The sequence below is a fragment of the Bubalus kerabau genome, chromosome 10, assembly GCF_029407905.1.
Source record: "Bubalus kerabau isolate K-KA32 ecotype Philippines breed swamp buffalo chromosome 10, PCC_UOA_SB_1v2, whole genome shotgun sequence".
Lineage (NCBI taxonomy): Eukaryota > Metazoa > Chordata > Mammalia > Artiodactyla > Bovidae > Bubalus > Bubalus kerabau.
Window position 1 is genome coordinate 39355073 of NC_073633.1, and position 121896 is coordinate 39476968.

General features: G+C 40.5%; 2 long non-coding RNA genes across 2 annotated transcripts; one reads left to right on the top strand and one right to left on the bottom strand.

The window, feature by feature from the left end:
- Window positions 1-77676: 77676 nt before the first annotated feature.
- Window positions 77677-108936, bottom strand: LOC129621199 (uncharacterized). The gene is made up of 4 exons (XR_008699095.1): window positions 108784-108936; window positions 95671-95755; window positions 82738-82965; window positions 77677-77877 (listed from the first exon to the last, which is right to left on the bottom strand). It is a non-coding gene; the product is annotated as an uncharacterized LOC129621199 (long non-coding RNA).
- Window positions 108937-109051: 115 nt separating this feature from the next.
- On the top strand, window positions 109052-110255 carry LOC129621197 (uncharacterized). Its single transcript, XR_008699093.1, has 2 exons — window positions 109052-109251; window positions 109360-110255. It is a non-coding gene; the product is annotated as an uncharacterized LOC129621197 (long non-coding RNA).
- Window positions 110256-121896: the final 11641 nt, after the last annotated feature.

Here is a 121896-nt window from a genome sequence, read left to right on the forward strand (position 1 = left end):
ATGCATCTCATTCATTCATCAGAGAAGACACTGGTGACCCACTCCAGTGGAAAATCTGGATTTTCTTGCCTGGAAAATCCCACTGATGGAAGAGCCTGGTAGGCTGCAGTCCATGGGGTCACTAAGAGTTGGACACGACTGAGTGACTTCACTTTCACTTTTCACTTTCATGCATTGGAGAAGGAAATGGCAACCCACTCCAGTGTTCTTGCCTGGAGAATCCCAGGGATGGAAGAGTCTGGTGGGCTGCTGTCTATGGGGTCGCACAGAGTTGGACATGACTGAAGTGACTTAGCAGCAGCAGCATTCATTCATTCATCAAGCTTACTTTTAAATACCTACTGTGTGCCATGCATAGCCCTAGGCAAAAGGAAGAATGTATTGACAAAGCCAGATTATATCCTTTGTGGAGGAGATATGTGTTAGAAAATATTTACACAAATAAATTCTTAAGTGACAAATTTGAAAAGTGCTGTGAAACAGAAACACTGAGAGATCAAACCCAGCTGTCTGCTGATTAGGTGACATGTAAGCTGTAACTGGAAGGCCAAGCTGGACTTACTCAGGTGGAGAGAGAGGGAAAGAACAATTACTGAAATGCTTGTTTACATACCTGTGGCCTCACATAAGTGTGTAAATCATGCAAGGAGAGGTACTGGATATAATTCATGACTGTATCCCTGGAAGCTGGCATGGTACCCGGAACTCATCCTTGCCTGCTGACATGAACAAAGCTGTTGAATGATTGTCCGAAGCCCGAGGTCTTGTCCGTGAGGACTGGAAAGCCTGGCTATTCGCATGCCTGGCCACAAGGGCTTACAAGCTTTCTGTAAGTTTGGGAAATTTAAAAAAATTCTGGGCTTCCCAGGTGGCACTAATGGTAAATAATCTGCCTGCCAAAGCAAGAGACACAAGAGATGCAGGTTTGATCCCTGGGTTTGGAGGATCCCCTAGAGAAAGGCATGGCAACCCACTCCAGTATCCTTCCCTGGAGAATCCCATGGACAGAGGAGCCTGGCAGGCTACAGTCCATAGGGTCACAAAGAGTCGACTGAAGGGACTTAGTACACCACAAAGGAGGATGGACTCCCATCCTTTCTTTACTTCCTGGAGCCCTCTTGGGTTTCCTTTATTCAAATTGTGGCTTTTGCTCTCCATTCCTACTACAGTGGATTTCTCAGAAGATCTTCCAAAACTCTTCCCACAATTACCATGGGACAACAGTAAATAGTCTGCAATTTCCAAGGGCTCAGCATTGTTTAGTCCTAAAAACAGTTGTATATTGACCTTTTGCCACCTAACCCTGGTGTGATGAAAACTCAGGGGCCCCACTGTGAATGAAGTACCTTGGAATGCTAGGTTTCAAGAACTGCCCTCAATTTATTTTATTGCCTGTTCATAACAATGGTGAGAAAGAATGGAAACTAGTGTTTCTCCAGGTCAGCTCTACAGCTCAGGCTGGCATCTATCTCCCTGGGACAAAGAAACTCCCAAATCCCGTCTAGAGAAAGCTTCCAATGGTTAGACTTAGCCAAGGAGCTGGTGGGAGAGGCATCTGCCTGTATCTGGGCTCAGGATCCTTCTTGTTTTTCACTTGCTTCTCAAAATCTGCAGTGACAATAGTATAACTATTTCTCAGGATTAGCAACAGAGACATTTGAAAAGTCCTCCAGTTCATCTTCAACTGAGAAATGACTGAAAAGAAAAGAATACAGATGTTCATGGATCAAAGAAACAATATAGTGAAAATGAGTATACTGCCCAAAGCAATCTATAGATTCAATGCAATCCCTATCAAGCTACCAATGGTATTTTTCAGAGAACTATAACAAATAATTTCACAATTTGTATGGAAATACAGAAAACCTTGAATAGTCAAAGCAACCTTGGGAAAGAAGAATGGAACTGGAGGAATCAACCTGTCTGACTTCAGACTATACTACAAAGCCACAGTCATCAAGACAGTATAGTACTGGCACAAAGACAGAAATATAGATCAATGGAACAAAATAGAAAGCCCGGAGATAAATCCATGCACCTATGGACACCTTATCTTTGACAAAGGAGGCAAGAATATACAATGAAGAAAAGACAATCTGTTTAGCAAGTGGTGCTGGGAGAACTGGTCAACCACTTGTAAAAGATGAAACTAGAACACTTTCTAACACCATACACAAAAGTAAACTCAAAGTGGATTAAAGAACTAAATGTAAGATCAGAAACTATAAAAACTCTTAGAGGAAAACATAGGCAAAACACTCTCTGACGGAAATCACAGCAGGATCCACGGTGACCCACCTCCCAGAGTAATGGAAATAAAAGCAAAAATAAACAAATGGGACCCAATTAAACGTAAAAGCTTTTGCACAATGAGGGAAACTATAAGCAAGGAGAATAGACAGCATTCAGAATGGGAGAAAATAATAGCAAATGAAGCAACTGACAAAGAATTAATCTCAAAAATATACAAGCAGCTCATGCAGCTCAAAACCAGAAAAATAAATGACCCAATCAAAAAATGGGCCAAAGAACTAAACAGACATTTCTCCAAAGAAGATATACAGATGGCTAACAAACACATGAAAAAATGCTCAACATCACTCATTATCAGAGAAACGCAAATCAAAACCACAATGAGGTACCATCTCACACAGTCAGAATGGCTGATATCAAAACAATAAATGCTGGAGAGGGTGACAAGAAAAGGGAGCCCTCTTACACTGTTGGTGGGAATGCAAACTAGTACAGCCATTATGGAGAACAGTGTGGAGATTCCTTAAAAAACTGGAAATAGAACTGCCTTATGACCCAGCAATCCCACTGCTGGGCATACACACTGAGGAAACCTGAATTGAAAGAGACACGTGTACCCCAATGTTCATCGCAGCACTGTTTATAATAGCCAGGACATGGAAACAACCTAGACATCCATCGGCAGATGAATGGATAAGAAAGCTGTGGTACATATACACAGTGGAGTATTACTCAGCCACTAAAAAGAATGCATTTGAATCAGTTCTAATGAGGTGGATGAAACTGGAGCCTATTATACAGAGTGAAGTAAGCCAGAAAGAAAAACACCAATACAGTATATTAATGCATATATATGGAATTTAGAAAGATGGTAATGATGACCCTATGTGCAAGACAGCAAAAGAGATGCAGAGATAAAGAACAGACCTTTGGACTCTGTGGGAGAGGGCGAGGGTGGGATGATTTGAAAGAATAGCATCGAAACACATATATTATCATATGTGAAACAGATTGCCAGTCCAGGTTCGATGCATGAGACAGGGCAGAGGGAGGTGGGAGGGGGGTTCAGGATGGGGGACACATGTACATCTGTGTACATACATGTCAATGTATGGCGAAAGCCACTACAATATTGTAAAGTAATTAGCCTCCCATTAAAATAAATTAAATTAAAAAATAAGGAAAGGGAAATTTATCTTTAACATAATTAAAAGTCTGACAATTTAAAGAAAGAAGGTTCTTGCTTATTTTTAGTTGGTTTTCAGCTAAAAGTTAATCCATTACTTTTACTTGATGCTCAAAGAAAATGTACAACTTGTGATTATCATCCTTGACATAACTCTACACAGCTTTGGACACAGCTCCCTCAACAAGCAAATCAGAATCATCCTTGTTTATTACGCATTTTATCCAACCGAACTTAGCACTTTCATCTTAGTCCTTAATCTTAAAAAAAAAAAAAAGTACCTTAAAAAAAGTAAATTAAATTTCAAAACTGACCACAGGTCAAATTGAGAATGAGATGCTCAGGAGAGCATATGTTTCAGAAGTCCTAAGTAGCTTGCTGACTTGTTCTTTTAGGAACAAGCATGACAAAGAACAACCGGGAACAACAATGACAGGAAGCATTTTGGGTCAAAGCCATGGACTGATACAAACACTTCTGGAGAAATATACACAGTGACCTGTACACTTTGGAAGAACAATAATCATGTTCTTCCCATAACGTCTAATCTCAAATTCTTCTCTCTAGGAGGAAAAAAGGCATCTGGCAGTGGCTGGGTCAGTTTGATGCTGGAAAACTTCTGTAGATGGTGGATGGGTCACTGTAATGTGATAGAACCACAACAAAGATCCAAATTAGCACTTGCAAATAAGAGCCTGCTGATTTCTTGAGCTGCTTTCTAAGGTTTCAGGGTTGGTTATTTGGATCTCTATTACTTCTCCATGTTAGATACAGAGATAACAGAGAACCCCAGATCAATAAAATATTTCATGGTAGCAAAAGTAGAAATATACAACAGATGTTGAAATTATTGAGACAGAATAGGTCCAGACTTTTGTGACCAATAATGAAGAAAGACGGAGCTGGACTTTGTGTTTAGAAAAGGGGTAGTAGGAATGTACTCTTTGGCGTGGTGGATAGATCAAGGACATACTCACTCTAAATGAGTCTATTTTGAATCTTTTACAAAGTTTCTGTCTATAAAATAGATTTAGTGTCATTAATATTTTATTGAATTTAATCTTATATTGATACGTACTGCTTAGTTTTTTCTACACTCTAAATGAATCCAGCAAGAGACAGTGAAAATAAGTTTTCCACTTTCAGTTTTTAGTTTTGCCACTGAACGGATGCCTCAATTAACACAATTGTTTTGATCCTGGAACCAGATTCCACGTCATTCACCTTTTCCAATAAAATGAGGTAAAACAAGGATATATAAACAACTCAAAACTTAATTGCTCATGTTAGGATGGAAAATATCTTATTTAACACTCATCGGGGGAAAAACAGAGTTTGAATTTAAAAACATGGCTGTGATTAATGAGCAGAGAGAATTCCATCACAGGCGCAGGTACAACCAGGCTCCTTCAAACACAAGGCAAGCTGCCGATGCCCCTGCCCATTGCCGCATCTTCCATCTGCAGCCCCAGCCCCAACATAAATGCACAAACCCAGAGTATCCATACACACACCCAATACAACTTTGTGAGAAAGCTCACAACAGTTAAATGCCAGATTCTTTTGTGAAAGGTAGCTGGCTGGAGGAATAATGCACCTCTAAGGTGGATTACTGTACTGATGAGGGGTGAGATTCTTGTTAAAAATAAAAGGCAAGAGAAAGTCATCATCAGAAGGTGTAAGACCTACAAAGTTATAGATTTCCAAGCCAACTTATGTCACTGCCCCAGGTTTTAAGAAGGGTTCAAATGAACATTGGTGGCAACTTCATTCTTAATAGGCAAAATCAAACCTGTGGTCTAGGGATCTTGGCCAAAAACAAGTGTGACCACTAGCATGACACTAAGAATGCAAAGTGTTTATTTGAGGAGGCTTTACATGTAGCTGAGGAAAGAGGAGAAGAAAAAGCAAGGGAGAAAGGGGAAGATATATCCAACTGAATGCAGAGTTCCAGAGAATAGCAAGAGGAGATAAGAAGGCCTTCTTCAATGAACACTGCAAACAATCAGAGGAAAATAATAGAATGGGAAATACTAGAGACCTCTTCAAGAAAATTGGAAATATTAAGAGAATATTTCATGCAAGGATGGGCAAATTAAAGGACAGAAACGGTAAGGACCTAACAGAAGTAGAAGAAATTAAGAAGAGTTCTTTATTAAGAATGAAGAACTATACAAAAAAGGTCTTAATGACCCAGATAACCACGATGGTGTGGTCTCACAGCTGGAGCCAGACATCCTGGAATCTGAAGTCAAGTGGGCCTTAGGAAGCATTACTATGAACAAGGGTAGTAGAAGTGATGGAATTCCAGCTGAACTATCTCAAATCCTAAAAGATGATGTTATTAAAGTGCTGCATTCAGCATTACAAAAAAATTTGGAAAATTCAGCAGTGGCCACAGGACTGGAAAAGGTCAGTTTTCATTCCAATCCCAAAGAAAGGCAATGCCAAAGAATGCTCAAACTACTGTAGAATTCTGCTCATTTCACATGCTAGTAAGGTTGTGCACAAAATCCTTCAAGCCAGGCTTCAGCAGTATGTGAACCAAGAACTCCCAGATGTTCAAGCTGGATTTAGAAAAGGCAGAGGAGCCAGAGATCAAATTTCCAACATCTGTTGGATCATAGAAAAAGCAAGAGAATGCCAGAAAAAAACATCTACTTTTGCTTCATTGGCTATGCTAAACTTTTGACTGTGTGGATCACAACAAACTATGGAAAATTCTTAAAGAGATGGGAATACCAGATCTTACCTGCCTCCTGTTGTTCAGTCACTTGGTCATGAGAAACCTGTATACAGGTCAAGAAGCAACAGTTAGAACTAGACATGGAGCAACTGACTGGTTCAAAATTGGTCAAGGAGTATGACAAGACTGTATATTGTCACCCTGTTTATTTAATTTATATGCAGAGTACATCTTGTGAAATGCCACACTGGATTAATCACAAGCTGGAATCAAGATTTCTGGGAGAAATATTCAGATATGAAGATGATACCATTCTAAGGGCAGAAGGTGAAGAGGAACTAAGGAGCCTCTTGATGAAGGTGAAAGAGAAGAGTGAAAAAGCTGGTTTAAAACTCAACATTCAAAAAATGAAGATCATGGCATCCAGCAATTCGTGGCAAATAGATGGGGAAAAAGTGGAAGCAGTGACAGATTTTATTTTCTTGGACTCCAAAATCACTGCAGATGATGACTGCAGCCACAAAATTAAAAGACACATGTTCTTTGGAAGAAAAGCTATGATAAACCTAGACAGCATATTAAAAAGTAGAGACGTCACTTTACTGACAGAAGTCTGTATAGTCAAAGCTATGGTTTTTTCAGTAGTCATGTATGGATGTGAGAGTTGGATCACAAAGAAGGCTGAGTGCTGAAGAGTTGATGCCTTGGAAATGTGGTGCTGGAGAAGATTCCCGAGAGTCCCCTGGACAGCAAAGAGATCAAAACCAGTTAATGCTAAAGGAAATCAGTGTTGAATATTCATTGAAAGGACTGATGCTGAAGCTGAAGCTCCAATACTTTGGCCACCTGATGCAAAGAGCCAACTCATAGGAAAAGACCCTAATGCTGGGGAAAACCGAGGTCAGGAGAAGGGGGCAACAGAGTTTGAGATGTTTGGATGATATCATCAACTCAATGGACATGAGTTTGAGCAAACTCAGGGAGATAGTGAAGGACAGGGAAGCCTGGCCTTCTACAGTCCGTGGGTTTGTGAAGAGTGGACACCACGTAGTGACTGAACAACCTCAAAAGCATAGGCTCAGGAAATCAGGATCCTGATAAATACTAGAAGCATGTGAAATTACAATCTGCTCATTTTTAGGTCAATGTTGCTCTTTTCCTTTATGGAAATTTTCTCTTGCATGGAATTATGCAGACCCCACCTATCCCATCTGGGTCAGTGAAAAAACACGGCATGTTCAAGTGCTGACGGGAATGTTAGGAGTAATCACCAGCCTCCCATTTTTCCCACCTCAGGGCTCTTCAACAAGATGCCTCTGTGAGTGGAGCACACCTGTTGAACTGGTTGTTCTATTGCCATGCTGTGTCTTTGCCATTCATACTCTGTGGCTTCATCTCCTTTGTGTCCAGTGGTGTTAATGTACATGGTGACTGGCAAGGGAATTCTTCCCCCCAGCCTGTGATTATCAACCAGTGAAGCACTAACAGAATGGCCTGTAAGAGTGATCCTAATCTCCCAGGCTCTATTGGGCAGAGGCTTAAGAAGATACATCCCAATGAGATTGCTCAAAAAGAAGATTTAGGTTCCAGTACGACTGAGCGACTTCACTTTGACTTTTCACTTTCATGCATTGGAGAAGGAAATGGCAACCCACTCCAGTGTTCTTGCCTGGAGAATCCCAGGGACGGCGGAGCCTGGTGGGCTGCCGTCTATGGGGGTCACACAGAGTCGGACACGACTGAAGTGACTTAGCAGCAGCAGCAGCAACACTGTCTTATTTGAGAATTAAATAGTAATTGTTTGATGACTTCAGAAAGTAATGGATGAACTCTGGTGATCAGGTGGCTAAGACTCCATGCTCCCAATGCAGGGGTCCCAGTTTGGATACCTGATCAGGAAACTAGATCCTGGGGGCTACAACTAAGAGTCCTCATGCCACAACTAAAAATCCCACATGCCAAAAGGAAGACTGAAGATGCAGTATGCCCCAGCTAAAATAATGACCCAATACAGCCAAATAAATAAATTAATATTTTTTAAAAAGTAACGGAGAAAACTGGACTATGGTCCTTTGGGTGGCTACTTTCTCATACAGATTAATCTCTTTTTTCTTGCCGTGGATTTATTTTTATAATTGATTTATTTATGAGATTGTGTTTACCATATCAGTGTTCTCAAGCCAAAAGTCTCTTTCACTGGAAGACACTAAAAGCCAACAAGGAAATAAGGATGTTTCCTCCTGTCTTCCCACAGGATTGGTGATTTATCTTTCTTTACTCATTTTGTCTTTAAATAACAGCAAGAGTTGTGAAGCAGCCTGATTTCAAAAGAATTCGCCCAGCTCTGGCAGAGGGCAACAGATATTTAGAGATCTCCTTTACGTCATAAAATGTTTCCTGCTAAACTGGATTCAGTTGGCTTGGATGAAAACAAGTTCACAGGGCTTGGGAGTTTGGCCAGGACACTATAAACAGTGTGAAGCGGAATCCAGGCTTCCAAATGTGGGGGTGTTGGCTTATGTGGCGCCAGAGGTGTGAGGGAAGGGTCATGTCTATTTAAAGGAATCATGGGGGTTCTGGAAAAGGCTGCTGGTGTCATTTACTAATTTCATTACAAGCACCCACTGGTGCCAGTACCAGCTAATGCCAAGGAAACACGCAGAGAGCACGGGATGCCAAGAAGGTGCTCAGAGGGACTCTAGGCCCCAGCTTGGGCTCCTTCCCAGGGGCAGACATCCACAATGGTGGATAGAACCTGCTGGGGGAGTGCCAAGGGAAAGTGAGGCCACTGGGCAGCCACTTGTCACAGCATTGCAAAGGAGCAAAGGAGCCAAGGTTAATGGCATTATTACCCCAAACTGACACAGTTGGGGCATTTCATCCCTGGAGAATTTGTGCAGCATTTTGGTGGTAACTCCAAGATGAGAACAGAGTTTTGTAGATGATACATTAAAAAAAGAAGTGGCTATAATTGAAAATAAAAAGTCTCCATCCCCAAATTGACTAATAGCACTCTGTTCTATTCTTACAGCAAGTGTATAAAGAACCTAGGACAATGTGAATAATTTGAGTGATGGAAGGGAAGCATTAGAAAATTAACTGAAGGCTCTGGACAATTTTGATGAATGAAAACTGAGGATGGTCTTAATGAGGAGTCTTCACAGGGTCTAACATAGAGCCTCACACAAGACAGGTGCTGATAAATCATTGTAGATGGTCAGTGTCTAAAGATACTTTGTAACTAATAACTTCATGGACTACTATATGATCCAGCCATCCCACTTCTGGGCATGTATTTGGAGAAAATTATAATTCAAAAAGATACATGCACCCCTATCTTCATAACAGAATTATTCATAATAGTCAAGACAAGGAAACAATATAAATGTCTATCGACAGATGAATGGATGAAGATGATGTGCACACATACAATGGAATATTAGCCATAAAAAGGAGACAGTACCATTTATAGCACCGTGGATGGGCCTAGAGATTATCATAGTAAGTGAAGTCATAAAGAGAACGATAAATATCATATGATATCACTTATATGTGGAATCTAAACTATGATACAAATGAACTTATATCTATGAATCAGAAACAGACTTGCAGACAGAGAGAACAGACCTGCGGTTGCCAAGAAAGGGGAGGGATATTCAAGGACAAATGGAGAGGGAGTATGGGGTTAACATATGTAAGCTAGTTTATATAGAATGCATAAAAAAATGTCCTACTGTATAGAACAGGGAACAATATTCTATATCCTGTGATAAACCTTAATGGAAAATAATATAAACATGAATATGTATATATGTATAACTGAATCACTTTGCTGTACAGCAGAAATTAACACAACACTGTAGATCAACTATAGTCTCCATTAAAAGAAAATCCCAAGTGCAGGATCTGTGCACCATGGTCAAGACTCTGATCTTTATTTTGAATGAGATAGACTGGCTAGGAGTGGGTGGTTGGGAACAGTGGCAGGAAATATTCCACTGATATTTTAAAGAGATTTTTCCAGCAACCCTGTCAAGAAAGAAAGACTGAAACAAAGGAGAAGCAAAGGGAAACAGAAGGAAACAAAGGCGAACAGGAGGTGAGGGTGGCTTGATTCTGACAGCAGCGCTGGAAGTGGTGAGAACTAGTCACACACCAGATGCATTTTGTAGGAAGAGCAACTTTTAAGTTAGTTTTAAAGAAACGTTTTTGGATAAGCTGCTAGATTCAGGGGAGTATTTATTGTAGACTTGAGGGCAGGAACCATTGACAATTCCATATGTACTGCCATGACGGAAAATAATCAAATCGTTTTCAAATTGAAAACCCTACAAAATTGTGTTATGACACAAAGAAGACAATATTTTCAAAAATCAAGTTTAGAATATTTTTATTATGGTCATTGCAAAATGAGTGATCATAAGCACTTAGACCACATGCCATATGCAAAGCACAACTTTAGCAGTGAAAGTAACAAGTAAATTTTTAAACAAGAAAAATAACCTGATCCCAGTCCCAGGCCTCAAGGAGAAAGTGTTTTTGGTGGAGGAAGTCAACCAGGACGGGGGTACCCAGTTCTTCAGTCTAATGCCAGGATCTTTGAACACTTGGGCAGGAAACGTGTACTCATTAGTTTGGGTCTGGGGCATCTCCAGCCTGAAATTGCAGTTCTGTTCCAGCTGTGTCTCTAATCCTTGGTGGGGCTTTGCTGAGATGCTGATCCTTGTCTGCACAAACATTACCCCAGAATGCTGAGACCATGCCGGTGCCAGCTCCCAGCCTCTCCCTGGAGGAGGCTTCTCTTCTGCCTGGTTCTGACTCCTCGCAGGATATCTTACTTTCTGTCTCATGGCTGCCTTCCCTTACTCCTCAAGATGAAAGTGACCACTTGGGCAGAGAAGGTTCCATTTTCTGAGACATGATAATAATCAATTTATATTTTGAAGGTACTTTCACAAATATTTAATTCCCATTAACAGTTCCCATTACTAGGTACTCTCCTGACATGACAGGCTATTTTGGTCACTTTTTTTGGAGAGGGGGATGGAGGTGGATATTGGAAGTGGATTCAGTTGCCTTACAAAATCTCACAAGGCTGAAGTCATTACATAATATTTAATAAGAAAAGACTCAATTTTTTTTAAATAAAGGAAGTGATAAGAAACACTATCATAGACAAAGTTTGTATGCTTCAGCTTGCTTACTTAAAAAACAGAACTATAGAGTCAAAAATATGTTCTTCATTCCCAAGTCAAGAATACTGCTAACATATAAATGGTGCACTGTGGTGGCAGAGACAGTTTCCACTCTTTCTTCTCTTTGCAAGAAATGTTTGAGGTGGTATAAGAGACCAGCCATACATTCTGTTGACCCAGATGTGTCAGATCCTGTGTTTGTCATTTTTCAACTTCTCTTCAGGCGGTATAATATGCGCCTGCAAAGGTACTATTTATTTCTTTTCTCAAATGTTAAATCTCAGGTTTTGTACTTTGGGTCTTTTCAAAACTTGACACTACTGAATTAATATTTCTTTTCCTGGTGTTAGAATAATGAGTGTCAGTGTAGTTTCCAGCCTGTTTTCCTTGCGATGCCCCTGAGGAGCAGCATCCCAGGAGCTGCCTGTGGTCTGTGGTCACAGTCAGAACTGTACAAAGTAGCATATTGTCTGAGCGTGTGGATAAATCCAAACTCAGAACTAGCTCTGTCAGCCTGCAGAGACGTGGTCAGCATCACAGCCTGGTACCTTTCTCCTGAGCTCAGAGGAGTTTCCAAGGCAAAGGGGTTGGCTCATTACCTGCTATGGTGTTTCTTTGTTAGTAACATTTTCATGTATGTAAAAAGTTTTGAAGCACTCTGTATTTTTTAAAGGAATTATCTACTCATTATTTTAGCATAGAAAAGTCAAAATATCTGAAAATAGCCACTTTGACTTGTGTTATTAATTGAAGATAACTTCTTACATTAAGAAGATGGGTCTCTAACTGCCAAATATGAAAGGCTCAGAGAGGATTTTTGAGAATGTAATCTTTCTCAATACATTTTACACTGACCTCAGAATAAGAACTACCCTGGGAGTTTAGGGGTGCGAGTAGAAAGGGATTGGCCTAAAGGTCAATCCAAAGGGTGGGGGGCAACAAATTTTGGATTTTAAATATTTTAGGACGATGAGCTTTGATAAAACAAACAAACAAACAAAAAACTGCACTCACCTCTTAATCAAAGTCTCCCTTGGAGGGGGGAGGGCTTTAATCAGCCCATTAAGAGCAAGGCTAATAAGGGCTGAAACAGAGAAGTGACTGTGCAATTAAACAAAGACAATCTTGTTGGCTCCTGGGTTCTATCTGAGCAAATGAGCCACCTGGGAGGGTGTTCTTTTGGGAGAAGTGAGCTGAAATTCCCCTAACCTGACAGGAAAGAAGGAGAAACTGCTGATTTCCAAATTCTCTGGTCCTTAGAGACCTCATCCAATAGCAGCAACAACAATAAACACACTTAATTAAGAAGCAAGGTCTTGGAATTTACATTTCTCATGACTATGAGTTTTCTTAGCAGAGGAGAAAGAAGCCTTGGGTCAGGATTGGGGTCCCATGGTTGGGAAACAGTCTCTCTCATTCACTACATAATTAGTAAATACTTACTCAGCACCTCTGACATGACAAGCCCTATGTTATATTCTGGGAATAAAGGACACAATGAGGGACATGACCTCTGACTTCAGGAAGTATAAATTCTAGTAAGAGCAGATGACCAGTGAACTGATCACTTGTGTGACACAGGGGAACCCCATGGAGAGGCATCCTAACCAAGCTGGTGGAGATGCTTCTCACAAAGCAAATGGAGACTTGAAAGACAGTTGATGTTAACCAGGGGAAGAGAGAGGATCAGATCAGAGTGTTTCAGGAGATGGGGATTGCCCATGTGACAGTGCTGATGCTTTAGACACATTGCCTGAAGGTGAGGTGAAGGAGGCAGCTGTGAGAGAGATGAGATACTAACTGTAGGCAGGTCCTGGACCACAAGATAAGGCTGTGTAGAATATTCTGAGGTTGGAACTTAAACCTGAAGACAAGGAAGAGCATTGATGGGGAGGGATGACCCAATGCTCCGTGCAGCCTCAGATGACAGCACAAGGGAGAAAGCTAGACAGTTGTCTCATGTTCATATGCTATTTGCCACATACTCATGCCTTTTAGACTGTTAATGACCGAAGAAGCCAGAACTATTCTGCCCCATATACCTGTCCAGGCCCACACACAGGTGCATGTTACCCTGTGGTTTTGGATATGGACTTTCACAGTTTTCTCATCCTTTTCTATGCACCCCAGTGTAAATCATCTGGTATAGGTGAGGATGATATTGCTACTTGGAGGTCCTTCAGGGACAATGTTCATGTCCCACCCCATGCAGGATAGAAAATCATGGGAGATACAACTGTGGGCTCTTTCTTCTCTTGCCTCATTCATCAACCAACTCCCATGAGACAAAAGTCTCATCTGATTGGTGGGACACAGAGGCAGTGCTGAACACATGTGACTCAGCCTCTTCTCAGTCCTCTCTTTCTTGTCAGGATGCCACTGCTCTGTCCATGACTTTGGAGCTTACCAAGGAGAGCTCTGCTTCTGCAGTAGAAAGACTTGCACTTTAGTCTGTAGATTCTACTTATAGGACACTCATTAAGCCTTATATTCTGGTTGTAGATCAAGCTGCATTCTCAAATCCAGTAATAAAGCTGATGCCTTGGTCTCTATCTTTCTGATTCTTGTATCCATCTCTCACTGGGTTCTGAACTCAGGCAGGGAAGAAACAATGTTATCACTTAATCCTTGGAATATTTAGAAGTGATAGCATCACTGACTTTTCCTTATCCACACTTGGATTGCTGGTTTTTTGTCTTGTCTCAACTACTATCTGATTGTGATGGAAGACTCATCCTTATTGATCCATTATTAACCCCTATGAGAAGGCAGTCTATACAGTGGGACGAATCTGGACATGGAGGAAGTCCCTTGAGACCCCATTCCCCTTGCACATTCATGTGGCTACCAATTAATTTCTATCTCTTCCCCCAAGAAAGAAATGAGAGAACTGGTCAGCTTTGGGATGGTATTGTGCCTTTATGCTCCATCCACAGCATTTGGAGAACTATGGCAGGAGGTGGGGAAAAAAATCTGGAGAGCCTTCTTATCCTTCTACATGTCTAGGGAATTAGTTTTTTGGATATTAACCTCATTCCAAGCTCCAACTTATTCTGGTTAGCCTTATTTTCCCTTTTTCTTATTTTCTTAGTTGTTTAAATTTACTTTGTCTTACTTCACTGCATGCATCTTTATAAATTTATTAAATCATTTTAGCCACAAGGTATGGAATAGATAAATAGATAATATCCTCCCAAAATATTCAAGTCTTTTTAGATCTGCTTGGCTGCACAATCTGCTCTGACACAGAGTTTATAATTTAGAAATACTCCGGTTCATATAATCAATTAAAACATGGCAAAGTCCAACATAAATGATTTTAAAATATAATTTGCATCACTGCCACCTCTACTGATTTTTTAGATCTGTTTTTATTTTCAATTTATGTTTAAATTAATTCAACAATTTTTAACATTTACTTTGTTTCTGAAACATATTTAGAGACCAGCTTCTATTGATTCTTGAGCATCAGGCTCAACCTAATTAGTATTCTCTTCCTAAATATCTCTGGGTAAAGTCTGCTGCTGCTGCTGCTGCTGCTAGGTCGCTTCAGTCATGTCCGACTCTGTGCGACCCCATAGATGGCAGCCCACTAGGCTCCCCCGTTTCTGGGATTCTCCAGGCAAGAACACTGGAGTGGGTTGCCATTGCCTTCTCCAGGGTAAAGTCTAAACACTCTCTGTTAATTGGTTTGGTGCTTCACTGAAGCCTTTCTCTAGATTTTGAAGAATAATGTTAGACAATCATGTTTTGCTTGAGGAAGGGGAAGAACAAGCAGACCCTTCTGAGTATTTGACTGCTATAAAAACCAATCAACAGAGTAGTCTGAGAAAGAACGATGGCGTTATTGTGATGGTGGTGGTAGCAGCTTGGATTTCACTGAGCTCAGAAACCTGCACTTCTTCAAAGGTGTCATCTATCCTGTGTTTAAAAATCATTCAGAAAATAATGCCATTTGCAGCAACCTGGATATACCTAGCCATGATTATGCTAAGTCAGAAAGAGAAAGACAAATACCATATGATATCACTTATATATGGAATCTGAAATATGACACAAATGAACTCATTTATGAAGTAGAATCAAACTCACAGACATAGAAAACAAACTTACGGTTACCAAAGTGGAGAGGGAATGAATGAAGGAATAAATTAGGAGTATGAGGTTAATAGATACAAACTACTATACATAAGATAGATAAGCAAGGATCTACTGTATAGCACAAGGAATTACATTCAATATCCTGCAATAAATCATAATGGAGAGGAACATGAAACATTACATATATATATATATATAACTGAATCACTTTGTTGTACACCAGAAACTAATACAACACTGTAAATCAACTATACTTCAATAAGGAAAGTCATTCAGTCCCACAGTGCTCTCTGTTTGAAGCCTATCTCTATCAGTTCTAAAAGGTGTTTTGTGACTTCACCTGTTCAGTTCAGTTCAGTCGCTCAGTCGTGTCCGACTCTTTGTAACTCCATGAACCGCAGCGCACCAGGCCTCCCTGTCCATCACCAACTCCCTGAGTTCACCCAAACTCATGTCCATCGAGTCAGTGATGCCATCCAGCCATCTCATCCTCTGTCGTCCCCTTCTCCTCCTGCCCCCAATCCCTCCCAGCATCAGTCTTTTCCAATGAGTCAACTCTTTGCATGAGGTGTCCAAAGTACTGGAGTTTCAGCTTTAGCATCGTTCCTTCCAAAGAACACCCAGGACTGATCTCCTTTAGAATGGACTGGTTGGATCTCCTTGCAGTCCAAGGGACTTTGCCTGTAGCAAGCTTTTATTATTTGGTAACTACTGTGTTGGGTGCTAACCATATCTTCTCCCAGGGTTCTGGTTCTGACTCTAGTTCCTTCCTAGAGTTTTACAAGGAGAGAAATTCACAGCCTGACTCTGGTCTGATATTTCAGTATACTGTTTCTCTCGTACTTCCATATGATTGCCTCTTTAGTACCAAATTCATAGTCTCATGTCTTCAAATGTTTCAGTCAACCCACTTTTTAAATTTCTGACTATATTTTCCTTACAGTCCAGAACACATCAGATCATGTGTTAATTAAATAAGCATTCTATTCCTTGGTCATTCCTTTGTTTCCATCTTTATTCATACTTACTTTTCCACTACTGCCTGTAAGTGAGAGAGAGAGAGAGAGAATGTGTGTGTGTGTGTGTGTGTGTGTGTGTGTGTGTGTGTGGCATGCACATATCCATGTGCATCTGTTGAGCTGGCAGACTGTCAGGTCCAGTGTGCATCGGGAAGTAGAAAATACCACTTGGTAATAACAGATCTGGTAGGAAAACTTTCTCTTCTTTAAGAGTAAAAAGGAGGAACTGTGTTCCATATTAAAAGAATGGTACATATAATTATACCAGCTGTAAACAAAAATACTCCATGGTGGTTAGGAGAAGGAGTCTCATGGCTCTGGGCCTCCCAAAGAAGCAATTCAGTGGTATCAGATGCTATTTGTCTTCAAGGATAATTGTCCAGGGGCCACAGAAACTGAAGGTTGACCTTAGGGGCTCATGGTCATTTCTGTTGATCGGGATCCTCTTCATAGGATCATAGTCCAAAGTCGTGATTCTCCTGTCAGACTGTCACCCAGAAGCAGGGGGCTTTCATTCAGAAGCAGAAGCATCTAGAAGCAGTATGCTCTTGGATCTTCCCTGTTTCCTTTTAGCCAATGCTATACCAAGCTACTCCTGAAATCAATCCAAGCATGACTGCCAATTGAGACTGCATCTCCTCTTGTCTTCAGCTCTCAGAGCCCAGCAGTGTGATGGTGCTGCCATCCAATCCCCCAGCTATTGGTAATCTCAGGTGTGTAATCTGTCCTCCAGACTCCATGTCCAGCCTTACCACACCAGTCCACCTGAGTTGTGGACCTCTACAGGTAAGGAGAGAAGGTGCTTCACCACATCACCAGCTAGTCTTCTCTTGGCAGCTGAATTCAAAATAATTATGACCACCTTCTCTGTTCTGGAGAACTATGTTGGATGCTGGAAGAGACAATATGGAAATGAGAAGCTACTTCCCATAACAAAGTCATTCATTCATTCATCCGGCACAAACTTTTTGCCTGCTTCATGCACCAGACAGTGTTCTAGCTGCTGAAATAAACAGCAGTAAACAAAACTGAAAAATTTGATGTCCTCATGAGATTTACATTCCAGTGAAGACAATAAATAAGTAAATAAGTAAACAATATCATGTGTGATTGTCCTTTTAATTGTTAACTTGAACCCAGCCCAGCACTTTGTGATGATGACCTAGAGGGGTGAAATGTGGGGTGCGCAAGAGAAAGGGGATATATATGTGATTATGACTGATCTGCGTTGATGTGCAGCAGAGACCACCGCATTGTAAAGCAATTATCCTCCAATTAAAAAATAATTGTGAACTTGGATAGACTATAGTCCCAGTTACCAAGTCAAGCACTAAAATCTGGACGTTGATGTGACGGTATTGTGTTGGCCCAAAAGTCACTTTGGTTTTTAAGTGAAAATAAAACACATTTTTCATTTTCACCAAGAATTTATCGAACAACATATTTACCATTTTGTTCCACTAGTTTCTGCTATTTATTCAGACAACTTCATAATTCCATCTGCCCAAAGCTTTTTATCTTTTTGAGCAAAGAACTGTTCCAGGTGACTTTTACATTTTTCCAGGGAACTGAAATTTTTTCATTAAAAGAATCTAATAAAGACCAAATGAAGTAAGTGGAAATCCAAAGGCGCAATGTCTGATGAATATGGCAGATGAATCAGAACCTCTCAATCAAGCTGTACCTGTTTTTGCCTGGTCATTAAAAAAACACCTGGTCTTGTGCTATCTTGATGGAAGATTATGTGTTTTCTTTTGATAAAATTTGGATACTTTTCATTTTCAGTTGGTTTAATAGGGAGGAGTACTTGTTGGAATTAAATGTTAGGTTTTCTGGAAGGAGCTCCTAATAGAGGACTCTTTTCTAATCCCACTATATACACAACATCACTTTCTTTGGATGAAGATCAGCCTTTGGTTTGCTTGGTGGTGGGTCACTTCACTTCCCCACCATTTCTTCTGTTCAATATTATTGTATAGTATCCACTTTTCTTCAGACATCACAATTTGTTTTAAAAATGGGATTGTTTTGTTATGTTTCAGGAGAGAATTGCATGCAGAAATATGATCAAGGAGGTTTTTTTCCACCTATGTGGAACCCAAACATCAAAGCAATTAACATAATCAAGCCTGTGCAAATGAGTTCCAACCCTTGATTTGGATATTCTGAGTGTGTCAGCTATCTCTTGTGTGGCATAATGTTGATGGTTCTTCAGGTCAAGAAGCAACAGTTAGAACCATACATGGAACAATGCAATAGACTGGTTCAAACTGGGATAGGACTATCAAGGCTATATATTGTCACCCTGCTTATTTAACTTATACACAGAGTATATCATCAAGGCTAAAGTGCCTCTTGATGAAGATGAAAGAGGAAAGTGAAAAAGTTGGCTTAAAACTCAACATTCAAAAAACTAAGATTATGGCATCTGGTCCCATTCAGTTCAGATCAGTTCAGTTGCTCAGTCGTGTCTAACTCTTCACAACCCCATGAATCGCAGCACGCCAGGCCTCCCTGTCCATTACCAACTTCCGGAGTTCACCCAGACTCATGTCCATAGAGTCAGTGATGTTATCCAGCCATCTCATCCTCTGTCATCCCTTACTCCTCCTGCCCCCAATCCCTCCCAGCATCAGAGTCTTTTCCAATGAGTCAACTCTTCCCATGAGGTGGCCAAAGTACTGGAGTTTCAGCTTTAGCATCATTCCTTCCAAAGAAATCCCAGGGCTGATCTCCTTCAGAATGGACTGGTTGGATCTCCTTGCAGTCCAAGGGACTCTCAAGAGTCTTCTCCAACACCACAGTTCAAAAGCATCAATTCTTCGGTGCTCAGCCTTCTTCACAGTCCAACTCTCACATCCATACATGAACACTGGGAAAACCATAGCTTTGACTAGACGGACTTTTGTTGGCAAAGTAATGTCTCTGCTTTTGAATATGCTATCTAGGTTGGTCATGACTTTCCTTCCAAGGAGTAAGCGTCTTTTAATTTCCTGGCTGCAGTCACCATCTGCAGTGATTTTGGAGCCCAAAAAATAAAGTCTGAAACTGTTTCCACTGTTTCCCCATCTATTTGCCATGAAGTGATGGGACCGGATGCCATGATCTTTGTTTTCTGAATGTTGAGCTTTAAGCCAACTTTTACACTCTCCACTTTCACTTTCATCAAGAGGCTTTTCAGTTCCTCTTCGCTTTCTGCCATAAGGGTGGTGTCATCTGCATATCTGAGGTTATTGATATTTCTCCTGGAAATCTTGATTCTAGCTTGTGCTTCTTCCAGCCCAGCGTTGCTCATGATGTACTCTGCATATAAGTTAAATAAGCAGGGGGACAATATACAGCCTTGACGTACTCCTTTTCCTATTTGGCACCAGTCTGTTGTTCCATGTCCAGTTCTAACTGTTGCTTCCTGACCTGCATATAGATTTCTCAAAAGGCAGATCAGGTGGTCTGGTATTCCCATCTCTTTCAGAATTTCCCACAGTTTATTGTGATCCACACAGTCAAAGGCTTTGGCATAGCCAATAAAGCAGAAATAGATGTTTTTCTGGAAATCTCTTGCTTTTTCCATGATCCAGCGGATGCTGGCAATTTGATCTCTGGTTCCTCTGCCTTTTCTAAAACCAGCTTGAACATCAGGAAGTTCATGGTTCATATACTGCTGAAGCCTAGCTTGGAGAATTTTGAGCATTACTTTACTAGCATGTGAGATGAGTGCAATTGTGTGGTAGTTTGAGCATTCTTTGGCATTGCCTTTCTTTGGGATTGGAATGAAAACTGACCTTTTCCAGTCCTGTGGCCACTGCTGAGTTTTCCAAATTTGCTGGCATACTGAGTATAGCACTTACACAGCATCATCTTTCAGGATTTGAAAGAGCTCAACTGGAATTCCATCACCTCCACTAGCTTTGTCCGTAGTGATGCTTTCTAAGGCCCACTTGACTTCACATTCCAGGAGGTCTGGCTCTAGGTCAGTGTTCACACCATTGTGATTATCTGGGTCGTGAAGATATTTTTTGTACAGTTTTTCTGTGTATTCTTGCCATCTCTTCTTAATATCTTCTGCTTCTGTTAGGTCCATATTATTTCTGTCCTTTACTGAGCCCATCTTTGCATGAAATGTTCCCTTTGTATCTCTAATTTTCTTGAAGAGATCTCTAGTCTTTCCCATTCTGTTGTTTTCCTCTATTTCTTTGCATTGATCGCTGAGGAAGGCTTTTTTATCTCTTCTTGCTATTCTTTGGAACTCTGCATTCAGATGCTTATATCTTTCCTTTGCTCCTTTGCTTTTCACTTCTCTTCTTTTCACAGCTATTTGTAAGGCCTCCCCAGACAGCCATGTTGCTTTTTTGCATTTCTTTTCCATGGGGATGGTCTTGATCCCTGTATTCTGTACAATGTCACGAACCTCATTCCATAGTTCATCAGGCATTCTATCTATCAGATCTAGGCCCTTAAATCCATTTCTCACTTCCACTGTATAATCATAAGGGATTTGATTTAGGTCATACCTGAATGGTTCTAGTGTTTTTCCCTACTTTCTTCAATTTAAGTCTGAATTTGGCAATAAGGAGTTCATGATCTGAGCCACAGTCAGCTCCCAGTCTTCTTTTTGTTGACTGTATAGAGCTTCTCCATCTTTGGCTGCAAAGAATATAATCAATCTGATTTCGGTGTTGACCATCTGGTGATGTCCATGTATAGAGTCTTCTCTTGTGTTGTTGGAAGAGGGTGTTTGCTATGACCAGTGCACTTTCTTGGCAAAACTCTATTAGTCTTTGCCCTGCTTCATTCTGTATTCCAAGGCCAAATTTGCCTGTTACTCCAGGTGTTTCTTGACTTCCTACTTTTGCATTCCAGTCCCCTATAATGAAAAGGACATCTTTTTTGGGTGTTAGTTCTAAGAGGTCTTGTAGGTCTTCATAGAACCATTCAACTTCAGCTTCTTCAGCATTACTGGTTGGGGCATAGACTTGGATTACTGTGATATTGAATGGTTTGCCTTGGAAACAAACAGAGATCATTCTGTCATTTTTGAGATTGCATCCAAGTACTGCATTTCGCACTCTTTTGTTGACCATGATGGCTACTCCATTTCTTCTGAGGGATTCTTGCCCGCAGTAGTAGATATAATGGTCATCTGAGTTAAATTCACCCATTCCAGTCCATTTGAGTTTGCTGATTCCTAGAATGTCGACATTCACTCTTGCCATCTCTTCTTTGACCACTTCCAGTTTGCCTTGATTCATGGACACATTCCAGGTTCCAGTGCAATATTGCTCTTTACAGCATCAGACCTTGCTTCTATCACCAGTCACATCCACAGCTGGGTATTGTTTTTGCTTTGGCTCCATCCCTTCATTCTTTCTGGAGTTATTTCTTCACTGATCTCCAGTAGCATATGGGGCACCTACTGACCTGGGGAGTTCCTCTTTCAGTACCCTATCATTTTGCCTTTTCGTACTGTTCATGGGGTTCTCAAAGCAAGAATACTGAAGTGGTTTTCCATTCCCTTCTCCAGTGGACCACATTCTGTCAGACCTCTCCACCATGACCCACCCATCTTGGGTTGCCCCACGGGCATGGCTTAGTTTCATTGAGTTAGACAAGGCTGTGGTCCTAGTGTGATTAGATTGACTAGTTTTCTGTGAGTATGGTTTCAGTGTGTCTGTCCTCTGATACCCTCTTGCAACACCTACCGTCTTACTTGGGTTTCTCTTACCTTGGGTGTGGGGTATCTCTTCACGGCTACTCCAGCAAAGCACAGCCCCTGCTCCTTACCTTGGACGAGGGGTATCTCCTCACCGCCTCCCTTCCTGACCTTCAACGTGGGATAGCTCCTCTAGGCCCTCCTGTGCCCGCGCAGCCATGGCTCCTTGGACGTGGCGTTGGTCCTCCCTGCCGCCGCCCCGGCCTCGGTCCTCCCAGCTGCCGCCCCTGACCTTGAACGTGGGGTAACTCCTCTCGTCGCGGCCCCTGACCTCGGATGTGGGGTAGCTCCTCTCAGCTGCCCGCCTGACCTCGGACCTGGGGTGCTCCTCTCAGCCATTCCTGCGCTGTCGCAGCCTGGCACTCTCGGCCGCTGCCCCTGACCTCGGACGTGGGGTAACTCCTCTTGGCTGCCGCCCTTCGGGCATGGGGTCCTCCCTGCTTCTGCCCCTGACCTGAGACGTGGGGTAGCTCCTCTCGGCTGCGTTAGTGCGTTGGTCGTCGCGGCCGCCTGCGCTTACTGCACCGGTCGCAGCCGCCTGGTCCCATTACTTCATGGCAAATAGATGGGAAAACAATGGAAAAAGTGGGAAACTTTATTTTCTTGGGCTCCAAAATCCCTTCAGATGGTGACTGCAGCCATTAAATTAAAAGACACTTGCACCTTGGAAGAAAAGCTATGACGAACTTAGCATATTAAAAAGCGAGACATTACTTTGCCAACAAAGGTCCATCTAGCCAAAGCTGTGATTTTTCCAGTAGTCATGTATGGATGTGAGAGTTGGAAGATAAAGGCTGAGCACCGAAGAATTGATGCTTTTGAACTGTAGTGTTGGAGAAGACTCTTGAGAGTCCCTTGGACTGCAAGGAGATCAAACCAGTCATTCCTAAAGGAAATCAATCTTGAACATTCATTGGAAGGACTGATGCTGAAGCTGAAGCTCCAATACTTTGGCCACCTAATGAGAAGAGCTGACTCATTAGAAGAGAACTGGGTGCTGGGAACGATTGAAGACAGGAGGAGAAGGGGATGACAGAGGATGAGATGGTTGGAGGGCTTTACCAACTATGGACATGAATTTGACCAAACTCTGGCAGATGGTGAAGGACAGGGAAGTCTGGCATGTTGCAGTCTATGGGTTCACAAAGAGTAGGACACAAATGAAAGACTCAACAACAACAACAAATGTCTTGATTTGATTGCTATCTGGTTTATCTGAACTTGATACATCACTCAATGAGAAATCTCCAGCATGAAACTTTGTAAAACATTTTTGACATGTTCAATCAGTCATAGCATCTTCTCCGTACACGGTACAAGTCATTTTTGTGTGTTTCAGTTGTGTTTTTATCTTTCTTGAATTAGTAAAGCATAATACACTGAAAATATTTCTTTTTTCCTGCCATCTTCAATACTAAAATGGCCACAAAAAATTCACCGATTATGCTAAGATTTTCTTTAAATGCATGCTGATATGACAGCTGTCACAATGCAATCTAACAAAACTGTTTCAAATGAAGTCAAAGACAACTAAGCACCACTAAAGACGCCTTCCCGAAAAAACTGGATGAACCCTTTGGCCAGCCCAGTATTCTGTAGATGTAATTAAAGTCCATACTCTGTTGATTTTAAGAGATTATCTCAGAAAATATGAGCAGGCTGTTTCAATTAGCTGAAAGGCCTTAAAAGCAGGTCTGAGGCTCCCCTGAGAGAAAAAGAAATTATTCTGTGGACATTGGCTTTAGCCCCTGTATTTCCTGCTGACCTGTCCTATAAATACTGGAATTATTAGGCAGCCCCCATGATTGCATAAGCCAATTCCTCGTAGTAAACCCCTTCATATTATTTTCTATTGCTTCTGCTTCTCAGAGGCAATAGAAACCTGACTGATACAATTCTGTGAATAAAAATGGAGCAGGAAAGGGAGATAAGCCTAGTTGTGGACATGGATATGCAGACAATTAAAATGGAATTTATACCTGCTATTATAGAATTATGGGCAAAGAACCAGGGTAATACAGAGAAAGTAGTGGTTTTAGTAATACAGAAAATTTTTCTTTAGAGAATGGAATACAAATACCGTGAAATAGTAAGTAGGTTACTTTCTTTTTCAGAAACTTTTTCAATTTTTTAATGTCTAGAAAAGTAATGCCACTTCATTTGAATATCATGCAAATAAGGTAGGACTGTCATACATAAAGTACCAGGCACCATGCCTGGCACATAATAAACTCTACTCTATTTCTTTTATTTTTTAAATGTCCTCCTTACTAATATAACAGATATAGTTAATGTGTGAATATCATGGAAATATAGCACCATCTTGACTTGGTATATTCTTTCATGAGCCTGTGACCAACCTATGCTTGAGGCAGACAGGTAATGAAGACTTCTCAATGCATGTATTTGATAGGATAATTCAGGTTGATGAGCCAGAGAAGAAATGAATGGGAATTGCATTTGGATGGAGGAGAATTAGGCTTATCTACAAAAACCAATCTTTTCTATCTTCCCCTATTACCTTGAAACTTTACCCAACTCTCTATTAAGTCTTCAGAGAAATGCCTGATATATTCTACCTGCTCTTTAAATATCTTCCAAACACAGTGACACATCAATGAATGAGCACAAGCCTTTTAAGGCTCCAACCACTATCTTCTCGTGCATGGCTTCCTGTTGTCAAAGAACTTCTGACAGTTGAGGGGAAAAGAAATGGAGAGGAGTGTTCTTCTGTAGGATATATTTCAAATGGTAGTTTCTGGGCAAGGGAAATTACTATCTGTCATTTTTTTATACATTGGCAGTGAGAAGAGTCATGGGAGAGCAATATTCCACTAGAAGTAGTTCACATTATTATCTACACTCCTTTTCATTCTGGTTAACTGAACAGGAAAACACATTTCCAGGGTTGGTTTGCTCCTGAGGGAGGCATTGCAATACTCAAACCTGCGGTTCATTTGGAATCAGATGGGAACCTCCAGTTTTCTGGGCTGCATGAGGTCACATCTTTCAGGGGTACCTTAACTCTAAAGCAGCATCTGAGGCAACAGTTATTGCATTTAGCTCAGCATTATCACTGGATAGCAAGGGGTTACATTCCCACCCCTTTAAGTAAAATAAGGCTAAACTGAATTTTCAGCCCAAGCATTTTTTCATTATTCACCATGGGCTAACCATAGGTCTCGGTGGCGGGGACCCATCAACAAGTCAGGCACGTTCCTGTTTTCATGTTGGTCACTTTAGTAATGAGATGTCTAAATGGAACACCTAATGTTTATTAAGCACTAACTGTATGTGGGTCCTCTGTCTAGGTAATCGAATGTGGGCAGCCCAGCAAAGGCTCAGCAGTAATGCCGCTGTAGATGGGAGGGGGCTTGGAACGGGAAGCTGGACACAAGGGAAGGAGGGGACACTGTAGTCCAGCTGGTGGTGTCAGTGGAGGTCTGACAGATGTGATGTGAGTCCCAGGCAAACTGGGGCTCACCATGAAAAGGGGTAGGTGGTGAGAGCAAGCCTTTGGGGAGCCAGGGTTTGGAGAAAAGATTTGAGGCAGACAGTCTTGGGGGAACAGGACTCAGGTCCCTGCATTGGGTGTCTAGAAGTGGGACAGACAACTAGAACTGTGGGACTAAATCTAGTGCCTGGTGCAGAGTAAGAGCTCAACAACTATTTGCTTAACGAATAGAAGGATGGAGGAATTTTACAACAAACACCATTGATACTTGTCTCAGAACCACTGGACCAGAGCTTTCAAGTCCTCTCATTAGAGTCAGGATTTTATCCAGGGCTTTGGGGAGGCCCGTGCTCTGAAGCAGAAGTCAACTGACCCCACTGTGGAGACTGGTGAGGTTTGTAGGAAGGCTGGCTTTGCCTGGTGTGATGTCTGGCCTGCGCTCTGGTTTAACAGGCATCACCACTGCCACCATCCCTGGATTTACCTGAGTATCACTCCTAGTGAGACTGGATGATCTGAAGGGAGGTCAGGACTATAGAGATTGTTTTCAGTACCATCTGCTAGTCTTTCTACATTAGAATCTAAGCCCAGATAAACTGGTGAATAGCTAGAGAAGATTTTTGGATAAAGCTAGAATCTGCTGGAGCCTGATTCAGCTTCTGTATTGATTGTGCTAATCAGGTCAACTTCTCCTTACCAAATGTCTGTGTCAAAGTTATCACTTTCTCCTGCTCATCACTGAGAAATCTATTCAAATTTAGGTGAGGAAAAACCATAAATATATATATGTACACACTGTCACTTCAGTTGTGGCCAACTCCTTGTGACCCTATGGACCATAGCCCACCAGGCTCCTCTGTCCCTGGGATTCTCCAGGCAACAATACTGCCGTGGGTCGCCATGACCTCCTCCAGGGGATCTTTCTGACCCAGGGATTGAACCTGTGTCTCTAACACATTCTGCATTGTCAGGCGGGTTCTTTACCATTAGTGCTATTTGGGAATCACAAATAAAGTATATGTATACTTTACAGATGCATCTTGCAGATACATATTATATTTATATTTAGTTTTCATCAGATTAATGAGATCCTGACCTTATTCCACGTTCAAGGTCAGAAGGGGCAGCAGTGAGGAGATACCCCTCGTCCAAGGTAGGGAGCAGTGGCTGCGCTTTGCTGGAGCAGCCGTGAAGAGATACCCCACTTCCAAGGTAAGAGAAACCCAAGTAAGATGGTAGGTGTTGCAAGAGGGCATTAGAGGGCAGACACACTGAAACCATGCTCACAGAAAACTAGTCAATCTAATCACACTAGGACCACAGCCTTGTCTAACTCAATGAAACTAACCATGCCCGTGGGGCAACCCAAGACGGGTGGGTCATGGTGGAGAGGTCTGACAGAATGTGATCCACTGGAGAAAGGAATGGCAAACCACTTCAGTATTCTTGCCTTGAGAACCCCATGAACAGTATGAAAAGGCAAAATGATAGGATACTGAAAGAGGAACTCCCAAGGTCAGTAGGTGCCCCATATGCTACTGGAGATCAGTGGAGAAATTAACTCCAGAAAGAATGAAGGAATGGAGCCAAAGCAAAAACAATACCCAGCTGTGGATGTGACTGGTGATAGAAGCAAGGTCCTATGCTGTAAAGAGCAATATTGCACAGGAACCTGGAATGTCAGGTCCGTGAATCAAGGCAAATTGGAAGTGGTCAAACAAGAGATGGCAAGATTTAAAGTCGACATTCTAGGAATCAGCAAACAAATGGACTGGAATGGGTGAATTTAACTCAGATGACCATTATATCTACTACTGCGGGCAAGAATCCCTCAGAAGAAATGGAGTAGCCATCATAGTCAACAAAAGAGTGCAAAATGCAGTACTTGGATGCAATCTCAAAAACGACAGAATGATCTCTGTTCGTTTCCAAGGCAAACCATTCAATATCACAGTAATCCAAGTCTATGCCCCAACCAGTAATGCTGAAGAAGCCAAAGTTGAACGGTTCTATGAAGACCTACAAGACCTTTTAGAGCTAACACCCAAAAAAGATGTCCTTTTCATTATAGGGTACTGGAATGCAAAAGTAGGAAGTCAGGAAACACCTGGAGTAACAGGCAAATTTGGCCTTGGAATACGGAATGAAGCAGGGCAAAGACTAATAGAGTTTTGCCAAGAAAGTGCACTGGTCATAACAAACACCCTTTTCCAACAACACAAGAGAAGACTCTACACACGGACATCACCAGATGGTCAACACGGAAATCAGATTGATTATATTCTTTGCAGCCAAAGATGGAGAAGCTCTATACAGTCAACAAAAAGAAGACTGGGAGCTGACTGTGGCTTAGATCATGAACTCCTTATTGCCAAATTCAGACTTAAATACAAGAAAGTAGGGAAAACCACTAGACCATTCAGGTATGACCTAAATCAAATCCCTTATGATTATACAGTGGAAGTGAGAAATAGATTTAAGGACCTAGATCTGATAGATAGAGTGCCTGATGAACTATGGAATGAGGTTCATGACATTGTATAGGAGACAGGGATCAAGACCATCCCCATGGAAAAGAAATGCAAAAAAGCAACATGGTTGTCTGGGGAGGCCTTACAAATAGCTGTGAAAAGAAGAGAAGCGAAAAGCAAAGGAGAAAAAGAAAGATATAAGCATCGGAATGCAGAGTTCCAAAGAATAGCAAGAAGAGATAAGAAAGCCTTCTTCAGCGATCAACGCAAAAAAATAGAGGAAAACAATAGAATGGGAAAGACTAGAGATCTCTTCAAGAAAATTAGAGATACCAAGGAAAATTTCATGCAAAGATGAGCTCGATAAAGGACAGAAATGGTATGGACCTAACAGAAGCAGAAGATATCAGCAAGAGGTGGCAAGAATACACAGAAGAACTGTACAAAAAAGAGCTTCACAACCCAGATAATCACAATGGTGTGATCACTGACCTAGAGCCAGACATCCTGCAATGTGAAATCAAGTGAGCCTTAGAAGCATCATTACGAACAAAGCTAGTGGCTGTGATGGAATTCCAGTTGAGCTATTTCAAATCCTGAAATATGATGCTGTGAAAGTGCTGCACTCAATATGCCAGCAAATTTGGAACACTCAGCAGTGGCCACAGGACTAGAAAAAGTCAGTTTTCATTCCAATCCCAAAGAAAGGCAATGACAAAGAATGCTCAAACTACCGCACAATTGCACTCATCTCACACACTAGTAAAGTAATGCTCAAAATTCTCCAAGCTAGGCTTCAGCAATATGTGAACCGTGAACTTCCAGATGTTCAAGCTGGTTTTAGAAAAGGCAGAGGAACCAGTGACCAAATTGCCAAAAACCGCTGGATAATCGAAAAAGCAAGAGAGTTCCAGGAAAACATCTATTTCTGCTTAGTGACTATGCCAAAGCCTTTGACTGTGTGGGTTAAAATAAACTGCGGAAAATTCTTCAAGAGATGGGAATACCAGACCACCTGACCTGCCTCTTGAGAAATCTATATGCAGGTCAGGAAGCAACAGTTAGAACTGGACATGGAACAACAGACTGGTTCCAAATAGGAAAAGGAGTATGTCAAGGCTGTGTATTGTCACCCTGCTTATTTAACTTATATGCAGAGTACATCATGAGAAACGCTGGGCTGGAAGAAGCACAAGCTGGAATCAAGATTGCTGGGAGAAATATCAATAACCTCAGATATGCAGATGACACCACCCTTATGGCAGAAAGTGAAGAGGAACTAAAAAACCTCTTGATGAAGGTGAAAGAGGAGAGTGAAAAGTTGGCTTAAAACTCAACATTCAGAAAACAAAGATCATGGCATCTGGTCCCATCATTTCATGGGAAATAGATGGGGAAACAGTGGAAGCAGTGTCAGACTTTATTTTTGGGGGCTCCAAAATCACTGCAGATGGTGACTGCAACCATGAAATTAAAAGATGCTTACTCCTTGGAAGAAAAGTTATGACCAACCTAGATAGCATATTGAAAAGTAGAGACATTACTTTGGCAACAAAGATCCATCTAGTCAAGGCTATGGTTTTTCCAGTCGTCATGCATGGATGTAAGAGTTGGACTGTGAAGAAAGCTGAGCTCTGAGTAATTGATGCTTTTGAACTGTGGTGTTGGAGAAGACTCTTGAGAGTCCCTTGGACTGCAAGGAGATCCAACCAGTCCATTCTAAAGGAGATCAGCCCTGGGATTTCTTTGGAAGGAATGATGCTAAAGCTGAAACTCCAGTACTTTGGCCACCTCATGGGAAGAGTTGACTCATTGGAAAAGACTCTGATGCTGGGAGAGATTGGGGGCAGGAGGAGAAGGGGATGACAGTGGATGAGATGGCTGGATGGCATCACTGACTCGATGGATGTGAGTCTGAGTGAACTCTGGGAGTTGGTGATGGACAGGGAGGCCCAGCGTGCTGCGATTCATGGGGTCACAAAGAATCGGACATGACTGAGCGACTGAACTGAACTGAACTGACCCTAGAGAAAATCAGTGGAAAGAACATGGTGAGCAACTGACAGCAAAGATATGCTCAGAAGCCAGGACAGAGGTGGTGACTCCTGTCATCGACAATGAGCTCCAAATCAGTGAATATCACATAAGACAGGAGGAATAAAAAGGTGAGCTCTGTACCAGATGAGGGCTGAGAAAGACATGCAGTTATTGTCAGGGGTTCCTCATGAGGTAGGACGTTAGCATGGGCTGGGGTAAATGGAATAATCCCTTTGACAGTCACCCTTAATTGAGGACTTCCTTTGTCCGACATTTGTGCTACAGGCTTTATGCCCACTATCTCATATTTTCCTCACATAGCCCTAGGAGGTATGTATTATTAACCTCATTTTTCAGATGAGGAAACTGAGGCTTAACAAAATCAGCTAGCTGGTCTAAGGAGCCTGCCTGCCATGTGGTATGTATTCCACACATATTTCTTAAATGAATAAATGAGTGAATAAGGCCACACAGCTTGTAAGAGGCAGATCTGGGGTTTGTGCTTAAGAGACCGGTCCATTACTGCTGTTTCTCCTCAAGGATTTTATTTTTACAGACAGCAAGGAGGCTACTGGAGTCGTGTTTAGCAGCTCTGTGTCTGAGCAGGGAAACGTCTGTCTTCTCCCTTAAGTAAACCCAGCTGCCAGAATACACTGGTGGAGTTATGTTACCAGCCAGGAGTAGCCAGCAGCCTACTGGTTATCTACATGAAGGAATGCTGTTTTGCTCTTTCCCTCCGACTGATACTGAAATTGAAACGGGGAAGGACTCCAAGTACAACACATCGTGCAGAGGGGATGGGGTACCCTTGTGAGATCACACTGGGAACCTGCCGAGAACATGCTTAAGTCATTATTCTGATGGATCAGGAATACATTCTCACCCAAAGCCAGCAGCCACGTCTGCCAGGCACTCACCATGCTCAGCCTGAGCTGGCTTCTTCCACAGTGTGGACCCACATTAGAAATCTGAGGGCCACTCCTACTGGGAAAGCAGAGTCATCTGTCCACATAAGATTAATTTTAGGAAAGTTAGGGGGCAAGGACTCCTGGCAAGAGATGTGCCTTTAAAGTCATTCTCCTGAGTCTTCTGTACATGAGTGCTATGATTCTAGAAATAGAAAGCACATGCCGTATCCTTCACCCCAGGGCTTAAGGCCACTGCATGCTCGGAGCCTGGGTCAAGTTATTCCTGCATGTCGATTGATCTGCATGCTGATTGATCTGGCTGTAAAGGTAAGAATCAACCTTTCAAGGAGATCATGTCCTGCAGTCAGGGCAGTGAGTCAAAATGAAGGGTAAATCTCTTATGAATTCCTCCCATTTCCCCTAAAAAATAAACTTTGTGAAAAAAGAGATTGCTTCTTCTGGTTTCAACAGATTGTAGTCCTGGTTTAGAAAATCAGAGGACCTGAGACTATTGAGCCATTTCTCTTGAGTCAAGTGGAGACAGACCAGCCTGAAAATGAATCCGTTCTCTTACCCAGGGGATCTGGAAGATGGGGAAAATAGTGGCTCCTGGCTGAGGGGCCTGGGAAGCCTAAGCCAAAAAAAAGAGTTCCAAACGTCCAATGGACATCCCAGCAAGAAAATGGGGCATGGGAGAATGGGCACAACTGTTTCAAAAACTTACCTGTGATCTACTTTGGGGGCATGTTTGGTTTCAACATGTGTACTGACCATCCATCTATCCCTTATGCTCACAGCCAGGGAGTGGGGATCCACAAACTCAGAGCAGAGTTCTCCTTGTTTCATCTCAGAACTTGTTCTGAGACACTGATCAAGCTTCTTTCAATGACTGAGAAAATCACTCCCTGGTTCCCCCCAACACACAGTGTTCAAATATCTGAAGTTATGCTGGCTGTCTGCCATCTCATGAGCCCTCGGGTCTGTTTCATCAGCTCGGGGGGCCTTCATATTCGAGTATCTTTCAGATCTGAATCTCTAGTCCAGATCTGAAACTTCTGCTCCTAAATGTATCACCAATGCATTAAACTTGATATATGCAACTCATGCTCACAGCCTCTCAGAACACACATTTCTCATGTTCCCTCTCTAAAGGCTCATGATCGTGCCTTTGTGGCTGGATGGACATGGGAGTAAAGAGGAAGAAGAAGTCCAGGATGGTTCATTTCAGACTCCCATGTCCATCCAGCCACAAAGGCATGATCAATTCTGACTCATTAATATTTCCTGAGCTATTTCCTCATGCCAATCCTACGACTACTACCTTAGTTCAAGCCGTTACCATTAAAAGCAAAAATTGGGACCTGGACTAGCATAGTGCTTTCCTAAATAAGTCCCTCTCCAATTATTCCACATGGCCAGCCAGGAAGAGTTTTCTGACTCTCAGATTTCATGTTATTCCTCTAGTACTGTATGCTCTCTTCAGTGACATTTAAAGTCTGTCATGCTCAAGTCCTTGATTCATTCTCAGATTCTCTACCTGCCTCTCCCCAGTGGGTTCCCATGGCATGCAGCCCTAATCCACCCTACTCACTCTTCCTCCCGTGTGATAAGCTCCCCAAAACCTCCATGTCTTTCTAAACTTGGTCCCTTTCCTGTTGCCACAAATCAATTCATTCTTGAAAAATGACCTCACTGATAGCCTTCCTGATTATTACTTCCAGGTACAAATCAGTATGCTCTTGAACTGTTTCCAATACCACTTTTGACACCAAGTGTGTGGGATTTTTCTCCCACACCAATCTATTCTCCACCTCTCCAGATACCAACTGACTGTCCTACAAGTCAATTCAATTCTAACAGTAATTAGAATAACTGCAGCCCCCACAGGTTAAGGTCTCAGTCCCGTTAAGACTGCCACCACTTCAGATGCCAATTGCAAGTTGCCAGTCTCCTGTACTTCTGATCAACCGACTATGAATTGGGAGTTCACATGCCCCCTTCTTTGGGTTTGATAACTTGGTAGAATGGCTCACAAACTCAGGAATGGTTTACTTAGTATTACTGGTTCATTAGAAAGGATGAAACTTAGGAAAAGCCCGATGGAAGAGATGCATAGGGCAAAAGCTCCTATGCTGTCTCTGAGCATGCTTAAGAAATGCTTCCTCAAAGAAGGCAGGTGTGAAAAAACTCCCTCCACTGGCCAGTTTGAAAGGGTGGATTTTTCTCTTTCACATTTTTGCATTTTTATCTTGAAAAATCCTCAAATGACACTGTGAACTTTTTGACTTCGAAAATCAACCTTGGCAACTTCCTGCCAGTATTTCTCCTTCAAAGCCAACCCTTTGACCTAGTTGCTGGAGAATACAGAATCAGAATCTTTCATAGCTACCTTGGAGCACATGCATGCTGAATACTTAGTGATGAAGTTTTTTTTTTTTTTTAATAAAATCAAAAGACCCATGTTTTGAAAAAACTCACCAGATTTTCTGGATCTCCCATCAAACTATCTCCCACCCGTTACTCTATGTTGTACAAAAGTGGAAGATGATATTGCTGAGAGTAAAGAGATGTGAAAAAAAAAACACCAACCTTCTGTCATAACCACATAGTCTTTATCACAGTAGCTTGTTTTTAGACATTTCGAGGAAAGAAGATGCCACAGGGAGGGATTTGTTTAATGATAAGCATGAAAGATCAGACCCTTCCCTTTGGTGCTATATGCTGGAAACCTGGAAACTAGTGGGTCCCTATAGCATTCTTACAACCTCAAAACAGGGGGAAATTATTTTAAATATTAAATATCTACAGAGCTACTGAAAAGTGGCTTCTTTATAGGTTGATTATAATAATGAAGGCTTTTGAGGAGGACTGGAACTTCTTTTACAGCACAATGCAGAGTACTGCATCTGAGGCCCTGCAGTGTGGCATGGAGCTGGCAGGGAAGTTATTAAGGTGAGGTGATTCTTCTTCCCTGAGTCAGCTCTCTTCACAATCCTTCAAGGAGAGCCTGAGAACAGAGACTTTGATTTCTTCTGTGCCTTAGTGAACAAACAAAATCAGGAAAGGGCCCCAGGCTGAGCAGAAAAATACACTAGCAGACATGAAGGAAAGGAAATAATCAACATCCATGGTTGGATTGATCTTGTGTGACTGACATGTGACTGAGCCAAGACAAATGAAGAAATTGCTTTTGCTCTTTTCTTTCTTTTTTCAAAAGACATCTATAAATTCTGTCAGAAAACAATCTTCTCTTTGGCGCCAGTTGCTGCTGCTTCTGGTTTCTTCCACGGCTTCTCTTATTTTGCTGTTTGTGCCTCTTTTCCTCAATGCCTCCTACTCCATTCATGCTGGGCTCTACCAGTGCCCTAACTTACATAAGTCCAGTAATGAGTTTTAAATCTGGTCTGAAAACTCCCCTTCAAAAGTGGGCTATGCCCCCAGCTTCCTGAAGTTCTCCAAGAGTCTGCAACAAGGGAGCGCTACCTAGTCTGAGAAGACAAAATAAAAAAATGCTTGGCTCAGGCTTGGATTCTGAAGGAAATAGCTGGGCTAGGTGACTCAAAGAGTTTGCATTTTCTGGCTACTGCTTTCATAACAAAAGCACAATTTTAGCCACCTGAACTTCGCTGAGTTCAATTTGGTATTAAGAAGGCTTATGGAGCTTAAGCAGCACCAAAGGATTCATCTGTGTTTGCTCAGATGAAAGAGTAATGTGCGCCCTAGTAGATCCAGTCTGGGGTCATCCATTATGTGGAGTAACAGGAAATCATACCCTTACTGAACATCTGCAAACCCAGGTACTCAAACTCGAGACAGTCACCAGTCAAGTGGTATGACTGACCTGACATTCCTTTTTGATTGAAGAATATTGTATTTCACATTCTTTTACTCTCTAAAAAATCTCAGATTAATCTCTTTTATTTCCCCAACAGCCACCGACATTGGAATACCTTCAGTTCAGTTCATTTCAGTTGCTCAGTCGCGTCCGACTTGTGCGAATTGGAATACCTTGCTGCTGCTGCTGCTGCTAAGTCGCTTCAGTTGTGTCTGACTCTGTGCGACCCCATAGACGGCAGCCCACCAGGCTTCCCCGTCCCTGGGATTCTCCAAGCAAGAACACTGGAGTTGGTTGCCATTTCCTTCTCCAATGCATGAAAGTGAAAAGTGAAAGTGAAGTCACTCAGTCGTGTCGGACTCGAGCGACCCCATGGACTGCAGCCCACCAGGTGCTCCTCTGTCCATGGGATTTTCCAGGCAAAAGTACTGGAGTGGGGTGCCATTGCCTTCTCCGTGGAATACCTTAGTGCTTTCCAAATAGTCAGCATCTCTGAATCACTTAACTATTTATTAATGATCTATAGATTTTAAGCAAAATTTGAAAAATATGAGCATTTACAAATAATAAAAATAAAATAACTTATTAAAATTTTATTAAAAATAATTGTTTTATTCGATAACCTTTTATCCAGCTCAAGGATATATATCTTGAATCTTAGGTCTTCCTAGTGTTTTCAAACGAGTCTTTTCCCACTGGGATGGTCAGAGTTCCTTTAGATCATGGATTGGTAAGGATATCACCCTTCAAAGTTGGAAGGTCGACTAATTCCACCCTTGAAAGAGAAGCAATAGATTTGGAATACACTGTTTGCTTGTGTTTGCCCCAGAAATGCCACCATCTGCTTCAGCATTTGGATATGGTCTTTAAAAGCTCCAATAGAGCCACTGAATATGTTTTCTGAAGAGTGAAAGAAATCTCCAGACTCCATGGAAGAAGCATTGGGCAATCAACTCTTTGCCTTCATATCTGGCTTCCTAAGAAATCTCAACTACTTATCTTCAATCTTAATCCTGACACTCTGGTTTGGAGAGATGGATTTAGATGGTTCACTCTACTGAGTATATTACTGGCATATGTTATTTCTATACATTCCTTGTAATTGATATTATTCTTAACTGACTTCATAGTCTTGAAACAATATTTTTATCTTGTTCTTCATTTCAAAAGTGTATATGAAATGAAGAATGAGATTTCTCCTCAAGAGCAGAATATTTAAGTGTGGAAAAAGGAATGTTCACATCTGGCATTCCTTTCTTTGAATGATGCTCTCAATGTAAGTACATTCAGTCCCTGAAAGTTGACAATATTAAACATCCTCACCACTTCTGTCAACACTAAATGAAGGCCAGGAGATTCTTTCTTTCTTGGCCAGTGATTATTCTCTGTCAGTAAACCACATGCAGGCAGACATTCAGAAGCCACTTCTCTTCCTCAAGTAGCTACATCCTTTCTCATCTACATATCAATATAAATCACATAAAACAAGAATCAACTAAGGAAGAAAATTCTAATTCTGTAACCTGGGATTTCAGTAATTAAAAATACAGAAATTTGTCATGCACTTCTCCTTCATATGAGAATCCTATTTAATTTTTTTATATTTAACATCACTATGTTTTATGCAATTCTAATATACACCAGGAATTAACAATTTCTTTTTTTACAACACATGACATGGATATTAGGCAACAGGTAATACAGTCATTTGCAAAAGTAATTGGTTTCATAGTTCATTCTGATTTGTTTCTGAACATTTAATAGACATTATCTTTCTGGTAAGTTGAACTGTTAAGTTGAAGAAGCTGGTTAAGAAGCTGAAGCTGAACAGTTCTATGAACACCTACAAGACCTTCTAGAACTAAAACCACAAAAAGATGTCCTTTTCATCATAGGGGACTGGAATGCAAAAATAGGAAGTCAAGAGACACCTGGAGTAACAGGCAAGTTTGGCCATGGAGTACAAAATGAAGCAGGGCAAAGGCTAACAGAGTTTTGCCAAGAGAACGCACTGGTCATAGCAAACACCTTGGGCCAACAACACAAGAGACAACTCTACACATAGATATCACCAGATGGTCAATACCAAAATCACATCTATTATATTCTTTGCAGCTGAAGATGGAGAAGCTCTATACAGTCAGCAAAAACAAGACTGGGAGCTGACTCAGATCATGAACTCTGAGCTCATGGCTCAGATAATGAACCCCTTATTGCAAAATTCGGACTTAAATTGAAGAAAGTAGGGAAAACCACTAGACCATTCAGGTATGACCTAAATCAAATCCCTTATCATTATACAGTGGAAGTGACAGATTTAAGGGGTTAGATCTGACAGACAGAGTGCCTGAAGAACTATGGATGGAGGTTCATGATGTTGTATAGGAGACAGTGATCAAGACTATCCCCAAGAAAAAGAAAAGCAAATAGGCAAAATGGTTGTCTGAGGAGACCTTACAAATAGCTGAGAAAAGAAGAGAGGTGATAGGCAAAGGAGAAAAATGAAAGATATATTCATCTGAATACAGAGCTCCAAAGAATAGCAAGGAGAGATAAGAAAGCTTTCCTCAGTGATCAATGCAAAAGAAATAGAGGAAAACAATAGAATGGGAAAGACTAGAGATCTCTTCAGGAAAATCAGAGAAAACAAGGGAACATTCCATGCAAAATGGGCACAATAAAAGACAGAAATTGTATGGTCTTAACAGAAGCAGAAGATATTTAGAAGGGGTGGCAAGAATACACATAAGAACTATACAAAAAAGATCTTCATGACCCAGATAACCATAATGGTGTGATCACTCACCTAGAGCCAGACATCCTGGAATGTGAAGTCAAGTGGGCCTTAGGAAGCATCACTATGAACAAAGCTAGTGGAGGCAAAGGAATTTCAGATGAGCTATTTCATATCCTAAAAGATGATGCTGTTAAAGTGCTGCACTCAATATGCCAGCAAATTTGGAAAACTCAGCAGTGGCCACAGGACTGGAAAATATCAGTTTTCATTCTGACCCCCAAAAAAGGCAATGCCAAATAATATTAAAGCTTCTGCACAATTGCACTTATCTCACATGCTAGCAAAGTAACACTCAAAGTTCTCCAAGCCAGGCTTCAACAGTACATGAACTGAGAACTTCCAGATGTCCAAGCTGGATTTAGAAAAGGCAGAGGAACCAGAGATTAAATTGCCAACATCCCTTGGATCATAGAAAAAGTGAGAGTTCCAGAAAAACATCTACCTCTGCTTTATTGACTACACCAAAGCCTTTGACTGTGTGGATCACAACAAACTGGAAAATTCTTAAAGAGTTGGGAATACCAGTCCACCTGACCTGCCTCCTGAGAAATCTATATGCAGGTCAAGAAGCAATAGTTAGAACTGGACATGGAACAACAGACTGGTTCCAAATAGGAAAAGGAGTACGTCAAGGCTGTATATTGTCACCCTGCTTATTTAAATCATGTGCAGAGTACATGTGAAATGCCAGACTGGATGAAGCACAAGCTGAAATCAAGATTTCTGGGAGAAATATCAATAACCTCAGATACCCAGATAACACCACCCTTATGTCAGAAAGAGAAGAAGAACTAAAGAGCCTCTTGATGAACATGAAAGAGGAGAGTGAGAAGCTGGCTTAAAACTCAACATTCAAAAAACGAAGATCATGGCATCTGGTCTCATCACTTCATGGCAAACAGATGGGGAAACAATGGATACAGTAACAGAATTTCTTTTCTTGGGCTCCAAAATCACTGCAGATGGTGACTGCAGCCATGAAATTAAAAGACGCTTGCTCCTTGGATGAAAAACTATGTCCAACCTAGACAGCATATTAAAGAGCAGAGACATTACTTTCTCAATAAAGTCCATCTAGTCAAGGCTATGGTTTTTCCAGTAGTCATGTGTGGTTGTGAAAGTTGGACTATAAAGAAGGGTGTGTGCCCAAGAATTGATGGTTTTGAACTGTAGTGTTGGAGAAGACTCTTGAGAGTCCCTTGGACTTCAAGGAGATCAAATCAGTCAATCCTAAGGGAAATCAATCCTGAATATTCTTTGGAAGGACTGATGCTGAAGCAGAAACGCCAATACTTTGGCCACCTGATGCAAATAACTGAATAATTGGAAAAAATCTGATGCTGGTAAAGATTGAAGGCAGGAGAATGGGACAGAGGATGAAATGGTTGGATGGTATCACCATTTCAATGGACATGAGTTTGAGCAAGCTCCAGGAGTCGGTGATGGACAGGGAAGTCTGGCATGCTTCAGTCCATGGGGTTGCAAAGAGTTGGACATGACTGAGTGACTGAACTGAATCGATCTTTCTGGTTGGCTTTGTACACTTCTTACCAATAGTGTCAGTTCTATTTATTTTTGCTGTCAGGTATGCAACTGTGAAAGTCATATTTGTACTTTTATTCTCTCCAAGCCTTTAGTGAGTTAATTTCAAAATGAAGTGTTATTTTGTATCTTTTGTTGGAAAAATTCCATTGATTTCATAGATAAGTTGTTGGGCTTTATTTGAATAATATTACAAACCCTTGATGCTTTTATGCCCACTGAGACTCATGACTAAAAATGCAAATGGGACAAAAGGATTCATAAGTTACTAAAATTAAATGTCTGGAAATTCACTGTCATTTTTCCTGCTCATACTTTTCTTGCTTGAATTGCTTGTCTAACTCATCACCCTCATATGTTAACTTTACCAACAGTTTTAATCTTCTATTTGCAAAAGTAATTCTGAGTTATATTTTTGTCACTTTTCATCACTATCTTTAAACTTCATATAAGTCATTAATGCAAATGTGTTTGAGTGTGAACTGAGGCTGAAAGTGAAAGTTTAGTCACTCAGTCATGTCTGACTCTTTGTAACCCCATGAATTGTAGCCCACCAGGCTCCTCTGTCTATGGAATTCTCCAGGCAAGAACACTGGGGTGGATTGCCATTCCCTTCTCCAGGGGATCTTCCCTACCCAGGGACTGAACCTGGGTCTCCCATATTGCAGGCAGATTCTTTACAGTCTGAACCACCAGGGAGGCTATAACAACATAATAGTGGTGTTATGTCAAGAAGCAACAGTTAGAGCCTTACATGGAACAGCTGACTGATTCAAAATTGGGAAAGGAGTATGACAAGGCTGTATATTGTCACTCTGCTTATTGAACTTATATGCAGAATACATCATGTGAAGTGCCGGCCTGGAAGAGTCATAAGCTGAAATCAAGATTGTCAGGCAAAATATCAACAACCTCATATATGCAGATGATACCACTCTAATGGCAGAAAACAGAGGAACTAAAGAGCCTCTTGATGAGGGTAAAAGACGAGAGTGAAAATCTAGCTTAAAACTCAACTTTCAAAACATTAATATCATGGCATCCAGTCCCATCACTTCAGAGCAAAGAAAGGTAAAAAGTAGAAGCAGTGACAGATTTTCTTTTCTTTGGATCCACAGTCACTGTGTATGGTTAACACAGCCATGAAATTAGAAGACACTTGCTTCTTGGAAGGAAATATATGGTAAACCTAGACAATTAAAAAGCAGAGACATTACTTTGCCAATGAAAGTCTGTATAGTCAAAGCTATGGTCTTTCCAGTAGTCATGTATGGATGTGAGAGCTAGACCATAAAAAAGGCTGAGGCCAAAAGAATTGATGCTTTCTAGTTATGGTGCTGGAAAAGACTCTTAAGAGTCCCTTGGACAACAAGGAGATCAAACCAGTCAATCCTAAAGGAAATCAACCCTAATATTGATTGGCAGGACTAATGATTAAGCAGAAGCTCCAATACTTTGGCTACCTGATGCAAAGTGCCAACCGTTTGGAAAAGATCCTGATGATGGGAAAGATTGAAGGCAAAAGGATAAGAGGGCAGCAGAGGATAAGTTGATTAGACAGTATCACTGACTCAATGGACATGAACTTGAGCAAACTCCAGAGTGGAGGACAGGGAAGCCTGGTGCACTCCAGTCCTTGGGGTCACAAAGATTTGGACATGACTTGGTGACTGAACAACAAGAGTGATGTTAAAAACAAAACAAAACAAGCCACCCATAGAAATACTAAGTGTCTACACAAAGACTTATACATGAATGTTTACAGCAACTTTATTTGAAGTAGCTACCGGAAATAATCCAAATGTCCATCGGTTGTTTAATGGAGTAGCAAATATAGGTACTTAGCACTAGTCATTTAGCAATAAAAACCACTATACACACACAATATGGATGAATCTAAAAATCATTATGCTGCAATAAAGAAGCTAAACAAAAAAGAAATGCATGCTGTATGATTCCATATATATGGAAACCTAGAAATTGGAAAGTAACATCAAATGACAGAAAGTAGATCAGTAGTTGCCTCTGGGTACAGGAGCAGAAGGAGAGATGGACTGCAAGGGGGCATGAGGACACTTTTGGAGCTGTTAAAAATAAGATACGGACAAGGCAATTTTGTGTAATGATGTTTCTTTGCATTCTTTCAGTTAGCTGCATCATTTTTTTTTCCTCAGATAGAAATTTGTCTATTAAGTTTCTATGACTCTGTTTGATTTTATTTATGTATATAGTTTTCTTTCCTTTCAAAGATTATTTTAAAATTTAAGTTCCATTGGTTTAGAATAGCATTTCCTGGCATTTCAGTTGATGTACTAAATTCCAAAGAATAATTAATCACTTAGCAAAATCAAACACATTAAACAATTGTCAAAAGATAAAATTTGGAGCACACAACCAAAATTTGATAAACAAATTTCTATTTACTATGAGGAATGTTTAAGCCCTTAATTTTGTTATTTTTTTCATTTTTTACTGTTTTCTTAAGTTTTGATATTTAAAATTTAAAACTTAATGAAATATAGCTGCCTTATAGTATTTTACTAGTTTCAGGAGTATGGAATAGTGATTAAATGCCATACAAAATTATTATAAAATATTGACTATATTTTCTGTGTTGTACATTACATTTCTGTAACTTATTTATTTTATAATCAGCAGTTTATACCTCTTAGTTACCTTCACCTATTTTTCCCCTTCCCCTACTACTATCCCCTGTGGTAACCACTAGTTCTCTGTATCTATGAGATTGCTTTTGTTTCGTTTGTTCATTTGTTTTGTTTTTTAGATTCTACATATAATCAGAAATATACAGTATTTACCATTCTGACTTAGTTCACTAAACAAGTACCCTCCAAGCCCCATCCACACTGTCACAAATAGCAAAAGTTCATGAATTTTTTTGTGACTGAGTAGTATTTCACTCTGTGCATGTGTGTGTATTTATGTATGTCTACATACCACATCTTTTTATCCATTCATCTGTCAATGGACATGAGTTATTTTCACAGCTTTTTGAGTTGTTTTTGTTTCCTTTGGATAAATAGTAGTAAAATTGCTGAACTGTGTGGTAGTTCTATTTTTAATTTTTTGAGGAACCTCCATACTGCTTTCCATAGTGGCTGTATCAATTTACATTCCCACCGACAGAGCATATGGGTTTTTTTTTCTTCACATCCTTGCCCACACTTGTGATTTCTTATCTTATCGCCATTCTTACAGGTGTGAGATGGTATCTCATTATGGTTTTGATTTGCATTTCCCTGATGATCAATGATGTTGAGTCTCTTCCTGTGCTATTGGCCATCTGTATATCTTCTTTGGAAAAATGCCTATTCAGGTCTTCTGCCCATTTTTTAATTGGATTGTCTTTTTATATTGAGTTGTATGAGTTCCTTATACATTTTTGGACATTAGCTTCTTATCAGACATACTGTTTGCAAATATATTCTCCCATTCATTAGGTTGTCTTTTCATTTTTTGATGATTTACTTTTGTTTGCCAAAGCTTTTCAATTTGATTAGGTTATATTTGCTTGTTTTTGCTTCTGTTTCCCTTGCCTGAGGAGATAGCTACAAAAACACGTGAGTAATGATGCTTTTGATTTCCTAAAGGAATCACATCCTTATCAGAAGTTATATGCAGTGCAATCTCAGAATATCATTTAGCATTATCTTGGATGGAGACAAAAAGGATAATAAATCAGGCAAGGATCAGTTCAGAAAATATATATCCATTGGTTTTTCTTTAAAAAAAAAAATTATTTATTTGGCTGGCCGGGTCTTAGTTGCGGCACGCGGGATTTTCAGTCTCCATTGTGGTATGCAGACTCTGAGCTGTGACATGTGAAATCTAGCTCCTGGACCAGGGATTGAACCCAGGTCCTCTGCACTGGGAGTGTGAAGTCTTAGCTGCTGGACCACCGAGGGAAGTCTCTATTGGTTTTTCTAATAAAGGATGTTTAATATTGGGAATTGAAGGACTGAAAATGTGAAGGAGGAACACAGAAGTATCATGAAGGTAGCAAATTGAGGAAACAACCACTGTCCTGGGACTGAGTGAACAAAGGGGAAAGGATATGGTAAGTAGGATCTGTAGGCTTGGAGGTGGGCCCTGCAGAGCTGAAAACTAGAACCAGGAGGGGTGCTTCCTGGCTGGCTAGAGCAGGCTTCTTGGAAACTCAGAGAAGGGACCCTCAGAGCCAGGAATTAACACCTGGGGAAGGGGTGCCAACCAGCAGATACTATCACTGGAATAAACTGAAGCTGGTTCTGGAATTGAAGACAAAAAATGGTACTAACTGCTGCTGGAGTGATGCTGACAGGACCAGCAAGAAAACAGAAAGGAGCAAATCCCTGCTTCCCCTTCTCATCTTCTAGTGTCAATAGGGGATTGACAGACCCTAATGGTAATACAGCAGGTAAAGCAGAAATGTAGCTTGTAGAGGCCGAGCCCCGGTATCACAAGGTCAAGAATGAGGGGTGACTTTGGAGCTTAGAGCTGAACTAGGTTAACCCAGAAAGTAAACATGCATTTGGTCCCCCCTCCTTTTTTAAAAATCCTAAACACCTGCTCATTGCAGCTAAAAGACTCAACCAAAGGCCTGGGGCCAGAGAAGAAATGAGATCCAGTATTGGCAGGTCTGAAAATGCTTCCATTTTGGTAACTGAAAGCCAAAGGGATCACCCCTTCAGTACCATCAGAAACTCTGTGAGCCTTTATTTGGGTCATGACTGAATAAGAAGGTAGGCTGGGTTCCCAGCTCTTGCTTCTAGTAGATGGAAGACTTCCTGGATTCATTTGCACTTGGGACATGGGGAAGAACAGTCTTACAACCATCCTGGCTCCCCCAGAGAATCCAGAGGGACTTACTTCACATTTTAAGTTCTGCATCATCAAATTCTTCTAAAAAGCCAAGATAGCATATTAAAAAGCAGAGACATTACTTTGTCAACAAAGGTCTGTCTAGTCAAGGCTATGGTTTTTCCAGTGGTCATGTATGGATGTGAGAGTTGGACTATAAAGAAAGCTTAGCACAGAAGAATTGATACTTTTGAACTGTGGTATTGGAGAAGACTCTTGAGAGTCCCTTGGACTGCAAGGAGACCCAACCAGTCCATCCTAAAGGAAATCAGTCCTGAATATTCATTGGAAAGACTGATGCTGAAGCTGAAACTCCAATACTTTGGCCACCTGATGCAAAGAGCCGACTCATTTGAAAAGACCCTGATGCTGGGAAAGATTGAGGGCAGGAGGAGAAGGGAACAACAGAGGATGAGATGGCTGGATGGCATCACTGACTAAATGGACATGGGTTTGGGTGAACTTTGGGAGTTGGTGATGGACAGGGAGGCCTGGCATGCTGCGGTTCATGGAGTCACAAAGAGTCGGACACGACTGAACTGAACTGAAGACATCACCCATTCTTCCTTCTCTTCCTTTGTACCCTTTCCCTTTCTCATTTCTAATTTCTAACCATTTCTTTCCTTTTCCTTGTCTTTTTAAAAATTTTCCTCTTTTCTCTTTTTTCCACCCCTTTACTTTCTCTTCCACTACTCACTCTTCCTGGGAGGCAGGGGGCACAGAGTAGTATGACTGAAGGAGTATGAGGAAGGCCAAGCATTAAATCCTTATGACATTTACTTGCTTTATGATCTTAGTCGTTATTTTTCATTTTCATTTTTCAAAACTGGCAATGACAACACCTAGGCTGTATGTATTTTCTAAGATATACATGAAAGAATGTGAATGTAGTGCCTGATAATCTGTGTTTGATAAATAGTTGTCTCTGTATCCTCTTTCTTTATCAAATGCCCCTCTAGGTGTACCTTTAAAAATAACTTAATACTTGGCATATATCCTCTGAGGGTCCTAGGCTAAGCACTTAGACTCGGCTTGAATTCTTTTCCTGCAACACTGAATTAGTTATTTTAAGCTGACCATATTTCACCGAACTCATTCTCTGTCCTAATTATTCAGAAATTGTAGAGGCTTAAAATTCAGCTTGTCAGAATTACTGAGCTGGCATAGTTTGACTAAAATAAGGGAAAGTTTAAAGCATAAGGAAAAGAAAGGACAGACAGATCTGGACTCCCCTGGCTGGAATCAGTGGCAAGAACCACTAATGATTCAGATGGAAGGTTCAAGCCCTCAGCTGTCATCCACTCACATTCTGTGCCAGGATCAGCCGTCAGATACCACTCATGGTCATGGGCAAACTTGCCCTGGAGTTGGAAGGCAGCCATCAAAGGCACAGGAGGGTAGAAATAACATTCTCCTCTGTCCTCAGTGTTAGGACATCTTGCTGGTTATTCACCTTTCAGTCCCTTGGAACTCTTAACTGAAAGTAGTTGCAGAGTCAGCAAGCCAGCCAGCAAGCTAATTGCCTTCTGGGCCAAGCAACATTGGAGAATTTATAAATTGTTTTCCTTTGCTATCCACTGAGTGCTGGCCAGGGTGAGCCTAGCCCTGTATCTTGAAATGGTCTTCTCTCCATGGACGAGGTTCAATAAGCTGTCAGCAATCAAGGAAGTCAGTGGTACCTCCACCGGAGAGAAGAGGTCAGGTTCTGGAGTCCCTCATCTTTCCCCTGAGGGAGCACAGGCGTACCTTTGGCCATGGCTAACTGAGTGGCCTGAGGTGTTCCTTGCATTCTCAAGAGCCTTGCAGGCATGATAGAGAGAGAGAGAACCTCTAGGAACTGAAGGGGAATTCCCTACCATGCAGTATCTTTGTGGTTTGAGTCCTGATTCCATAGTGAAGTTTTAGGGAATGCTCATTCTCAGGCTGAGGGGCCATTTCCATGTCGGGACACTTCCTGCTGGTGAGGGAAAGGATATCACTGGAGGTTATTAGTCAGTATGCATAAAAATTAAGTCTCGATATTAGAGGATTTTATTGATAAAAAAAAAAAGAAAGAATGAAGTAGTAGATTTAGGCTTGGTTCAGCAACTCAATAATATCATTAAAACGCAGGCCCTTTCCATCATTTTGTTCTTTTCTTCCTCAGATGTGTCACGTCATGGTGGCAAAATGGCTTCTGCGACAGTGCCAACCATCATATCTTCACCCAACTGCCTTCATGACAGAAGCTTGAAGCCACCCTTGTTTGACATTATGTATGCCCCATGGGGAAATCCATTTGATTCAGGTTCCTGAGAGATATGATTTCCAAGACTATCCCCCTGTACTTGAAGTATGACAAGATTAATTTCCTGCCAATGCCCTGCCTTGAGTCATAATATCATCTAATATTCATGGAGCACTTAATACATTCCAAGTCAAACACTTTTATATGAATATTTTCATCAATCTTCATAACAACTTCATGAGAAAGATAATATTATTATTATCCTCATTTTACATATGAGGAAATGAAAGTTTAGAGCCTTTCAAAAAGTGGGTCTCTATCCATTAGTAGACCATGAACTAGATTGAGTGGGTCATGACTAGCAAATATATATATATATATATGTATGTATGTATGTGTATATATATATATATATGAAGGCAATGGCACCCCACTCCAGTACTCTTGCCTGGCAAATCCCATGGATGGAGGAGCCTGGAAGGCTGCAGTCCATGGGGTCGCGAAGAGTCGGACATGACTGAGCTACTTCGCTTTCACTTTTCACTTTCATGCATTGGAGAAGGAAATGGCAACCCACTCCAGTGTTCTTGCCTGGAGAATCCCAGGGACGGGGGAGCCTGGTGGGCTGCTGTCTATGGGGTCGCACAGAGTCGGACACAACTGAAGTGACTTAGTAGCAGTAGCAGCATGTATGTGTGTGTGTGTGTGTGTGTGTATATATATATATATATATATATATATATATATATAACAGAATCAATTGGTAAGTGGTAAGTGCTTCGGTTCAGTCACTCAGTCATGTACGATTCCTTGCGACCCCATGTACTGTAGCACACCAGGCTTCCCTGTCTATTACCAACTCCCAGATCTTACTTAAACTCATGTCCATTGGGTCAGACGTGTTAGTAAGTATGAGTCAATAAGTGCTTAGAACAAATCAAAAACAACTATTGTTTTTATTAAGCTTTTGGTTCAATTTATATAAGTATATGTGTGTTAGAATACTACATTAAATATATTTCTTATTGAGAACTACAGTTTAGAAACATTTGAAAGCCTATAGTTTTAAGAGTTTAACTAACTTGCTCAAGGTCATGGTAAATTATGAAATTGCAATTTGGATCTGTGCAGCCTGAGACCAGAACGGGGTCCTCAATCCTTTTGCATTGCTGCCAGGTTACCTTAGAACATAGTGAGCCCAAGATGGGATGAGAGAAGAGCAGGAAGAGAATGGGTGAAAAGCAGCTGGAGAATGGAGGAAGAGCACTGGATATTCAGAACTCTCTTGGTTCCTCTTTTACTGGCATCTTGGGTGCAAAATCTTTCATAGGAGAAAGGGCCAGTGGCATTCTCTGGACAGTCCTCAGTGTGGGGTACCAAGGACTGTAGCAGCCATGGGTCCTGGTTCCCCAGAATAGTCTTGGTTGATGCCGGCTATAATTATTAATAGCCACTCTTGCATTCACACATCTCTCCTGCTTGAAGCAAAACATGTATCTGCTTGCTCTATTGATGCTACTCCTGTTTAGATTTTTAGGGCCAGGAGGGATCTAAGTCGAAATCCTGAGTGTTTTGCATGAGGAAAGTAAGACCCAAGAGGTGAAGTGATATGCAAAGGTCACTAAGAAAGTGATGATGGGCCTGCACTAGAGCTCAGACCTCTGGATCTCAGACTGTGCTTTCTACTAGCATCACTTGTATCCTGACTGTGAGCTTTGCAGAAGGTGGTGGGCTGCAGGAAGGAATGGTGCACATGCCCAGGAGAAGATGTCCTACTTCTTTAGCATCTCCAGAGGGCTTCCAGGTGGGGTGGGATTGTCTCTTGGGAGTGTGGGAAACAGACTGGAGAGAAAGAGGCTGCGCTGCCTCTGGGCTTATTTTTCTTAGTACAAGATGAAACTTTCTTCCAGGCAGCCTTTTTTTTTTTTTTTTTTTTTACAAAAATAATTTGAGACTGTTTTCCAGGGCAGAATATACTGTACAGTCTTTGTGCCCACAGCACCTGTAGGAGGGGGTTGAATTGAAGTTTTGTTCCAAATTCTAAAAGTTTATGGTCCATTTAACTGTGCAGCAGAGTTTAATGTTGGCAAATGTTGGTGTTTGTTTTAGTTTCTGAAAGTTGCTAACCATTTTCCCTTTCTTGGAGAGGAGAGCAGGCCTAGGGGGAAGTCAGGGCCATAATAGAGACAGGGTGACCAGGGTAGGCAGTGTTTAGGTGTCAAGTCTTAATGGACCAGTGGACATTTCTGCTTGATGCCATTAGCATGACCGTGTTCTAGCCTGCCCTCCTGGAACATGGAGCTAAGCCCACAGAGGCTGAGGAGCTTGAGGTGTTGTCTGAGACCAAGCATGCATTTTAATGGAAAAGCCACAGCCTGCAGAGCCAAATACACATTCCTACAGAAGAGAAACATTTTTGCATTTGCTCAGCCCTGCTCTCCTCACTTTGTTACCCTCTAAACCATATCCATCATACCCTCAATGAATCTGGCAGGCGAGAAAGGCAGATGGCCTTAGATAGACTGGCTAAACTGAGTCCACTGCTGAAGCGCTGAAAGTAGTTACTGTGGGCCTCCCTCCATTATGTGTAAGATCACAGACTAGAGCATCATGTGAATGAGCGGTCCTCTGAGCATCAAGCAGTAAGCAATGTTGCCTTGAGTATGGAATACCAGCTGGCTTCACTTTGGAATCCTGGAAGCAAATTGCTTTTAAGAAACACATAAATCTAAGATTTCATGACACATTACCATAATAACTATCAGTTCAGTTCAGTTCAGTCGCTCAGTCGCGTCCGACAGAGCGCAGGCGGCTGCGAGGGCGCACAGAGCGCGGCCAAGAGGAGCTACCCCACGTCCGAGGTCAGGGTCAGAAGCCTGGAGGACCCCATGCCCAAGGGGCAGTGGCCAAGCGGAGTTACTCCACGTCCGAGGTCAGGGGCAGCGGCCAAGAGTGCCAGGCTGCGACGGCGCAGGAACTACCGAGAGGAGCTACCCCAGGTCCAAGGTCAGGGGCAGCTGCCGAGAGGAGGTACCTCGTGTCCAAGGTCAGGGGTGGCGGCGAGAGTGCCAGGCTGCAACAGAGCAGGAGCAGCTGCTGAGAGGAGCTACCCCCAACCCGAGGCCAGGGGCCGCGGCCGGGAGGAGCAACCCCACATCCAAGGAGCAGTGGCTGAGCCAGAGCAGGAGGGCCTAGAGGAGCTATTCCACGTTCAAGGTCAGGAGGGGTCGTGGTGAGGAGATACCCCTCATCCAAGGTAAGGAGCAGTGGCTGCGCTTTGCTGGAGCAGCCGTGAAGAGATACCCCACTTCCAAGGTAAGAGGAACGCAAGTAAGACGGTAAGTGTTGCAAGAGGACATCAGAGGGCAGACACACTGAAACTATACTCACATAAAACTAGTCAATCTAATCACACTAGGACCATAGCCTTGTCTAACTCAATGAAACTAAGCCATGCCCGTAGGGCAACCCAAGACGGGCAGGTCATGGTGGAGAGGTCTGACAGAATGTGTTCCACTGGAGAAGGGAATGGCAAACCACTTCAATATTCTTGCCTTGAGAACCCCATGAACAGTACGAAAAGGCAAAATGATAGGATACTGGAAGGGGAACTCCTCAGGTCAGTAGGGGCCCAATATGCTACTGGAGATCAGTGGAGAAATAACTCCAGAAAGAATGAAGGGATGGAGCCAAAGCAAAAACAATACCCAGTTGTGGATGTGACTGGTGTTAGAAGCAAGGTCTGATGCTGTAAAGAGCAATATTGCACAGGAACCTGGAATGTCAGGTCCATGAATCAAGGCAAATTGGAAGTGGTCAAACAGGAGATGGCAAGAGTGAACGTTGACATTCTAGGAATCAGCGAACTGAAATGGACTGGAATGGGTGAATGCTATAGTGTAGTAGTATCGTCACTATAGTATAGTAACCATAATCATGAGTCTGGGTAAGTCTCCTTCTCTCACCTCATTACTTTCCCTTAATCCCCATTCACACCACACTCATCCAGGAGCTCGATGCCCCGCTGCTTAGACTATGGCAAGAATCTCCCATCTCATCTCTTTGCCTCTATAGACTCTTGCTACTCTTTATGCAAAACTGTCTTACCCCTGGGTACCATAAGGTATATTCTCTCTCCTTAGTGGGTTTTGTTTGGTATGGACACCCCAGCACCCAGTATACAGATGCCCAACTGATGTTTGCTAAAAAAAAAAAATGAATGCATAACCCAGGTGTGTAGTGATGAGTTTGTACATGGGCAATGCCTCTGTAAATTTATTTCTAACTTACCTTTAAAAAGGAGGAAGTGGGACTTGGGGAAGGAGCTCTGATCCATGAGTCAGAAGACTTGGCTTTGAGAGTCAGCTGTGCCACTTTGCATTCATTTCCTCATTTATATTACAAACTGTGATACAGATATTGTTCTCATTCCATTTTAAAGAAGAGTTAACTGAGACATAGTGATATTAATGGATTAATGGACCTACCCAAGGTACACAGCTTGAGTTCCCAGGCACTGTGAGTCTGCAGCCTGTTTAACCACTCTGCTAAACTGCCATGCAACCCTGGCCAAATTAATAATCCCTGGACTCAGCCTCCTCCTGTGTGAAATGAGAAGCCTGAATGCTGGCAATCTCTATAAATCCTGCAGTTATTCTGTGACTCTGCGCTTCTTGATTCCAAACATCCACAGAAATACATGATGGAACTGCAGTGAATTTTGACCTGTGTTATGAGTTGAGGGTAGGTCAGAGAACTGTAGCATTCCATGGGGAAGCAGCACACATTTTCAGCCAGCAGCTGAAATCCAAACTCCTGGCACATGGCCAATCTTGCCCTCCATCCAGAGACCTAGTTCCCTGGGGAGTCCATCCGGCCCACTCCTGAATCCTCATCCCCTGGTCACACCCTCATTAGCAATGAAGGCATGCAGGCCCAACTGACTTCTAGATCAGGCGGTTGTTCACCTATGGGCTATTATTTAAGGGATGTCAAGGCCCATGTGCCCTAGATGGTTGGAAGACCTTGTTAAAATGGCCACATGTTATTAATTGGGGGTGCTGATGCTATCTTATAACTGTACTCGTGTAATTCTCCTTCTGTGACTGGGACTTTTGCTCAGTAATCTTTGAATTCGCTTTTTCTTTGTACACTTTAAATGTTGAATGTGTCCATGATGCAGCTCTCAGCTATTTTCTCTTCCAGGGTAGCCACATTCATTGTCATATCCAGACCTGACTTTTCCTTAAAATCTCTGAATTTCTAGCTAATTTCAAATATTAGTACTTGCTATGTCTCTGAACCCTCACCCTGCCCCAGTCAAGCACTCCAGAGTTCAATATTTCCCAAGCTGAGCCACCTAGAGGTAGAAGATAGAAATAAGTATAATATTTGTGAAATAAATAAACGCTGAAATATGAATAAAAGGATTAGTATAGGTTTAGATGTTCACATGTTCCTTAGGAAATGGAACTATTTTAATGTCTGAGAACAAGGGGCATATCTAATTTATTGTACTTTGGGCTCTAGTATGGTGCCTGGATCATAGTAGGTGGCCAAAAAAATTATGCTGAAATGAACACAAAACAAGGAAAACCCAAAACTTGTAAGTTTGTAGAGTAGGAAATAAAAGGTCCAGAAGAGGGCAGACACTTGTGGGATAATGCAAAATGGGATTTGGCTTGTAGGATCAACATGGGAACACTGGACCCCATGATCATTTTGATATTTGGCAAATCTAATACAGTTATGTAAAGTTTAAAAATAAAATAAAATTAAAAAAAAAAAAAAAAAAAAAAAAAAAAGAACAATGGAGGAGGGGCCAGCTCATAGTAAACAATCAGACTTTGCTTATTTCACTCAGTTGGTTAGGGCCAACTCAGCTCTTAAGACAATGCCTTTGTCTTGGTGGCTGGAGAGTAATTTATTTACTTTGGCAAATGCCTAACCCTTGATACAGATCCAGGGTGATACTTCCATGAAGACTCAGCGTGTTACATAGTTTTCTTTTTTTTTTTTCTCTTTCTTTTACATCATCAGTTTCTCTGAAAAGCCGATCACTGACGTGGCCCCAGATAGTTTTTATGGCTCCTCATGTCCTGAGTAGTCATAAGATCAAGCAAGGGTAGCTATCCGTATGAATACTTATAAAAGGTTTTGGAAAATATGTTTTTCCCTCTCATAAATAGTCTCTAGCTGGCAGAAAGTTTGTGGACACGCAAGGTGAGATATTCCAACTCTGATGATGACCTGTTGAGTCAACTGTGGTATACTGCATCTGCATTCCCTAATGCCTGAATCAGAAGTCTTTATTCCAGGCAAATATCTCAAATATGCAGAATCAGTTCTCTTACAAGCAGTGGGATGCTCTGGGACTGACTGAGTTTTGGGATCTATGAGTTTTATCACTGATGCCTTGGACAACTGTCTCAGAGATGCAGCTTCTCCTTTTGGCTTAAATGTAGTCCTCCTCAAAGCAAGTACTCCCCTTAATAGGAAGTTCTTCCATGAGTAATGAGACATTGGGGATAGTTAAGAGGGTCCATGTGGTATATGCCAGCAGCAAGAGAAGGAGACAGGCTTCAGCTTTAGACTAGATGGTAGGTGAGGCAGTGGGCCCCAGGAATGCTTGGCTATCAATACTGGGAGCTGGTCAGAACTACAGAGTGGTGAGGGGAGATGGTGGTAGAAGGAAGAGTGGTCTCTGATTTAGCTGTGGGGCTGGTTGGGTTGTGGGTCTGAGCAGTAAAGCTGACTTTAATCAGCCAAATAGAATAGTTAAGGAGGTTCCTTAAAAAACTAAAATATAGCTACCATATGCCCCTGTGATCCCACTCCTGGGCATATACCCAGAGAAAAACATGGGTGGAAATGACACATGCACCCTAATGGTCACAGCAGCACTGTTTGCAATAGCCAACACGTAGAAGCAACCTAAACGTCCATTGACAGAGGAATGGATAAAGAAGGTGTGGTACATACCTACAATGGAAGATTTCTCAGTCATTAAAAAGAATGAAATGATGCCATTTGCAGCAACATGGATGGACCCAGAGATGGACATACTAAGTGAAGTGTGTCAGACTAAGGAAAATTTTTATATGAAATCCCTTTCCCTTGTATGTGGAATCTAAAAAGAAATGATACAAATGAACTTATTTACAAAATGGAAAGAGACTCACAGACTAAGAGAATGAACTTATGGTTGCCAGAAGGGGAAGAACCAGGGGAAGGAATAGTTAGAGGGTTTAGGATCGACATGTACACACTACTATATTTAAAATGGATAACCAATAAGATCCTACTGTACAGCACAGGGAACTCTGCTCAATGTTATGTGGCAGCCTGGATGGGAGGGGACTTTGGGAGAGAATGGATACATGTATATGTATGACTGAGTTCTTTTGTTGTCCCCCTGAAACTATCACAACATTGTTAATTGGCTATACTCCAATATAAAATAAAACGTTAAAAATATCTTCTGGAAACACTGAAGAATAGTCCTTATAGCTCTTAGCTGCCAATAAAAATTCCTAAATGAAAAACAAAGCTCATTGGTTATGGCTGAGTAAATGGTTTAAGTCTAAGCCTTGAGGAATGGTGGAGTTGAGGTTAACTTTTTTCTGCCCTTGCTAGAATTAGGGCAGAAACTGCCACAAATTAACATTCTTTTGGTGTGTCCTGGGGCTGTCAGCTATGAGAAGTTAGGAAATACAGAGGAAGACCTGAATAAAGGGCTGATCAATCTGTTCTGGATTTATTTTCCATCTATTCATGCTGAAGCTGAAACTCCAGTACTTTGGCCACTTGATGCAAAGAACTGGCTCATTTGAGAAGACCCTGATGCTGGGAAAGATTGAAGGTGAGAGGAGAAGGGGATGACAGAGGATGAGATGGTTGGATGGCATCACTGACTCAATAGACATGACTTTGAGTAAACTTCAGGAACTGGTGACGGGCAGGGAGGCCCAGTGTGCTGCAGTCCATGGGCTTGCAAAGAGTCAGACACGACTGAGCAACTGAACTGAACTGATTCATTCTAAGTCTATTGTCTGTGCACTTTTCTTTGGCTGTTCCTTGAAAGTCATGTCTTTCAGCTCTCAGTATGTTCACAGTTTAGGTCTGCTTCCTTAATTGGATTCTCAAAGATCACTATTTCTTCTCAACCTCTACCAAGGTACATCAATATTTCATTCTCTAAATCTCCTATGTCTCTAACACATGGCTTTTTGGAACACAGCTCTTCAATCTCACCAAGAACAGGCAGAAAAACATTTCTATTGCATCCATAGCTCTATTGTAGTATAGTGAATAGTGAAGTCGCTCAGTCGTGTCCAACTCTTTGTGACCCCATGGACTGTAGCCTATCAGGCTCCTCTGTCCATGGAATTTTCCAGGCAAAAGTGCTGGAGAGGATTGCCATTTCCTTCTCCAGGGGATCTTCCCGACCCAGGAATTGAACCCCGGTCTCCCGCATTGTAGGCAGACACTTAGTCTGAGCCACCAGGGAAGCCATTCTAGTATAGATTCTAACATAAACTAGAATTACAGCCTATTTCCATTTTCCCTATCTTAGTCTTTTGATGAAACTATATTGAACACTAGAACCCAGACATATTATCTTATATAAACGTATGAAATTTCTGTATAATTTTAGTAAATTCAAATATTTCCCTTTTGGTGCATTATCCATCTTATTTAGAAAAAATTCTGTATCTTAGTCTCATTAATATGATATTATATTTTCCATAATACATTTAAATATTTTCTTTAACCTTTAAGTCTTTCTGTGGCTGTTTTTTATGTATGGTATAATGTGGGAAATTAAATTTTCTTTTAATCTGGCTTGCCAGGTGTCACAGCACCATTTTTGAACTGTGCCTTCCTTTCTCCTGTCAGCTACTATAAATTAAGGCTCCATATATGTCTGTGTTTGGTTTCAAACTATCTTTTATTCTGTTGATCTATTTGTCTATCCCTAGACCAGAACTACATCCTTTTAACTACTATACCATGAAAATAAACCTCACTTCTGATAGGGTCTATCTCTTGCCTTTTCACCAACAACGTTTCTTTACAGGGATTTAATTAACGTTTCACTGAATTTATACATCAACTTAGAGGTGGACTGAATTCTTAATGACACTGATTCTTCCTACTCATGGGTATGTTATGGCATTCCCTTTACTTCAGTCTTCTGTAATATCAGTCAATAAAGTTTTATGTTTCTCCATAAAAATCTACACTTTTGTTATATTTATTGTAAGCTTGTGTGTGTGTGTGTGTGTGTGTGTATAGTTATTGTTTTGTTTAATGGGATCTTATGTAAGATAACTCAGCAGTGGCCACAGGACTGGAAAAGGTCAGTTTTCACTCCAGTCCCTAAGAAAGGCAATGCAAAGAATGCTCAAACTACCGCACAATTGCACTCATCTCACACGCTAGCAAAGTAATGCTCAAAATTCTCCAAGCCAGGCTTCAACAATATGTGAACTATGAAATTCCAGATGTTCACGCTGGTTTTAGAAAAGGCAGAGGAACCAGAGATCAAATTGCCAACATCCGCTGGATCATTGAAAAAGCAAGAGAGTTCCAGAAAAATCTATTTCTGCTTTATTGACTATGCCAAACCCTTTGACTATGTGGATCACAATAAACTGTGGAAAATTCTGAAAGAGATGGGAATACCAGACAACCTGACCTGCCTCTTGAGAAATCTGTATGCAGGTCAGGAAGCAACAGTTAGAACTGGACATGGAACAACAGACTGGTTCCAAATAGAAAAAGGAGTACGTCAAGGCTGTATATTGTCACCCTGCTTATTTAACTTATATGCAGAGTACATCATGAGAAATGCTGGGCTGGAAGAAGCACAAGCTGGAATCAAGATTTCTGGGAGAAATATCAATAATCTCAGATATGCAGATGACACCACCTTTATGGCAGAAAGTGAAGAAGAACTAAAGAATCTCTTGACGAAAGTGAAAGAGGAGAGTGAAAAAGTTGGCTTAAAGCTCAACATTCAGAAAACAAAGATCATGGCATCCAGTGCTATCACTTCATGGCAAATATATGGATAAACAGTGGAAACAGTGCCAGACTTTTATTTTGGGGGGCTCCAAAATCACTGCAGATGGTGACTGCAGGTATGAAATGAAAAGACTCCTGCTCCTAGGAAGAGAAGTTATGACCAACTTCAGTTCAGTTCAGTCGCTCAGTCTTGTCCGACTCTTTGCAACCACGTGAACTGTAGCACACCAGGCTTCCCTGTCCATCACCAGCTCCCAGAGTCTACCCAAACCCATGTCCATTGAGTCGGTGATACCATCCAACTACCTTATCCTCTGTTGTCCCCTTCTCCTCTGGCCCTCAATCTTTCCCAGCATCAGGGTCTTTTCAAATGAGTCAGCTCTTTGCATCAGGTGGCCAAAGTATTGGAGTTTCAGCTTCAGCATCAGTCCTTCCAATGAACACCCAGGAATGATCTCCTTTAGGATGGACTGGTTGGATCTCCTTGCAGTCCAGGGACTCTCAAGAGTCTTTTCCAACACCACAGTTCAAAAACTTGAATTCTTTGGTGCTCAGCTTTCTTTATAGTCCAACTCCCACATCCATACATGACTACTGGAAAAACCATAGCCTTGACTAGACGGACCTTTGTTGGCAAAGTAATGTCTCTGCTTTTTAATATGCTATATAGGTTGGTCATAACCTTCCTTCCAAGGAGTTCAGTTCAGTTCAGTCGCTCAGTCATGTCCGACTCTTTGCAGTCCCATGAATCGCAGCATGCCAGGCCTTCCTGTCCATCACCAACTCCCGGAGTTCACTCAAACTCACGTCCATCGAGTCAGTGATGCCATCCAGCCATCTCATCCTCTGTCATCCCCTTTTCCTCCTGTCTCCAATCCCTCCTAGCATCAGTCTTTTCCAATGAGTCAACTCTTCACGTGAGGTGGCCAAGTAATGGTTTCAGCTTTACCATCATTCCTTCCAAAGATATCCCAGGGCTGATATCCTTTAGAATGGACTGGTTGGATCTCCTTGCAGTCCAAGGGACTCTCAGGAGTCTTCTCCAACACCACAGTTCAGAAGCATCAATTTTAAGCATCTTTTAATTTCATGGCTCCACTCACTATCACATATTAAAAAGCAGAGACATTACTTTGCCAACAAAGGTCTGTCTAGTCAAGGCTATGGTTAAGTTTTATTTCTTTTTCCCTCAATACATGCACTTAAGACTATACATTTTTCAAAATGAGAGGGAAGCTGAAGAGGGACGGGACATGTATACCTATGGCTGATTCATTTTGATGTTTGGCAGAAACCAACACAATTCTGTAAAGTAGTTCTCTTTCAATTAAACAATTAATTAGTTAAGAAAGACTATACATTCCTCTTTAAGTGCTGCTTTAGCTGCATCCAACACATTTTGAAGTGCAGTGTTATTTACCATTAGTTCTGTTATTTTATAATTAAATTATGATATCTACCTTGGCCCAACATGCATGATTACTCTCCCCACTTAATTAGATTTTTTAAGAAATTAATTTATTTAGTTGGAGGCTAATTACTTTACATATTGTGGTGGCTTTTTCTGTACATTGACATGAATCAGCCATGAGTGTACATGTGTCCACCCATCCCAAACCACATCCCACTTCCCTTCCCATCACATCCCTCTGGGTTGTGCAAAACAATTCATGGGCTTTGAGTTCCTTGTTTCATATATCGGACTTGGACTGGTCATCTGTTTCCTATATAGTAATATACATGTTTCAGTGTTATTCTCTCAAATCATTCCACCCTCACCTTCTCCCACAGAGTCCAAAACTCTGTTCCTTATATCTGTGTCTCTTTTGCCATCTCACATATAGGGTCATTGTTACCATCTTTCTAAATTCCATATATATGCATTAATATACTGTTTTGGTGTTTTTTTCCCTGACTTACTTCACTTTGTATAATAGGCTCCAGTTTCATCCACCTCATTAGAACTGATTCAAACGAATTCTTTTTAATAGCTGAGTAATATTCTATTGTGTATATATACCATGGCTTTCCTATCCATTTGTCTGTCGATGGACATCTAGGGTGCTTCCATGTCCTGGCTATTGTAAACAGTGCTGCTATGAACACTGGGGTACATGTGTCTCTTTCAATTCTGGTTTCCTAGGTGTGTATGCCCCAGAGAAGGCGATGGCACCCCACTCCAGTACTCTTGTCTAGAAAATCCCATGGATGGAGGAGCCTGGTGGGCTGCAGTCCATGGGGTTGCGAAGAGTCGGACACGACTGAGCGACTTCACTTTCACATTTCACTTTCATGCATTGGAGAAGGAAATGGCAACCCACTCCAGTGTTCTTGCCTGGAGAATCCCAGGGACGGGGGAGCCTGGTGGGCTGCCGTCTATGGGGTCACACAGAGTCGGACACGACTGAAGTGACTTAGCAGCAGCAGCAGGTGTGTATGCCCAGCAGTGGGATTGCTGGGTCATATGGCAGTTCTATTTCCAGTTTTTTAAGATCTCCACACTATTCTCCATAGTGGCCATACTAGTTTGCATTCCCACCAACAATGTAAGAGGGTTCCCTTTTCTCTACCCTCTCCAGCATTTATTGTTTGTAGACTTTTTGATCACAGCCATTCCAACCTGCGTGAGATGGTATCTCATTGTGGTTTTGATTTGCATTTCTCTGATAATGAGTGATGTTGAGCATCTTTTCATGTGTTTGTTAGCCATCTGTATGTCTTCTTTGGAGACATGTCTGTTAAGTTCCTTGGCCCATTTTTTGATTGGGTCATTTATTTTTCCAGAATTGAGCTACAGGAGCTGCTTGTATATTTTTGAGATTAATTATTTGTCAGTTGCTTCATTTGCTATTATTTTCTCTCATTCTGAAGGCTGTCTTTTCTCCTTGCTTATAGTTTCCTTCATTGTTCAAAAGATTTTTATGTTCAACTGGGTCCCATTTGTTTATTTTTGCTTTTATTTCCATTACTCTGGGAGATGGGTCATGGAGGATCCTGCTGTGATTTATGTCAGAGAGTGTTTTGCCTATGTTTTCTTCTAAGAGTTTTATAGTTTCTGCTCTTACTTTTAGTTCTTTAATCCATTTTGAGTTTATTTTTGTGTGTGTATGGTGTTAGAAAGTGTTCTAGTTTCATTCTTTTACAAGTGGTTGACCAGTTTTCCCAGCACCACTTGTTAAAGGGATTGTCTTTTCTCCATTGTATATTCTTGCCTCCTTTGTCTAAGATAAGGTGTCCATAGGTGCATGGATTTATCTCTGGGCTTTCTATTTTGTTCCATTAATCTATATTTCTGTCTTTGTGCCAGTACCATACTGTCTTGATGACTGTGGCTTTGTAGTCTAGTCTGAAGTCAGGCAGGTTGATTCTTCCAGTTCCTCTCTTCTTTCTCAAGATTGCTTTGGCCATTCAAGGTTTTTTGTGTTTCCATACAAATTGTGAAATTATTTGTTCTAGCTCTGTGAAAAATACTGTTGGTAGCTTGATAGGGTTTGCATTGAATCTATACATTACTTTGGGTAGTATACTCATTTTCACTATATTGATTCTTCCAATCCACGAACATGGTATATTTCTCCACCTATTTGTGTCTATTTCATCAGTGTTTTATAGTTTTGTTTCTTAGGTAAATTTATTACTAAGTACTTTATTATTTTTGTTGCAATCATGAATGGAATTGTTTCCTTAATTTCTTGTTAGTGTATAGGAATGCAAGGGATTTATGTGTGTTAATTTTATATCTTGGAACTTTACTATATTGATTGATTAGCTCTAGTAATTTTATGGTGGTGGCTTTAGGGTTTTCTATGTACAGGATCATGTCATCTGCAAACAGTGAGAGTTTTACTTCTTCTTTTCCAATCTGGATTCCTTTTTTTTTTCCTTTTCTTCTCTGATTGCTGTGACTAAAACTTCCAAAACTATGTTGAAGAGTAGTGGTAAGAATGGGCACCCTTGTCTTGTTCCTGACTTTAGGGGAAATGCTTCCAATTTTTCACCATTGAGGATAATGTTTATTGTGGGTTTATCATATAATTATTATGTTGAGGTATGTTCCTTCTATGCCATCTTTCTGGAGAGTTTTTATCATAAATGGGTGTTGAATATTGTCAAAGTCTTTCTCTGCATCTATTGAGATAATCATATGTTTTTTATCTTTCAATTTGTTAATGTGGTGTATAGCACTGATTAAATATGCAAATATTGAAGAATCCTGCATCCCTGGGATAAAGCCCACTTGGTCATGGTGTATGATCTTTTTAATATGTTGTTGGATTCTGTTTGCTAGAATTTTGTTGAGGATTTTTGCACCTATGTTCATCAGTGATATTGGCCTGTAGTTTTCTTTTCTTCGTGGCATCTTTGTCTGGTTTTGGTATCATGGTGATGGTGGCCTCATAGAATGAGTTTGAGTTTGCCTTCCTCGGCAATTTTCTGGGAGAGTTTGAGTAGGAGAGATGTTAGCTCTTCCCTAAATTTTTGGTAGAATTCACCTGTGAAGGCATCTGGTCCTGGACTTTTGTTTGTTGGAAGATTTTTGATTATAGTTTTAATTTCCATGCTTGTGATGGGTCTGTTAAGATTTTCTATTTCTTCCTGGTTCAGTTTTGGAAGGTTATGCTTTTCTAAGAATTCATCCATTTCTTCCAAGTTGTCCATTTTATTGGCATATAGTTGCTGATAGTAGTCTCTTATGATCCTTTGTATTTCTGTGTTGTCTGTTGTGATTTCTCCATTTTCATTTCTAATTTTGATGATTTTATTCTTCTCTCTTTTTTCTTGATGAGTCTGGCTAATGGTTTGTCTATTTTATTTATCTTCTCAAAGAACCAGCTTTTAGTTTTGTTGATTTTTCTATAGTCTACTTTGTTTCTTTTTCACTTATTTCTGCTCTGTTTTTTATGATTTCTTTCCTTCTACTAAATTTGGGGTTCTTCATTTCTTCTTCTTCTAGTTGCTTTAGGTGTAAGGTTAGGTTATTTATTTGATTTTTCTCTTGTTTCTTGAGGTAAGCTTGTATTGCTATGAACCTTTATCTTAGCACTGCTTTTATTGAATCCTATATGTTTTGGATTGTCATGTTTTCATTTGTTTCTATGCATATTTTGATTTCCTTTTTGACTTCTTCCAGGATTTGTTGGTTATTCAGAAGCATGTTATTTAGCCTAGCTATGTTTGTATTTTTAATAGTTTTTTTTTTCCCTGTAGTTGACATCTAATCTTACCTCATTGTGATCAGAAAAAATGCTTGAAATGATTTTGATTTTTTTGAATTTACCAAGGCTAGATTTATGGCCCAGGATGTGATCTATCCTGGAGAATGTTCCATGTGCACTTGAGAAAAAGGTGAAATTCATTGTTTTGGGTAAAATGTCCTATAGATATCAATTAGGTCTAACTGGTCCATTGTACCATTTAAAGCTTTTGTTTCATTGCTAATTTTCTGTTTGGTTGATCTATCCATAGGTTAAGTGGGGTATTAAAATCTCCCACTGTCCTTGTGTTACTGTTAATTTCCCCTTTCATAATTGTTAGCATTTGCCTCACATATTGTGGTTCTCATAAGTTGGGTGCACATATATTTATAATTGTTGTATCTTCTTCTTGGATTGATCCTTTAATCATTATGTAGGGTCCTTCTTCATCTCTTTTCACGGTCTTTGTTTCAAAGTCTATTTTATCTGATATGAGTACTGCTACTCCTGCTTTCTTTTGGTCTCTTTTGAAATATCTTTTTCCAGCCCTTCACTTTTAGTCTGTATGTGTCCCTTGGTTTGAGATGGGTCTCTTGTAGACAGCATATACAGGGGTCTTGTTTTTGTATCCATTCAGCCAGTCTTTGTCTTTTGGTTGGGGAATTCAATCCATTTACATTTAAAGTGATTATTAATAAGTATGATCCCATTGACATTTACTTTGTTGTTTGGGGTTCGATTTTATACAACTTTTCTGTGTTTCCTGTCTAGAGAAGATCCTTTAGCATTTGTTGAAGAGCTGGCTTGGTGGTGCTGAATTCTCTCAGTTTTTGCTTGTCTGTAAAGTTTTTGATTTCTTTTTCATATCTGAATGATGTCCTTGCTGGGTATAGTAATCTGAGTTTTAAGTTTTTCTCTTTTATCATTTTAAATATGTCCTGCCATTCCCTTCTGGCCTGAAGAGTTTCTATTGAAAGATCAACTGTTATCCTTATGGGGATCCCCTTATATGTTATTTATTGCTTTTCCCTTGCTGCTTTTAATATTTGCTCTTTGTGTTTGATCTTCATTAGTTTGATTGATATGTGTCTTGGGCTGTTTCACTGTGGGTTTATCCTGTTTGGGACTCTGGGTTTGTTGGACTTGGGTGGCTATTTCCTTCCCCATTTTAGGGAAGTTTTCAATTATTATCTCCTCAAATATTTTCTCATGCCCTTTCTTTTTGTTGTCTTCTTCTGGGACACCTATGATTTAAATGTTGGGGCATTTAATATTGTCCCAGAGGTCTCTGAGGTTGTCCTCATTTCTTTTAATTCTTCTTTCTTTTTTCATCTCTGATTCATTTATTTTCACCATTCTATCTTCCACCTCCTTATCCTTTCTTCTGCCTCAGTTATTCTACTGTTGGTTCCCTCCAAAGTGCTTTTGATCTGAGTTATTGCATTATTCATTATTGACTAACTCTTCTTTATTTCTTCTAGGTCCTTGTTAAACATTTCTTGCATCTTCTCCATCCTTGTCTCTAGTCTATTTATCTGTAACTCCATTTTGTTTTTAAAATTCTGGACCATCTTTACTATTATTATTCTAAATACTTTTTCAGATAGACTCCCTATCTGAATTAGATTTTTTAAATTTTCATTTTTAATTTTGTCTTTTTACAATTTTCTCTACCAATCTTACACATCTTTTATTGCTTACATTTCTAATATCCTTAGAGTATTTGTTGACTATCAGGTCTATTGATGAAATTTTCTAGTTATTGGTAATGAATAGCACTACTGTTGGTTTTTTATTGAGCATAATTGACATATGACATTACATTAGTTTCAAGTATTCAACATAATCATTTAATATTGCATACATGTGAAATGATCACCAAAATAAGTCTACTTAAAAATACTATTTTAAAAAAACTTGATTTTTATAGGTTGATTTATATCTAGCAATTTTGATGCATTCTCTTATTATCTCATTCTCTTATTACTTGTACTAGTTTATAGGTGGATTGCCTATGTTCACTATCACACCATCTTCAAATGGGGGCAGTCTTTTCTGTCCCTTTTGAAATCAAATATATATATATGATATATATATCATATATATATATATATGTATATATCAGTTCAGTTCAGTTCAGTCACTCAGTCATGTCCGACTCTTTGCGACCCCATGAATCGCAGCACGCCAGGCCTCCCTGTCCATCACCAACTCCCGGAGTTCACTCAGACTCATGTCCATCCAGTCAGTGATGCCATCCAGCCATCTCATCCTCTGTCATCCCCTTCTCCTCCTGCCCCCAATCCCTCCCAGCATCAGAGTCTTTTCCAATGAGTCAACTCTTCCCATGAGGTGGCCAAAGTACTGGAGTTTCAGCTTTAGCATCATTCCTTCCAAAGAAATCCCAGGGCTGATCTCCTCAGAATGGACTGGTTGGATCTTCTTGCAGTCCAAGGGACTCTCAAGAGTCTTCTCCAACACCACAGTTCAAAAGCATCAATTCTTTGGCACTCAGCCTTCTTCACAGTCCAACTCTCACATCCATACGTGACCACAGGAAAAACCATAGCCTTGACTAGACGAACCTTTGTTGGCAAAGTAATGTCTCTGCTTTTGAATATGCTATCTAGGTTGGTCATAACTTTCCTTCCAAGGAGTAAGCGTCTTTTAATTTCATGGCTGCAGTCACCATCTGTAGTGATTTTGGAGCCCAGAAAAATAAAGTCTGACACTGTTGCCAATGTTTCCCCATCTATTTCCCATGAAGTGATGGGACCGGATGCCATGATCTTCGTTTTCTGAATGTTGAGCTTTAAGCCAACTTTTACACTCTCCACTTTCATTTTCATCAAGAGGCTTTTAGTTCCTCTTCACTTTCTGCCATAAGCATGGTGTCATCTGCATATCTGAGGTTATTGATATTTCTCCTGGAAATCTTGATTCCAGCTTGTTTCTTCCAGCCCAGCGTTTCTCATGATGTACTCTGTATAGAAGTTAAATAAGCAGGGTGACAATATACAGCCTTGACGTACTCCTTTTCCTATTTGGAACCAGTCTGTTGTTCCATGTCCAGTTCTAACTGTTGCTTCCTGACCTGCATACAGATTTCTCAAGCGGCAGATCAGGTGGTCTGGTATTCTCATCTCTTTCAGAATTTTCCACAGTTTATTGTGATCCACACAGTCAAAGGCTTTGGCATAGTCAATAAAGCAGAAATAGATGTTTTTCTGGAACTCTCTTGCTTTTTCCATGATCCAGCGGATGCTGGCAATTTGATCTCTGGTTCCTCTGCCTTTTCTAAAACCAGCTTGAACATCAGGAAGTTCACGGTTCACATATTGCTGAAGCCTGGCTTGGAGAATTTTGAGCATTACTTTACTAGCATGTGAGATGAGTGCAGTTGTGTGGTAGTTTGAGCATTCTTTGGCATTGCCTTTCTTTGGGATTGGAATGAAAACTGACCTTTTCCAGTCCTGTGGCCACTGCTGAGTGTTCCAAATTTGCTGGCATATTGAGTGCAGCACTTTCACAGCATCATCTTTCAGTATTTGAAATAGCTCAACTGGAATTCCATTACCTCCACTAGCTTTGTTCATAGTAATGCTTTCTAAGGCCCACTTGACTTCACATTCCAGGATGTCTGGCTCTAGGTGAGTGATCACACCATCATGATTATCTGGGTCATGAAGATCTTTTTTGTACAGTTCTTCTGTGTATTCTTGCCACCTCTTCTTAATATCTTCTGCTTCTGTTAGGTCCATACCTTTTCTGTCCTTTATTGAGCCCATCTTTGCATGAAATGTTCCCTTGGTATCTCTAATTTTCTTGAAGAGATCTCTAGTCTTTCCCATTCTGTTGTTTTCCTCTATTTCTTTGCACTGATCACTGAGGAAGGCTTTCTTATCTCTTCTTGCTATTCTTTGGAACTCTGCATTCAGATGCTTATATCTTTCCTTTTCTCCTTTGCTTTTCACTTCTCTTTTCACAGCTATTTATAAGGCCTCCCCAGACAGCCATTTTGCTTTTTGCATTACTTTTCCATGGGGATGGTCTTGATCCCTGTCTCCTCTACAATGTCACAAACCTCAGTCCATAGTTCATCAGGCACTCTATCTATCGGATCTAGGCCCTTAAATCTATTTCTCATTTCCACTGTATAATCATAGGGGATTTGATTTAGGTCATACGTGAATGGTCTAGTGGTTTCCCCTACTTTCTTCAAATTAAGTCTGAATTTGGTAATAAGGAGTTCATCATCTGAGCCACAGTCAGCTCCTGGTCTTGTTTTTGTTGACTGTATAGAGCTTCTCCATCTTTGGCTGCAAAGAATATAATCAATCTGATTTTGGTGTTGATCATCTGGTGATGTCCATGTGTAGAGTCTTCTCTTGTATTGTTGGAAGAGAGTGTTTGCATATAGATCAGATCAGATCAGATCAGTCGCTCAGTCGTGTCCGACTGTTTGCGACCCCATGAATCGCAGCACGCCAGGTCTCCCTGTCCATCACCAACTCCTAGAGTTCATTCAGACTCATGTCCATCGAGTCAGTGATGCCATCCAGCCATCTCATCCTCTGTCATCCCCTTCTCCTCTTGCCCCCAATCCCTCCCAGCATCAGAGTCTTTTCCAGTGAGTCAACTCTTCGCATGAGGTGGCCAAAGTACTGGAGTTTCAGCTTTAGCATCATTCCTTCCAAAGAAATCCCAGGGCTGATCTCCTTCAGAATGGACTGGTTGGATCTCCCTGCAGTCCAAGAGACTCTCGAGAGTCCTCTCCAACACCACAGTTCAAAAGCATCAATTCTTTAGCGCTCAGCCTTCTTCACAGTCCAACTCTCACATCCATACGTGACCACAGGAAAAACCATAGCCTTGACTAGACGAACCTTTGTTGGCAAAGTAATGTCTCTGCTTTTGAATATGCTATCTAGGTTGGTCATAACTTTCCTTCCAAGGAGTAAGCGTCTTTTAACTTCATGGCTATATATATATAATTTTCCTTCAAAAATGTGTGTGTGTGTGTGTGTGACTTTGGAACCTATAGGGCCTAAAATGACATTTTCTAGGATGTCTTCCATTTTGGATGTGATTTCATTTTGGACAACTGGATGTACCTGCATGCATTTACAAAAACATCCAAGTTTTCTTTAATGTAGCAAAGACAGAGAATTCCAAACTATATCCTGCTGTCAGCACAAAGACTCTGATCTGCAGCTTGAGCCCGCCAAGGTACACAGACCTTAACTACACTATTAAAGCCATCTAGTTCTCACCCTTCTTAAGCACCCTGCCTTTTCCTGACCTAAGAGGCTGTAGTTATCAGTTAATAAGCACTAATATCCCAAGTTTCCTCTTCAGTTCAATTCAGTTCAGTCGCTCAGTCGTGTCCGACTCTTTGTGACCCCATGAATCGCAGCACGCCAGGCCTCCCTGTCCATCACCAACACCTGGAGTTCACTCAGACTCACGTCCATCAGAAAAGTACAAAATAAAGGGAAAGAGATCAAATGTTGCTCTCTTTATAATACCAATATTATTGTTCAAATAATATATTGTTATTGCTTAATAACAAAATACTGATTAGGAAAAAGAAGGAAATAAAACCTACTGATACCCTTCCTCCCAGGAACAACCCACCATTAAACTAATTTTTTTCTGGGTATATCATAAAATTAATTAAACTAGGAGGCCATCAGCTTTGATGTGGCTCTAATGCTTTGGCTACCAGCATAAGCAAACTAAAATATAGACCTATAAATGCCTCAAGGTTGAGAAATCAAAACACTAAGTTAGGACAACCAATCACAAACAGCCAACTAGTCTTTAAATAACAGGCAATCAATAATTTTCTTATTTTGCTTTACTTTTTCTATACAAGTCTATCCCCAACTCTTGTTGGTAGAGAACTCTTAACTGCTTCCAGTTGGGTGCCACTAGATTCTAAGTGACTTTTGCTCAGATGACTTTTAAAACTTTTAAATGCCTCAGTTTATAATTCAGCAGAACCATTTTTCTTAAGTCATCATCTGATTCTTAGCCTCCTGCAATGCAATCCTTGGGTTTATCAATAAAGGAAAATGTGTGTCTCAGAGAAGATGCCACTCATGTCCAATTTGACTGCTGATAACACAACTGAAGGGAAATGTCTGTGTATCTAATTCTGTAGGAAAGACCCCTCAGGACTTTGGATTGCTTGGATTCTCTTTCAATCATTGGTGTCCCAATTTATTTATTATCAAATTGAAACCTTTTCTAACAACCGTAAAGAGATATAGGGATACTTGGAGATAAATTCACATCAACCTTTCCCAGAGCTGAACTTAGATATAAACAGACTCTGTGTCATAACCAAATGAAGAAGATGTGTGTGTAGAGAACAGCCATCTCACCAAATGAGAGTCTAATTCATGTTACCCTTTCCTCCCCCACTCACAATGGAATAAATTTGCAAACACTGGAAAAGAAATAGCAAAATAATAGGACAGGTCACTTTTTTCCCATAGGAATTAAAGGGAAAGCAAGGTTTTTCCTCGCGTTATTTTTCATTGTTTCACAATGGGAGCATTCAGAATTTGGTTTTCGTAGACAAACAATCTCCCCAAAACCCTGATGAACTTCAGTTGCAGCTCTGGCCAAGTCTTCAAGACAAACTGTTTTATTGACTCATGATGTTTGAGAGATGCCAACATATCAGGCTGATTTGGCTTCCAGTGAGAATCTGTCCAAAAATCTGAGTTCACTGCGACTGACAAAAATATTGTTTTCTGAGGAGGATTTAATGTTTATAGACATTCTGTTCACCTGTTCATCATTTATGATGGTGTTAAGGACATAAAGTTTGCAGCAAACTGGATTGAGAGTCAACTTTACTGGCACTTCTTCATAATTATAAAAGCCCCAGGTCTTAGTCTATTTTTGTTTCCTCCCATCTTCTATCCCCACAAGTGATATGCACTCTCTGTCCTAGAAAAACTGAGTAAATGGTGGGCTCTGGGTAACAACCACAGTCTTCACAAGCCCAAAATTATCACTGTTTTCATCTTTCTCTTTTAAATCAAATGATGATTTGTCTCCTGAAATAAGATGTGGAATTCCAGTTGTTCTCCAAGTAGAAGACATGTGTCTGTTCCTTCCTCTGTCCAAGTAGAAGGACAGGCCAAGTCATTTTTCAGTAGTGATGTGCTGAATCTTGGCTTCTGGTCTATAGTTTCTTTTAGTAAGGAGAGCAGTTCATCACTGACTTCTATTCTGAAGATTAGGAGAGTTTAGGAATGACTCTTCTGTATGGCTTTTTACACCTCCAGTCTCCTCCCACCTCTACTCCCAACCACTTCCTCCCTACTAATAGTTTTGTGATGAGGCTTACAGAACATAGATATTTAAAGAATGTTATTCATAACCATATTTAGTTTTAAGAAAGCTGTAGTAATGCCTAGAAGAAAGGAAGAGGGTTTTATGTAGAGTGAAAATGAAAGTGAAAGTGAAGTCGCTCAGTTGTGTCCAACTCTTTGTGACCCCATGGACTGTAGCCTACCAGGCTTCTCTGTCCATTGGATTTTCTAGGCAAGAGTACTGGAGTGGGTTGCCATTTCCTTCTCCAGGGGATCTTCCCAACCCAGGGATCGATCCCAGGTCCCCCAAATTATAGGCAGATACTTTACTGTCTGAGCCACCAGGGAAGACATAAATGAAAAGAATTGGATAAAAGCCAGATGAAACATTGGAAAACAGAAAACAATACAAACTGAGCTGCATCCAAAATGTATATATGCTCATGTCATTGACCAGAGAAATCTGCTTTCATTGGATCCATTAGTCAGGGTAGGCTAACTGATATATCACACAACCCCAATTTTAAAACAATAAACTTAAAATAACAGGAGATTATTTCTCATTCATGAAAGGTTTTGGTATTTGGCACCCCGCTCCAGTACTCTTGCCTGGAAAATCCCATGGACGGAGGAGCCTGGAAGGCTGCAGTCCATGGGGTCGCTAAGAGTAGGACACGACTGAGCGACTTCATTTTCACTCTTCACTTTCATGCATTGGAGAAGGAAATGGCAACCCACTCCAATGTTCTTGCCTGGAGAATCCCAGGGACGGGGGAGCCTGGTGGGCTGCCTCTATGGGGTCGCACAAAGTCAGACACGACTGAAGCGACTTAGCAGTAGCAGTAGCAGTAGCAGAGAATATTCCAGTTGTAATTCAAGAACCTAGGTTCCTCCTGTCTCTGGATGCCAATCTCTTTGACATCCATAGAATCTTCTCTATTTTTCTGATGACTCAGGAAAGAACTAGAGGACTGTAACTGGGAGGGTTTTATCAGCTGGGTCTGTAAGTGGTACACATCACTTCTGCCAACATTCCACTGGTTAAAATTCTATCACATGGCCACACGTAACTACAAGGGAGGCTGGAAAATACAGCTTATTGTATGTCCAGGAGGAAAAGTAAATGAGTTTTGATGAACATGGCAGAGGATGAAGACCCTTTTTTAGGATAATCATAGTAACAAAAGAGTGTCAATAAACTATTTAAACTACTACATCTTTAGTACCTACTTTCATTTCTCTTTTAGCTTTTGGTTCTGATTCTGCATGTTAACACACTCTTCTAGCTAGGAATGCATTTAATCCATCTCAGAGAGCCATGTGCCCTTCACAAATGGGGTTTTCCTTTATGAGTCCCTAATACGGCTGATGGAGGATGATACTAATTTATATCACTGTTATATTTCTCTGCCAGAAATAGAAAAGCAGAAGAATGCTCCTTTCAGCCCAGCTGTGCAATTTCTTTGACAAGATGAATATACATGAAGCAGGTAGAGAATAGCCCGTAATAGTAAATGACCAAGGTTTGGGGACCTGATGGTCTTTATGGTATGGGACATTTATATCATGACAGCTACAGTGCATTACAGCTTTCTTGTACAAAGATGGGGTGTTAGTCCTTGAGGAGTATTTAGATACTTTTCTTTGAAACATGCCCAGCCCCCTGTAAGCTCTTGACTGTGTATTAGTGAAATAGCTAAATGAGCCATTTTAACCACTTCTTCCTTCCTACTAAATAAAATAAATTGGTTTAACAATCTTGTGGCTGGATTGTTGTTCTTACAGCTGAGGAATCCAATCTTTTGCCTCCTCATGAAGACTACAAATCAGGCAAAGGGCTGGTGAAAATCAGAGAGCTGATGCAAGCCAATCAATTGTGTGTGTGTGTGTACATGTGTATACATACTTTAATGTACATGCTTTTATTTTTTGTCAGGGAGAGGAGTAGAGAATACTGCCTTATTTTAATTTCTAAGCTTCCAAGAAGTCCTTACTTTACACATGATTTCTTAGACAAACTTTAGGTGAAGAAAAGAAAAAAGAAAATTAAAATATAAAAGGAATACAAGAACCTAAAAGACTGTAGGCCTGTAGCCACTGTGGCCTGTGCCCTTTCAGCCCTCATTGAGAAACCCTCCCCTCTCTGAGGGCCAGGAGGGTGGGGAGCAGGGTGACCCTCAAGCACAAATGACTGCCTGCTCTGCTGTAATTGTACCAACTGAACATTGCCTGAAACTTGGGATTCCTCAGGTTTGCCATCACAAGCAGGTGACTAAAGAGAGTTCTTTGGCTTTGCATTGACCTGGCTGAAGTTCTGTTGTTGGAAACTCTCTGAGGAGTTCATGCAGAAAAAGCTTCCCCCCTCCCCGCCCAGGATTTATGAGATCCCAAATGCCACCACTAGCAGTAGATGATTAAACTGGGACGTTTGTTTGAACTGCATCAACAAGGTTATATACTACCCTGAGGGCCTCAGGTGGACATTGCACGCCATTGCCATCATCACTTGGACGTCACTGGCAGGAAATATCAGAAGCCTCCCAAGACAGTCTGTACTCTGGGGCTTTCCAGAGAGGTCCTGGCAGACACGAGAAGTCAGCTTTGCCTGGATTGGTACCTGGGCCTGGAAGTCTCTAAAGCCCAGAGCCCCACCATGATGGAAAAGGGTTGGGTGAGTGCCCTGAAGTAGCAATGGCTAGAGCGGAATATCAACGCCAATCAGAGTCCCTGTGTCAGAGGTGACTGTGACTGCTGCCTCCTCACTGATCAGATTAGCCAGGCACTCACTGGTGTTGAGTTGCAAATGTCTGGATTTTGCTTCCCCTGGCAGTAACTCCTGGGATAAGAGAGAAAACAGCTTATAAATTCTTGAATGATTCCTGGAGCCAAGGGAAGCTTACAGACTGGATTTTCAAGCAATGTTATTTAAAAGGTTCCAGTGGACATGAAGGTAAATAGCTTGAAAAACAACGGGGAAAGTTATTCCTTTCCTCCTCTGAGAACATTACACAGATTGCATTAACCCCTATGAATTCTACTTCTGATTATGAGACAGAGCAGGGGGCACTGTATGGCCATCCCGATTCCAGCTTCTTGTACAGCCCTCGCCTTGTCAGTGCTGTGTACCATTCAGTCTCACTGCCTGCTTCTCTGTTCAAGAAACATTTGGAAATCAGACTTTTAAAATTTCCTTCTTGCCGTCATTTTTTTTCAACAGTATATGTCATTGCAGATTCTGAACATCAGCTATGAAATGTCCTCAGGGCATGTCAGAAGATGTTTGAAGATAAATGGACAAAGGGTTCATTCATACTGCAGATGTTTAAGAAGAAGCTAGGTATTCACTCAGAAGGAAGATGAAAGCTCTAGTTGGAAGGATGGCTGAGTTAATATCCCTTCTAGTCCTAAAATCTTGTTATTTTATTTAGTTTATGTCTGCTTGAATATTTAGGAACTAGTGCATCACCTCTTTAATGGATGTGGAGATAGATTTGGGGTAAAGCATTAATCCTGTTCCTCATATTCCCCAGCAGAGCCGGTTTTGGGTGCCCATCTTCCTATATTTTATGGGACAGTTCTGATTTCAGACTTCACTTTTTGTCTTGTGAGTCCACTTCTGCTTGATGCACAATCTGTTCTGATTTGAGATTTAATAAGTATTGACAGTTTAATGACAGGGAAGGGGGTGTCAGTGATGAAAAGAACGAGCCATGATATATAGATGTCATGCAAGAGAGATTTGATTTCCTAACCTCTTGGATAATGTTGAGTTCCATTGGCTTTCAAATATTGCAGACCAAAAAACCAAAACACACACACACAAAAAAAACCCTCTTCCTTTGATGTTTTCTTCTTTATGAAAAAAGCTCCATATCAAACTAAGTGACAACATGAATTAACTACTAGTTGCCAGTACTGACAAGTGAGTTTTTCCGTCTCATACCCACATGATGTAGCAAATTCTCAGGCCTATTTCCATGGCTGTTGTGGGACCAGCCATGATGCTTGTTTCCACAGTGGAGGGACAGTTCTAGAATGAGCAGTAGATCAAGGCCGTCTACTTCAGAGTCCTCTTGGGGCCCTGAAATTGTGGAAGAGTTTTATGCTGCTGACCTCCCTCTGTTCCTAAGGAATTCTTTGATTTCCCTCCTTCCCTTTATTTATTAACACTTATTTAATTTTTTGGTCAACTAAGATCTGGATTTCTTAGTCTAACCTCAGTGATGGCACTTACTTGCAGAAGCCCCTGAAAAGGAAGACTCATTTTTCTCGCTGTCCATTCAATAAACAACTCCCTTCTTGGGAAATACAGTGTAGGGAGTAAAATACTGAGGCTCATGGATGGGAAGAGTGACAGATATCGCTGAAGAAAATTCATTTTTCAAAGCAAATATTTAAAACACATTTATTAGAATATAATTCTAATGAAATTATGAATGTTTAACTACTTTGCCCCCAGAAATATCCTAGGTTCCTCAGACAATCAGAATCCCTTGGACAGCAAGGAGATCCAAGCAGTTCATCCTAAAGGAAATCAGTCCTAAATATTCATCGAAAGGACTGATGCTGAAGCTGAAACTCCAATACTTTGGCCACCTGATGTGAATAACTGATTCATTTGAAAAGATCCTGATGCTGGGAATGACTGAAGGTGGGAGGAGAAGGGGACGACAGAGGATGAGATGGTTGAATGGCATCACCAACTCAATGGACATGAGTTTGAATAAGCTCTGGGAGTTGGTGATGGACAGGGAAGCCTGGCACACTGCAGTCCACAGGGTCACAAGAGTCAGACATGACTGAGCGACTGAGGTGAACTGAACCTCAGACAATCAACATCTGTGTGTGACTGCCTGGCCACACCTTTGGAAAACACAGAGGGGGCAAATGGGGAAGGAGGGAATCTAGTTTGCACTTGAAACAGAGGAAAAGAGGATTGATTCTGCCTTGTGAGGGCTGAAGCAGCTCTAGAGAGAAGGTGAAACTGGCACTGGGTGTTTAAGGACAAGGCCCTCTTCAGAGAGTAGGACACCATGGGCAGAGGGACCAACGTGAACAGTCACAGAGAGGCTTGTGACTGTATGTTGTGTTTCAAAATAGGCTGACTACAATATGGGTTCCCTGAGCCTTCCCTTGGACCATTTGTCCACAGCTTCCTGTCTTTTTCATCCAACCATCTATCATTTACTCTAAAGTCTTGGGTATGTCTTAAGCATCAGTTAGGTGTTAGAAATATTAATAATTTTAACTCCTGAGAACACAACAACCTGTAGGTTAAACAAAGTCCCTGCCCTCAGGAGGCTTACATCCCAGTGAGGAGAGACACACAGCTATGACAAGGGGTGATATCTTTATAAAAAAGATAAAATACAGGAAGAGGATATAGAGAAACTGGGGGGCTATTTTAATCAGGGTGGTCAGGAAATGGCTGTACATGGTGAAGATATTTCAGGAGAAAGCTGAATGAAGAGAGAAAGTGCAATTTGGGTGTAATTCTGGAGTTTTCCTTTAAACCTTGTGGATACAGTTCTGTTAGTCTGGGAGAAGCATGAATAAACAGGGAATCCCCTCAGTGACCAACGTGGTCATTTCTAGGAAAGAGATACCCTTGAGCCTGAAGGCCCAACTTACGAACTGGAATTACACACTGACCTTTGTTAATGTAATTGCTCCAGCCAGGGTGCAGTGGCCCAGTGGTGGACTGGATCTGAGCTGAAGGCGAGGTACACAGACAGGTGGGGCGAGGTAGAAAAAAACCTGTTTCTTTGGTTCCCAAAGGAAAAAAAAGTTATTTTGTAGGGAAGGCTACTGCTGAAGCTCTTGAAGAGTATCTACCACTTGCTGAATGACAAATCCAAATAGAAACTGGATTTTACATGCTTCTTGGGCTCAGAAGTAACATGCTTTCTATGAAAGTACTCTGGGAGGAGTGATGGTGAAAGTCAGCTTGCCTCAGCCTAATCTGTAAAAGAGTAAAAAAGCCTTTGATGGTTGTTTTGCAGATATTTATAGATTTGTCTTGCTCTGTTTTATGTTTCTTCTTGTTGCTGATGAAGTATGCTCTGAAGGGAGCCCTGTTAAACACAGTCAGTGCTTCAATGGGTTGAGAAGCCTGTCGCATATTAAATGTTTTATGGCTGAACTTTGTTACACTAAAACTTCACAGAGACATTTATGAACCTTATTGCGTTCTGATATGAAATGAGCCCAGAAAGGTACTTCTACTTTTATGGGACTGGAACTTTTCATTGTATGAACTTTGAAAGAGCTGTTGAACACCAGAGTTCAAAGTGATTTTGCAAATGTTAATTTCTCCAGGGATTTTTGGGACCTTAGAAAAAACTGCTGATGACTTCTACATCTTGCATCTATTTTTTTTTGCATTTGGAAAACATGTACAGTTGCCTCAATAAGAGGAATGTGTGGAGTTCGTGGTTCTAGGTTGTGTTCACGTCACAGTAAGAAGACAGACCCTGTTTACTGCTATAAGAGACATATAAGGAAAATTAAGGGAGGGAAATATCATTTAATAGATAAACAGTTATACCCAGCTTGACATTTTTCTAACCCTTCAAGAACACACATTCCTGAAGTTCTGTGAGTCAGTCTTTAGAAGGTTAACTATTAACTGACCTGAGTAAGGAGATTTTCTGCAATGTCAACCAATGGAAACACTGGCCTAAGACTCATTCATGCATTATTAATTCATTGTATAGTTACTGAATTTTTTGCATCAGACACTGTTCTAGGTACAGGTGATAATTAGAAGAAAGACTTAATTCTCAAGGAGTTTATGGCTCAGTCCCAGATGACTAAGCAAAGACCTATGCATAGCTTGTTATCTGATTACTGATGAGAAACTCTTAAGGTACAGTGTACACAGGATGTTCACACAGGGGAACATCAGCAAAGGCTTCTGGGAGGTGGCAACACCTGAGGTGGGTCTTAAGGATGAGTAAGAGGTAAAGAAATATTAAGACTGTTATTTGTGCACATCACTAATGTAGGTGCAGGAAGAACACATATACAATCTGAGAGCAGGAAGGAGTACACTGAAAGGACCACTTGGAATAGTAGAAGTCAGAATGAGGGTCTCCTTCCCAGGCTATAAGCCATGGTAAACCTGGCTCTCAAATACATAATAATCTTATTCAGTTCAGTTCAGTTCAGTTGCTCAGTCGTGTCTGACTCTTTGCGACCCCATGAATCGCAGCACGCCAGGCCTCCCTGTCCATCACCAAGTTCCGGAGTTCACTGAGACTCATGTCCAGTCGAGTCAGTGATGCCATCGAGCCATCTCATCCTCTGCCATCCCCTTCTCCTCCTGCCCCCAATCCCTCCCAGCATCAGGGTCTTTTCCAATGAGTCAACTCTTCACATGAGGTGGCCAAAGTACTGGAGTTTCAGCTTTAGCATCATTCCTTCCAAAGTATTCCCAGGGCTGATCTCCTTCAGAATGGACTGGTTGGATCTCCTTCAGTCCAAGGGACTCTCAAGAGTCTTCTCCAACACTATAGTTCAAAAGCATCAATTCTTCAGTGCTCAGCCTTCTTCACAGTCCAACTCTCACATCCATACATGATCACAGGAAAAACCATAGCCTTGACTAGACGGACCTTTGTTGGCAAAGTAATGTCTCTGCTTTTGAATATGCTATCTAGGTTGGTCATAACTTTTCTTCCAAGGAGTAAGCGTCTTTTAATTTCATGGCTGCAGTCACCATCTGCAGTGATTTTGGAGCCCAAAAACATAAAGTCTGACTCTGTTTCCTCATCTATTTCCCATGAAGTGATGGGACTGGATGTCATGATCTTTGTTTTCTGAATGTTGAGCTTTAAGCCAACTTTTTCACTCTTCACTTTCACTTTTATCAACAGGCTTTCATCAATAATCTTATTATTTCACTCTAAAAGTCTTAAAAGGACTTCCCCAATGCCTCAGTGGTAAAAGAATTCACCTGCCAAGCAGGAGATGTATGTTCAATCCCTTGGTCGGGAAGATACCCTGGAGAAGAAAATGGCAACTCTCTCCAGTAATCTTGCTTGGGAAATCCCATGGACAGAGGAGCCTGGTAGGTCCATGGGGCCACAAAGAGTCAGACACGACTTAGTGCACACAGGACATGACTTGGTGCATGCAGTATTACTACTAAAGGTCTCAATATTTGCATGGTATCTATAGTTTATTCATCATTTTAATGGTGTCTATGATTTATAGATTACTTTCATGTGTACTAAATGGTTTAATTTTTATAGCAATCTGGTGAGAAAGGTATTACAGTTAGTTTATAAGATGAAATTAATCAGAGACATCAAGTGACCTATTTAAGGTTACATAGTCAGAGTGTAGCTTAGCTGGGTCCTGAAAGAGGCTGTTTCAACTAATATTCTGAACTTACCTATTGTATCAAAGGACCTTTAATAGTTTACTTTCATTTATTGATTTAATGTATATTCAGTCATACTATATGATCCCACCAGTTCATCCTAAAGGAGATCAGTCCTGAGTGTTCATTGGAAGGACTGATGTTGAAGCTGAAACTCCAATACTTTGGCCACCTCATGCGAAGAGTTGACTCATTGGAAAATACCCTAATGCTGGGAAGGATTGGGGGCAGGAGGAGAAGGGGACGACAGATGATGAGATGACTGGATAGCATCACCAACTCGATGGACATGTTTGGGTGAACTCCGGGAGTTGGTGATGGGCAGGGAGGCCTGGCATGCTGCAATTCATGGGGTCGCAAAGAGTCGGACATGACTGAGCAACTGAACTGAACTGAAACATATGTATGTATTTATTCAGCACATATTTATTAAATGCATACTATATGCTAGACAGGCATTGTTCTCGATTCTGGGATAGAACAGTAAAAAGATAATTTAAGATTGTGATACATGCTGTACAAGTACACCTGATGATATGAGAGTAGAAGGAGATAGAATGACTTTTTAGATTTATTTAATTTATTTAGACAACATTTAGTTCCTTGGTGGCTCAGGGCTTCCCTGATGGCTTCCTTGGCGGCTCAGCTGGTCTGCCTGCAATGCAGAAGACCTGGGTTTGATCCCTGAATTGGGAAGATCCCCTAGAGAAGTGAACAGCTACCTACTCCAGTTTTCTGGCCTGGAGAACGCCATGGACTGTATAGTCCAGGTAGTCACAAAGAGTCAGACATGACTGAGTGACTTTCACTTTTAGATGATTACTTTTATTTCCTTGGTCCTTCAATATTCATCTAGGATTTATTTCTCTCTAGGTGCTCACATGATGTATGTTGATCAATGAATACTTACTAAGCACTTCATGTATAAATCATCATGTTAACCTCCTCCATTATTTTTTCAATGTACAACAAATAAAGGGAACTTCTGTTTGTTGAAGGACCAACATGTGTCAAGATCTTTGGCAGATAATGTATTAGTCTCAGGGGATGCTGGTGGAGTCCTTCAAGCACTAGGATTCTTTCCCAGCTGATTCCTTTGTTTCTTGGAAGGCTCACTGACCACCTTCTTCTTCTCAGGGGAAGGAAACAAATCCTGGGATGACTCTGTTCTTGCTTCTTGAAAGTTGTGCTAAGAGCTATCCTTGCCCATAGCAATCAACAACGAGAGGTGTCTTACAAAAACATCCTTTCAAGGTTCTTTCTCTGCAGAGCCTGGTTCCTTTCCAAAACTTAAACACTGGGGAGAATATATTTATTAAATATTCCACTGGGGATGATAAAATGTTCAACAGCCAGCATCTGTCACAACTAAGGTAGTCACACAAGGTATTCTCCAAGCATATTATAGGCTCACACTGGTCGCAAAGTATTATCAGCACCATCGGCCTGGAACCACATCACCTTCCTCTCTAACATGCCTGGTACTCCAATATTAGAGTAAAAACCTGACCACAGAACTGTGGCCAGGGCTCCCGAAGGAGCAACACAGCACCAGGGAGTGGAGTGGGGATGGCTCCCTTGCTCCATCACACAATCTGGATGTCTTCATCCAGAGCACCATCATTCATGTACAATGGATGCATATGATTATATACATTATCAGGAAGAGAGTAATAGTGACTGGGCCCTTCCAAGTATTTCTCATGGTTTAATTTTTTATGTAGTGAAAGTTAAAATAGCTGACTTATAAATAGCTAGGGTAAAGATTTAGGACCATCTGATAGCTATTTTTGCCATTCTCCCAAGTTGTCATGATAAAACACATGGTGAAATGGTTCCAACCGATATTTTAGAGGAATCCATCACCACATTTGTGCAAAATGGGAAGTGCTGGGCAGATTAACCACATAGCCTCTGAATCTAGTGCTCCCACATCTCTAAGCAAAGGAAAGAAACTGAAAAGTTGCAAAAAAACCTTTTTTTTTGGAGTGACATGAGATAGATGGGATCTGGTTCCTGTTTGCTGGTGTTAGGAAGCCAGGTTTGAGGACAGCTTACATTCTGCTGTGGCTGTGGTGTTTGGGTCCTCTTCCTCATGGCTGTGGTTGTGTTCTTTGAAGAGAAAACTCACAAGGGCTGGTAAGTGATCCAAAGAGTCACATGTGTCATGGCCTTTACTCGTGTGCAGCCTCCCAGCCAATGTCATTTCCAAGTGACTGGTCCCACTGGCTTTGATGACTTTGTCCATCACCCAGACCAGTTTACCTTGACAGAACTCTTCAACAAAGCTTGACAAGTGAGATGTTTGGCTAAACATCTGATATTGTTTGAAATTGACTCCATCGTGGAAAATCCATATTACTGAAAATCTTCTGGAGTACACGATCCAAAGGCAGTGCCACTCTCTCACTTGTTCAGATATGAAGCAGACAGGGCAGGTTTGCTATTCCTGGCTAAAGGTCTACAAAGTATTCTAAGAATTTTCTGCTTATCTTTGTCATGAAGTGATACAAGTACTGTCCTTGGCTCATGAATCCACCCCATTGCTATGTGGTATGGCTTTCTTGGGACTTTCTTAGAATAATACGAGTTTTAAGAGCACTTTTGGAATGAACTATCTTGGCTTTGCGTTTCATTAAAAAAGCCAACACTGGTCTATGCTAGCATGCTAGTATATCATGGTGGTAAATAACTTGGGTTATCTGGAATTAGATAGCCCTGAGTTTAAATTCAAAATCCCCATATATTAACTCTGTGAACTTAGGCAAATTTTTTCAACATACTAAGCCTTGTTATTAACACTTATGAAATGGGGCATAATAATACTGCCTCCCTCATAGGTTGCTGAGGCATTTATAAACAATTAACAGTAGCTAATTATGACATGAAAATATATTTATAAGCAAGTACTGCATCCACTCTCATGTGTTGTGAGAACCAGGGCAGCTGAATCATTAAATTCATGGTGTAAACTTGCATCCCATGAGGCAAAAAAATGATGTAGGACTGGAGATGAGGATAAAGGAGTAATTGATTTTTTTTTAAATGAATATTTTGCACTTGAAAAAATATTTCAGGAACTAGACTGAAACTTCTCGCAGTTGATGTGAGCCAACTCAGTTGAAGGTCTGTTACTGGGGGCTAGACAGTGAGGGATGCCATACAAAGCTCTTCTGTGTCTGGGTTGAGTAACTGCCATATGATACTCCCAGACATACCTACCCAAGCCACACAATACATTGCCATGCTAAGCACGGAGAGTCTGTATATTTCTCTTTCTTGTTACTACACATTCCATGCTGAATTCACACATAGAATAAGCATTTGAATGACCTATGTATTGAAAACTGAACCTAGCGAGGGCAAGTTTTTAGGGACTCACTTTTAATAAGAGAATGGCGGGGAGGGAGGGAGAGAGGGAGAAGGAGAGGAAGAGAGAGAAAGAGAGAGAGGGAGAGAGATGAGAGAGAGAAATGAAATTTGAACTACATATTTTTCTCTTAAACAGAGACTAAGCACCCATTGCCAGTGACAATGTGCCACATGAAAAACACACTGCTATCCTAAGAACAGATAATGGCATGCTGCTGCTGCTACTGCTAAGTCGCTTCAGTCGTGTCCGACTCTGTGCGACCCCATAGACGGAAGCCCACCATGTTCCCCCACCCCTGGGATTCTCCAGGCAAGAACACTGCAGTGGGTTGCCATTTCCTTCTCCAATGCATGAAAGTGAAAATTGAAAAAAAAGTCTCTGAGTCGTGTCCAACTCTTAGCGACCCCATGGACTACAGCCTACCAGGCTCCTCCATCCATGGGATTTTCCAGGCAAGAGTACTGGAGTGGGGTGCCATTGCCTTCTCCGAGATAATGGCATAGGGCATATTTATGTCCATAATTCAAATGGACATATTTGAACTCACATAATGGTGTATGGCATTATATAGGTAAATGGACATATTTGAATTTTCATTTAGAACTCATTCAAGTGTACATATTTGGAACATGCATGAATTGCTGGAGAAGATTATCTGATTGTGTTGAAGTTTTTGTGAAAGAATCTAATGTTTTATAGAAACTGTTTCTGTAATAAAGGCTTTGTAAATGAAGTAAAATTTCATTTGGAATTTAAAGGATAGAATCATTATCATTTGGTAGTAGGGGGAAATGAAATCAATACTGAAATAATATAATCCCCACTAAGGTAACACTCTAAAGTTGACAGAGACGTGAACAAAATTAGTTCATGTAGATGGTTCTATGGGCAGTTCTAGGGGTGAGGGGTAGAGGTGGTATATCATGGTGGGAGTGGGCAGGGAATGGAGGAACATCATCAAATGGATTCAAAGCCACAGAGCTGAGCAGAAAGGTGTGAGTGTGAAGTCTGGAATATAAGGAATCTGAGAGGGAAAGGCAGAGTGTGGAAGGGAGGATTAAATGAATGGAGGGAAGACTTTATTATAGTAGAGTTAGCTGCTCAGTCATGTCTGATTCTTTGAGACCCCACAGACTGTAGACTGCCAGCCTCCTCTGCTCATGAGATTCTCCAAGCGAGAATACTGGAGTGGATTGCCATTCGCTTCTCCAGATTCCCCATATGACATTTCTTGACTGTCAGAATATAGATGTAATATAGTGTTCTATTTTGAATGCAATGTTGTAAAAGTGAATCAGGTAGGGGACTGGCAATAAACAGATAAACATGGGAGAATTTAATGAAGAGACAATACTCAAAGGTGTGGACAGAGTGCAAGGAAGCCAAAGGGGACCATGGAGAGTGGGAAGCATTTGCTCCCGTGTGAAAGGTCAAAGGGAGTGGGGAGTCACTACAACCCCAATGAGGAGCATCAGGTGGAAGAGACAGGAGTGGCTACAGGTCATACAGGACATGGAGCAAGGGAGGCAGTCCCTCTTTCCATATTTCATGGATACAGGGATTCTCTCTGCTTGTGATACTGTGTCGATTTCCTCCTTTGCCATCAACATTTTGAGACCAATATGAGTCATGTTTAAGAGCTCAGGCATTAGAATTAGCTAGCCCTGTGTGAGACATGTGTCTCTCCCTAACTGTGGGATTGTGGGCAAGGAACTGAATGTTCCCAAATGTTTCAAGAGACAGACAAGAGACATCAATCACTGTCATAACTGTTGTTGTGAAACTGGTATTGGGAAGTAGCTTTAGTCCTAAATTTTCAGTTCTCAGTCTTAACCCATTCTAGGAAGGGCCCACACACAGGAAAAGCAGCAGCACGCAGCAGGGGGTAACACACACACACATATACACAGATAGATAGACACACACACACACACACACACACACACACACACAGAGTCAATGAGTCTTCTCTTAGAAATGAAGAAGCAGAGAAAGAAGGAGAAAACACTCTTGTGGGACATGTTTTCAGCCCATCTCTGCAGCCACTGCAGCTGAAAACTGGGATGTACCTGGAGGAAGTGAGGCGAGCACCTGAGGAGCGGGGATTCACTGAGTACTGGGGAAAGGACCAGTGCTTCTTACCGTCTGTGTGTTTGCTTTATTTACAGTCCCTTCTCTTGCTTGCTCTAGGAGTGTCCACTGAAACCACACATCCTGAAATATACTTCATCATTTTTGCCTTAACTGTTGATGGTGAGAAAAAACAACACGAGCACAACTCAAAAGAAGCAGAAACTTTCAGACTGTCTCCCTCAGCCAGGGGAGCCTGTCTCAGCAATTTTGACTGAATTCTCTTATTCTAGGTGAATTCTAAAACGAAAAGGGCTAGGAAGCAACTTTTACTGTATCTCAAAATATATAAACAAGATTGAGACAAACAAGACCCCTTCATTTCAGTTGAGAATGTGGTGGGGAAGAGGCAATGATTTTTAAAAAGTGTGGTACTGAAGTCGGACTGATGTAGGTTTAATTGTGAGTTCTGCCTCTGGTTATGTGAGGTGGACAAGTTGCTCCATTTCACTCAGAATCCTAATTTCCATCAATAATACTGAGTTGTTTTGAGAATTCAATATGGCATTTAAAGTACTTATCACTTTATCTGGTATATACCAAGTACTTAATAAATGTCACTCATTATTATGGTTGTAAGTCATCTCCTGTATCAATGTCTATTGTTGTTGTAATTCAGTTGCTCAGTAATATCTGTCTCTTTGCCAGAAGTAGCAAACCCCATGGACTGTAGCATGCCAGGCTTCTCTGCCCTCCATTATCAATGTCTGCTTAAGAAATATTTGCCTTTTTAGCTTATATGTAAAAGTTGTAAAACTTCTCCATCCATCCGCAGTTCCAGTACACGTACTAACATTCTTTCCGTGGCTCCATGAAGGCCCTGCCATCCTTCCTTGCAAACTCCTGCTCCCTTTCCCCCTTTCAGGCATTCTGCAGGGGACGGGATTTCTCTGAAAAATGGTTTGATGGCCCTACCACCTGCATGCCAAACAGTAAGCAACTGCTATTTGGCTTGGCTGTTTGCTTGACACCAACCTTCTGCTAGTGGATGCCTGTGCTTTTAAAGAGAAAGATCTTTCCAAATGATAACAAACTCCCAATTACACATTTGGTGCCTTAAATTTATTAGGCCCACGGCAATGAACAAACTGTCCTTGTTACTCATTTCCAAGAGCAACTATAGTTTAAAAAATAAATTTATTTTTCATTTTTAATATTTTGTTTTTCATTTTACATTTAAGGGAAAAATGCATAAGCCCTCCTTTCCTAAAAAGGCTGCTGCTCCAATTATTTCCACTGAGGCTTTTTGGTTTGCCTCCAACTTCCCTAAGTGGTATCCCTGGGGTTGACCCCTGACTCTTCTGCTCTTTCCCCAGGAAAGCCAATCACAATATACCCAAGCAGACATGGTTTGCTGTCATCTTTGGGAAAGGCATATGTTTTACTGCAAAGCAAATTTTCTTCACTAAATTTGAGAAATGTTGAGATTTGTTTTCTGTTCTGGATCTATATTCTTCTTTCTTTAGCTCATTAGTATTTTTTTTAACTTTTCTGAACCTTTGACTCCTTATCTTCCTCTTTCATAGAGCCTGATCTTTGCCTAACTTCCTAAAAAAAAAGAAAAACCCTTGTTTGTTCCTTTCATCTTTAATGGGGGAAGGAAATAACAAAGACAATAACAAAATGAAAACATGCAGACATCTGTGTTGAAAGCAGAGCTCCTCAGCTGGCCTCAGGCTTACAGAAATCACTGGTTTCTCAGGTCCAGCCCTTGGAGTAGCATGGACTTGGCCTTGGCAAGCTGATAGAGATCAGCCATACCTGGAGTTCCTGTTGATGTGTGTTCCACTTAAGGGGAAGTTCTCATCTCTCCCACTATAGTCCTGCAGCAGAATTCAGATGCTGACTCTGACTCAGGTCTTCAAGGAACAGATGGTCTTTCTTTCATGTTTTTCTAAGTAATGGGAAACTTATTCTTGCTCTACATTTATTTAGATTCTTTTTTTTTTCATTTTAGTCTTTTTCTCTCCAGAATTAGACACTAGTAGACTAGATCTGATAGACAGAGTACCTGATGGACTATGGATGGAGGTTTGGGACATTGTACAGGAGACAGGGATCAAGACCATCTCCGTGGAAAAGAAATGCAAAAAAGCAAAATGGCTGTCTAAGGAGGCCTTAAAAGAGCTGTGAAAAGAAGAGAAGCAAAAAGCAAAGGAGGAAAGGAAAGATTCCCATTTGAATGCAGAGTTCCATAGAATGGCAAGAAGAGATAAGAAAGCCTTCCTCAGCGATCAGTGCAAGGAAATAGAGGAAAACAACAGAATGGGAAAGACTAGAGATCTCTTCAAGAAAATTAGAGATACCAAGGGAACATTTCATGCAAAGATGGGCTCGATAAAGGACAGAAATGGTATGGACCTAACAGAAGCAGAAGATATTAAGAGGTGGCAAGAATACACAGAAGAACTGTACAAAAAAGATCTTCATGACCCAGATAATCACGATGGTCTGATCACTCACCTACAGCCAGACATCCTGGAATGTGAAGTCAAGTGAGCCTTAGAAAGCATCATTACGAACAAAGCTAGTGGAGGTGATGGAATTCCAGTTGAGCTATTCCAAATCCTGAAAGATGATGCTGTGAAAGTGCTGTACTCAGTATGCCAGCAAATTTGGAAAACTCGGCAGTGGCCACAGGACTGGAAAAGGTCAGTTTTCATTCCAATCCCAAAGAAAGGCAATGCCAAAGAATGCTCAAATTACTGCACAATTGCACTAATCTCACACGCTAATAAAGTAATGCTCAAAATTCTCCAAGCCAGGCTTCAGCAATACATGAACTGTGAACTTCCAGATGTTCAAGCTGGATTTAGAAAAGGCAGAGGAACCAGAGATCAAATTGCCAGCATCCGCTGGATCATGGAAAAAGGAAGAGAGTTCCAGAAAAACATCTATTTCTGCTTTATTGACTATGCCAAAGCCTTTGACTGTGTGGATCACAATAAACTATGGAAAATTCTGAAAGAAATGGGAATATCAGACCACTTGACCTGCCTCTTGAGAAACCTATATGCAAGTTAGGAGGCAACAGTTAGAACTGGACATGGAACAACAGACTGGTTCCAAATAGGAAAAGGAGTATGTCAAGGCTGTATATTGTCACCCTGCTTATTTAACTTATATGCAGAGTACATCATGAGAAACGCTGGGCTGGAAGAAGCACAAGCTGGAATCAAGATTTCTGGGAGAAATATCAATAACCTCAGATATGCAGATGACACCACCCTTATGGCAGAAAGTGAAGAGGAACTAAAAGGCCTTTGATGAAAGTGAAAGAGGAGAGTGAAAAAGTTGGCTTAAAGCTCAACATTCAGAAAACTAAGATCATGGTATCTGGTCCCAACACTATATGGGAAATAGATGGGTAACAGTGGAAACAGTCTCAGACTTTATTTTTTGGGCTCCAAAATCACTGCAGATGGTGATTGCAGCCATGAAATTAAAAGACACTTACTCCTTGGAAGGAAAGTTATGACCAACCTAGACAGCATATTCAAAAGCAGAGATATTACTTTGCAAACAAAGGTTTGTCTAGTCAAGGCTATGGTTTTTTCAGTGGTCATGTATGGATGTGAGAGTTGGACTGTGAAGAAAGCTGAGTGCCGTAAAATTGATGCTTTTGAACTGTGGTGTTGGAGAAGACTCTTGTGAGTCCCTTGGACTGCAATAAGATCCAACCAGTCCATCCTAAAGGAGACCACTCCTGGGTGTTCATTGGAAGGACTGATGCTGAGGTTGAAACTCCAATACTTTGGCCACCTGATGCAAAGAGTTGACTCATTGGAAAAGACCCTGATGCTGGGAGAGATTGGAGGCAGGAGGAGGAGGGGATGACAGAGGATGAGATGGCTGAATGGCATCACTGACTCGATGGATGTGAGTCTGGGTGAACTCCGGGAGTTGGTGATGGACAGGGAGGCCTGGCGTGCCGTGATTCATGGGGTCACAAAGAGTCAGACACGACTGAGTGACTGAACTGAACTGAATTGAGTTGAGAAATCTTTCTCCTTCTGTTAGGGTGCTAGAAGATGGGAATGCTGCTTTTTCCCCTCTCTAAAGAGAGAACTTCATTGTCCTGGTGCCACCTAATTCTCAAATTCTCCTGGACCCCATCTCCAAATGCTCCTTTGGCATTCTGCATTTGGAGGATACATACATATAGGGTGGAGAACTGGCTGTAGCAAAGTCAAGTGGGGATCTCTAGGGTGAAAGGTGACAGGGGAACGCTGGCACTTCCTCCTACTCAGAAGAGTGAGAGCAGAAATGAAGTCACATTCTTGACCATGGCAGAATATCCACATGCTCAATGAAAACTTCCCTGTCTTCATCATCCTCAAGATGGATAACTCGGTCTGTGTAGCTCAGTTTCCTTTCTCAGCTCTGTATTCTTTTCTAGATGCTCTTTCTATCCCTCCAATGCAATCATTTCTTAAAGACTAAGCCTCAGATTTGCTCTGTTGATATAGCTCCTTGTGGAATCATCTATTCTCAGAATTTTCATATTTTACTTCATGTGACTTTCTGTGTCTATTATCTCTCACTTTCAATTCCAGTCCCACATTTCCAAATAACTTTTGTATACATGAACAGTACACTGTCATAGAAACTCAGCAAGTCTAAGGTAGAACTCTTCAATTTTCCCTCGTGCTGTCCTCCTCCCACACCTTTATTTGTCAAGGGTATCACCATATTTTTAGACTTTCAGCTTCAAAACTTTAGAAACATTTTAGTCTATTTCCCTTAATTTCTATTTATACATCATTAACTTAATATTAGAACTGTACAAAAAAGATCTTCACGACCCAGATAATCACGATGGTGTGATCACTGACCTAGAGCCAGACATCCTGGAATGTGAAGTGAAGTGGGCCTTAGAAAGCATCACTACAAACAAAGCTAGTGGAGGTGATGGAATTCCAGTTGAGCTATTTCAAATCCTGAAAGATGATGCTGTGAAAGTGCTGCACTCAATATGCCAGCAAATTTGGAAAACTCAGCAGTGGCCACAGGACTGGAAAAAGTCAGTTTTCATTCCAATCCCAAAGAAAGGCAATGCCAAAGAATGCTCAAGCTACTGCACAATTGCACTCATCTCACACGCTAGTAAAGTAAGCTCAAAATTCTCCAAGCCAGGCTTCAGCAATACGTGAACCGTGAACTTCCTGATGTTCAAGCTGGTTTTAGAAAAGGCAGAGGAATCAGAGATCAAATTGCCAACATCTGCTGGATCATGGAAAAAGCAAGAGAGTTCCAGAAAAACATCTATTTCTGCTTTATTGACTATGCCAAAGCCTTTGACTGTGTGGATCACAATAAACTGTGGAAAATTCTGAAAGAGATGGGAATCCCAGACCACCTGACCTGCCTCTTGAGAAATTTGTAGGCAGGTCAGGAAGCAACAGTTAGAACTGGACATGGAACAACAGACTGGTTCCAAATAGGAAAAGGAGTACGTCAAGGCTGTATATTGTCACCCTGCTTATTTAACTTATATACAGAGTACATCATGAGAAACGCTGGGCTGGAAGAAACACAAGCTGGAATCAAGATTGCCGGGAGAAATATCAATAACCTCAGATATGCAGATGACACCACCCTTATGGCAGAAAGTGAAGAGGAACTAAAAGCCTCTTGATGAAAGTGAAAGAGGAGAGTGTAAAAGTTGGCTTAAAGCTCAACATTCAGAAAACGAAGATCATGGCATCCGGTCCCATCACTTGATGGGAAATAGATGGGGAAACAGTGGAAACAGTGTCAGACTTTATTTTTGGGGGCTCCAAAATCACTGCAGATGGTGACTGCAGCCATGAAATTAAAAGACGCTTACTCCTTGGAAGGAAAGTTATGACCAACCTTGATAGCATATTCAAAAGCAGAGACATTACTTTGCCAACAAGGGTTAATCTAGTCAAGGCTATGGTTTTTCCTCTGGTCATGTATGGATATGAGAGTGGGACTGTGAAGAATACTGAGTGCCGAAGAATTGATGCTTTTGAACTGTGGTGTTGGAGAAGACTCTTGAGAGTCCCTTGGACTGCAGGGAGATCCAACCAGTCCATTCTGAAGGAGATCAGCCCTGGGATTTCTTTGGAAGGAATGATGCTAAAGCTGAAACTCCAATACTTTGGCCACCTCATGCGAAGAGTTGACTCATTGGAAAAGATTCTGATGCTGGGAGGGATTGGGGGCAGGAGGAAAAGAGGATGACAGAGGATGAGATGGCTGGATGGCATCACTGACTTGATGGACGTGAGTCTGGGTGAACTCCGGGAGTTGGTGGTGCACAGGTAGGCCTGGCGTGCTGCGATTCATGGGGTTGCAAAGAGTCGGATATGACTGAGCGACTGAACTGAACTTAATATTGTATATCATTTCAATATAATCACTGTTATATATGTTCTTATATTTATTTTAAAATACCTTTTAAATATTTTCCCCCTTTATTTTAAAAGCTATTTTCATGTACGGTACAGGAAACAAAACAGAAAAATGAAGAAAAGGGTAAAGAAGAAAATGATGTCATCTATGCTTATACCATACAGAGATAATTGATGCTGAGGCATTTTCATTCTTGGTTTCCTACATGTTAATCTATATGTACATACAATACAAACACGGATGCACATTGTTTACATTTACTATGTTATTGGAGCTTCCCTCATAGCTCAGTTGGTAAAGAATCTGCCTGTAATTCAGGAGACCCCAGTTCAATTCTTGGGTTGGGAAGATACCCTGGAGAAGGGATAGGCTACCCACTCTAGTATTCTTGGGCTTTCCTTGTGGCTCAGCCAGAAAAGAATCCACCTGCAATATGGGAGACCTGGCTTCAATCTGTGGGTTGGGAAGATCTCCTGGAGAAGGGAAAGGCTACCCACTCCAGTATTCTGGCCTGGAGAATTCCATGACTCTATAGTCCATGGGGTTGCAAAGAGTAGGACATGACTGAATGACTTTCATGTTATTAGCAAGAAATTATAAACATTTTTAATGTTACTAAATAATTCTGTGCAACCCCATAGACAGCAGCCCACCAGGCTCCCCTGTCCCTGGGATTCTCCAGGCAAGAACACTGGAGTGGGTTGCCATTTCCTTCTCCAATGCATGAAAGTGAAATCACTCAGTCATGTCTGACTCTTTGCGACCCCATGGACTGCAGCCTACCAGGCTCCTCCATCCATGGGATTTTCCAGGCAAGAGTACTGGAGTGCTATCAAAACAATATAGAGGTTCCTTAAGAAATTAAAAATAGAGTTACTATATGATACATATATTAAGAAAAAAACCAAAACTTAGAAAAGATACATGCACACGTATGTACATAGCAGCACTATTTGTAATAGCCAAGGCATGGAAACACCAAAACATGTCCATCAACAGATGAATTGTAAAGAAGATGTAATATATATACAATGTACTATTACTCAGCCATAAGAAATGAAATAATGCCATTCACAGCATCACAGATGCAACTAGAGATTATCATACTAAGTGAAGTAAGTCAGAAAGACCAGTACCATATGATAACTCTTATTTGTAGAATATAAAATATAACACAAAGGAACCTATCTATGAAACAGAAATAGAATCATGGACATAGGGAACAGACTGGTGGTTGCCAATGGTGAGGGTGTTGGGGAGGGATGGAGTAGGAAGCTGGGACTAGCATTTGTAACTTTTTGTGTATAGAATGGATATACAACAAGGTCCCACTATATAGCACAGAGAATTATATTCAATATCCTATGATAAATCATAATGGAAAATAATATTTTAAAAAGAACGTATATATAATTGAACCAGTTTGCTATACAACAGTAATTAACAGAACATTATAAACCAACTATAATTCAATAAAAACATTTTATAGTTTGTGCTTTCTAAGATTTTTATCCATTTCATCAAAGTTGTCAAATGTATTGGCATAAACTACTGCATAATAGTCTATTATCCTTTCAATATCTTTAAAATCCATGGTGACTCCTCTTATTTTAATACCTGATGCTAGTAATCTGGGTCTTCTATAATTTTTTTTCTTAATCAATTGGACTAGAACATTTATCAAGTTCATTTGTCTTTTCAACCAACTCATTCCACAAATGCACTATACTCAAATATTATTTGACTATTAATTAAAACAACTTTGAAGGACAGGAAAAGAACACATTTTAAATGAGGCCTGGTAACAAAACAACACTAAAATAAAAGTGTCATTTGCAGAGGAAATATGGAAAATCCACACATATATTTTTGTATAAAAATAAATTACAATGAGAAATTGCACGTCCTCCTCGTATTAAATCAAAGATAGTATAAATGAAATTGTCACCTCTATCGTTTTCTATATTTTACCAAAGACACTGTTATCCTTGATCTGGGGTAATGAAGTAATTCAATATCACAACATTAAATCCAATTCTATTTTATATTTTCGGAGAAGGCAATGGCACCCCACTCCAGTACTCTTGCCTGGAAAATCCCATGGACGGAGGAGCCTGGTAGGCTACAGTCCATGGGGTCTCTAGGAGTTGGACACGACTGAGCGACTTCACTTTCTCTTTTCACTTTCATGCATTGGAGAAGGAAATGGCAACCCACTCCAGTATTCTTGCCTGGAGAATCCCAGGAACGGGGAAGCCTGGTGGGCTGCCATCTATGGGGTCACACAGAGTCGGACACGACTGAAGTGACTTAGCATAGCATTTTATATTTTAGGCTCTGCCTCTTAACTAATTTCACACATTTATAAATTTAATTTTTTCATCTAGAAGTAAAATTGTAACAAATATGAATTACACCAATTACAGTCATACTGGTTAAATAATATGGAATATAATATTATACTTATAGGATTAGCAAAGATAAAAGTGTTATAATTCTCAATTTTTGTGAGGATAAGGTATATGCATTCTTGTATATAATCAAGAAGAACATAAATTGCTATAATCTCTTTGCATGGAATTTTAAAATAGGTATTAAGAGCTTCCATGGTTTTCATACTTTCTGAATCAATTATTTTCTTAGAAATTATCCTGAGGAAAACATTAAATATATGAGTAAGTATGATACAAACATGTTCAAAATAGTCATAGGTCAATTATTTAACATTTTAGAAGCTAGACATGATGTCCAATGATTGGGAAACAAATTTTACTAGGTTGAACCATGTAAAACTACCGTTTTTGTAGGTTTAAAAGATTAAAGGCCATCAATTTCATTCAGCTCAATCTAGTAGGAGAAATATACAGTGGAATATTATGGGGATACTAAATAGCACTCATAGAGACTGTTTTTAATGATGTATACAATGATCACATATTGGCACAAAATGTGGATTCAAAAGTTATATTTTTAAGACTTCCCTGGTGTGCCAGTAGTTAAAGAGTCTGCCTGCCAATGTGGACACAGGTTTGATCCTTGGTCTGGGAAGATTCCATGCTGCAGGGCAAGCAACTAAGCCTACGTCCACAACTACTAAGCCTGTGCTCTACAGCCTGAGAGCCACACTACTGAGACCAAGTGCCACAACTACAGAAGCCTGTGTGCTCTAGAGCCTGTGCTATGCAACAAGAGAAGCCACAGCAATGAGAAGTCCGCACACTGCAACTAGAGAGAAGCCCTGGCTCATCACAGCTAGAGAGACTGAAAGCATCAGTGGAGACTCAGCACAGCCAAAAATAAAAATAAATAAATAAATAAATTTTGAAAAATCATTTTCAGGATGTCTTTGAATACATATGTACATGCACGTGCATGCATGCACACACACACACACACACTCACACAGTCCTGATGACCTTGATGACCTGTAGTCATTTTGGGGTGGTGAGAGGTTTCTTCCTTTTTTAATGTACAAATACAAGGTGTAACTTTTACTGTCAGGAATGGGGTATACTAAACAAAAACATAGAAACTACCCTTTTCTCAGATAAAGCAGAAGTACCTGTCCCTTGGACTGCAAGAAGATCCAACTAGTCCATCCTAAAGGAGATCTGTCCTGGGTGTTCATTGGAAGGACTGATGCTGAAGCTGAAACTCCAATACTTTGGCCACCTGATGCGAAGAGTTGACTTATTGGAAAAGACCCTGGTGCTGGGAGGGATTGGGGGCAGGAGGAGAAGGGGACAATAGAGTATGAGATGGCTGGATGGCATCACCGACTCGATGGACGTGAGTCTGAGTGAACTCCAGGAGTTGGTGATGGACAGGGAGGCCTGGTGTGCTGCGATTCATGGGGTCACAAAGAGTCAGACACGACTGAATGACTGAACTGAACTGAACCTGTCTCATAATCTCCACTCTCAAAGAACTTTCAAAGTTAACAAATTCCTGACTTTCTAAAGTCACCTGGAAGGAAAAAGAACTGCAACGATTAGGATATATGGAGAAATTTAGTAGTATGTCTGGAAAAGAGGAAATTCATAGATTTCCGATGATTTGAGGTGACAAACCTCTCTAAGGAAACACTTTGACCTCTGTCTCCCAAGGTGCTAACAGACACCGATATGGAGAACACCATGATGAATGCCTCAGATAGTCCTAAGCATGCAAGCTGGACAGGTTTGTGTTAGGGAATAATCTTCCTATAGTACTTTTTAAAGAAATGTTTATGAAATCTATAAGATACATCTGGGGAGGTGGCTAGCTAAGGTTACTTCCCTCACATGATAGTCAAAGTAATTACAATAGAAAGCTAGTTGTTGCTGCTATTGTTTAGTTGCTCAGTTGTGTCCAACTCTTTTGTAGCCCCATGGATGGTAGCCCGCCAGGCTCATCTGTTCATGGGATTCTCCAGGCAAGAATACTGGAGTGGGTTGCATTTCCTTCTCCAGGGAATCTTCTAGTATCCAACTTTAACTGCTAAGAAAAAATGATAATAAGGAAGAAAGCTTCACTAAATAAAAAGAGAGAAAGTATATCTCTTCCATGGGAAGTATTCCATTGCCAGCCTACTTTTGGTTTGTCCATTCTCTTCTCCCAAATACTTCAAAAAGAATACAGAACTACATCAACTCTGGGTGACTTATGTCCTTTCATTCAGATATTTTCTTCCTCTACATCTTCTGAGCTCACTCAGGAAAGCCAGAGACAGCAGCACATGGTGTTTTGATACTTATGTGTTTCTGGACCTAATGGCCATAGTCATCATTTCAGTCATTTTAAAATGCCTTTTAGGCCTTGAGATATATTTCTAGGGAAACACCATAAAGGATTGACTTATCAAATTAAGATTTCTAAAACTTTTATTTAGACAAACAAAGCTGTCAAAAAGATTTACAAAACCGAATCTATTTTTGAGCAGGAAACATATCTTTGAACCCTAGAATGCTGGAAGTTTAAAAGAAATCTAAATAATGCTGAGCTTACAATATGAGAAAAGGCATCCACTTATTTCTTTTAGAGGAGGTATAAAGTAGGGGCTATCATTGCTGACTTTTTGGCATATTAAGAACTAATAACAAAGTTTGTTCCTTGAAAGGAGATTTTTCACACTGGTGAGTGTTAGAGAAAAATAATATTTATTTTCAATTTATTTGGCTTAAGGTTTCCTTCCTTTATTTTAAACACAGCACAACAATCATCACCTCCAGCAATGGGCTGGAGTACATAAGGACAAGGTGTTTGTATTGGACTCAGAGCCTTCTACCTTAGCAGCTTAGAAAGTTGTGCAGATGAGTCCAAAGTCATGTTCAGTTCCTACATGGAGCTTCACTCTTCATTACTTGTTTTTGAAGAAGACCACAGAAAAAGTGAACACTAAATAAATACAATTTGATGGGAGAAGCCTTAGAAGTCAACATTGAAACCTTGAGTATAACCTGGTGGTAGCAAAACCTGTGTGTAGGAAGGATAACATAAAGACGCCTTCTGAAGAAGGTGCTGGAAGATGAGCGATGAACCACGGAGGCACCAGGCAGGGGCATGCTGATACTAGGGTGTTTGCTATGGCTGGATCAGAGCAGATTCATTCTAGTTGCTAAGTAAATAGCTCAGAGGATGGCAGGGTAAGAGTATCAGCTTGGGATTCAGTAGTGATCTGTTCTACAGCAAGATTGTTGGGTGAGAAGACCAAAATTCAAATTATTATAGGAGGACCTAAGTTACTACTATACCATCAAAAAAATAAACTGTGGAATCAACCTCTGAGGCTATAATCACTGTATCACAGTGTCACTCATTTGGCTCTAGGTGTACAATACAAAGAACCTGCAGCTTAATACGCATTCACTTAGGCCAGAGTTACTCCATGACCCTTTTACCATGCTCAGTTCATCAGGACAGATCATGCATGCTTTAAATCTTGTTCAAGAGAGCACATTGCTAACAACATTTAATAAAATTAAAAACCAAAGGAAATATCCTCTCATTGTAATTTCACAATCCTTGTTCAAGCATCTTAGCAACTTTCATCTCATGAATGTGGGAATGGAAATTATCAAGGCAGTGAAAAAGAAGTATCATTCTTTGGGAAATTTGCACCCTTCTCTGCTACCAGATTCTATCTTCTTGGCTATGTACCTGGATCCTGCTGGGTTCCCTAACTCCTGAATCATTTCCTAATCTTCAAGCATGAATTTCTGGCACAACAATGCTCTGTCCCCAAGCCTAATATTGACTCCTAGGATATGGCACTCTCATTTGAACCCAGCCTGATCCAGTACTTCACTGAGTGGGTCAACTGGACACTAAGGTTGCTTCTAAAACATCACCAAGCTTTCTATTAGATAGGAATGATTTGAGTCACCATGGCTCATTGACTATTCACAGGGCTGTGCCAGAAACACAGAGGTAATAGTGAAGTCATGATGCCTATGAGTTGATATTCATGTCACCAGAAGTTAATGCCTCTTCCCACTGCCATTCATAATTCTCTTCAACCATGTAAACAGTCCACCCATACCTCATGATGAGGTGCAGGAATGAAAGAGAATCATCACGGTGTACCTTTCTGAGGAATCTTGCCTCCCATTCAGAGATGTTGTCCTTGGCTATCTTTAATATTATTTTGGTCCAGTGGGCTTTTGGTATCCTGTGACAAAAAGCACAAATCAGAGGTGTACAGATGTTTCTTTGACAGTTTGATATAAGAGAAATTGAATTTGCAGGACTTGTATCAGTAGATCAGAAAAATATCAACAATTTTATTAATCTTATATATTACCTGCTGCTACTGCTGCTAAGTCACTTCAGTTGTGTCCAACCCTTAGCGACTCCATGGACTGCAGCCTACCAGGCTCCTCTGTCCATGGGAGTTTCCAGGCAAGAGTACTGGAGTGGGGTGCCATTGCCTTCTCTGATATATTACCTGCTGCTGCTGCTAAGTCGCTTCAGTCATGTCTGACTCTGTGCGACCCCTGAGACGGCAGCCTACCAGGCTCCCCCGTCCCTGGGATTCTCCAGGCAAGAACACTGGAGTGGGTTGCCATTTCCTTCTCCAATGCATGAAAGTGAAAAGTGAAAGTGAAGTCACTCAGTCGTGTCCAACTCTGAGCGACCCCATGGACTGCAGCCTACCAGGCTCCTCCATTCATGGGATTTTCCAGGCAAGAGTACTGGAGTGGGGCGCCATTGCCTTCTCCAGATATATTACCTAGGTGAAGGCAAATCATTATAAGTCACAAGGGTACATAAGTTATCACTGAAAAGACCTAACTAATAGATAAGAAAATTAAGAATGATAAAAATAGCTATTCATCAAAGAGAGAAGTATTATTAACCAAATTAAATTTAACTCTAGGTTTTAATACCGTCTTCAAAAATGAACTAGTCACATGACCGTTATACTTGCTCCCATTTCCCAGTGAAATACTATATCTATGAAGAGACAATAATAGTAATGGTCAGTTGATAAGGAAAGATCAACCTGTAACTTAGTAAAACAACTTAAATATGTACAGGGAATTAAACAAAGAAACAGAGAAAAAGAAGTGTACAGCAATACACTTTTAATGTTCCTGAGGTGTGGCCAAAGTGGTAGAGTAGAGAGACCCTAAACTCCACAGACACAGCAAAATTACAACTATTTACAGAGCAACTCTCTATGAGAATGATCTGAAGACTAGCAGAAAAGATTTTCCACAACCAAAGATAAAAAGAAGGACCACAATGAGATGGACAAGTGGGGCAGAGACACAGTAAGTCAGGGTCTATACCCCTCAGTAGGCGACCCAAAACTGAGAGGATAATCACAGTTGTAGAGGTTCTCATCAAAGAGTTAGGGGTCTGAGCTCCACATCAGACTCCCCAGCATTGGAGTCCTGCACAGAGCTTCTAGAATCTCAGACTTTGAAGGCCAGTGTGGTTTGTGTACAGGAGAGCTGGAGGACTATAGGAAATGGAAACTCCACCCTTAGAGGACAGAAGCAAAATCTCACATGCTACAAATCCCAGTGCAGAGTCAGTACTTTGAAAGGAGCCTACATCAGACCCATTGGCTGACTTTGGAGAACCTTCCATGGAGGCAGGAGGCAACTGGGATGCCCTGTAGGGACATAGACACTGCTGGCAGGCAGTTTTAGAAGTTGTTCTACCAAAGGACATCGATGCTGGAAAGCACCATTTTGGAATTGTCTCTCTAGCCTTTTAGTGCCAAGGGTGGACCCACTCAGCGGTGGGTCAGTACCAGTCCTTGGATCCCCTGGGCCAGGCAGCCAGCTATCCTGGGACCCAGCCTCACTCACCAGTGGGCCAACACCAGTTCTGAGACCTGCCAGGCTACACAGTCAGCCATGCCAGATCTGGCCTCACCTACAAGCAGGACAGCAGCCATTGCACAAGGCAGGGCTTGGTAGCCAAATGGGAGAGGGTCCAGCCCTGCCTACCAGGGTGCCTACAGTAGTTGGCCCACCACTCCAGAAAGGCCCATGCATCCAAGATATGAGGCACCCCTAAAGCATATAGCTCTGGTGACCAAAGGGGAGTATGCTGTTGGGCCACAAAAGACATCTCCTACATAAGACCACTTTCTCAAGCTTAGGAAACATAACCAATACATAGAACCTATCCAATACATAGAAATAAAACTGAGTTAGGCAAAATGAAGAGACAGAGAAATATGTTCCAAATGAAAGAATAAGACAAAATTCCAGAAAAAGAATTACACAAAGAAGAGATAAGCAATCTACTTGATAAAGATGCTTAATGATCATAAAGATGCTTTACAAACACCTTTGTGATATTTGTGGGAGAATAAACACAGTGAGAATTTTAACAGTTAGAAATAAAAACAATACACTAGAAATAAGCAACAGTAGATTAGATAATACAGAGCAATGGATCAGTGACCTGGAAAACAGAGTAGTAGAAATCACCTAAGCTGAACAGAAAAAAATAATTTAAAATAGGAGAATAGTTTAAGAGATCCCTGGATCAATATCAGATGTGCTAACATTCACATTATAGGGGTCCTAGGAAATGAAGAAAGAAAAACAAAACTTATTTTTAGAAATAATAGCTGAAAGAAGTAAAACTACCATTGTTTGTAGATGGCATGATGCTATATGCAGAAAATCCAAAAGATGCCACCATAAAACAACTATAGCTCATCAGTTTTAGTAAAGTTGCAGGATATAAAATTGATGTACAAAAATCTGTTGCATTTATAGCAATATACTATCAGAAAGAGAAGTTAAGAAAACAATCTCAGTTCCAATTGCATGAAAATGAATAAAATACTGAGGGATAAACCTAACCAAGGAGGTAAAAGATCTATAGTTGGCAAACTTTAAGCACTGATGAAAGAATTCAAGACAACAAAACAAATGAAAAGATATACTGTGTTCATGGATTGGAAGAATTAATACAATTAAAATGATCATACTACCCAAGGCAATCTACAGATTCAATGCAATACCTATGAAAGGGCCAGTGACATTTCTCACAGAACTAGAGCAAATAATTCTAAATTTTATATGAAAACACAAAGACCTTAAAGAGCCAAAATAATCTTGAGAAAGAAAACAAAGCTGGAGGTATTGAACTCCCTGATTTCAAACTATGCTATTAATATAAAGCTACAATAATCAAAACAGTATGATACTGGCACAAAAGCAGACACATAGGTCAATGTAAGCAAATAGAAATCCCAGAAATAAACCCATGTGTTCAATTAATCTATGACAAAAGAGGCAAGATTATATAGTGAAAAAGTATTGTTGGGAAAACTGGACAGTAATATACAAAATAATCAGACTGGACTACTTTCTCACACCATATACAATAATAAATTCAAAATGGATTAAATTCTTAAATGTAAATCCTGAATTCATAAAAATTCTAGAAGGAAATAGGCAGTTCGCTGTCTGACATCAGTCTTACCAATGTGTCTCCTAAAGCAAGGGAGAAAAAAGCAAAATAAACAAATGGGACTACATTAAACTAAATAGCTTCTTGCACAGCAAAGGAAAATATCAACAAAACAAAAAGAGCCCCTACTGAATGGGAGAAGATATCTTTAAAAGATATATCCACTAAGTGGTTAATATCCAAAATATACAAAGAACTCATATAACTCAACTTAAAATAATAAAGAACCCAGTTAAAAACTGGGGGCCTGAATAGTTATTTTTCCCAAGAAGACACACAGATGATCAACAGACTAATGAAAGACACTCAACATCATTAATCATCAAGGTAAAGCAAATCAAAAATCACCATGAGGTACCACCTACACTTGTCAAAATGACTATCATCAAACAGACAACAAAATTGTAAGTGCTGGCAAGGATGCAGAGAAGAGGGAACACTTGTACGCTGTTGGTGGGATTGTAAATTGGTACAGCCACTGTGAAAAATAGTATGGAGATTCCTCAAATTTTGATAATAGAACTGCCATATGATTCAGCAATTTTACTTCTGGGAATTTACTCAAAGAAAAACACTAATTCAAAAAGATATGTGCACTCCAATGTCCTTGGTAGCATTATTTACAATAGCCAGGATATGGAAAGAGTCTGTAAAGAGTTGGATACAACTGAGCGACTGAAGATATGGAAACAATCTAAGTGTCCATCAATAGAGGAATGGATAAAGAAGATGTGGTATGTGTATGTATAAACACACACACATACACACAACAGAATGGAATATTATCCTACCATTAAAAAGAAAATTTTGCCATTTGTGACAACATAGACAGATCTAGAAAGCATTATGTTAAATGCATTAAGTTAGAGAAAGACAAAGACTGTATGATTTCACTTATATATGTAAACCAAACAAACAAAACAAAATGAAAACAGACTCACAGATACAGAGAACAAATGAGTGGTTGCCAAAAGGGAGGGAGATAAAAGGGTAGGGGAAATAGGTAACAGTGATTATGTAAAAACCTCCAGTTATATAATGAATAAGCCTCAGTGATATAATATAAAACATAAGAAATATGGTCAATAATACTGCAATAACTTTGTAAGTTATTAGACTTAGTGTGATGATCATTTCATAATGTATGCAAATGTTAAATTCTAGAGTATACCTGAAATTAATATTGTAAGTGAACTATATTTCAATTAAAATGAAGCAAAATAAATTTGGTAACATTTACAGATTATAAAACTATTCATTCAAGTCATATTCAAGCTATTTTTTTCCTGATAGTAATACTGTAAAAAAAACATTTGATTTCACTTTATTTATTAAATGCATTTCTGAATATTATCAGCAAAGGGACTTCACATATAATAATTTGAATCAAATACTTGTGTCCCTTTTACATAAGCTTTAACTTGGAAAACATAGCCTTAAAGAAATTATGGCTGCTTCAGCATGAAATAAAGATCACACTTAACACTGATTCTGAAAAGCTTTCTGAATTGTTCTCCTTGTTGTGAAGGGGAGTACAATAAACTCTGCACAAAGAAAGTAGCCCACAGTAGGGGAAAGCCACAGGGCATCAATGCATATTAAAATGCACCATATATATAGTAAATTTCCTTGTGGTCCTCACTCCTTTCAAGAAGCTTAATTTTGAGGCTGTCAGAGTAGTGAGTCCTTTCTCTTAGGAACAGAGCAGTACTTGCTCAGTTGCCTTTTTTCTCTTCTTTCAAAAACCCAATTTTTTTGTCTCTACGTGTTGGTGTTAGAAAGTATTTCTCACCTACTTCCAGAGATATATTTAAAAGTATCAGCTATAAATCTAAATTAATTCAATATGATTTCCTCTGGAAAGCCAGTGAGAAATGATTTGAAGTTCACTTGAATGTTTACAAAATGATCTTTTATTTTTGTTCATTTGTTTACCCCCATCAGTGAGAAACAGCAGACTCCTGATAGAGATGTAATGCAGGCTGGAGTCTGGAAGTCAGAGATAGAGCAGCCTTGACATTCAAATATTTAAATCAAGCCACTATGAATCATAAAATGCACAAAAGCACAATCATTCTAGAAGGATACTTACTCAAGGCAATATATATTTATAAATATATTTTCTGTGACTGCCTGTAGGTATATGCTTTCTGGAAGATATTAATTTTACCAAGAATTTGGAAAATTATCTCCAATTAGTTTGCACTAAGAAATTTAAGTATTGAGTTGGTAATTTAGCTATACATGATTTCAACCCTGGAACTCTTATGTTCTATGAAAACTTCTGAAAATGAAAAGCTTTTATTTGTTTTGTAATTTTAAAATACCATTTTAGGGCAAAAGATTTCTTGATTCAATCTTGATAAGCTAATACCATAATTAATAAAATTACCTTTTGACTATAATATTTTATATTTGTCTTCATTATTTTGAAAGAATGGAAGCCAACATTTAAAAGCCAATGTAAATAGCAGAAGTCAATAGAGTTATTCAGAGAGAACTTCTGGTTACTTCTAAAGGTGCAGCATTTTTTAAAGATTTCATTTAGACTGCCTGCTACAAGCAATTTAAAATTTTCTTATTCTTCTTTATGTGTAGTCATGATTTCTGATTAAACTCCTTGTAAAAAAAACACGAAGAAATAATATTTAATTATTGGTCAGTTTAATCCAAAACATAGTTCCATTTCAGTTTATTTATGAACCACTAGACAGGAATGAGGAGAAGGCAATGGCACCCCACTCCAGTACTCTTGCCTGGAAAATCCCATGGATGGAGTAGCCTGGTAGTCTGCAGTCTATGGGGTCGCAGAGAGTCAGACATGACTGAGTGACTTCACTTTCACTTTTCACTTTCATGCATTGGAGAAGGAAATGGCAACCCACTCCAGTGTTCTTGCCTGGAGAATCCCAGGGACGGGGGAGCCTGGTGGGCTGCCGTCTATGGGGTCACAGAGAGTCGGACACGACTGAAGTGACTTAGCAGCAGCAGCAGACAGGAATGATATAGTCTAGTTTATGATATAGTCTATATAGTCCATGGAATTCTCTAGGCCAGAATACTGGAGTGGGTAGCTGTTCCCTTCTCCAGGGGATCTTCCCAACCCAGGGATTGAACCCAGGTCTCCCTCATTGCAAATTGATTCTTTGCCAGCTGAGCCACAAGGGAAGCCCAAGAATACTGGAGTTGGTAACCTATCCCTTTTCCAGCAGATCTTCCTGACCCAGGAATCGAACTGGATCTCCTGCATTGCAGACAGATTCTTTACCAACTGAGCTATCAGGGCAGCCCATATTTATGAACCACTAAACAGGAATGATATAGTCTAGTTTAGGAATAAAACATTTGTCTAGCCTTTAAAGATTTTCTTTCCTAAAGAATCTTTATAGTTTATGGGTTTTTTTTTTTATAAGAAACAAGACAGATTGAAGATTTCACTTTATTTTTGTGTACATTTTATATATAATAGATATGAATAGATTCAATCCCTTAAAAGTGTTTGCTACATTACCTCACACTAATTATTAATATCGATCTTAGGTCTTCACAATTGAGTGAGTGAGAGTCGCTCAGTCATGTCTGACTCTTTGTGACCCAGTGGACAGTAGCCTGTCAGGCTCCTCTGTCCCTGGAATTCTCCTGGCAAGAATACTGCAGTGGGTTGCCATTTCCTTCCCCAGGGTATCTTCCTGACCCAGGGATCAAACCCAACTTGATCTCCACAAAGTCTAATGCATAAGCTTTTCCTATGGTTAAGCTGATAAAATGAAAGGAAAAACTAAAATAAAATCATCAATATTCTTTACTCATAGCAATTATTTTAATATATTTTTAAATCTTGCAAAAACGGTAATTAGAATATGATCAGTTGCACTTGCACCATGAGGCTATAGGTTAAGGTAGTAGATTTAAGTTTTCTGATGGAAATTTCTAACCTTAATACCCTAAAACCAAGTCAAAACAATCAAAGCAAAACAAGGTGTCCAAAATTTGCAGTTTTCATGTAATCTACTTTCATAACAAAAACAATGGTAGCTAAGGACAGGAACAAAATTCTCATGAGGTATAGAACATTAGAGTAGAGTGAAGCTCTGCCCTTATTCATAGAAACAGTGCTAGTGACTGGAAAAAAACCCTCTAGAATTCTTCATATCCCAAATGTAAGGAAAAGCAACCTCAATGAATAAGCATATCATTTCCCTGTTGAAAAGGACTGAACCCACTAAAAATGGCTCCTTGGTGACAGTACATGAAATGGTGTAAGTGGACCAAAATACGATATTCTTTGATGGAGAAGAACAGTCCAGAGTAAACACTGAGCTGTAGGTATATACATTTCTATTTAGTATAATCAATCTATGTATCTATCCTTTACCTTTCTAAATTATATATTACACATTTATATGCTATTTTATACTAGTATATTAATTATATAATTAATATATATTAATAATCTTTCTTAGGTATTTAATACAACTGACACTATATAATGTATATTATGCCTTATATACATATTTTAAAAATGGGTATGTGTGTATGTGCAATATATATAATACATAATATATATAATTCAAAGAATAAAGAGCTTTTGGAAGTGAAGAATTAATAGTAGAAATGAATACTTCAATGGAAGATATACTAATAGAAGATAGAGTACAGGAAATCCATAAATTAGAATTTTTTGAAAAGAGCACAAAATAAAAGAAATAATTTAAAAATAATTTTAAAACTGACTGAAAGGAGTTTCATAAAGAGAAAAACAGTTATGCTAACATGAGATTCTTAGTTTTGTAACCAACTCAAAAAATTTTTTTTGCAATCCATAGTAAAATAAGTGACAAATTTGGTTTGCTATTTTTGCCAATCTTCAAAATTGAAACAAGATTTATGATGTGGGTCAGCCTTTATGAATTAAAAGTTAGAAATTTTAGAACATGGCTCAGTGGTAAAGAATCCACCTGCCAATACGGGTGATGTGGGTTTGATCCCTGGGTCAGGAAGATTCCTCAGAGGAGGAAATGACAATCCACTCCAATATTCTTGCCTGGAGAATCCCATGAACAGGGGAGCCTGGTGGGCTACAGTCCATGGGGCCTCAAGAGTTGGACATGACTTAGCAACTAAACAACAATAAAAAAATATGTATTTGCTCCCAGGAAAATAAAGCACCTCAAATAAAGAGGACAGGATCAGTATGGCACAGAATTCTCAAAGCAGCACCAGGAGTTAAATGAAACTAAAGTAATGCATCTATTTCTGTTTTATTGACTATGCCAAAGCCTTTGACTGTGTGGATCATGACAAACTGGAAAAATCTGAAAGAGATGGGAATGCCAGATGACCTGACCTGCCTCTTGAGAAATCTGTATGCAGGTCAGGAAGAAACAGTTAGAACTGGTCATGGAACAACAGACTGGTTCTAAATCAGGGAAGGAGTACGTCAAGGCTGTAAACTGTCACCCTTCTTATTTAACTTCTATGCAGAGTACATCATGAGAAAGGCTGGGCTGAATGAAGCACAAGCTAGAATCAAGATTGCCAGAAGAAATATCAATAACCTCAGATATGCAGATGACACCACCCTCATGGCAGAAAGCAAAGAAGAACTAAAGAACCTCTTGATGAAAGTGAAAGAGGAGAGTGAAAAAGTTGGCTTAAAACTCAACTTTCAGAAAACTAAGATCATGGCATCTGGTCCCATCACTTCATGGGAAATAGATGGGGAAACAGTGGAAACAGTGTCAGACTTTATTTTTTAGGGCTCCAAAATCACTGCAGATGGTGACTGCAGCCATGAAATTAAAAGATGCTCACTCCTTGGAAGAAAAGTTATGCCCAACCTAAATAGCATATTAAAAGGCAGAGACATTACTTTGCAGCAAAGGTCTGTCTAGTTAAAGCTATGGTTTTTCCAGTAGTCATGTATGGATGTGAGAGTTGGACTGTAAAGAAAGCTGAGCCTGAAGAACTGATGCTTTTGAACTGTAGTGTTGGAGAAGACTCTTGAGAGTCCCTTGGACTGCAGGGAGATCCAACCAGTCCATCCTAAAGGAAATCAGTCCTGAATATTCATTGGAAGGACTGAGGCTGAAGCTGAAACTCCAATATTTTGGCTACCTCATGTGAAGAACTGACTCATTGGAAAAGACCCTGATGCGGAGAAAGATTGAATGCAGGAGGAGAAGGGGATGACAGAGGATGAGATGGTTGGATGGCATCACCATCTCGATGGACATGAATATGAGTAAACTCCAGGAGTTGGTGATAGACAAGGAGGCCTCACATGCTGCAGTCCATGGGGTCACAAAGTGTTGGACATGAGAGCGCGACTGAAATGAACTGAACTGAACTGAAAGTAATACCTTCAAAGTCTGAAGGGAAATGATTTCCATATATATACAAACCTTCAATCAAATTAAGAAAATTAATACATTTCCAATACAAAAATTGAAAATACTGACAACGCTATACCTTTTCTCAGGAAGAAGTTCTACTCCATTATTATAAGAGTTAAGGCAAAAAAAAAAAAAAAATAGACATGTAACCTTAGAGGTCCAACGTTGGAGAAAAGCAAAAGAAACTCCCAGCCTCCAATGTTTGGAGTTGGGTAGGGAAAGAATGAAGATGGAAAGTTTCAGGACTATTGCAGCCAAGGCCAGGTTGATTTCCCCCAGTGAACCCCTAGGATCACAGTTGCCCAGCAGACCCAGAGTCACTATGCCATACAAGAGGAGTTTTAAGAGCTCTAACATAAGTTTGGGAATCAATTAGTAATAGGGCCATTAAAACAAAACTACTAAAATAGAGGCAGCTAATTACTTCCAGGAAGAAAAATTATAAAAAAGAAAATGTGATTATAGTATACTACTTGGTTCAGTTGCAAACATGAAAGCATAAAACATGAGTCATAAAATTAGAGCCCTGAGTATTGGTTTTGTTTCTTAAGTGATTTAACCAAGTAATAACAGCAATATTTAAGTTTGGTCAGGGACATGCTGGCCAGTCTTTTTATTCAGTGAAAGATTTACATAAATAGAAACATGCAAGGCCATGCTGAGAAGCAGAAAACAATATTTTTTATAGTATTGTCATACCCAGTGTCAACTCTTGGCTTTTCTGACCAGCTGTGCTCACTGGCCAGATCTCTTAAGTGCAAAAGTGAGCCATATAGTTGAAATTAAGGTAGCTTCCTCATTGTCACAGTTGGACGTGGATGGCTAGGGAAAATCAACCTAGATTTGGCTTTGCTACTCCTCCTAGAACTTTCCATCCTCATTCCTGTCCCACCCAACTCCAAACTTTGATAATCCATGCTCTATTGCTTGCTTTTAATTCTAACACTCTTCTATTTCCTCTCCTACTTTAAGAGCAAAGTTCACAAAATGATGCAAAGTTTACAAAATGAGATTCATGTTTTGTTTGGTTTGAAGATAATTTTAATTTACTGTAAGCATTAAAAAAATTGTGGGATTCACACAAAAATGCTAATAATTTCTGTCTTTTCTTGAAAAATTGTAAGACCAAATTACAGTGGTCATCCATTCTGAGATGGCTGCAGTTAGCAAAATCCGAGTATTGATATGGCATATTCTTTCTAATTCACCACAGTTTAAACACTCTTTGATGTCTCTTACCCCCAGCCTATTTAGTTCACTTATGCAATTTCCCCTTCTTGCAGGCATTTGAATTTACAATTCCTGTCCTAAAGTCTGGTTTCTCTCTACAACTCTATTGGTACAGCTTGCTTGAAGGTTATTAATGGCTTCATTTTTTGCTATTACTCGTGGTCTCTGGGCAGAATTCTTCCTTCTTATATTTCTGTGCTGGTTGAATTTGGGGCCACTTAAATGAGATTCCTCTACTCTGAGAGGTAATGTACCTGCTCTTATCCCTGGACCGTCATCTCATGAATTTCTATGTCAAAGCAGTCTGGTTGTGCACTCTTATACTTGCCACTGAACTTGAGCCAAGAATATTAATTTTGCCATCTGTAAATGTTTGATTTTGTGGCTTTATTTAAATAGTGGCTTGTGGCTATTCCTTGATTTCACTCTGAATTCCATTAAGGATCTGGAGTGTTACCAGTCATGCAGGGACGGGGACTGTGACAGAGGAGACACTGAGTTGGTGCTTGCGAGACATGAGTGCTGGTTTATCCTTCTCTATCCACTAGATGTGGGATTTTGAAAATGTCACAATCTTTCTGAGCTGTGGAACTATGGGGAATAACTTCTTCATGGGTTTAAGGCTTCATAATTTTCAGTGAAATTTTCTATATATCATCTCATTTGATGTCTACATTTTGCAAATGGGGAACAATTAAGGAAGAAGTGAACTGCATTGGCTCATGGGACTAATCCACGAATGAGCTAGGATCTGGGTCTTCTAGTTTCCAGATTAGTCTTTATTCCTCTACACCACAGGGCATTCCCCAAAAGACCCTGCCTTTTTTTGAGGTACACTGTTTACAGTTCTCTGTTTTAAAAGCTCATGATCTCTTTTATATCAGCTTCAACCTATTCCTAAAATGGCATTCATCATCTGAAAGGAAAACATTGTGAGGAGAGGGCCTAGCTTTTGCTCCTTCCTTTGTCCATGGTCAGTATCATAACCTGGTTCTTAACAGAGGTCCTTCTATCACCACTGGCTGAGCACTGAGTTAAAGACACAGACATGTTCTAATCTCTGAATTAATTGTATATAGGACAAGCATAGGGGCTTCCCTGGTGGCTCAGATGGTAAAGAATCTGCCTGCAATGTGGGAGACCTGTGTTTGATCCCTGGTCCAGGAAGATCCCCTGGAGAAGGAAATGGCAACCCACTCCAGTATTTTTGCCTGAAGAATTCCATGGACAGAGGAGCCTTAAGGGCTACAATATAGTCCGTGGGGTCACAAAGAGTCAGACATGACTGCTTGACCAAGACACAAGCATAAAATTTGTCATCTAAACATGGAGCCTTTAGAGAAAGGAAATGGCATAATTTATTACTTTTAAACCACATGCAATAATTGGGATAATCATTCTCATTTAAAGCATTTATTTGCACAGTGCCTGGAATGTAATGGGTATTCAATAAATGGTAGCTTTTAAAAACAGCCTTACCAAAAGAGGTGAGAAGAGTTGATAACTAACTAAAGAGTATGTTCAAGATTTGTTCCCTTGGAACATAGCCCAGAGCATTGGGTTTATGGTAGGAAAAATGTTTTCTTTCTTATATGTAATGTGAAATTTGAAGTCTATTAGACTTTCCACTTAGGAACTGAACTGCAAGAGCGAAGACTCTTTGTAGTCAAGCTTAAAGGTAAAGATAATTTCTAAGGAGAAGAATTTGGAAGACAAAGAATCAGGGCCACAGAAATAATCATTATAAACTCAGGGATATTGTAAATTAAATTTTATAACAATATACTAAATCTTAGAGAGTCTACCTGTTTTTCAGTTTACCTCAAAATATTAATTACTGTTCAGTCTTATTTCCTGAAAAGTGAAAGTCACTCAGTCATGCCCAACTCTTTGTGATCCCATGGAATAGTCCATGGAGTTCTCCAGGCCAGAATACTGGAGTGGGTAGCCTTTCCCTTCTTCAGGGTATCTTCCCAACCCAGGGATCGAATCCAAGTCTCCGGCATTGCCAACAGATCTTTACCAGTTGAACCACCAGGGAAGCCCAAGGAAGAGATCAAATTGAGAGTATTTTTAAAGCAGTTTGCCCTAATTTCCAACACCACAGCCCGAAGAACACACTACTTACTTTCTCAGTGGTGTTCCAAAGGACTATCTGTAATGCTGGGCTGCCTTTGTAGGGTATCCTTTTCCTGGGGAGCAGGCATACTGAGAGGCAATCCATCTTACCCCCTTCCTTCCAACTTGAGACTTGCCCCCTGATCTCTGAGGGTTGATCACTAATGTTTCAGCACCAGCTGCAACCCAATCCTTCAGCGAGTACAGCTGAGCTAAATTAATCTAATTTTTTTAGCCTTTGCACCCTAGATATCAATCTCCTGGGCAGTTTGCACTCCCTGAGCCAGGCATGGATTCCAGGGCCCCTTATCACTGCCCCCTTTGTGCTCCAGCCCCCAAGCAAACAACCCTGTGGGCACCACAGAGCTGCACAAACATTTGTCCCCACAGCCGACTGGCTTCCTCAGGCCAGTGCGCCTAATGAGCTGGCTGTTACCCGTAAATCAAGTCAAGCATACACAGTTCGGGCTTTCATCAGGTGAGTCCCATTCAGCAATGCCTTTGAAGGAGGGGCCCCTGTGGGCTGCAGAGGCTATGTGCTGCCCAGATAAACACCCCATCTCAAAGATGTTGTTCTGTTTTGCAGACGGGCTTGTCGTTAGTGGGAGGAAGCGTGCTGGGTTGCCAAGTACCAAGAGCGGACTGATGTGACTTGTGAGCCAAGGAAAAGAAACACACACACACACACACACACACACACACACCCTCCCAAAGAGCCCAGCTGGAGGCATGAGGAAAACAGAAGGCGTGAAAGGCTCACATCCCATCCTGTCACCCACGGATGTGCCATCACCAGGCAGTCAGCAGAGATGTGGCACATGTGGCTTCAGTGGGATCTGTCATGAGGACCTCCAGCAGTGCTGTGGACAGCTTGATCACCAGCTTGTGGGGCCTCCTCCAGGGCCTTCCCATCCATTCCATGCTGAAGCTCTCAGAGGCTCCTCTGTCTGTTTTATGGCTTTTCTGTACTCCTCCTGTAGTTACACTCTAGAAGATTAACTTCCAATCAGAAAACAAAACAGAAACAGCATATGATGATTTCTTCCACTTTTGTTTTCTTTACCCATCTAGGGCAAACTGTTTTTTCATTCTGGTTTAGAATCTTTCTCTACCTAGGACTTAGCAAGTGCTTGGCAAATTTTATATTGCTTTTTTCAAAATGCTTTTATTCATTTTATTCATTCATTACTAATAATAACATTCAGTAAATATTTACCCAGTACCCAAGATACATCAGACACTGTTCTAAGGGTTTGGGGATACAGTGATGAACAAGATCAACAAATACCCACATTCTATGGAGAGAGGACAATGAGAAAACAAATTAATACAGGATGCAATTTCAGACAGTAATCAGTGAGGTGTTTTCAACAAAGCATCAGGCAAGTTGCCTTGCCAGTCCAGGTTCGATGCACGATACTGGATGCTTGGGGCTGGTGCACTGGGACGACCCAGAGGGATGGAATGGGGAGGGAGGAGGGAGGAGGGTTCAGGATGGGGAACACATGTGTACCTGTGGCGGATTCATTTTGATATTTGGCAAATCTAATACAGTTATGTAAAGTTTAAAAATAAAATAAAATTAAAAAAAAAAAACAAAAAAAAAAACAAAAAAAAAAAACTAAGAAACCAAAAAAAAAAAAAAAAAAAAAAATAAAGAGATCAAGTTTAAATTGAAGCTTACTTGAAGTGAGGGAGCAAGAAACCTAAAGATCTGGGTAGGAGGATCCCAGGCAGAAGAGAATGCAAATGTCCCAAGGTAGGATGACTTGAGACAGTGATCTGAGGGACAGTAGGAAGCTCTAGACTGAGTCATAAAGACAGGAGTTTAGTGTAGGAGAGGGGGTCAGAGATGGGGGAAGAAGCTATGCCTGACATGAGTGCTATGAGGAGGAGCTGAGCATGGTATATGTCATCTCCAAATCAGAGCATCATGCAAGTTATCTCATTTAACCCTCAGGTAACCCTATTGAGATAGCGTTATTATCTGCTTTGCAGCTTATACAAAGTAAGTTCAAAGTGGCCAGGTGACTTGCTCAGTCTTGCACAGATGCTGATTGACAAAATCAGGAGTTGAAGGCAAAGCTCACTTCTAAATTCCTGCCTTATCCACCATAGCTTTTTTGTTTACACTGTTCTCATTTCTCTGACTTCCTTCTTATCAGCTCTAATTCTCAAATCCTACCCATGTTTTCAGGCCCATTCTGACTACTGGTTTTTTTTTTCCATAATACATTGATATAGATTCAGATGGATGCAGAGGTATCATCTCTGTATCCTTCATGTTGTATCAAACTTCACTAAGTGTCATAAAGCAGATTTTCCAAATGAGTGAAAGGAGGTCTGTTTGTTCATCCATTAGTTCTGCTCTCATGACTCTGCTGTTACATGCATGGCAGGAGTATATTATCCTTTTCTGGATTGCCTTGTAAGACCTAATGGAGCACTTGTAACAAGAATTTGAATAGCTGCATTCTATTCTGTTTTGACTAGGAGAGAAGTCAATGATTGGGTAAAATTTCACTATTTGAGGAACTGGAGAAAGTCACTGGCCTCATTACTAATTCTCTTGAGAAATGAGAAGAAATGTATTTAACTGGCCTCTGTTTCAAGCTCCATTAATCACTTTCACTGTCAGATATTTTCTTTTGTCAGATTTTCAGGGACTCTCATTAGAGTTTTTCTCATGACAACCCCTTCTTTGTATATATGTCTTATGACTTCTCAACAATAATTGAGGAAATTCTCAATAATAATAAACAAGTAAATATTTTACTCTCTGAAGACTGTAATCTCTATGAAGAGATGCATAGAAGTGACACACGTTCCCTGATAAGGAAAAGAACTGCCTGTGTTCTCATGCCTGGATGGGTGCATGTGACTTTCAGGAATTCTTGCCATATGCCAATGACCCTGAGAACAGACTGGCAAGTATGGAGACTCATATGAAGAGACTCAGTGAGTATATGCTGCCTGAATCACTTTATCAGAGGCTGGTATAGATTTGGTTTCTCTTAACAATCTTCTAGGACTGAAACAGAGTTCAAGAAACATGAAGGTTACTTTTATATTTAAAAAGAAAGCATGTAAAACACAGCTTAATAATTGTGGACTATGTTTAAGGAATTTTATTTAACAAGTTAGTTCTTAATCAAAAATTACATGAATTGCACTAGTCATAAAATGCACAAATGCACAGGTGCATGGTTATCATTACAGGAGTCTTGTCTGTCTTGGTTTTACAGACAAGAAAAACCTGCTGCGCATACCAAGCGTGATAGCTGAAATAGGTGTGACATTACTTATCACTGCACCCAGTAAATTAAAAAGTTCTTTTGGAATTTTCTAGGAAATGCACGGAAGTGCGCTTAGAAAAATGTTCTCTCATAACGAAAACCTCCCACTTGATTGGCTGGAACATTGCGGAAGCCACTGTAGTCCTCGGCTGGAAGCTGAAGCGTCAAGAGGCTTCTGAGACCTGTTCTTGTGCCCCATGAGTTGCCCTCCTCCCTGTCGGAACCTCCGTACTCTTCCAGTCACGGACGTTTGCTGGTCCCCTGATAAGTGAGTGTCTCTGCCAGCGACAGGGGACTGTCCTCACTGGATGCCTTCATACAGAATCACTTTCTGCCAGCCTGCCCCCACCCCCGTGGGCATGTGGCACTTCTGGCGCCAACCAGCTCCAGCAGTTTTTGCTCAGACCTTCTGGGCGCCTGTCAAAGACCGTTTGTGACAGGACTTGAGAAAAATAACAAAGCAGCTCTCCCCTCGAACCCTCTGAGGAATGTGAAAACCAGTGTGGACACATAGGCTCTTTGTAACTTCAGGTACACTGTGTCAGCCGCCTTCTCTGGCTGGCAGGGTTAAGTGACAGAACACAATGAAATGCTCAGTTGGGTTGCATTGTGCTAGTCGGGACAGAGGATGCATTTTATTAAAGAAGGCAACATTGTGCCTTCTACCAAACTGAGGTAATTTCCTTCCCTTTTCTATACTTCCTAGCATTTCAGCTCCATACATTTTAACAGTGTTTGCCAGAGTTCACCTGAAGAAAGCAATTCTCCAATAAAAAACTTAAAGAAATATTTTTGTTCATGGCCCAGACCCATAAAGAATAACTACCAGAGGCTTAAAAAAAAAATCCCAACTTAATTTTACAACTAATTACTTAAGCAAACCAAATAAACAGACCAGTTTTGTCTCACTGAAAAGAAGGCCATAAATATATAATTGGCCCTGGAAATTGATTGATTCAAATCAGAAAATGTGCTCCCCCATCATCCCACTGGCCTCAAGTTTAGGCAATTATTTCATCTCAAACTGAGTTGCTTGTGTAATTTCAAATACGTATGTTTATTTAGCAAACAAAAAAAGGGATCCATTTTCGATCACTAGAATTGCTAAGGATATGCTTAAAGTCAGATCTTACCTGTTAATGAGCCAACAAACACTTTAATTTGTTTCTGGATATGCTCGTAAGACCCAGTAAAGAAAGAAGCCCCTTTCAGATATTAAATTTCCTGTCCAAGAGCTGAAATAGGCCAAGAGATAACTCTCAACGTTTGGCATGGAAGAGTTAACAGTTCTCTTGAAGTTATTTCAGTGGTGCAGTCACCAAATCAAGATTGCAATTAATACTGGAAATAAAGGGACAAGGGGAGTTACATTTTTTATATCCATTGTGTACAGAGCTCTCTGATGGAACTTTAATATACATAATCTCACTGAGTCCTCTTCACAGTCAATAAAACTAGCCCATATCACAGGCTAGGAAACTGAGGCTGAAAGAGATTAAATAGCTAGTTACAAAATCCCTAAGCTAAAAAGTGGTCCGATAGGCAGTAATACTATAGTCTCTTGTATTGATAAATTAAAAAAATGTTCAAATCCATGAACTGTCAGCATGCATTCACTTTGGTAATCCCTGGGACCTAAACACTTATGTGACACTCTCTCATGAGAAATCATAGAGTTTTGAAGTTCATTCCTTTATCCACACATTTTTCAATGCTATAATTAATGATAAATCTGAATATTAGTGTGAGGCTGTTTCTGTGCTGGTACAGAAGAGAATGATTCGTTCAACATTGGGTAAAACGTGCCCGGGTTGATTTTTAAAGCAGTGGCCCTGATCTTTCAGTGCAAAGATTTCTTCTATTTGTTAAAAGATTTGGCTGTCCCTTTTTCCCCGTGATAGTACATATATGTTTATTATCTTTTAACTGAGAAAATACATATCTACCATAACATTTGATATACATTTTTAATTTCAGTAACCTCATTTACTAGTATGAGGAAAATTTTAATGAATATATAGGATATTACACAGTGACCAGAAGGAATCCAGATATGTAGCATAACAGCATTCTTGGCCAAAGTACCCAAAGCCCCCCCTGACAGTGCCCACCATTCCAAGACTGAGAAACAAAGGAAAGCATGTGGAATAAGGGGGCACTGCGGATCAGAGAAGGGGAGCTGTAAGGAGACAACCACTTTAAAATAAAGAAAAGGACAAAGGAGATAGGGGATTGCTTTAGAGAAGTTATTTCAAGGAGTTAATTTCCTGGCAGCCTGTGTTAGTTTCCCCCAGGCTATTGTAACAAATGACTACAAACTAGGTGGCTTAAAACAACAGAAACTCATTTTCTCACAGTCTGGAGACCAGAAGTCAGAAACCTAGCCATTGGCAGGGCTGTTCTCCACAGACTCTAAGGGAGAATCCTTGTCAGTTTCAGCCTCCTCTAGCTTTAGGTATTCTCTCTGCCTTCATCTTCACATGGTCTTTTATTGTCTGTGATTTCTTCTCTTTTGTCTTTTATAAGAATGCTTGTCAATGGAATTTTAGGAAATCTAGGATTATCTTGCCTTGAAATCTTTAACTTAATCTCATATGCAAAGACCTTCTTTCCAAAAAACGTCGCATTCACAGGTTCCAGGATTTAGGATATGGACTTACATCTTTTAGACAATCTCTTAAGAACCATGTATGTTGGGGGGCATTCAACCTATCACACTGCTCATCACCTCACTAAGGCCTCTGGTTTACTCTAAGAAAAACTACTCTCAAGAGTGTTAGGAGGTGATGAGTTAAGAATAAGAGGTGATGCAAGGGATCAAGCTCAGGCATGCTAGTGATCACAAAGGCATACTCAGTTGACCCATCACCTGCCATCTGAGGCTTATAAATATTTACCTTACCTAGATATATACTTCCGGAGAAGGCAATGGCACCCCACTCCAGTACTCCTGCCTGGAAAATCCCATGGACGGAGGAGCCTGGTGGGCTACAGTCCACGGGGTCTCTAAGAGTCGGACATGACTGAGTGACTTCACTTTTACTTTTCACTTTCATGCATTGGAGAAGGAAATGGCAACTCACTCCAGTGTTCTTGTCTGGAGAATCCCAGGGATGGGGGAGCCTGGTGGACTGCTGTCTCTGGGGTCGCACAGAGTTGGACACAAATGAAGCGACTTAGCAGCAGCAGCAGCAGATATATACTTCAAAACATGAGATAATTTTAACTGTCTTTTTTGTTATAATAGCAATAGATGGTTATTAAAATATTCTTGAAAATAAAAAAAAATCACAGAATAAAAAGTGTAAATAAAAGAAGCTATTTATTCCATAACTCAGAGAAAGATAAATTCTGAGATGTTTCCTATCTCTGCTCTCCCTTACTTGATCCTGTACTACCACTACTAAACTCCATCAGACTTCACTAACCTAACCAAGTTAAATTATTTACTTAAATTTAAACATGCTTATTTTTAAAATATGATATTAACATTTTTTTTTCTTTTTTAACCTCAAACCATCAGTCTTTATTTTTTTTTAATTTTATTTTATTTTTTAAACTTTACATAATTGTATTAGTTTTGCCAAATATCAAAATGAATCCGCCACAGGTATACATGTGTTCCCCATCCTGAACCCTCCTCCCTCCTCCCTCCCCATTCCATCCCTCTGGGTCGTCCCAGTGCACCAGCCCCAAGCATCCAGTATCGTGCATCGAACCTGGACTGGCAACTCGTTTCATACATGATATTTTACATGTTTCAATGCCATTCTCCCAAATCTTCCCACCCTCTCCCTCTCTCACAGAGTCCATAAGACTGTTCTATACATCAGTGTCTCTTTTGCTGTCTCGTACACAGGGTTATTGTTACCATCTTTCTAAATTCCATATATATGCGTTAGTATACTGTATTGGTGTTTTTCTTTCTGGCTTACTTCACTCTGTATAATAGGCTCCAGTTTCATCCACCTCATTAGAACTGATTCAAATGTATTCTTTTTAATGGCTGAGTAATACTCCATTGTGTATATGTACCACCCCTTTCTTATCCATTCATCTGCTGATGGACATCTAGGTTGCTTCCATGTCCTGGCTATTATAAACAGTGCTGCGATGAACATCGGGGTACACGTGTCTCTTTCCCTTCTGGTTTCCTCAGTGTGTATGCCCAGCAGTGGGATTGCTGGATCATAAGGCAGTTCTATTTCCAGTTTTTTAAGGAATCTCCACACTGTTCTCCATAGTGGCTGTACTAGTTTGCATTCCCACCAACAGTGTAAGAGGGTTCCCTTTTCTCCACACCCTCTCCAGCATTTATTACTTGTAGACTTTTGGATCGCAGCCATTCTGACTGGCGTGAAATGGTACCTCATAGTGGTTTTGATTTGCTGATATTAACATTTTAATATAACGCCACTAACATCTATAAGTAAGGCATCAGGTTTATAAATTTTGATTTCTGAGACAATAATTGTATTTTTTATATGGTGAAACATTTTTTTCACAAAACATCCCATGACTTGATCATGTCCTCATTATAATCCTGCTCTCTAGTCATCGTTGTTGTTGTTCAGTTGCTAAATCTTGTCTCTCTTTGCAACCCCAGGAACTGCAGCACACCAGGCTCCTCCGTGCTCCAGTATCTTCCAGCGTTTGCTCAAATTCATGTCCACTGAATCGGTGATGCTATCTATCTATGTCATCCGCCACCGCCCCCTTCTCCTTTTGCCTTCAGCCTTTCCCAGTATTAGGGTCTCTTCCAATGAGTCGGCTCTTCACATCAGGTGGCCAAAGTATTGGAGCTTCAGCATCAGTCCTTCCAAAGAATATTCAGGACTGGTCTCCTTTAGGATGGACTGGTTTGATCTCCTTGCAGTCCAAGGGACTCTCAAGAGTCTTCTCCAGCACCACAACTTGAAAACATCAATTCTTTGGAGCTCAGCCTTCTTTATGGTTCAACTCTAACATCCATACTTGACTACTGGAAAAACCATAAGTTTGACTAAATGGACCTTTGTTGGAAAAGCAATGTCTCTGCTTTTTAATATGATGTCTAGGTTTGTCATAGCTTTCCTTCTAAGGAGCAAGCGTCTTTAATTTCATGGCTGTAGTCACCATCCACTGTGATTTTGTAGCCCAAGAAAATCAAATCTGTCACTACTTCCACTTTTTCCCCATCTATTTGCCATGAACTGATGGGACTGGATGCCATGATCTTAATTTTTATTTTAATGTTGAGTTTCAAGCCAGCTTTTCACTCTCTTCTTTCACCCTCATCTTTAGTTCCTCTTCACTTTCTGCCATTTGAGTGGTTTCATCTGCATATCTGAGGTTACTGATATTTATTCTGGCAATTATGATTTCAGCTTGTGATTCATCCAGTCCAGCACTGCATGTGATATACTCTGAAGATAATTTAAATAAGCAGGCTGACAATATATAGACTTGCTGTACTCTTTCCCAACCTTCAACCAGTCAGTTGTTACATGTTCAGTTCTAACTGTTGCTTCTTGACTGCATACAGGTTTCTTAGGAGACAGGTAAGGTGATATGGTACTCCTATCTCTTTAAGAATTTTCCACAGTTTGTTGTGATCCACACCATCAAAGGCTTTAGTGTAGTCAAAAAAGCAGAAGTAGATGCTTTTCAGGAACTCCCTTGCTTTTACTATGATCCAATGAATGTTGCCAATTCGATTTCTGGTTCCTCTGTCTCTTTGAAACCCAGGTTGTACATCTGAAAGTTCTCAGTTCACGTACTGCTGGACTATCTTGAAGGATTTTAAGAATCCCCTTGCTAGCATGTGAAATGAACACCATTGTATGGTAGTTTGAATATTCTTTGGCATTGTCCTTCTTTGGGATTGGAATGAAAACTGATCTTTTCCACTCCTGAGTTTTCCAAATCTGCTGACATATTGATGCTTTCACAGTATCATCTTATAGAATTTTAAATAGCTCAGCTAGAATTCCATCACCTCCACTAGCTTTGTTCATATTAATGCTTCCTAAGACTCACTTGACTTCACATTCCAGGATGTCTGGCTCTAGGTGAGTGAGCACATCATTGTGATTAACTGGGTCATTGAGACCTTTTTTGTACTGTTCTTATGTGTATTCTTGCCACCTCTTTTTAATCGTTTCTACTTCTTTCAGGTCCTTATTATTTCTGTCCGTTATTGTGCCTATTTTTGCATGAAATGTTCCCCTGATAGCTCTAATTTTCTTGAAGTGATCTCTAGTCATACATATGAGCATATATATGTATTATCACATTTAATCATTACCACAGTTCTCAGACCTATACAGATTAAAAAAAATAATAATAAAAGCAAACTTAAGCCCCTTTGGCTGGCTAGAGGGCCAGTGGGACTAACAGGAGGACTGTGGGGAGCCAAGACTCTCCTTGTGAGGAAAGCATATACACTGACTTGCCAGTAAGGCAGAGAGGAGAGAGCAGACTGAAGACTGCACCAACGGCTGCAAACTTCCATGGCCTCTTTGTGCACCACATCCTGAGTCAAGGGAATGTTCCAATTCCGTTTACTCAACAACACAACTCAGCTGTTTCCCTGTGGTTTTCGTGAGCATGGGGAGAGCCCCACCATGGGATGCAGAGGTGACTTGGACCTCTGCAACGTGCGGCAGGAGCAGCTGTTGTTGGCATATGCTCAGGTAGTGCATAAGAAAGCAGCCTAGAACTCTGACCACAGCCTGTCCACCACAGCCAGCACCTCAGTTACATACCAAAGAGCTCATGTGGCCCAGCCTGCCCTGCATTGTGGCTCCACAACAAAGCCAGGGTGGTAGAGGCTGGGGAGAGTGGGCAATCATCCATGTGGACCAAAGAAGACTTGAACCTGAGGCTGTGTCTGAGCAGGGCAAGGGCAACAATAGCTGACATTTGTACAGGGGCACATTGGAGGCAGCTTGGACCTCTTTCTGTGACCAACCCACTGCAGCCATGAGCTGCATGAGTCAAAGTCCTGCCATGAGCCAAAAGCCTGCAAAGGCCCTTCTTGCTTTAGCACTGCTTCCCTCAGCAGCAAAGGTGCCAGGAGATGGGAAAGTACACACTGAAAGGGAAAAGAGCAGCCCAGACTCAATGCTCAGTGTTTCTGCTCCAGCAGGTTGGATCTTCCTCCACAGCTGATAGGGATAGAACAGAAAGGAAGCCCCACGTCACACTCAGCCACAGCAACAGACCCTCCAGCTCTATCCCTGCCTTCTACCAAGGTGAGAGCTGCCAAAACACCCTGAGGAAAGAAATAACTTGTGTCTACATCCAATCCAGCTCTCCAATCAAAGGCACTGGGTACAAACACTCTTTACAGTGATAGTCCCACATAAGAACAATTCTTCAAGACCACAAGAGGTAACTGTTTCACCTAAATTTATAGAGATAAAAAAAGCTAAAACAGAATGAGAAGGCAAAGGCACTAGTTTCAACTGAAAGAGAAGACCTTAAAAAAATAAGTAATGAAACAGAAATAAACAATTTACAAGATAGATAATTCAAAATAGTAGTAATAAAGCTAAATGAATAACGGAAAGGAATAATGAACACAGTGAGAATTTTATAAGGACCCAGAAAGGTAAATAAAGAGCCAGTTGAAAATGAAATATGCAATAACTGAAATAAAAACACACTAGAAAGGATGAACGGCAGACTAAGTGATCTGGAAGAATGCATAAGTGGTGTGGAAGATAGAACGATGGAAAGCACCCAAACAGAGCAGCAACAGAAAAGCAAATTAAAAAAAAAAGTTTAAGATATTTTTGGAATAATATCAAGCATAGCAACATTGACATTATTGGGGTTCCAAAATGAGAAGAGAGAGGGAGAAGGGGATAAAAATGTTGAAAATGTATCTGATGAAATTATAACTGAAAAATTTCCAAACCTGAAGAAAGAAATAGATGTCCAGTTATAGGAGGAACAGTGGGTCCCAAGCAAGAGGAAACAAAACAGACATACCAAGACATAACAATTAAAATGGAAAAAGTGAAAGAAAAGAGAATTCTAAAGGCAGCAAGAGAAAAACAGAGTCATATGCAAAGGAGGCCCCATAAAGATATCAGCCAATTTCTCTGTAGAAAGCTTGCATACAAGTAGGGAGTGCCAGGACATCTTCAAAGCACTGAAAGGGAAAACCCTGCAACTTAGGATACCCTACCCAGCAAGATTATAATTTAGAATCAAAGGAGAGGAAAAGAACTCAGACAAGAAAAAACTGAAAGAATACTAATTCATCAATACTAAACCTACCCTAAAATAAATGTTAAAGTGTCTACACTCACCATATACTAAAATAAACCCTAAATGGATTAAAGACCTAAATGTAAGATCTGAATCCATAAAACTCCTAGAAGAGAACATATGCAGAACACGTCCTAACATAAATTGCAGCAACATTTTTGGGGATATGTCTCCTAAGGCAAAAGAAATAAAAGCAAAAATAAACAAACGAGACCTAATTAAATATAAAATCTTTTTGTACAGCAAAAGAAACCATTGACAAAACAAAAAGACAATCTTTCATGAAAGAAAATATCTGCAAAATATATGATCGACAAGGGGTTGATATACAAAATATATAAACAGCTCATACATCTCAATATAAAAAAAAATAACCCAATTAAAAACTGGGCAGAAGATCTGAATAAACGTTTTTACCAAGAAGACATACAGACAGCTAGCGAGCAATGAAAAAATGCTCATCATTTCTAATTATTAAAGAAATGCAAGTCAAAACAAAAAGGGGGTATCACCTTACACCTGTTAGAATGGCTATTAGCCAAAAATCTATGAAAAAAAAATGTTAGTGAGGATACTGAGAAAAGAGAACCCTTGTACACTACTGGTGAGAATGTAAATTGCTGCAGCTTGTATGTAAAACAGTATGGAGATTCCTTAAAAGACAAAAAAAATTACCATATAATCCAGCAATTCCACTCTTGAGTATATACTCAAAAAATAGAAAACTAATTTGAAAAGATGTGAGAGGTAACAGGCAGGAAGGCCAGGAGTCTCCAAATGGAGGAAATAGGCTGCAAGTGTCAGATATTTTTTATCTCTCTCTTAAGTAGCAGGAGGAAACAACTAGTGTTATATTTTTTCCCTTTCTCTATACAAATTTAAAAAGAGGTTTCTCTTAAAATACTGTGTTGCCATAATGACACCTGGGTCCACCAGAACCTAGCTGTTCTCAAACCTTGAGCTAACCAATGCATTTTTCTTATGGAAATGTTTGTCTTCAGATCAGTTCAGTTCAGTTCAGTTGCTCAGTTGTGTCCGACTCTTTGTGACCCCATGAACTGCAGCACGCCAGGCCTCCCTGTCCATCACCAACTCCCGGAGTTCACCCAAACTCATGTGCGTCATGTCGGTGATGCCATCCAGCCATCTCATCCTCTGTCGTCCCCTTCTCCTCCTGCCGCCAATCCCTCCCAGCACCAGGGTCTTTTCCAATGAGTCAACTCTTCGCATGAGGTGGCCAAAGTATTGGAGTTTCAGCTTTAGCATCATTCCTTCCAATGAACACCCAGGACCAACTTCCTTTAGAATGGACTGGTTGGATTTCTTGTAGTCCAAGGGACTCTCAAGAGTCTTCTCCAACACCACAGTTCAAAAGCATCAAGTCTTCGTCACTCAGCTTTCTTCACAGTCCAACTCTCACATCCATACATGACTACTGGAAAAACCATAGCCTTGACTAGACGGACCTTTGTTGGCAAAGTAATGTCTCTGCTTTTCAATATGCTATCTAGGTTGGTCATAACTTTCCTTCCAAGGAGTAAGCGTCTTTTAATTTCATGACTGCAGTC